This window comes from Mytilus galloprovincialis, chromosome 1, assembly GCF_965363235.1.
Source record: "Mytilus galloprovincialis chromosome 1, xbMytGall1.hap1.1, whole genome shotgun sequence".
Classification (NCBI taxonomy): Eukaryota; Metazoa; Mollusca; class Bivalvia; order Mytilida; family Mytilidae; genus Mytilus; species Mytilus galloprovincialis.
Window position 1 is genome coordinate 112,070,175 of NC_134838.1, and position 128,870 is coordinate 112,199,044.

The 128,870-nt window shown below is 31.7% G+C and overlaps 4 protein-coding genes and 1 long non-coding RNA gene across 7 annotated transcripts; 4 read left to right on the forward strand and 1 right to left on the reverse strand.

Annotated features, from left to right (window-relative positions):
- Positions 1–17,395: 17,395 nt before the first annotated feature.
- Positions 17,396–42,332, forward strand: LOC143051859 (uncharacterized). Of its 2 annotated transcripts, none has more exons than XR_012970927.1 (5): positions 17,396–17,426; positions 17,786–17,912; positions 24,601–24,724; positions 28,639–28,949; positions 40,580–42,332. It is a non-coding gene; the product is annotated as an uncharacterized LOC143051859 (long non-coding RNA). The 2 variants fall into 2 exon arrangements; XR_012970926.1 differs by lacking the exon at positions 17,396–17,426 and adding an exon at positions 17,433–17,638.
- Positions 42,333–51,122: 8,790 nt separating this feature from the next.
- LOC143051849 (transcriptional regulator Myc-1-like) lies at positions 51,123–54,699 on the forward strand. The gene is made up of 3 exons (XM_076224840.1): positions 51,123–51,325; positions 51,947–52,456; positions 52,785–54,699. Exons 1-3 carry the CDS (start codon positions 51,217–51,219, stop codon positions 53,432–53,434), a joined length of 1,269 nt encoding a protein of 422 aa, XP_076080955.1. The 5' UTR covers positions 51,123–51,216; the 3' UTR covers positions 53,435–54,699.
- Positions 54,700–63,582: 8,883 nt separating this feature from the next.
- LOC143051868 (tRNA dimethylallyltransferase-like) lies at positions 63,583–96,510 on the forward strand. 2 transcript variants are annotated; one of them, XM_076224859.1, is made up of 12 exons: positions 63,583–63,746; positions 66,429–66,569; positions 66,935–67,033; positions 77,058–77,332; positions 81,384–81,526; positions 85,749–85,860; positions 90,441–90,559; positions 91,118–91,195; positions 92,045–92,154; positions 93,699–93,810; positions 94,816–94,867; positions 96,203–96,510. In XM_076224859.1, the coding sequence occupies exons 1-12, from the start codon at positions 63,621–63,623 to the stop codon at positions 96,474–96,476; spliced, it is 1,641 nt and encodes a 546-aa protein (XP_076080974.1). In that variant the 5' UTR covers positions 63,583–63,620; the 3' UTR covers positions 96,477–96,510. The 2 variants fall into 2 exon arrangements, with proteins under 2 accessions (XP_076080974.1, XP_076080983.1); XM_076224868.1 differs by having other exon boundaries at positions 63,631–63,750.
- A 6,086-nt stretch (positions 96,511–102,596) lies between these two features.
- On the reverse strand, positions 102,597–117,664 carry LOC143051883 (eukaryotic translation initiation factor 2 subunit 1-like). Its single transcript, XM_076224879.1, has 8 exons — positions 117,596–117,664; positions 111,877–112,123; positions 108,869–108,948; positions 106,174–106,322; positions 105,594–105,700; positions 104,334–104,431; positions 103,787–103,930; positions 102,597–102,994 (listed from the first exon to the last, which is right to left on the reverse strand). Exons 2-8 carry the CDS (start codon positions 112,112–112,114, stop codon positions 102,827–102,829), a joined length of 984 nt encoding a protein of 327 aa, XP_076080994.1. The 5' UTR covers positions 112,115–112,123; positions 117,596–117,664; the 3' UTR covers positions 102,597–102,826.
- An 8,975-nt stretch (positions 117,665–126,639) lies between these two features.
- Positions 126,640–127,764, forward strand: LOC143051891 (centromere protein K-like). The gene has a single exon (XM_076224889.1). It carries the CDS (start codon positions 126,726–126,728, stop codon positions 127,536–127,538), a length of 813 nt encoding a protein of 270 aa, XP_076081004.1. The 5' UTR covers positions 126,640–126,725; the 3' UTR covers positions 127,539–127,764.
- The last annotated feature ends 1,106 nt before the right edge of the window (positions 127,765–128,870 follow it).

Here is a 128,870-nt window from a genome sequence, read left to right on the forward strand (position 1 = left end):
TCATTACAATACAACATCATCGTTATAGTACTGATTTATACCTGTTTATACCCTGATAGTGAGAATACAGTGATTTATACTGATACAAAGATGATACGTCTGTGTCAAAGGAGGTAGATGACAACATTGACTGTGACCACCGGACCAGGTCCATCAGATGGTTATCCCCATGTTAACTGCCCGTTAATTTCACTGTACTGACATGACTTACAGAATGGTCACTGTCTTTATGATTCCTTTTTTTATTTTATCATCAATGGACACTGTGACAGCTGAACTGTAAATTTTAACAAGTCTTCTTTAATAAATCCTCTTGAAAAATGGCTGTTATCAATTGTGACTTGTTTTTTTATAAAAACCTTTAAGGGAGGACATCAAAAGTTCAATGTAGGATAAAAAACTTAATTCACATAGTTTTTTCACTGACCCCCCTACCCCCCTTCTTAACTTAATTTGGGAAAAATTGATTTACCTATATGGATATATGTAAAATCGATTTTAGATTAACAAAACTTGCAGCAATGTTGACCCCCCCCACCCCCAAACTATTCGATTTAAGTTTTTTATCCTACATCGATCTTTTGATGTCGTCCCTAACAATTATCACATAGTATCAGATATTGTGTCAGACGGTCACTATAAAGGTCCAATTAAGTTCATGACATAGAATTTATATAATGAAATTTATGGTCTGAGACATCTTGCAATAATTGGTTGTCCTCAAAAGACCTTGTATAGAACATTTGTTAGGGGACTGTGTTGTTACAGTTTTTAATGAACTCTATCATAACTTTTACACACATATATTGTACAAATCCTTGAAAAATATCATCAAGCAAATAAATCATGCAGAATAGTATTATATCTGGAAAATATTGGTTTTTTTAAATTAGCATTGTGATCAAGGACTTTTCTAATACCTTTATAGGACAATGCTTTTCTGTGGCATATGTTTTGTTTTGATGAATCATAAGATTAACCCCTTACATATTGAATGTATATTAATTGAACTAGTAAAAAAGGTAGCTGGTTTGTAAGGAAAAAATAAAGATCAATACAATCTATAGATAGCACCCACAAATAAATTCATCTTTATTGTGACGAGACAGTTGCAGCGGTAAGGTTTGTGGCAGCATGTTGTTTGAAGAATTATAAAAAGCATATTTCTGGTCAATGAAATCCACAATTGTACTTCAAAATACAATAGACGAATAAAACAATTCCATAGACAATAAATTGAGGTGGCATCTGGCAGAGAAATTATACAGGGTTGTAATCCGAGACAACTTAGCATTCTGCTGTTGTTTGCATGGATAATGCACCACTCATTGACGTCACTTCATGTTTGTCAAGAAAAATTGGGTCATTAAACTTGTTTTTTATTTCTAATATGACATAACATGTTTTTGAGGTAATATGAAATGAAAGACGTTGACAACTACAGAAAAATAAAAAAGATAACTTAATCATATTTTTTCACCTCTGACAAAAGATATAATTTCATTATGTTATGCACTGCAGTACTGAGTTAATCATAGGACACATTTTATATTGTAGGTTGTATGTTGTCATTCAATGCAAAAACAGTCATGAAATAGAAATTAAATCGGTAGGAAGATCAATACAGTTAAAAGGTAACTAGTTCAAAAGTTATTTCATTCATAAGTCATGGACATGTATCTGAAAATGTATATAGATATAGGAAGATGTGGTATGAGTGCCAATGAGACAACTCTCCATCCAAATAACAATTTATAAAAGTACATGTATCCGAAAATGTATATAGATATAGGAAGATGTGGTATGAGTGCCAATGAGACAACTCTCCATCAAAATAACTATTTATAAAAGTACATGTATCTGAAAATGTATATAGATATAGGAAGATGTGGTATGAGTGCCAATGAGACAACTCTCCATCAAAATAACTATTTATAAAAGTACATGTATCTGAAAATGAATGAAATATAAGGTTTCCTGATTTTGTTCTGATAATCATAACTATTTGCTTTTGAGGAAATCATTATTCAAAACAATTTTGAATTGAAAAGGATGCTATCAGGAGTTCTTTCAAAATATTTTTTTTTGTATATGGTGAATTTAGTTTCAATGATATGATTGCTGACCTTTTGAATAATAGGCCTGTACAAAATCACTTTATTAGTACACATGATTATATAAATTGATAATGCAGAGAGCTGCAAATTCAAACAAATATGAGTGTTTCACTGTTCAGACTGTTTTATTTGAATTTGGTCTTATCTCATATGCCCTCTTTAGTTCAACAAAATTGTGTCTAGGTTAAGAGCCGTTTCAAAATTGGGTCTAGACTGAGAGCTGTGGAAATTTTAGAAATAGGTTAAGAGTTGTTTAAGAATTGGGGTTAAAAAGATGAGATTATAAAACAAACCTTATTCATAATGCCTTGCTTCACTTTTCAGGATATTAAGTGGACAGCCATTGACTGTTGAATGAGTTGATGCTTTGCATATTATGATAATAATAAGTGTAAATTTTCAATAAATTTTACATTATTTAAGGGATCAGTTTTTGGGGGACAAAGATTTTTTTTCAATAACATACAGAAGGATTTTTTTTATTCAAATTCAAACTTGGTTACAAAAAACTGAAAACCTCACATGCCTTTATATTTCAGCAGAAAAAAAGATACAACATTTCAAATATCTCCAGTTGTGGCTTGACAACTCTTTCACATGTATGAATATGTTCTATTTAAAAAGAAAGTATGTTTTTCTACTGTAGGCATAACTATAATGTATTGTTTACAAACTTTAAGGTCAAGTGATCAATCCTCTTTAGGGATCAGTTATAAGACTTAATTATTGTAAATAATTCCTTGTAATTTTCTAGTGCTTGTTGTAAATATGTTGTGGACTGGACTTGCTATGCCATGATACATGATGCATTGGTACCAGTGGTCCTATCTAACTCTAGTTATACTTGTTAGTACTGAGGAATATACATATCAACTACTCTCATAATTGTTACTTATTTGTTCTTTTTCTTTTTTCCTTCCATATTATATACTTATAATCCTGACGCCTATATAACATCCCTTCTGATCCGATTTCCTCCACATTTTTGTGGTCAAGGACTATCTTAATACTGGCTTATAACAGCTTTCTTAATTGCCCTTTGTTCCATAATTAGTAAGCTATTTATTTCCATCTATGATTCATATTTAATATTAGAATTATACATATTTGTCTACTATTGTTGAAGAGAGTAAATTTGAACTCTAGTTGTCTTTTTTGTGTTTTAATCCACTGGGTTGCTGATTTATTGAAGTATACCACATAGCTTCTTTCATTCATTGGTTTTCTCAAGATTTTGAATTTATGAAATGCTCATCTCAAAATAGTATTTGCATCAATGAAAATGTCTCAGATTTGAATTTGATGTTCATTCAAAGTTATTCAAAGTTGTTTTTACATTTGAAAGTAACCAAATTACATTTTTCTTTAAAGTAACATCTGAATCTTGAGAGATCAGAATCATTGGTGCAAATCAACCCATTCAATAATTTCCAATACCACTTTTCAGAACTTGGAACAGGCAAATAACATTATAAATAAGTTCTAAGACATATTTAGTATTGAAGAAACAAGCTGTCTTAAATGTTTACCTTAGCATTGTTGATTACAAGGGATATAGGAGAATCAAAAAGAATTTATTTCTGCAATTGAAATATTTACAGTAGAAAATAGAAATAAAACAAAATTCAGATAAGTAGATGAAATAGAAAGGTATCAAGACATGAAAGAAATATAAAAGCTACACATATTAATTTATAGTAAGTGTAATAAAATAGATATTTTTTCTGAAATTTTTAGACTCTTTATTGTATTACACAAATTTGCATTTAAATTAGAATTTTTGACAAACTCTGAATTTACAATATTTTATTTGGATTTTATGATAACAACAATTTACTTTCATTCTATTCATTTCATATAATTTTTTATTTCTTTTATATAATGTTTTAAAGAGTCAATAGCAGGATTGGTGTAATATGATCTATAGGACATCTTTTGTGTCTTGAAAGGAAAGGATTTAATAATTTGTTAGAATAGAAGACTAAAACCACCTCCAGATAAAGGAACATCCAAATTAACGTTCAGATATAAAATATGAATATTTGTAGAGGCTATTCACAATTTCAAGATTGATGTATCAATATTTAGGTAGAATCATCTAATATTGACAAAGAAATTGTTAATAAAAGATAAACATCCTGCTTAATTCAAAAGGTTACCTGAAGACAGAAATCATTTGGATTTGATTGAATGCACTTATATATATATACTAACAATATACACAATCAGTGGTGAATCCAGAATTTTTTGTAAGGGGCCCACTGACTGACCTAAAAAGGAGGGACCCCTTCAGTCATGCTTCAGTGATTACCTATATAATCAACCAAATGTTTCCCAAAAGAAGGCGTGCTGGTTCCCTGCATCATTTATTCTTACTGTGATGAAGGTAATAAAGGGTTTTATATTTGTTTTTAACCACAGTTGTTTATAATAAAATTAAGAAAGGAAAGCTTATCTAAAGTAGGGTATCTGGTCAGTAGTTGTTTGCTGTCTGTTAATTCTTTTTTTCCATTAATTTAGGTTTTCATTGTCAATATCAGGTACTCTCTTTTGAAATCAGCTTGTCCTCTCATTGGTTGAAACAAAGATTGGCAAGTGGATTGAACTTCTGTCTATCATTGATGACCTTTCAACATCCATATTTGATTAACTTATGTTGTTGGATTGCTATTCTTTTACCTTTCTTATACATCATCTGTTATTCATGTAAACTTCATGTCTTGGTTGGTCAACATTTTTTAAAAATTTTATGCTTAATTTTTTGTTGTTGACTTAGATTTCTTGAATACAAGATACATTGTCACCAAATTAATAATCAAATTTGAAAACTTTGGTGGAGTGAAATCTGCTTTTTAATTTTATCAAACATATCATTAATAAAATTTCATTTCTAAAATGAAATAAAATATTTTAGATTGACTTGTTATTTGAATTTGAATTTTTTTTTTTACCTAGTAAACAGTGTTACTGCTCTGAAATGTCCTTATTTACATTCCTTTGATATATAGTTTTGTGACGTTGATTTTGTGTATTGCTTTGTATTCTTTGAAAAGAGTTATTGAAATATTTTATTTTTATATGATGGTCATCTTTATTTGGAAAAGGTACTATACATTGGCAATAAACTATTAAAGTCATTTATAAAAGGAGGATTGTGTGAAGTCCAAACATTCCATCGGTCTTAGTTACTGCGGTTCATCAAGACTGGCTGTACACTTTTATCACTTGCTGTTGTGATGTTAATGATTTACCCTCTCCACAAAAAGATTATTCACTGTTGTTTTGATATCTTTTATAGGTATTTCTAAATAAGAATTATGTCCATATCTTATGTTATCAACGAAGACCTAGGTAGCGATCCTTTTTGACTTGATATAGGTAGCGATCCCATTACCTGCCCAGAATTGACTTCCTAAGTAGCCAGACAACCATCGTATCACAGGTCTACCTCTTAGGTGGGAAATTGATAAAATTTTATCAGAATTTTATAATTTCTCAATAGAAGTACAAATATTATCAGAGTTGTTAAGTCAATATAGAGGATTTTAAAATGACCTATGTCCATGATCAAAGTTAGATATAGACTGGTCAGTGTATTTAATGATAAGATAATAAGATTTTGATTGCCATATTTGTCCAGACCTTGAGTTAACTGCAGGTCATACTGTCCTTCACAGAAATGTCATGCTATAAGTTTTCTGTATATTTTATTGTAAATGATGTTTGTTTCTATTCACATGTTTAGCTCTTTTGTCCTTAGCTTGTATCTGAAACTCTTCAACAATATAAATTTTAACTTAACTTTAAAATTTAACATATAATTTCAATTATTATTTGTATTTAGAATAATTTTTGATCTTTGAAAGCAACTTGTTATCAAAAGGTAGAATTAATGGTTTTCAACAAATTATTTAATACTGCTGATGGGGATTATATAGAAATGCTCATAGACTTTTTTTACTACATAATGCTATGATACACTCCTATTGTACTGTTGTTGATAAGATTTTAAATGAAACTTTCACAGAATCTTCTGTACTTTATAGTTTTAAAACTAACTCAAAAGCTTAGCTAACTTTTTTTTTATTCTAATGGTTTGGATGATTCTAATAGTATAACTTTGACTTTACCTTGCCTACCGTATTCAAAATTTCAAGTTAGAAGGGTTTGATTTTTTAAAACCAATCTCAAATCTTTTCTAGTGGCTTATTTGTATACTAACAGTCAAAAGTTTTGAGTTGTTGCATGTATAAACTACCCTATATGCCTTTTTAATCAAATCAAATGATAAAGCAATACCAAAAAGATAGTGAAAAGATTTCTTTGATTAAAAACAAGATTGTTATAAATAATCAGCTTTTATCATTTTGAAAGGTATTAATATTCTTTATGAATGATTAACTGTCCTATCTAAATTTGCGCCCAAAAAAAGATATATATAGGTAAACCTTTAACAACAAAGATATATATAAAATTTTGTATGTAAACAAAGGATAACTGTTTTGGTGGGATATCTTTTACTTATACTGCATGTTGATGACAATAGCTAATCACTGTTAGACGCCATTGTTTTGAAAAGTGATAGTTCTTCATTGTTATTTTTGTTTACACAAGGACATATAAGAATACTTTGTGTACATAAAACTTTCCCTAAACAATTTACCTATTGTCTTTTCAAAACAAAATCAGGCTAAACAAATTAAGCTGACTAATTGAAAGAACCTTTGAAATACAAGATCAAAATACAAAATATTTGTTTCCAAGTTTCTTTTTAACCCATTTGTACTGTAACATTGACCTGCATGTATAAGACATATTAATTCAATTAATAAAGACCATAGACAAACATTAAATTTCAATGTTGTTTTAACTCCAATTATTAAGGCTCAGTAAAAAGATATATATAATCTATGAATCAAGCTGCTTAGTTAAACAATTATTTAAATTGATTGCACACTTGTTTTGAGTGGGATAACAAAATCATTATTTATATCTAGAATTGATAAATCTATATATATACAAGTACCTGTGTTTTATGTGTTTAGGATTTTGCTTTTTGTTTCTTCGATATATTTACACCAAGATGTCATTAAAAGTAAGTGGATATCTTGCGTTTATAATGATGCACTAACATGACTAAAGAATATGATCAAATTCCTAAAAGACCCCCCTCTTAAATTATTGAAATCTATTCTTTTGGATTAACCATACTATCATGGTGTAAATTTGATAACCCAATCAAGCTAACGCCCTTATATGTGTATTGAATAGATGTTCTTACACTAGTTAATCTGAAAACACTATACATTGCTAGACAAAAGCCAAACTAAACCAAACAAAAGGAGCAAAATGTGCTTCTGACTTTGAATTTCGAGTGGCACATACCAAACTTTTATAGGTGACATAGGTCCTGAATTTGTCAAACTATATAATTTCTCAAGATTTTATAGTAAAATACAACTAAAAAAAAAAATAGTGCTGCACATATCAAATTAGTAATTTACTACTTTACAGCAGTTCAATTGGATTTAATGGCTGAAAATAGGTGTAACTAATGATATGCAAAAACTTTCTGCATTAACAGTTTTCATGAATAAACTCCATGTTCAACATCCTGTCTCAAAATTTAAAATCTGATTTTAATTCTAATTTAGAAACTACCCTTAATCATTTATATGTTTCAACCTTCATTAATTTCAAATGCAGAAAAACTATTGAAGAAATAAAATGCCCCATAACAGCTAAAATCCAGGTTACTGGAATATTATAATACTTTTACATGATATTGTAACAAAGCCTCATCTGAAAGGTTCATTGTATATTTTATGAGGTATAATTTTCACAGCAAATGAAATGTGTATCATCTGTTTGTTATTAGTAGGAGGATGATAGTCACTTCATTGTGTAAAGTAATACTAGCTGACTTGATTTATCTGTAGTATGGAATAAAAACAAATGTCAATTCTTGTAACATATTTATAAGTATCATGTTAAACACAAAAGTGAATGCTTCATTTACATACATAGTCTGTTTTACATGTGTTGTCTGGACACTGACTTATAGCATGTTTCAATAGTTGTTGGAGGATTTATTAGTACAATGTTCTAACAAATAGCATAAAAAGCAAGCAATTTGACAGTTTTTAAAATAGTTCAAAGTGACCCACCTCTTTTAACAGATTAAATAGTTGAAAATGACTATCTTCTTTTGACAGGACCAATTCAGTTCCATTGCTTAAATAATTTTATTTCTCCGTATATTTGCCCTTTAAAAAATCAAATAAACTTAAATATGTGAGATAAATTTTCTTCAAACTGGTTCCATTGAAAGTCAGTTCTGTCTAAATATAACTTTCTAAAATATTATAGAAGCAATGAATAGTCATAAAGGCTGTTTCATTATAACATATATGGGTACTCATGGATGATGGAAGCAATGGCAGATCCAGCCATTTTAAAAAGGGGGGTTCCCAACCCAGAGTAAAGGGGGGGGGGGGTTCCAACTATATGCTCCCATTCAAATGCATCATTTTACAAAAAATCATTTGACACCCAGTCAGAGTAGGAGTTCCTAAATTAGGTCCTATCAAGGAATGGTATCAAATTTCTTTATTGGTCCCATATGTTTTTTTTTTTGTTTTTTGGTTTTTTTTTGTAACATCCCTTACTCTTATTAATTTTATCAGCCTGGAGAAAAAAGGATAGATAACAATATTAATTTCTGTCATAAAATTTGAATAAACATTATAGCAAATTCAAAGCACACTTTCTGATTTACTTTTTTGGCATCATTTCCTTTAGGTCAAAGAATTATTTGACAGAACACATGTGTTGTCATTCTGTGATGTACACCAACTACAACATCTGTTTATCAAAGCATGTTTGTAAAATAAAAGTATTAATATTTGTCATAAAAAAAATAAATAATTGATATTAGTGTGTTTCTACCTGATACATACAGGATACAAAACTTAATGCTACGATTTATTATAAATATTTTTAATGTTTTTTTAATGGCACATGTACTTATGTACACTAAACACTTCCTAAATGTTTTCACAGTTGTATTTCATCTTATAACAAGGAAAGAGACAATAGAACAAAACATAGACATAACCAGTCTTAGATCAAAAGAGAGCAATTGAAAACTGGAATAAAGAAAATAGACAAGTTTTTATTTTATAATATCATATCATCAATGGATAGTCTTCTCATTTGCAAGGAAAATACCACATAATCTTCAAATGGACATGTGAGATTTTCTTAGTAGTCGTTGTCTGATGTCTGTCTTGAAATTTTACATAACCTTCTCCTCTGAAATCTGGAAAAAAAACTTGACCACAATCATCCTTCTCACTTTTGTTTAAATATGTGTTAAATGATAGTTTTACTCAATTTTATATTTTGCTAAAATTGTAATAAACAGAGAGAAAAAATAAAAGCTATGTGAATATTTAGCTGTGTTATATGTGATGTTGTTGCTTGACCCATAAGGGAAAAGTTTGAAAATAAAGTTATTATTATAAGATACAGGTGGTCCAAAATCTACTATCAACTAACTTTAATTTGTATGCTTTTTATAGCAATCTATACCACTATAATATTTATTCTTTTCCATCACCATCATCATATATTATGTCTTTATAAAATGAACTTTTTGCGCAATATTTTATAATGATATTCTATTATTAAGTATCTTCGTGTACAATAATATATTCCAGGTAATTGTAAGATTATCCAATCAGAGGTAATGTACCACCACAAAATATTTTTATGAATGAAAAAAAAAGTTAGCGGTTTCCAGGTGAAAATGATATAAGGATTGGTACATTATTTGGGTCAGAATTTTGACTTAAAGGCTTGCTTAGGTTAAGATGATATCCTACTGTTAAATTAAATGTACCTGAGATTGGTGCAAGGTAGAAAGTTTATTTAACCTTAAATATGTCAAGTTAGCTTTTGGCGGGCTTTTTTTATCACACATAAGGTGTGGAAAAAAGCAGTTAAAATGACAAACAAATTGTCATAGTGGCAAATAAATACACAATATTCTTTGATACAAAAGGACAATTTTTTATTGGTCAAGTTTCAAACTGGGAATTGCAATGTCAGTTGAAAACAATAGTCTACATGTCAGTAAGAATTATCTTATGTGATTTGAAGGCTTCAAACTAAGCACTCAGCATCCTTCAAAAAGATTACACTCAGACGGTTTGTAACTACTTCTAAAGCCTAGCCTTTTAGGGTACATGTAGCTCATTATCCTTTTTTGATGTCTTTATATGTATATGCTGTTTAGTAATATATAGTTTAACAAAGCTTACTTTTACTTTGTATGTGGTGACAAGACATTTAGTATACATCATACATCAAGTTGATTTTATTAGTTTTGACTTTTTTCAAATGAAATGCAAGCAGTAGGAAATGTAGATGTTTGTGATGTGCATGTGTTGTTGGATCGCTGTCAAGTAGAATTTTATAGATTCTTGGATGTTTATGTTATTTTTTATTTTCTGCTTATTTGCTCGGTTCAATGCATTTAGGAGGAACAAACACTGACAGGTAGTTAAAGAAACCTATCTGGTAAGGGTGCAATGACTTTTTTTTTAAACTAAAACCTTGTGAACTAAAATCTGGACATTGGTGTTGTTCTACTACAAACGGCTTAAATCTTAAATTAGTATGTTCTTTTTCTGAAATTGCAGTGTGCATGTAGTATTTGCCACTGAATGTTTACCTTATATTCTTTCTTGGTGCTGCCTCAATAAACACAAACCTTCAATTTTATTCAACTGTTGCCCTTTCAAGAAATTAGATCTATATTTTAACATTGAACTATTGATTTTTGAAGGACAAAGAAAAAGTATGTCATTTGTTATATGTTTTAAGTCTAGTAGATTGAGGAAGTGGTTTTAAAAATAAAATGTGTCTTAGCCTTGAAGGTTTCCGGAGAAAGTATAGACAATAGAAAGGAAGTGGTGTATAAAGTATAATGAACGCTTATTGAAGTTTTATAAAGTTGTTTGTGATGTGTATTTAACATTATCTAAACACTTTATGTTGAGACTGAATACACAGAAGTAGTAAGATTAATGACATACAATTTGACAAGTTTGTTTTTACCTGAGCTTTACCTAAGTAGGTATTTCCTGCTTTATACAAACACAACACCTACACCTGGGAGTTCCCTCACCTGTAATCAAGACTATCAGTTTTGATCTTCAGTAGCCAGTACTGGTAATATCCAGTTACTCTAAATCTTGTCCTCTTTTTTCACAATTGCTTTTGTTCATTTTGATAGCCTGCATTTCAATTTCTACAATGCAGAAATAATAGTAAAAAAAAAAAAATTACTGAGATTTATAAACAAAACCTTGGACAAAGAAGTTATCTTATATTCAAGATGGAATAATTTTGTACACAATTGTAGTGGAGCAGAGTATTAATTTTCATCCTGTCTTCCGCAATTTTTTTTTCAGTTTTTACGTGGCCAGGAAATTCATTTTCATAATCTTTCAGGCCCTTGGTATTGAATGTAAAACAAGAATCCTTCTCACAGGCACTTGTCTCAGAAAAAAAAATCATATATATACCAATATAACAGCTATATTAAGGTATGTATGTTTTTTTTCTGAGACAAGTTCCTGTGATCCTTCTGTCTAATAAAGTAAATTTAATTTAGTTAAAAAAAAAAGAAGCTATCAAACAAGCCAAAAAACACAAGTTAATGCAAGCTTTTTAAGTTGCTAGAAAGCAAACTGAACCTTAGATCAAGCAATCTCATTATAAAAGAAAATTCTCATTCAAAAAAAAAGTATCCACAAATTAGAACAAGGTAAAATAGTAGATTATATCGTTCAAGAATGCATACAAAAATAGCTATGTAGTACATTGAGAACTATGGTAAGAACATAATGAATTCTTTTTGTAGTTTTTTTCAGTAGTAACATTGAGAGTTGATGACAGTTAAGTGTAATCTATATGTCTGGGATATGCTACTAGAAGTTAACATCTGGTTCCCCATACTGCTACTGGTACTTAGATGTTTTATAGGGACATTTATTATTCTCTGTCATCACTTCTATGTCATACAAACAACAAGTAGAAAGATTCCACACATAGTTTTTGTAATAGAAAGTCTGGAGATGTGTTTTGATAGTATTTCCCCTGGCATGTCTAATACAAAGGATGGTGATCACTCCTATGTCTCATGAAAAATTCCTTCCTTTATTATGCACTTTTGTAACACAGCTTTCCAGTATGGTCTAACCCCTATTTTTGGAAACTTCCCCACTAGAACAAGATACAAGAAACTTCCATCTGCTACCAATCTATTGTAAGTCATTACATGATTAGTACATTTAAGCATTAACCTAACTGTAACTACCAAAGGTTGAAGGTTCTCTACAGGCACTCTGGCTTCTTCTACCAATAAAATACTGACTGTCATGAAATAGCACAATAGTATTGAAAATGGCATTAAGCACCAGTTAATCGATCAATCATTTACCTAACTCTTAACAGTGCCTAAAACATATAACCATTGTTAAAGATTAAGAAAAATATAGAAAAGTATGACAGGAAAGTTTGACCATATGTATAGAGTAGTATAAAGTAATATGTTCATCTTTTTTAATACAGCTTGAGTGAAACTGTACATGAAATTAAACATCTGTACTAAATATGCCTGTATGAAACAAAAGAGCTATTGTTACAAAACACCACTGACAGAAGGACAAGGATGTAAACATCTACAGGTAGGGCCTTCAACAATTAGAAAACTTCAAACGATAGGTTTTGCACTTATTCTACAGAAGTGTGAGCACAAACCAGAAATATGAATCATGACTTTGTCTATGTTATGACTATACACTTATAATTCATTGACACAAGACATCTGTATTAGACATAAGATTTGCATGTTGCAGCGCATGTTTTTGTCATTCATCAGGAATTCATTATTGTAATTATTTCCAGATTCTCATATCAATTGACAAATTGTACAATTACCATACACAAACAAAAGAGTAATGGGGTTTCAATATATCTAAATGTATTTTTGAAGTGTAGCACTGTTATGTACACAAATGAAGTATGAACAATAAATTATGAGAACTCTTACTGAAACCATTTAGTTAAGATTAGTATTTTTTATGCTAAATTAAGAAACAAAGAGAAGGATATTACTATCTTAAAGTCATTGAATGAACCTAACATTAAACAATAGCACATATTATATGTAAGCTATAAAAAAAAAATTGTATTTGACATTAAATGAATAATAAAGCCAGATTTCAATATTGTATTCACTTAATATTATTAAAATGCTGTGTGTTTTATTTTGAATAGGAAATATAAAGACTAAACAGTAAAGTTTTTAACTTGGAAGTCAGAGATATATAGAACGAGGAATGTCCAGCTGAGAGATTGTTGAAAGATTCACCTTTATAGCGCAGATTAAAACTAATCTTTGGATCCATTGTGCACATACGTGAAAATAACTGTATTGTGCCAATCTATCCTTAGATTAGATCACGAAAACATCCTTATGCGACAGATCTCAGATATCCATTAGATCACCAAATCATCCTTATTCGACAGATCTCAGATATCCATTAGATTACCAAAACATCCTTATGGGACAGATCTCAGATATCCATTTGATCACCAAAACATCCTTAAATGACAGATCTGAGATATCAATTTGATCACAAAAACATCCTTATTGGACAGATCTCAGATATCCATTAGATTACCAAAACATCCGTATGTGACAGATCATAGATATCCACTAGATCACCAAAACATCCTTTAATGACAGATCTCATATATCCATTAGATCACCAAAACATCCTTATATGACAGATCTCAGGTATCCATTAGATCACTAAAACATCCTTATATGACAGATTTCAGATACCCATTAGATCACCAAAACATCCTTTTGTGACAGTTCTCAGATATCCATTAGGTCACCAAAATATCCTTATGTGACAGATTTCGGAAATCCATTAGGTCACCAAAATATCCTTATGTCATAGATCTCAGATATCCATTACTATCCAAAATATCCTTGTGGGACAGATCTCAGATATCCATTAGATCACCAAAACATCCGTATGCGACAGATCATAGATATCCACTAGATTACCAAAACATCCTTATGGGACAGATCTCAGATATCCATTGGATCACCAAAACATCCTTATGGGACAGATATCAGATATCCATTAGGTCACAAAAATATCCTTTAGGTCATCATGTAACTTTGGAACAAGAGAATTCATAAGTGCACAAGAATATCAAGACATTTCTGAATACAAACACCAGTGTTCTTTATTAGAAATAATGTTTCAGTGGTTTTTTATATAATAATTAAACTTTGTTCATAATTATATATATATAAATACATAATGTCAAATTTTACCATAGTTCTTGTATTCTGTGATGTAAAATGTGTCCCATTATTTCATTATTCATTAGTTAATCATCTTAGTTATGAAATTCTTTTTTGGCACCTTTACGATCTCATCATTAAATTACTATGGCTATTCCTCATTCCTTTTAAATTTGTATATTCTTTCCCAATGTTCTTTGATGAGGAATTAATTCATTGTCAATTACATTTCCTGTTTTTTAGTTCACCTTTTTTAAGTACCATTATTTAATCATCATTTTTTTTTTATAAGTGTATGTTTTCTTAACTTTTGATGTGAACAAGGGTTATTTTAGAAACCAATTGTGTCAATAGTAAATTGTTAAAAACTAACATAATGCAAACTTTGTATTGATAACACATGTTTTAGATTCCTGCCTAGAAAACATATGAAAATGACAACTTCAAGAAAATTTTGTTCTGGTAATAACATTATATATCTTAACCTGTAATCATGATTTCCAGTGAGGTAGGTTACCTTCCATTATGAAGGTGGCTCTGATCAAGGCTCCTAGAACCCTAGTTCAAACAACTTATCAACTTTTATAGTGTTAAAATACATAAATTAGGCTGTTAGTTTTCTCGTTTGAATTGTTTTACATTATCATTTCTGGCTTTTTATAGCCGACTATGTAGTATGGGCTTTGCCCATTGTTGAAGGCCGTATGGTGACATATAGTTGTTAATTTCTTTGTCATTTTGGTCCCTTGTGGAGAGTTGTCTCATTGGCAATCATACCACATCTTCCCTTTTTCATATTTAAAGAATTTTTATGGGTCTACCTACTCAATCCATATTAAAAGACCCATTACACAACACTTTCATACAGCTTTCTGTAACCATCATAATCTGTTCGACCACAAGCAATACCTCCATTTAGAACACCAAATATGCAATATTTAACATCTTCACAAGAGAATTGCTTTATTAGAATCATGAAGGTTTGGAAGTTTATTATTATCTACACATCATAAAACATACTAGATGCATCTATCAGTATACACACATTAACACCCATATCAAAGAGGGAAAAGATACCAAAGAGACATTCAAACTCATTAGTTGTAAACAAATTAACAACACTAAGGCAAAATTATAACAAAAGACAAACAACAGCATACAAAACACAACATAGAAAACTTAAGGCTCAGCAACATGAACCCAACCAAAAACCAGAAAAAAAAATGTTGAAAGGTCATCAATGATTGATGTTAGTCTGAACCACTCTCCATGCTGTACCTCAACCAAAGAGAAGGCAAGCTGATTTTTAATTGCCATAACAAAGAATAAACCAAAAAATGACAAAATACAGTATAAAAAACATAACAAAGAAAAGATAGAACAATTCATACCCAAAAAATACCAGGACCTTTGGAATGGTAAACAGATCATGCTCCACATGCAGCACCTGTCATGTTGCTCATGAAAGTACAAACCCTGCTACAAAACCCCTTTTAAAAACCTTCCATTTACATCTCAGTACCTAAGTTTATACCATTTGTAAAGTATGAAAGGCTTTTTTATGTCAAGGAAAAAGGCATATGCTGGTTGTAGTAAAATTTTATATTAGTTATAATATAAGGTTGAGGATATAAATGTTCCATGAAATGATGTTCTTTTCCTAAGTTTCATTTTATTTGTAGGCTAACATGCTATTCTTCCAATCTAATAATAATGATATCCCTTTCTATCTCAAACAGTTTTATATATGATCAGTATAAGTTGTAAAGGTTTTTAAAACCACTATTTTTTCATATCATGTACAGATGTAAACACATGCATTGTGACATAGAACTTTGAAGTTATGTCTGATCTACACTCACTGGTAAATACTTTATTCCTATAATTTGATTAAAAATATGCAAAGTTTATTGAAAACATCATTATCTATAGTTGAAAGCAATTATCGAAAAAAAAAAAAAAAAAAAAAAAAAAAATCCCAACTTTCAGTTGTATTCACTATCACCATAGAATTCTATGGCTTTAGTATTTGTTTTCCAACATGTTTAGATGTGTTGGAACACACCACCCCTTTTTATCCTGTATTGAGGCCCACCCCCCTTTTTTTTAAATGGCTGGATTTGCCCTTGCAGATTCCATGACAATACATACTGGAGCAAAGAATGATTCAGGGATATTCTGGTACATTAGTCATTATTTTACCATAGTTTACTAATAGATATTTTTGGGGAGTAGTTAACATTTATTCTGGGGATTAACTCATAATGTATAAGAATACTTTTCTAGACTTTCATGGAATTTGGACATTTCATTTATTTTTTCTGCTTTTTAATTCATAAATAATAATATCAAATAAAAAAAAATGTTTTTCATAGTATTCATATCTTTCATTCTTATGATGCTGGATAAGCTATCTTAAAAATCACTGAAGTAAATGCTATTTATATGGTGCTTTACTAAAAGAAATATCTTGTCATACAAGAAAATATACATGGTGCCTGTCTATTCTTATTTTAAGCTGGGATGAGTATTCTTGTACATTATGTTCCAGTTTTAATAGAGCGGTCATATATACACCAATGTTTTAATATATGATTTTTGCTCATATATATTTTGAATATTGAATTGAATTGTTTAATATTGTAATATCAAAAACATTACACAGAGTACACAAACACATTAAATAAGAGATGTAAGTTAAATGCATTAAAGTTTATTTACTGAAAAAATAAATAAACTTAGTAAGAGCAGAGACATATAATACATGTATTATATGTCTCTAGTAAGAGGGGTCCATTCCCCAGGCGTTTGTAGGTGAAAAAAGAATATTTAACTTCCCGCTCTTTTAACTTCAAAAATTAACATAGTTATTTCCCTTGATCAACCGGAAACGAACATTGTTTTGGATCGAGGTTTGTTTTGGTTTTCAGGGTCTCTAGTCAATATAAGAAATAACAAAAATTTGTAGTTCTTTGAGGCTAGTTTCATGTTATACACTCCTTTTGGGTTGATTTGATGTTCATTTTACAAAGAAATTTCTTTTTTTTGCAATCCGATCGACTATTCTAATTTGCAGATTCAGCAAATATCCAACTGATGAACATCATGGCTGCCAGAGCACATGGTAATGTTTCCCTAAGTTTCATCTCTGTATACATTTTAATACACATCTTTTTGCCAAATGAAACGTTTAGGTGACAAATTAAACACTTAGGCATGTTTTAGAACACACTAAATAGAGATCGGACCTGAAATGTACTTTATATTTCAGACAGAAGAACGTGTGTTGGAAACGTGCACCGGCTTGAATCAGAAATGGACGGAAGCAAGATCAGATTTTCAGTTATATTATACTTGAAGAATCGACTTTTGTTTCTTCGTGGCTTTAATATAATTCCGTAAGTATCATGTCCACAAAATATGGGTAGATTGTTTATTAGAAAAATGATTTATTCACTATTTTAACGTATAAATGAGGACAATCGACCTTTTTATTGTGTGATGAATATAAGAATAGAGAAGTAGGGTTTTCATTAATAAGATAGAAACCAAATGACTCCTAAAACTATAGAAGAAAGTTTTTTTTAATTAAAGAAGTCTCTTGACGGTCTTGTAATTCCCTCATTACACTTAATTATAAGGGTTCATTTGTAGCCCCCCCCACATGTAAGTCCTGATCTTATGGTCGAAAAACTTAACAGAACTTGTCTCTTTGTACTAGTCATATCCTCCCATGCTTGTATTGAACATTGTTATTCAGCGACATGGCAGGTGTTTTCTCACAGTACTTGGAGTAATTACATATACTTAGACACAGGATTGGGATGCAGGGCATAAGAACCATGAGAATAGCTACAAGTTGGGTCAGTAGTATTGATCCTCTCATACCTGCTGGCCTCTTAAAGCTCACCTTTGTTACTCTTCCAGAATATATTAATGACCTGGCCCCACATGGTACTGGGTTACCTGGACAAGAGCTGTAATAGTTCCTTTACAACCTTTTTAGCTTTCAACAGTTTGCTCTGCTGTTCTGTTCTTTAAAGTAACAAGTTGACTCCAGTAGCTTGGTGCTTTCAACAACATAAAATTTGTGCCAGCTTTATGTGTGAATTCTGGTAACTGGTTCTTTAAGTTTTATACCCCCCCCTTTTTTTTGTAGCTTTAAACATGTCTTTGGATTGGTTTAAATTTATAGCCTTACGAAATGGTTACTTGTTTATAATAAATATTAAATGTAGAGAGTCTGATAACAACAACACTTTAGGGACTGCTACAGAAATTTATTGATCAACATTATTCGGTGCCTAGGCACTGTCTAGGCACCGTCATCAGGATAAAAACAATACATAAAATCATGCTGTAGTAAAAAATTGGGTTGAAAAAATTTAAACGTCACAATGTAACAATGGTAAGTAAGTTATTAGCAACTGAAAGTGAAAGTTGATTGTAAGTATGTACTAAAGTATAAAAAGAAATTAAATAAAATGTTTTTGTTGTGAAAATGTTTGTTAAAATTATTCTGCCAAAATGTGTTTGTCCTCTTGCATCGTGGAAAGAATAATGCACTAAGTTGTCTGGCTGTGTATAGGCAGTATAGGTTGTGTGGTCTGAATGTTCATTTAACTTTCCTCCCCAAAATAGACGACATTTTACAATCAACTCTGTACCATTTCGACTGGCTTCCCTTGGGCCACGTTTTTTTAAATTTGTTGGTTTACAGATTTTCTCCATTAAAAAGTCGGGTTGGTCGATTGGAAAAAAAAATTAAAAAATTTGAAGACAGAAAAATATGCAATATTAAAAATATATTTCACCTTTCTAATAATATGTTTGTTATGCTATTTTGTCATCATTTCTTAAATTTTAGTTCGATAAAATATTATTAGTCAGCTGTCATACAATTCTCATGACATTGTCTAATAATTTCCCATAAAAAAAGGGGGGTGCACAGACAAAGACGAAATTAAATCTTCATTTCACAAACAAGAAAAACAGATTCACATAGCTCTTAATCAATTCCAGAAAACTTGGTGAATAATGCAGGGATCTCCATGGCCTGTTTAATGATGGCGCCCCGCTTTCGTTCAAATGTCTTGCGCCATCCTCATATGTCGAATTAATCAACTAAGTTTCAGCAAATGATTATGATAATTAAGATTAAATAAATAAATTAATAATCCAGTTACAAAGAAAACAGTTTAACAAGTCGAACACTTGCTTTATTTTGACTTACGCAATCAGCATCCCCCTTTTTTAAGAAGTACAAAATCAGACGCAAAACAGTTAATATTATTTCATCGCAAATAACTCAAGTACTGCTGTAACGATAATTTAGAATTACTTTAAAAGTTTAAAAGTAAAAACTTAAATATTTCCTGTAAAGAAATATCGTATCGTAATTCCGAATTCATTTCGTATATTACAATCAAATTGATACATCCACGTTTCCAGTTTATATTCAGACTCAAGAAAGATGCATGTTGCACAGCATCAATTTGCCAGATAAAGTCATTAAAAACCTTTTCATTTGTCAACGTTTGCTTTACAAATCTCTTTAACCTTTTACATAACCCGTACGAATCGTTTTGTTGTTGCTGCTGCAAATAAGCCATACCGGTAATGGGTTCTGAATTTGACAGTGTCCATGAAAAATAAGCTCCACATCATATGATTTTTAACCCCCATAACAATTACCAAAAATACAAGAAATCCTCATGGGGACCTTCATGACAGCTTTTGGTCATTCTTGACTAAGGGGGGACCATGAAGACTTGGCATTTGAATGGTTAAAAAGGCAATAAATGAAAATATTGATACTTCTAATTCTATAATGAAAATTCAAATAAATATGATTTAAATAAGCAATGAATTAGCATGTTCACCATTCCTTGTATGGAGGGATAAAATACTTCGAATCGCGCTACATTGTACAGCGTAGACACGGTTTGTATTGGTGAAATTTCCTCCATCGTTCAATTTTCATCCATGGAGATCCCTGATCTATTCTAAGACCCCTGATTGGTTATAATTATTACATTTATTCTAAGACCTCTGATTGGTTATTACATCTATTCTAAGTTATCAATACCCCTGATTGGTTATTACATCTATTCTAAGACCCCTGATTGGTTATTACAACTATTCTAAGACCCCTGATTGGTTATTACATCTATTCTAAGACCCCTGATTGGTTCTTACATCTATTCTAAGACCCCTGATTAGTTATTACATGTATTCTAAGACCCCTGATTGGTTATTACATCTATTCTAAGTCATAAATACCCCTGATTGGTTATTACATCTATTCTAAGTTTTAAATACCCCTGATTGGTTATTACATCTATTCTAAGACTCAACCCGATTGGTTATTACATATATTCTAAGACCCCTGATTGGTTAATACATCTATTCTAAGACTGTTTTTTTCAAGAACAAAAAAATCAAGAACAATAACCATACTTTCCCTAACCTTAGAGATATATAACTGCCCTTCATTATCTAACTCTATGTAGTACCCCCTTAAGCATAATTATAGGATAGTCATGGCATATTGTGAAAGGGTCTAGGGTTTCTAAGGTCAAATCACTGCTTGTACAATTGTAATTTTAGAAGTAAAAATTAAGCTTACCTATTAACAAAATTGTTATCTGACTATAAACCCACAGAATGATACACAAATCACCCCCCCCCCCCCAAAACAGCAACTGGCTTGTGTCATCATTCATGAAAAGGTTTTGTAATTTTGAAACTAATCCCAATTGGATTAAAAATAGGCAGATCAATTATTTCCAATGATATGAATTTTATTGGAAAATAGTGTTTGTGTGACAACTCAAGGCAAGATTTTTAAAGCAGTTAATAGTCCCCTACTGAAGAAGTAGAAGGTACTTAAGGTTTGATCTGTCTATTACTGTCCATCAGTCAGTCCAGCAAATCAATTTCCGCACTTTGTATGCCTCCGCCGTACATATGTCCCGTAGTTGGTTTCTGTTCTCTCAATTAGTTTGCCCAAACCAAATGTTATGAAACTTATACATAATGCTTATAACCACTAAACACAGATCAAGTTTGAATTTTGGAATCGTCACTATAAATGTAAGTTATGCCTCTTTACAAAGGAAAAAAATGCTTTTTTGGGGGTTTTCTGTACTCTTACTTTAGTTTGCCTCGACCAAATGTTATGAAACTTATACACAAAGCTTATTACTACTTGATACAGATCAAATTTGGAAATTGGATCATGTAACTTATACCACTTTTTAGTTATGCCCCTTTATAAACATAAAAATTGCTGAATTCTTATTTTTCTGTATATTGGTATCACGTCGTCGAATGATTTCAAGATAATTACTTTGGTATAAAATCAATAAAAATTTAAAACAAGGTTTATGAACACTAAAGGAAGTTTGGAATTGATTTTGGGGGTTTTTGGTTCCAACAGATTAGGGATAGGGGCCAAAAAGGGGCACAAATAAGCATTGTTCTTGGTTTTCGCACAATAACTTGAGTATTAATCAATAGAAATCTATGAAAAATTAACAGAAGATTTATAACCACAAAAAGGAAGTTTGGAATTGATTTTGGGGCTTTTTGTCCCAACAGTTTAGAAATTAGGGGCCAAAATTGAACTTTGTTTGATTTCTTAAAAAATTGAATTACTGGGGTTCTTTGATATGCCGAATCTAATAGTGTATTTAGATTCTTAAGTTTTGGTCCTGTTTTCAAATTGTTTTACATTAAAGGGGAACTAGCTACGAGATATATAAAAAATCTAAAGTTTGATTTTTTTTGTTCAATCAACAACTGGTTTTAGAATAAATGAGTTTATTTTGTGGCCCGATGATCATGATGATATAATCAATATTAATTCAAAGGATGGACAGGAATTTGCTCCAAAGTTGGTCCTCAATTTTGACGTTTTTTATGGCCCCGCCACTAAGTGGTAGGGGGACATAAAGTTTTACCCCTGTCCGTCATTCCGCAAACCATTATACACAGTTTTTTCTAAACGCCTTCAAATATTGGGCTGATTTTTGGTATGTGAGTTAAAGATCAAGTTTAAGTTTCCTTCTGCTCCGCTAATTTTTGCAGAAATTACGGGGTTTGGACTTCGATAAATTGTTGAAATTCACAGTTATACAGACTTTTTTCTAAACGCTTTCAGATATTGGGCTGATTTTTGGTATGTGTCGAGTAACTTATGATGAGTTACAGATCAAGTTTAAGTTTTGTTCTGCTCTAAGGGTTTACAACTTTGAAAAATGTTAAAAATCACAGTCATACAGACTTTTTTTCTATATGCCTCCACATTCTGAGCTGATTTTTGATATGTGAGACTACAATCATGTTTGTGTCCCCATGTGTTATTGATATTGCAGATTTTTCAACTTTTCGAGACCTGCCATTCGTGTCGCTTTGACACATCTAGTTTCATTCTTTTTCTCGACCTGAAAGTCTGAACTTAAAAGATGCATCCAACTGTAGTTTAGATGTAGAGTGGATCCCAGTGAACACTTGTCACAACAGTTGTTAGGTTGGAGTGAAAATGATCTGGGTTCTTGGTACGGCCGTAATATTACCAGCATGAAAAGGGTTAAAAAATTTAATTAAAAAAAAATAAAAACAATCTACAACATAGGAGTTCTTTCCCTTTAATGATGAGTTTTTACCAGTTTTAACACTTTATTTTATTTCTAAAATGATATAACAAATAAATTGTAGACAACAACATTAATCTTCAAGGCCTTTCAGTATTATATTATAATCAGCAAAGGAATCCGCCATTTGATATCAATTGATTAAAAATTATCACATTGGTATTGTCATGAACTTGTGAACAAGCATTATTTTCAGAAGGGCATATTCTCACAAAGAATATATTCCTACAGGTTTCAATTTATTTTAAGCTTACAAAACCATGCTTTAGTTTTCACCTGTTTCAAAAAAGTTACTTAAAGTCTGAGCATATTATATCATAATATCGCATAGCATGCTTACTAGAGCTTAAACCTATATTAATTTACCAATATGTAGAGTACAAATCAATTTTTTTTTATTGGAAATGTCTATTTAAGGGTTTACTTATATATTGAATAAGATTAACTTATATATGTAGGCATTTCTTGTTGTTGTGAAATATAGATTGGAACTACTTTTTAATTGATCATTCTTTGTCTGAGTGTCATTTCATACAGGGGGTTTGGCCAAAATATGATTGACAGGTTAGGATATCACTGTTATAAAACTTAATATTACGGCTTGTATTCACATGTAATTTGTGAGGTCAAATTGAAGGTTAATCAACACCCTGATTAATTCCCTTGATAATCTGAATACTCATGCATGTCTTATCCGAATAAAAATCAAAAGCAAAATTTTATTTTTACTCCTTTTTTTTTTTTTTTTTCTTTTGCTGTTGTCCTTCTCCACCATGAAAACTGGCCACTACAAAAGAGCAAACTGCCCTGAAAGTAGCATTCAACACTAATTAATTTACTGAAAAAAGAGTGTCATCTTGTGGTATTCAACTTCACATCTATACATAAATCTTTTAAAAAGGATGATAGATTTCACGTTAGTTTCAATGAATCTTAACAGCATAGATGTGTTGAAAGTTGCTTAAAAGCCTTATACAACAAAATTCAAATACAGAACTGCACTATAATTCAATGTCACAAAACAGAGCAATCAAAGAAAATATTATATTCTTTTGAAAATAATTGACAAAAAAAGCTAAATACATGTATGTGGTTTTATCATTCCAAGAAGCACAACTTTAGCAAGTTCTTATATGAAATGTATCTATGTTAAGAAAGGAAATTCCTTTAGCTGCTTTTGGAAATTTGTTTGTATACCCTCCTTGTTTTTGCCAGTATATTTTTTTTGAAAGTATTTAAAAAAAACACTTTTGTATTTTGTCTAGGCGAAATATAGGACAACGAATGCCGATTTTTTTTTTGTCTGATTTTCACTTCTAATCATGCCCTTATGTAATATTGGAATATAGATTTTGGACTTTGAAAGGTGTATTGTTGTATATTTTGTGAATTTAATATTTGTACATTATTTAAGCTTTGTATTTTACAGATATTCATGAATCCCAAGTGTAGTATGGATGATGTTGAACCATAAGCTGGTAATGACAACAAAACAATGCTGTTGTAACCCTATCAGACAGAGCTATTCATATGAACAGTTGGAGAAGATGTTGGTATGTAAAATATATCAGTTAATGCAGCTGAGGAGATATTACAGAAAGGGCGACATTGAAGGAGAGAATTTTTTTTCAATGTCACATAAAAAAATGTGTTGAAAAATTGCACTTTTTTTAGCTTAATCAGTGTCATCTTTATGGGCAGATGTTTTTGCTGCAACATCGTCAAATTGTGTCACTTCACACTATTCCTCTAGAAGCAAGATGTTAGAATAGATTCATATAAGTCTGTAGTTTTTTTTTTGTATTTTTTTTTCATTTTATGGCTTTCAGAATGATATTCACTATTAAAAAATTATGCAAAAGGTTGAAAGTCCATTTCCTTTTTCTGTATAACAATGTTGGGTGTTTCATTTTCCTGGCGAAATTATTGTTAAGTGTCTTATAAATCTAGTGATAATGCATTTTCTATATATTTACCTAGAGTAAACGTTTAAGTTAAACTGACCTTTAGACATCTTTATAAGATACTTAATGATATGTCTTGATCTTTAATCCCTAGATAAAATCACCAACATGTCTGAAACCTGAATTTCCCCCCACTGCTGCCGCTTTTTGAGATATTGACTATACAATTTATTTAATAACCCTTTTGACATCTTTTAGATACTTAAAAATTGGCTTCATGTTCTAATCTCCATTATACATGGTTTAAACTTGAATATTTTTTACATTTATGCCATTGTGTCAATTGTGTGAACTATCAGATGATTAATAAGTACCAAGATAAAATTTGACCAAAAGTAGCTTTCTCATCTAAGTACTGATAAGTACCGAATGATCTGCTAAAGACTGATTGTACAGGACTGACTTAAATGATAAGTAGATAGTACCACAGGCTGAACAAAGTGCCACCGCTTACTTATTAAATTAAAGTCTGTGTTAATCTGTTCTTAAAGGGTTTCACCATAATGATCATTAAAATAGTTTTTAGGTTGAAAAATATTGTTACAAAGGTGATGAAATTATAGAGATCTTCATTAATCTTCATTAAATTGGGATTATATGGCAAGATTTAACCAGTCATTATTTTATTTAAGTTATATGATTTAAAAACCAGATTTATATTTACATAGACAATTCTTTTAGAAACTGCAAAAATGACTGTAACGACCTATGGGGATATTTTCCTGAACTCCACAACTTTAAATGTTCAATGTCATTATTTATAAGTTTTTCTGTATACATATCTTCGATTGCCCTTTGATAATATCCAAACTATGTCCTTAAAAATTGATGTTCTCCTCCATCTAAAAAAACTGTTTCCATATGTCACCATACTAGTTTACAAGGTTAGAGGTCATCTAACCATAGATCAAAGTCAGACAGTATTGATTTTGGTATTAAAGTATTAAATGAACAATTTTAATATGTAAGATTTAGTTGGCTTATAAATATATTTTTACACAGGTGATTTTGTTTGCACTGATAAGAGTCTTAAAAATAGTACAAAAAAGTTGTAATTTCTTGTGCAACTAGACCATTGAAATACCTTTGTTGCATTCATGATAGGAATGCATGTATGTTTCAAGAAATAAAATAGTTTCATTTCAATACATTACATCTCAGTTCAAAGTACTGACTAACAGAAGTTAAGGGATTAAAAACAAAAAATATTTTGCATCAGAAACCAATCAGAAGCTGTTGTGATTATATAATCATTTGAATTACATAACATTGTGTGAAAAGAGTTTATTCATACTGTACAGAACCTGGGGTTAAGTGTAATCTTGGTACAAGTCGCTCCTTCTTATTACATTTTCTGACATTTCTAAGTTTTGTATTGAAAATCAGGTAAAAAGTCATTGAATAAAAATGTCAGGTTTCCATAGAAATTTTGAATAGAGAAATTTAAATACAAATTAAAAATCCATTTATAATGTTGAAAACATTTGACCCAGTGAGGAAATGGATCAACTGTCTCGACTAAAGCCTGCAGGGTGGTTTGATAGGGGTTGGATATTTCCGGTGTACAGATATGTGTGGTATTCCATCTGTTAACAAAGAGGTTCTACAAATCAATTTCTTAGACTGATAATGCAATTATTTGAATTGAATTATACTTTATTTTCCATTGTTAAAATCTTGTTCAAGTTTATCAGTGAAAAAAGATTAACCTGATGCAAAGAAATTGTGTTTTTGTAACAAAATGAATTTTGGATAGAAAAGACGATTATTTGAAAATTAAAAGTGTCAACGGTTGATTCAATTTCAAAACATTAAACTGGACAGAAAACAAACTCAGCCTTTTGATTGTTGTATGCCAGATATGAGTTAGCCTTTTGATTGTTGTATGCCAGATATGAGTTAGCCTTTTGATTGTTGTATGCCAGATATGAGTTAGCCTTTTGATTGTTGTATCACGCCAGATATGAGTTAGCCTTTTGATTGTTGTATGCCAGATATGAGTTAGCCTTTTGATTGTTGTATCACGCCAAATATGAGTTAGCCTTTTGATTGTTGTATGCCAGATATGAGTTAGCCTTTTGATTGTTGTATGCCACATATGAGTTAGCCTTTTGATTGTTGTATGCCAGATATGAGTTAGCCTTTTGATTGTTGTATGCCACATATGAGTTAGCCTTTTGATTGTTGTATGCCAGATATGAGTTTAGTCAACAAAGACTCATCAATAACATTTAAATAAAAAAAAAGTTGAATCACCCCATCATGTACAAAAGTGAGGAGTAATTGCAAAGAATCATTGAACAAAAAGGTGTGGGTATCTTGTTTATGGTCCTTTGTTATTTGTACCTAGTCTGGTTCTGTATTGAAGTGTATGATCATAAAGTATTTCTTCTAATTTTACCATACATTGTAGTTACATGCTCTTCATTTTAACATTCTTTAAAAAACCTAAACTTGCCCGCTCTAAGATATGTACCTGTGAAGTACATGTAATAAAAAACCAAAGGATATGGAGTACCCATCCAAGACACACAAAAAAACCACACACACACACAAAGCAATGGGCCATTCCAGTTAATTTCTGACAGGTGGGGATGGATGGGGAGATTTTTGTTCATACCTATCAGAAAAAAAAACATCATGAAAAACTACCTATCAGATCTATAAATTAAGACCTATCAGATGTAGAGTTTCTGTTCATATTGGGTGGATGGGCTTTCATGGGAAACATTGACCTATCAGAATTTTTTACTGAAAGGATTGTACCCATCAGAATTTTAAATACAATACCAGATAATGCATGATATGAAACTGTCTACAATCCAAAGCACCCCTAAGATCTGAAATAGATATTTTTTGTAACCCCTAAGATGTAATTATTTTTAATTATTTACTGCTGCAAGACCCTCAGAAATTTTTGCGCATAAATGTACGTGTCAGATGAAAAAACCCAAAATTTCACCCCTAAGATGTATAAATTTTACACCCCTCAGAAAGGACCATCCATCCCCCTTTAGCAGATATTATCTGGAATGGCCCAATATAATGTATTGCTGATGTTTCAGTGTAAATATTAATGATATTGATAGACTAAGTTTCTATAGTAGGTGATTTATTCTTGAAAAAAAGAGTCCTGAGATGTAATTGGTTTGATAAATATGCAGGCCTCTGATAATTTGTCACAAAAAACAAATGTGAGGCATATTGTTATTTATGAATATAGATCATGTACAATTTAAACTTGGTAACAAAATAAGTATAAAACAGAGTGAAGACAAATCCAAAAAATAAGACCTGAAAAGTTATTGGAATCCTGCTTTCTTGCAACACTTCAAAGCAACCAACACAACAATAGAATACCATTGTTAAGTTGTTTAAAGAAAGAAGTGGTTAAAATTGCAGACAAAATTTATTGCATGTTTAGAAAAAAAATTCATAAATTTATCTATGGACATGAAATCTGTATATATGTATGTTTTAGTAAATGTTCTTTATATTTGCAGGTATTTGTAATTCCGTAAATGATTATTCATTAATGGCAAAATCTATGATTGTTTTCTATACAAATTAAATGGAATAAGTATTGTGAAAAAAACAAAACATAATGGAATTATTTTTAAGTGTTCAAAGAGTCTGTTTTGTGCAATTATGGATTTAATTTAATTCATTGTTCATTCAGCATTGGAGGTATTGTCAAGTGATGTTCATATGCTTTAATTCACTGGATTTATTTTTACATCCATTTAATACATTGGGATTTATTGTGAAAAAGTGATGGATTTACTCCAGAAATAAGTTCAGCAACGATTTACAAGTAAGTAAAATATGATATTTCTTTGCTATTGTATCAATACAGCTTAAGGATAAAAATCAATTGTTCTACACCTGATGTCTTGTGATTCATGTCCTTGTAACAGCTTGACTTGTAAAGAGTCTTTAATACCAGCACCGAATAAAGGAATAAAACATGTTACCGTCTAGGATCAGTTCAGAATAAATCACTTGTAAGATATTAACTATGTGAGAAGGAATATTGTCCTCAAAAAAATACTCATAATCTTCTATGAATGCATTCTGTAAAATTTCTGTTGACTTATAAAATATAATATAAATAAACATGATTTATGTTTACATTAACAATGTAGTGAAGACATAAAAGGGGTTAAGAATTACTTTTGGGAAAAGTCTGAAAGTCCTTTGAATTTTAATTTGTGTACAGCTGATGACCACCTCTGAGTGCGGGAAGACCCATTGGTGGCCTTCTGCTGTTGTCTGCTCTTTGGTTGGGTTGTAGTCTCTTTGACATATTTCCCATTTTCATTCTCAATTTTATAATCAAGTAGTGATCTTTATTTCAATATCTCAACCAAATTGTTGATCAAGAGACATTTTAATGAAAAAAATTGATCAGTGTACATGTAATGGCTTAAATATACCAATACATTTTTTGTAGCTCAATCTGGGTGTTTGGCTGAATATCTTTGGGTCTTTTATTCGATCCTCTTAAACTTTGGTAAAAATCCTGCTTACCACCTGGCATTAAACACTTGTAATTACGCTGACTGCAGGTCAAAAGTGATAGTACATGTATCTTCAGGGTTAAAAAAACAGTTAACGTTTTCTTGCACTTCATTAATAAACCTAATCACCTCAAAATACTTGATAACACAAGCAGACTGGGCGGTAGTTTGTTGTGCAAGTGCAAAGGTCAGTTCACACTACATTATAGAAGATGTGAATGTATGTCAAAGAAACAAAAACATGAAAAAAGACTTGCTCCTATCCAACTGATCATTAGTTAATGCATAGAAATGTTCATTTAACTTAAAGCAGTCTTGAAAACTGTATATAAGAATATGTTAATCACAGATGTTATGCAAGTATTATTGATGCCTTAAAACAAATGCATCCATGCATGTAATTGTATATTATTGGTTGTGATGTGCATACATGTTTAGGGGTAACTCACAGTAATTAGAAGAAATTCAATATGGTAAATAAAGTGTGTTTGTTTAAAAAAAAAGAACACAAATGCAAACAAACCCATTTTATATAAAATAAATACTTTATTCAATTGATAGTAGTCTAGAAGGTAACATGTTAAGATATTAAATGTTAGTAGTATTTACTCTTAGATGACAAGTGTGGGAGTCTTATTCAGACTGCATAGACCATATCACTAGGACAAATATCTGTCACTTAAAGAAAGGAGTTATATACCATACCACTAGCTTGAACAATAATTTGTCACTAAGGAAAGAGTTATATTACAAACTGCTTTAGAGCTTATAATGAGACCTGTTCTGCTTTTTTAGTACCATTAATAATTTTAAAATACATGTAACTATTTATTATTGGAAGCTGAAGTATGATATATTTAAGGTGAACTTTATATCTGAAAGGGATCTACAAAAAAGTAAGCAAAATCATGGACCATCTATGGTCAACTAAGGACGAGGGATTTGCAGAATTGTTTAATAGGAAAGCTAAGAATTTATTACTGTTTATTTAATAAATAATAAATTATGGCCTTGTCAAAACTTTTACAACTTATTTCAAATACAAAGCATTTAACAAAAAATAATACACATTATCCCTGAGGCACAATATACAATGAATGTTCAAACTTTTAAAAAATTATACATGTTTCTATATCACTTGAGCCTTAAGTTGAGGAATTTTTGTTTTAAGTTTCAAAGTGTTAACAATATCCCATTGCAACTTTAACTTCTCAATCACTGAAATTTGTCTCGAAGGTACACATTGTGTTATATAACATGAGATATACATTTTGTACCTACCAAAACATCAAGTAATTAGACGTGAAATTAATCATACTTTCATTATACATTTACAGTAAATTAGTAACTCCTTGCTTTTGTTGGGGAAAAAGTATAGTTTTATATCAACATCCTCTAATTCTAGTATTTTGGAAAAAATATTATAGGGTGTTACTGCAAACATGTACTGTTTATGGATTGATTGTTGGTTGCTAAATATTTCCTATTTGACAGGGACACATATTTCATACATGTCCAGGGAGAGCAAACATGGCAAATGAGAAATCCAATTTTTACTTTAAATTTAAAAGAAATAAATAACATAAATTTGTTTTAGATGTATGCATGTGATATTATATGATCAAGGATTAACTGCAGGAGTAGATCCAGCTATTTCAAAAGGGGGGTTCCCAACCAAAGGATAAGTGGGGGGGGGGGCAAACATATGTCCCCATTCAAATGCATTGATCATCAAGCCCCAACCCAGGATAAGGGGAGGGGGTTTCCAAACATATGTCCCCATTCAAATGCATATGTCCCCATTCAAATGCATTGATCGTCAAGCAAAACCCCTCCACTAATACTGAACTACAATGTAGTAGTGTTTGACTTGAGTGTGAATCTACTGCTTCATAATAATATTTGTTGTTGTGCTGACAACTCATTAGTTTTCCTGTTTTTCCCTTAAGTTACCTATCAAGAACTAGAAATGGACCTTATATTAGAGTTATTTTAAAGTACATTTGTACATGTACTTTTAATTGGTATATTCCATCAATAGATTTAGACTATAATCAGGACATGCATTCTTATGAAACATCTTATTGACTAATTTTTTTTTTTGTACAACAGCTGTCCACAACTAAGAATTTTACATGTTTTGCGTGTTATTCCAACTTCCTGCTTGAATTGGTTGCACTTGATACACATAATCAATTGTATGCAAATCTTATTGACATATTTTGGTTTTATGTTGTGTTTTTATGGCCCTGCCACATCAGAAGGGCGTTAAGTATTACCCTTGTCTGTCTATCCCATTGACACATTCTCCATTTTATTTTTTCTGCTCTATATGCACATAGAGCCATTGATGACTTTTGGGCTGTATTGAGACCAAGCAAATATTTCTCAAGTTTAAATGAATACTTCTGCTTCTTCTTTTAACATGTACATATAGTTTTTGATATTCATTTTTGTGTAATTTTCTTATGCAGATTTGTGTTTCTTCGAAGGTTCAATTCCTTCACCCTTTTATCTGACATGTTTATAAAATGTTATCATGGGCAAAGGTAATGAAATGGTGTCTTGAACTTTTTTGTTTTTAAGCTAGATTGATGATTTATAGCACTTATTATCCATATAATGGCTGCACCTGCAAATAGAATAGTGTATACACATATACATTTGTACATGTATACGTATGAGACAACTCCCTGCTGGAGACCAAATGACGTAATAAAAGTTCAGATGTTTAATTGTTGTGAAATATCTAATGCTCTTTTTGTACTCTAAGACTGTTATAAATTTCAATTCATTTTAAATGAACAATAAACAAATTTTAATGCATGTGTAATATAAATACCTCATAGACTGTTTAAAATAAAACTGGGGCTATTACAATGGTATTTGTATACAGATAGCATGACATTGGGCCGTTTCTTAGTTATCTTTGTCAGTCATTGCTTCATAGATCACACACTATAGACCAGAAGTTGTCCACAATGTAATTTGGTATTGTATTTCTGGTATTTTGTTTATATCTGGTAATCCTGGTGATACCTTCCTTAATCATTGTTAATCAGATATAAATGTATTGTAATGGATTAAAGTTCCAGTCAATGAAATACACTGGAATACCAACAGACATATTGAAACATGAGAATCTTTGAAAATATTGATGTAAAAATGTTGTCTTTTTATGCTTTGCACTTTGTTCAGTGTCAAATTGAAGGAAAGTGTATAACAAGTAGGACTTCAGAGCTGCTAGTTTGAAATATACAAGCTGAAAAAAACTAAACAGCAACATAAACAGCACATCTTTTATAAAAAAAAAATTGTCCTCTTATTAGATAGACTTCTTCCTGGTTACATTGACATGATAGAAGTAGAGAAGTACATTTACATTCCATAAAAGAAAAGACAATCATCTAAAGAAGTATTTCTGGAGATAAAGTCTTGGCTGTATATCAAGTGCTTCTGTCATGTCTGTAGAATATCATAATCCATCAAAATGAAACTTATAGTCCCAAAATAGGGCCAAATCTTATACTCTTATGACTTATATACCAATAGATCCAAATCTTGATATATATCATGAGGGACTCACCTTTATTGTCAACAACATTATAATGAGATGGACCTATATTACCTGACATTATTTAATTATACTTAATTGATTGACAGGTACAAACTGTAGTTGCTTATGTAACAGTGTTTAACCCAAGGTGATAACTCCATGTATAAACACCTGTCAATTACCTGTCAACATTTCTACACCTACCTTGTGATCAAATTAACATTACAGTTTGTTTACATAGCCAATACACAACCTGCCTCAGGCAGTTGTATACCAATATATTACATTCACCGGGCTGTAACTAGAACAGTAGCACAAATAACAGTATAATATTAAAATGACTCATGAATGCTTGATGTATATGTACAAAAATTTAGTTACATAAATATATTTTAATGATAATTTCTTCAAAAATGTAAATTTCATGTACATGAAATGTTGTTTTTTTTCCCTTAACATTTTTTAGTGTGATATGTCCACTCAAATGTAATTTAAATGAAATTACCCTGTAAGTCTAGACCAAAGTCATGTGTAGGCAACAAGCCTTTTATCTTCTGACAGATGTAGTTCATATTTGGTATTTATGTCTAAGCATGCTTGTTTTCCTTTATTTTTTTTTAGAATGAATCAGGTCATTGCGGTTTTCTGTTTTGATATTTTTTCACATTTGTCAACCTTGGGGCCTTTTAAGATTACAATACATAATGGGTTTTGCTCATTGTTGAAAGCCAAACATAATTGAGTAACCAACAGGGGCAGATCCGGCCATTTTAAAAGGGGGGTTTCCAACCCAGGATAAAGGGAGATTCCAACTACAATGATTGTCCAAATAAAAGGGGGGTTCCAACCCTCGGAACCCCTCTAACCGATTTATACGATTGTCTAAAACAAGAACTTGATGCTCAGTTACATATGTCTCCAAAATGTTCTAATTATAAATATATGTTAGATAATTTTTGTCTGCAATTTTATTTATGCAAACCAATTCCAAATGTTTACAAAAAATGTATAACAAAAATAAGATTAAGTAGCCACAACTTAGCTATAGAAAATGGAAGATTTTATGGTATAACAAGAAATAATAGAATATGTACTTTTTGTAAAAATGATATAGAGGATGAGTTTCATTTCATCCTCAAATGTCCACGTTTTCAAGGTTTTAGAACAATTTATATTAAGCCATTTTATTGGAAAAAACCGTCGATGTACAAATTTATCAAACTGATGAGTACTAATAATGTAAAAGAATTGTGTAATTTAGGTAAATTTATTTTTAGATCTTTTAAGCTTAGATCCGAAATGTTAAAATAATGTTTGTTTATCATTACAACACCTTCTGCTGTCACATAGTCTGTGTTTATGTATGTATTATATGTTTTATTGATGTTGATATAATTGTATACCTATAGTTTATATAGACTTTGGTAATAAAGATATATAACCTCTTTAAATGCTTCAAAACTATCATGCACAATTTGGTTTCCTACTAAATGGGAGAAGGTGTCTATAGCTATATAGTAAATTACATCCATCAAAACTTACTTAAAACCATGAATGAGCTGGATTCTCAGAAGAAGAAAAAACCACAATGTGGGACCACTATTTTATGGGTTGAAACATTCTTTGTTTAATTATTGTAGTAGTATATATGATATATGAGGATTATGAACTTGCTCATTTGGGTTCTATTCTATATTCCAGAACAGAAACATTATGTTTTTACATAAAAAAAAAAAATGGAAAGAGAATAAATTTTTGATCAAAAGTGAAATACAACTGTTCTATTTTTATGCTCATTCAGTTATAATATGAAAAAGATATCTAAATATCAGCAGACCTTCCTGGCCTAATGTCCTCTTATGTGAGGGTGGTCTGGTCAAAATTAAGGACCTAGTAAGTGCATGTGTCATGAAAAAAGTATTGAAAAAATAATAATAGAAGACCCTTTCTATTAGGAGATGTATCCACTTAACATGTTAAAATACTAATTACATGTAGATGTTAGACCTATGAGCTTTGACCAAAATGTAATGTTGACGTTTTAGATATTTGTGTAATTGGGTTGCTGTCTCATTAATGTAATTCCACATTTCTTTTTATTCTGATTTAATTTGACCAAAGATTTGTGTCTTAAGCTAATATTGTTGTAAATACATGTACATGTATGCATGTACCCCTACATGTACAATTTGTAAAGAAATGTGGTCCCTGTCAGTCCTGCAAATGAGCTTGATACATTCTCTTTCAGAATTCTTATACTTACAAATCTCATTTTTATTGCACCAGCTTTAGTGAGACTATTGAACTTTTGAAGAACATCTATAGAAGGGTTCATATGATGAGAATACATGAAATTCTGAAACTGATATTAAATGTTTTGAATAGTACATACTTTTCACCCTAGTCATTAAAGATATAATTATGTACATGCAAAACTGTGTACATGTTTTTGCAGCAAATACAGCAAGATTTCTTTATTATATCAATTAGCATATATGTCATGTATGTTTTGATCATATATTAATTCTTTTAATAATTCAGTCTCAAGTTGTTAAAAGTAAATTATCTCATTAATTTACTGAACATATTGATACCATAAATATGGTGCTATAATTTTTGGGTTACAATACTATATGAACATGTATATTAAATCCCATGGTACTGGTAAAAGTACTGATAAATATATATATAAACATTAACATTACAATGTTTGTATATTTGTCTACTTTGTCAAAACACCAATGTGACCTTGAATGTATTGTAAGGTGTGAAATTGCTATTTCCCATCTGCAGTTGCAATGAATATTGATTTAACATAAATATATATATATATATATATATATAGACTAAACTGGCAAATGACCAATTATTAATACTATATCTAGATCAAATGTAGGTTGGTACATACATATGTACAATCACGAAATATTGTCCTACTTATGAGCTTCAGTTACTTGGATTTTTATTTACAATAATAGATTCATTTAAATTTATCAATTTCAAAGACTGAAGTGGTAAGGGATATTGAATATATTTGAGGTGTATGCAGATGTTGTATTAATTGAGGTTATCCAAGAATTAGATTTGATAAATGTATGGACAACATTTTCCACCCTATGCACAACCAGTTGATAAAAAAACATGAATTTTACGATTTAGTTTGCTATATCACACTATGCTATTTCCAGGATTGGTGATTAATTTTGAGTCAGATCCCACTTAAAACTTGAATTTTTGTTCAAATATCAGAAATATAAGTAATAAGGAATTTATTTGTTTTTTTATGCCCCCACCATAGTGAAGGTGGTATTAATAGTTACCAAAGGTACCAGAATTATAATTTAGTATGCCATGCACGTTTTGTCTACATGTACATAAGACTGATCAGTGACACTCATATCAAAATATTTATAAAGGCAAACAAATAGAAAGTTGAAGAGCATTAGGGTCCAAAATTCCAAAAAGTTGTGCCAAACATGGCTAAGATAATCTATGCTTGGTATAAGAAAATCCTTAGTTTTTGTCGAGCCTGCAACTTTTGTTGCAGAAAGCTCGACATAGGGATAGTGATCAGGCGGCGGTGGTGTTAGCTTACTTCTTAAAAGCTATATATTTTAGAAGGTGGAAGACCTGGATGCTTCATATTTTGTATATAGATGCTTCATGTTACGAAGTTTCCGTCAGTCACATGTCCAGTGTCCTTGACCTCATTTTCATGGTTCAGTGACCACTTGAAAAAAAAGTTCAGATTTTTTGCAATGTTGAATTCTAGTCTAGTCTAGGTCTAGTATATTCAGTGTATGGAATGACTGTAAGGTGTACATGTCCAACTGGCAGGTGTCATCTGACCTTGACCTCATTTTCATGGTTCAGTGGTTATAGTTAAGTTTTTGTGTTTTGGTCTGTTTTCTCATACTTTATGTAATAGGTCTACTATATTTGTTGTATGGAATGATTGTAAGGTGTTCATTTCTAGCAGGAAGGTGTCATCTGACCTTGACCTCATTTTCATGGTTCAGTGGTTATAGTTAAGTTTTTGTGTTTTGGTCTGTTTTTCTCATACCATATGCAATAGGTCTACTATATTTGTTGTATGGAATGATTGTTAAGTGTACATGTCTAGCGGGCAGATGTCATGTGACCTTGACCTCATTTTCATGGTTCAGTGGTCAAAGTTAAGTTTTTGAGTTTTAGTCTTTTTATCTAATGCTATATGCCATAGGTCAACTATATTTGGTGTATGGAAATATTTTATGATCTATATGTCAGTCGTGCAGGTTTTATTTGACCTTGACCTGGTTTTCAAGGTTCATTGCTCAGTGTTAAGTTTTTGTGTTTTGGTCTTTTTTCTTAAACTATAAGCAATAGGTCAACTATATTTGTTGTATGGAAGCATTGTTAGCTGTACATGTCTGCCTGGCATATGGTTCAACTGACCTTGACCTAATTTTCATGGTTCATGTTAAGTCTGTGACAGTCGTAATAAAGCTTTAGATTTAGGAGTATCAACATAATATCAATGATTAGTAAAGAAGGCCAGACATTTCTGTGTGTGCACTCTTGTTCTAAAAATTCAAAGTTTTGTAAACAGGAAATTTATAAAAATTACCACATAATTGATATTCATGTCAACACTGAAGTGTATTAAGTTTTACCCTTGTCTGTATGTACATCTCTAACCTAATTTGGTTTCCGTTCTCTAACATTAGCTTTCCTCAACCAATTCTTATGGAACTTATACACAATGCTTATAACCACAACACACAGATCAAGTTTAAATCACGGTGGCGTCACTTTTACTGTTCTAGAGTTATGTCCCTTTTTGACGTTACATGCAAGTGGCAGAATCACCTGTGTCCCAGGGACACATTTCCCATTAATGCATGTAGATGTTGGAATGTAGAATTTGTAAATTTCTAGATGTAAGGGCAGTCTATACCAAAATCTTTTTAACTACAATGTACTAGTCTGGAGACCAATATTCCAACATTTTTCTTATGAGTGTAAACATAGCTGTTCAAATACTTAATTGCCCAAGTAAAATTGTTTTAGTCTTGATAGGACGTGAAACTAGTGGCTTATGGTACAGACTTAAGATTTTTAATACTTCTTATAAGATTTGCAGTTACTGTACTTGAACATTTTTAAGTAGCTGATAAACATGAGGAAGTGTAAAAAAGTCTAAAAAGCAAGCCTAATATATGCAATTTTATAAGCTTTGGCATTTTTCATTTTCATGGCCCTTCACTTTTAGTCATACATGTAGTTCATTGACTTTGAATGTTATGCATAGTTTAATTGTTGCTGTAAAGGTGGAGATTATATATACACTACAGCTACATGTACATGTAAACCCCTTAAGATACTGTTGAAAATTTATAAACAACTTTCTTCATAAACCATTCAAAATATTATTTATTTATATTTATTACTGATGATCATAATATGCTATTAATTTTGGAGAACATTTCGTATTAATAATTTAATATCTAATGAAGCATATTTAGATAGGCTGATAGTATATGACATGGCTATTTTTCTTCTTCATCTGTCCCACATGTATTTCTCAGAAATAATTGCTTAATAATTACTAGCTTATAATTTATTGATAATATACAATGTATATAAATTTGGTAAGAGGTTAGATTTTCTTCTCTTAGTTCATTTACAGTATGAGTGTTTGCATTTGATTCAAAATTTTGAAGGGCCTCTGTGGCCAAGTGATATAAGTAAAATGTATGATGTACATGTAGTAATTACTACTTTAATCACTAGGCAGTCAATACTGAGGTAATGAGTTGGAAGGAACCCTGTGTGCAAGTGCACTCGATTCCAATCTTAATTGACTAGGATTGTCTTTATAATATTAGTATTCCTTTGACTATTTATAGACATTAAAAACGTAAAATACGAAATCATTTAGAATCAATTAAACGAGAGAGACAAATATATATCTCTTACTAAAGGAATTTAAATCGAAAAATGATAATTTCCTGATGAATCCGGACTCGTTTTGAATTTATTATCCCATGTCACTTCCCGTTTTCGTTTCATTTTAAAACCGAAAGTAGTAAACGTGATCTAGTGTTGATTTGTTTACAACCTACTTTCAGTCATTATAATCGATCCAGAAAGGATTTTTATACATTTTCAACTTGATAGAAATGATTTCCAAATATCGACTTAGACGTTTTATAAGGATAATGATAATGCAGTGAAATAATCATTGCAAATTAATTTCTGCTGTGATTCCTTGTTTAAAAAAAAATAGAATCCAACTTTTGTTGATCAGGAATGATCCCTGGAACAAACTGAAGAGAAATTGTGAACTAAATTTCTGGATTCCATGTCCGAATCTTTCATAATAATGGCCAATACAGTCAAATCATACATTAACTGCCAATCAAGCTGGTGCCTCAATCCCTTAAAATCTGACTAAGTCAAAAGATGAAGCTAGTATTAATATACATCATTGTTCCATTGCTTTTACACAAAATAAGGTTGATTTTAATAGCGCGCAAAAGTGACTAAAGCCCTCAAAATCCTAGCTTAAACCCTGTCTTTATTGCTTTTGAAGGTCGGTGATTTTCTCTGGGCACTCTGGCTTCCTTCGCCAATAAAAACTGGTTATGTGAAAAAGCCCAAAAGAGGCGCTTTAAAGTGGCGTTAAAAACACAAAAATCAAATCAATCAAAAATTTTGACCCAGTTGTAATTTGTTACATTTATATACATGATATACGGTATGTCAAAATGTGGGTTTTTTTTTAAATTGGGTTAAGTAACTTTCAGTTTTGCGGTTCAGGCATTATGAATATAGTCCATCATTGATTTGGAAAATCTGTAGATTACATGTGATAATTTGAGAAAGTTTGACCTAATTCCTATCTAAAATGTGGGTCAATAATAGTTTTGGCAATTCTAACTTTTCCCATTCAGGAGAATTGGTCCTTAAATCTGTTTAGATAAGGAAGAAACCAATTACATGTATTAGTATTAACAAATCTTTGAATAAAGAATTGTTTAAAAGGCAAAATTAGGGTTTATCAACACCGCATATTATTACGCGTATTATTACGTAACAAACTACTGAAGTTGTGTTGTCTTTGATGTGTTCTATAGTACAGCATATTAACAATACACTTGCTTAAATCGATCATGATTTGCCTATTGATATTTTGGTCTAGCCAATGTTTTACAAATGATTTGTTGTAATGTATTTTACAACTGCCTCTATCTTAGAGACTATCGATTACAAACAGAATTACATAATCAAATATTATTCACCAATATTATTTCATGTGTATCATGTGCTTGATGACCTTTTACTAATGCTCAATAATTCATAGTTCCTTTTCTCTTTTTGTAGATACACAGATGAACTCAGAAGTCATGAAAGTGAAGAAATTTTAACTTTGTGATAGAAGGAATATGAATAAATTAAGGGAAACCAAACAAGCAAATAAATCAGAACCAAATCAACCAAGAAATATTCTTTTTAATGATCCCATTTAAACATGATTTTTTTAAAGTGTGTAAAATTATAAGATCAGGTTTATACATTATGTTTTTACAGGTACAAAGCACTAATCAAAAGTCTTTCAAGGGGAAAATATAGAACTAAATTATTACTTTAATGCAGTGCATATTCAAAAAGCTTTGTCCTTACATAATAGCAATTTGCTAAAAATGTGTAGTATGGATTCATCTCTTCAAACTTGTTATTAAGTGTTTAAATGGTTTTGCCCATTGCTAGTACTTGCTAGTATTTGTTAGCATGAAGCAAGTGCAGTTAAAATGTTCTTACCATCCAGTGATTGATTGTATGTGTCTTGTAACTGGTTCACACATACTTTATCATGAACACAAGTTTAAAAATTTTGACTTGTATATTAAGACTTCCATCATTATGACATATTATAAGAAATTAGCTCTTGAATTGTTTTATTATACAATGATTTATTTCTTTGTTTTCTGTACTTGTTAAACATTTTCTATTGTCACTCCCTTCACCAATATCACACTGCTCAGTCGCTTTGTTTCAGCTTCATCAGCTACATGTATTTATATCTTTTTTCCTTTATACAATGATTAAAACAATTTAATTACTTATTTAGTGTCATTATGGTGGAAGCTGATATACAAGACATACTATTTTGAAACTTGGGAGTTATTTGTTCGTGATATATAGTATAAGAGGGTCATAATGGGGGTACCTTTTTGACGAATAACGGAAAAGGTTCTTGCCAAATGATGTTAATGGTAATTTTATGAAAATAAAATGTACACTGGCGAATCACAATATGGATATTTTGACAAATCATGGTAAAAAAATTACCAATTTGACGCTAACGGTAGCCGAAATAACTGTTTGACGCCTGACGTTAAAGGGCATTACTACCCTCGTATAAGTGGTACCATTAGTGTTAAGCCAATCTTATTTGGATTGCAGTTGCATTAGCATTGGCATTTTTCTTTTTTTTCACAGAGGTAATTTAGCCCTGTATCTTCAGTCATGGGTCTTTGACTTTTAACGTTTTACATATTTGACATGTTTTTTTTTTTAAATGCACATTTTAACCTATATGCATTATACAATATATTATAGTACTATCAAAATAACTTAAAATCAAGACCTATCTCTGTGTCAACATTTTTATTGAAACTACTTTTCTTTATAACTAGGTGTTCAAATTACACCTACATGTAAATGTACTTCTTGATGAAACCTACGCCAATGACTTGAATTGGATGGTGTACATAAATTTATTGCACTGCACTTTCTTCATAGACTATAGCTAGTATCAACCTTTTTTACCTCATTCGAAGAGATGAATTCAAATTGCTACTGAGAAAACACTGGACAATTAGAATATTAAAAGGAAAAAGCTTTTTGAATAAACATTTTTTGTACAGTATTTTTTATCTCAAGTTATTGGGCACTGAACATATTGCAACAGTCGGTAAACCAAATCTTGTTTTTTTAACCATTGAAACTTAATAAAAGACTTCAAGATTTACAACATTACCTTCAAGTATAAAATACACATTGACACACACATAATTCTAATTGTGAATTGCAACAGAAAAAAATTCATGTAGTTTAATAAAAATTAGCAATGGTTTGTTCTATGTATTTTAACTATATAATAAATATCTTGTAAATAATTAGGCTTTGAACTACCAAATGTAGCTTCCTCTTATGGTACTTATATCATTTTTTGTGTGTTCTACCAAACATTGAGTCCATCATTTTTCAGCTGATTTATATACGACCGCAAAAATTGAAAATTTTTTGGTCATATATTGGTATGACGTTGGCGTCTTCGTCGTCTAAAGACATTTGGTTTTCTCACTATAACTTTAGTATAAGTAAATAGAAATCTATGAAATTTAAACACAAGGTTTATGACCAAAAAGGAAGGTTGGGAGTTTGCGGCCAAACAGTTTAGGAATTAGGGGCCAAAAAGGGCCCAAATAAGCATTTGTCTTGGTTTTTACACAATAACTTTAGTATAAGTAAACAGAAATCTATGAAATTTTAACATAAGGTTTATGACCATAAAAGGAAGGTTAGGATTGATTTTGGGAGCTTTGGTCCCAACAGTTTAGGAATAAGGGTCCCAAAGGGTCCAAAATTAAACATTGTTTGATTTCATCCAAAATTAAATAATTGGGGTTCTTTGATATGCCGAATCTAACTGTGTATATAGATTCTTAATTTTTGGTCCTGTTTTCAAATTGGTCTACATTAAGGTCCAAAAGGTCCAAAATTAAACTAAAGTTGGATTTTAACAAAAATTGAATACTTGGGGTTCTTTATATGCTGAATCTAAACATATACTTAGATTTTTTATTATTGGCCCAGTTTTCAAGTTGGTCCTAAATTAAACTTTGTTTGATTTCAACAAAAAATGAATTCTTGGGGTTCTTTGATATGCTGAATCTAAACATGTCCTTAGATTTTTTATTATGGGCCCAGTTTTCAAGTTGGTCTAAATCGTGGTCCAAAATTAAACTTTGTTTGATCTCAACAAAAATTGAATCATTGGAGTTCTTTGATATGTTGAATCTAAACATGTATTTAGATTTTTGATTATAGGCCCAGTTTTCAAGTTGGTCCAAATTGGGGTTCAAAATTAAACTTTGTTTGATTTCAACAAAAATTGTTTAGATGGGGTTCTTTGATATATGCTAAATCTAACCATGTATTTAGATTTTTGATGTTTGGGCCCGGTTATCAAATTGGTCCACATTGAAGTCTAAAGGATCCAAAATTAAAATTTATTTGATTTCACCAAAAATTGAATTCTTGGAGTTCTTTGATATGCTGAATCTGACCATGTTTTTTGATTTTGGAAGTTGGACCATAATAGGTAATGTCCAATTTAAAGTGTTTAAGTTTAAGTTCTTAGACCACATTCATTATGTGTCAGAAACCGTGTTGTGTCAACTATTTAATCACAATCCAAATTCAGAGCTGTATCAAGCTTGAATGTTGTGTCCATACTTGCCCCAATGTTCAGGGTTCGAACTCTGCGGTCGTATAAAGCTGCGCCCTGTAGAGCATCTGGTTGATTATGGGCCCAGTTTTCAAGTTGGTCCAAATTGTGGTCCAAAATAAAACATTGTTTTATCTCAACAAAAATTGAATTCTTGGAGTTCTTTGATATGCTGAATCTAAACATGTATTTAGATTTTTGATTATAGGCCCAGTTTTCAAGTTAGTCCAAATTGGGGTCCAAAATTAAACTTTGTTTGATTTCAACAAAAATTATATATATGGGGTTCATTGATATATGCTTAATCTAACTATGTATTTAGATTTATGATGTTTGGGCCCGGTTATCAAATTGGTCCACTTTGAAGTCTGAAGGGTCCAAAATTGAACTTTATTTGATTTCATCAAAAATTGAATATATGGGGTTCTTCAATATGCTAAATCTAACCATGTATTTTGATTTTGGATATTGGACCATAATAGGTAATGTCCAATTTAAAGTTTTTAAGTTTTAAGTTCTGAGACCACATTCATTATGTGTCAGAAACCTGTGTTGTGTCAACTATTTAATCACAATCCAAATTCAGAGCTGTATCAAGCTTGAATGTTGTGTCCATACTTGCCCCAATGTTCAGGGTTCGAACTCTGTGGTCGTATAAAGCTGCGCCCTGTAGAGCATCTGGTTGATTATGGGCCCATTTTTCAAGTTGGTCCAAATGGGGGTCCAAAATTTCAACAAAAATTGAATATATGGGGTTCTTCAATATGCTAAATCTAACCATGTATTTAGATTTTTGATATTGGACCATAATAGGTAATGTCCAATTTAAAGTTTTTAAGTTTAAGTTCTTAGACCACATTTATTCTGTGTCAGAAACCTATGTTGTGTCAACTATTTAATCACAATCCAAATTCAGAGCTGTATCAAGCTTAAATGTTGTGTCCATACTTGCCCCAACTGTTCAGGGTTTGACCTCTGCCGTCATATAAAGCTGTGCCCTGCAGAGCATCTGGTTTAGTTAGTTCTGTTATGCTGTAACATCACTGTCAAAGGTTATGCTGAGGTCTGTCTGTTTACAAATATGTTTAACTGTTTAACCCTTCCACATTCTGTATGAGCATGTCTGAAGTCTGGACCCTATTTATAATAAACTTACTTGTCCTTTAATTTGGGAAATGTGATTTACTTAAACCAGGCTGTAACATGTAGTTTTGTTTTATTTATGAATTATCATTTTTTGCTTCTCCTTTTTTTTTTGACTTTGTGTATTTGGTTAGGGTTTTTGTCTGGCTCAGGGAAAGTCATAGTATTTGGGACAAAGGAATTACATTCTGGTTGTGGCATGCACAGGGGCGGATTCAGCCATTTTAAAAAGGGGGTTCGTAACCCAGGACAAAAAGGCAGTGTTCCAACTACTTGTCCCCATTCAAATGCATTAATCGTCCCAAAAAAGTGGGAGGGTTCAACCCTCAGGAACACCCCCCACCCCCGAATCCGCGCCTGATGTACTATTTATATATTTATTATAATGAGTTATAGGATAACTATGTTTGGTATACAGTTGGGTTCTTTGTAAGGTCTACTTGTCTGTCAGACAGAATTCACCTTACCTAAACGGGCTCAACCTCATTTCATGGATCAGTATTACGGTCAAGGCTACTTGTACATGGTAAAGTCCATAGCTCAAACAGTATAAGCAATATGTCAACTTAATGTATGGAATGACTAATGCGTTGATGTCAGACTGACATTTTTTATCTGACCTTGACCTCATTTTCATGGTTTATTGGATAAAGTTCAGTGTTTTGCTTTGGTCTTTTTCTCAGATACTGTAAGCAATAGGGTCATAATATATTGTGTATGGAAGAATTTTAGTTGTATATGTCTGTCTGACAGGTATCTGACCTTGACCTCATTATTATTGTTCAGTTGTCAATGATCAACTTTTTACTTTAGAAGGTGGAAGACCTGGAAACTTCATACTTTGTATAAAGATGCCTTATGTTATGAAGTTTCAGCCTGTCATATGTCTATTGTCCTTGACCTCATTTTCATGGTTCAGTGACTACTTGAAAAAAGTAAGATTGTTTGTATTGTTAATATCTTTGTTTGTATTGTTAATATCTTTCTTATTATAAGTAATAGGAAAACTATATTTAGTATGTGTGTACCTTGCCAGGTCCTCATGCCCTTCAACTATATTCTTGATATTTGGGTGTATGGTAATATTTTATGATTTACATGTCTGTCTCACAGTTTTTGTTTGACCTTGACCTCATTTTCATGGTTCATTGCTCAGTGTAAAGTTTATTTTTGGTCTTTTTTAACTACAAGCAATTAAAAATGTAGGTCATTGTTGTATGGAAGGATTGTATATATATATATATATATACATGTATATATATATATATATACATGTATATATATATATATCTGTTTGGTAAGTATCATCTGGCCATGACCTCATTTTCATGGTAAAATCTTCATATTTAAGACTTTCAGCATCAGTTCAATCATAAATAAAGCAAGCAAGACATTTCAGTGTGTGCACTCATGTTCTAGATTCATTGGTCATGTTGGTACTGTCCACTTTTACAGTATTGTGATTGTAGACAATGGTAACAACATAGTATTGTTGGTCTTCTACATTGGTACATGAATGATTACCTTATTAGACAGTAGCACTAACCAATTACTACCAAGTTTACATATGACGAACTACAAATGAGAGCTTTCTGAATTCTGAAATTTGTTATCTACATGGTAGCTTAATGTGATCATGCTATATTGTGGGATGCATCTTCACATTCTTTACTCATAATTTTCCTGTTCACCATATTTACATTATATATCCTTACACATACTAACTATGTATGACATATGCATCGGTGTCCCTCTTTTGTTATGAACTCCAGAAAAACTGGCACATAGGGAATTGACTCCCCTTTTTGTTTGCCACCCTACTTTTTCTTTGTAAAGGTAACAGTTGCTGTCTTCCATACCAAGGACTTTAGTCTCAATCACTTGGTTGGTAATCCTGCAGGGGGACTTGCAGATCTCTGAGGGTCCCCATAATCTACTGAGTAACCAGTTTGTTCATTTTAATTTGAAATTAATATAAGACATGCATATATACAAAGTTCTAAGTCACTGGCTATTCGTCTTTTATAGAAGGGGAGAAGGGATACATGCATAACATTCACGTAGAGGAATAAGATAACTTGATTTAAAACCCAAGGTTGGAAACAAAATATGATTTCACTATCCCTCAGTACTTAGTTGCCTTTGGAGTATATTTCAAACATGTTTTTGTCGAGCCTTCGACTTTAGTCGAAAAAGCGAGACTAAGCGATCCTACATTCCGTCGTCGTCGGCGTCGTCGGCGGCGTCAACAAATATTCACTCTGTGGTTAAAGTTTTTGAAATTTTAATAACTTTCTTAAACTATACTGGATTTCTACCAAACTTTGACAGAAGCTTGTTTATGATCATAAGATAGTATCCAGAAGTAAATTTTGTAAAAATAAAATTCCATTTTTTCCGTATTTTACTATAAATGGACTTAGTTTTTTCTGCGGGGAAACAAAACATTCACTCTGTGGTTAAAGTTTTTAGAATTTTAATAACTTTCTCAAACTATCCTGGGTTTGTACCAAACTTGGACAGAAGCTTGTTTATGATCATAAGATAATATCCAGAAGTAAATTTTGTAAAAATAAAATTCCATTTTTTCCGTATTTTACTTATAAATGGACTTAGTTTTTTCTGCGGGGAAACATTACATTCACTCTGTGGTTAAAGTTTTTAGAATTTTAATAACTTTCTTTAACTATCCTGGGTTTGTACCAAACTTGGACAGAAGCTTGTTTATGATCATAAGATAGTATCCAGAAGAAAATTTTGTAAAAATAAAATTCAATTTTTTCCGTATTTTACTTATAAATGGACTTAGTTTTTTCTGCAGGGAACCATTACATTCACTCTGTGGTTAAAGTTTTTAAAATTTAAATAACTTTCTTAAACTATCCTGGGTTTGTACCAAACTTGGAAATAACCTTATTTATGATCATAAGATTGTATCCAGAAGTAAAGTTTGTAAAAAGATTACTCTGTTTTTTTCTGTAATTTACTTTCAAATGGACTTAGATTTTCTTACAATCATAAAATAGTAACAAGAGGAATATTTTTATTGATTTTTTTCCTCATTGTTGTTGAGCCTGTGATTTACAGCAAAAATAGGCGAGACACTGGGTTCCGCGGAACCCTTACAAATTTTTTATATGACATACACTTCAAGCCATCCAATGTCATGAATGTGAATCTCAAGAATAATAAATGGGAGGTTTGAGCTATAAACTGTCTTGGCGATTATTACCTTGAGATTGAGCCCAAGATATGATTTGGATCAGGGTTTCCATTGATTGTTTGGCTTTTCCCTAAATATGTCATCATAAAAAACACTAACCATGTTAATTGAGGATAGATTTCAAATTATTTATCTGTAGGGGATTAAGTGGATGCATAGACATAAAATACCCCAGTATTGTTCGTCTTTGGATGATGTGTATTCAAATTAGTTTGTTCATTCGAAAAACATCTGTCTCACCTGTATGTAGATGTGTGTATTGCCTTTTATTACCTTGATTTTTTTCTCGATAGTAGCTATGTTAAACGTGAATGATTTTCCTGAACGTGGCAGGTGCAAATTTATATTTTGACACGTTCTGTTATCTTCATTCAAATTTAAGTTTGACATTGTAAGAATTACATTGTCATCTTCCATGTCAATTTCCGCTTTCTTGTAAACAATTGGTAAAAACTATGTCAATGTAATCTATTTGATTCCCATTATACGTATAAAGCTAATTTTGACAAACCTTTTGGAAATATCATACATGGATAAAAATCATTAAACATGTATATATACATTTTTAAACTCGAGACAAAGATGGATACACGATATATAGTATCTTGCTATACAGATCCTTGAAAGAGGTTAACAACAATTTCTTTTAATATAACGAACCACAATTTAAGTCCGAAACGGGATATAACACCAGAGCTATATATAGTAAATGTACTGACGACATAAACATAGTATTTAAAAAAAAAACGTAATAGTCCTACATCGAGTAAATACGTTGAAAAAAAATACAATCACAACAATGCCGAGCTCCAAGGAAAATTCACAATGGAAAGTCCAAAATCAAAAGCTCATACACATCCAACGAATGGATAACAATTGTCTTATTCCTGGCTTGATACAGGCATTTTACATATACAGTTCACTTGTACACGGGAAATCTATCTTTAAATGTATACGGTATATCTAAATTAACCGTCTCCGATACGTGCATTAGAATTTCGTACCGTAGACACGTCTGCTCTACAAAAGATTCTTAGCTCGATTCCAAAAGTTTTTTAAAAACCAAATAAGGAAGAAAGAGTTGAAAGATCGTACGGTGAACTGTAGTTGTTACCAGGCTCCTAATTTGGTCTTCGGGGGATAGTTGTCTCATTGGGAATCGTGTCATATTTCCACAATTTTATAATCAATACCATACTGTTTTCGTTCTACTCTTGAAAGTTGATGTCATGATTAGAAAAGCACTAGAGACGATTTCTTTTATTGTGCAGTTTCATTAATTACCAGTACTAAAAATAGAGATATGCGGATTTGGTACAGAAAAATTGGTAACGTCAATTTCATTTATACAGTCCAACGTTTTCGGGAAGTCCTCAGTTTTTCGTAGAACATTGCAAACTATAAAGGATAATACAAAACATTACACTTCCATGGTTTACCTTTTTTCTTGAGATCTAGGCCAAAAACATCATTAGAACCATCCATATGTCTGACGTAAAAACGGTGCATCTGGTCAGAGTCGGATTTAGGGGGGGGGGGTCTTTTTGGGAAAACATGTCGTTGTTTATATAGGGAATCACTGGAGCGGGCCCCCCTTAGGCAGTCAGTGGGCCCCCACTTATGAAAATTTCTAGATCCGCCAGTGCTGGTTACATGCAAATATGATATACAAAAACTAAATTCGTCCTGAACATACATGAAATATTTAACTTTGTGCTGACAGTGGGGGTTTTATGAATTTGGAGTTTAAACAAACGACAATATATGGGGTTTTAGTCCTACGATTTTTTTACAACTGACAGCTTTTCAGTTTAGGACTGACATGGGCCGAGTATCAATGTTGGATGGTTGTGTGGATATATAGGGAGGCGAGTTTCGTTTTCGGTCCTATATTGGTTGGTTTCGAATGTTGGATGGTTGTGTGGATATATAGGGAGGCGAGTATCGTTTTCGGTCCTATATTGGTTGGTTTCGAATGATATGTTTTGTAACTTTAATGCCAGTTGCAAGGGATATCAGCATACATGTATCAATATCAGATGTGATATGATTGCCAATGACAAAACTATCCACAAAAGAAAAGGGACTTTATAGGATATGTACAACTACAGGTCACCAACAAGCTAGGGGGGCTAAACTAAAATATAATAAATTTAGCCTTCAAGTTTTTTGAAGGTAGACTTGTAATTATAGAAAAGATGTGGTATATGATTGCCAATGAGTCGACTCTGTATCAGAGAAACAGATTGCAGGTTACTAAAATGTGCCTGCATGGAAATCTAAAATAATCCTGAATTTTGTATTATTTTCCTCGACCGTCCTTGGCCTCCGCAATAACCCTTAGAAATTCCTGGCTACGGGCATGCGTTACATAAATAGTATATTCAGCGGTTTGTTTATTATAAAACGTCATCCATGCAACCACGCATCATAGTTGGTATTACAGCAGTTTATAATATTACAAAGCTGCATACATGTATGTCTGTGCTGAGTACACTGGAGGAGTTTTGTGAGTTGAAGTTTGAACAAGAATCCCTTAAATGAATAACATGCCAAAGATAATTTGCAAGTATAAGTCTCTTGTAAAAATAGACTCGTACGTTCGAGATTATTTGCATGCTTTGAAAGAAAATTTCAATGATGGGAGTCCGGCATTCATGGGTCAACAGATAAATCCCTGCTTATTTTCGTTAAAAAAAAAGCTGGTTGATTTTTGGTGCTATATTTTCACATTTTGGTCAAAAATTTGTTTTTAACTCAAACATTGACCACAACAGGCTGTACTTTTTATCTTTAACAAAAAGAAAACATCGAGGATTAAGTATTGTTCACATGAATGAAAAATCGAAATATGAATAGGCGTGTCTAAAATTCATTGATTACGAAAACACGCCTCCTAATTTTCCCGCGTTTTAACCTCATCACCCTTTCATGTTGCAGACGAAAATAGTGCTATTTTTTCAAGAAATTCTTCTATAAAACATCGTTTTCGAAATGTTATATCTAAAATTTTCTATTAAAATTTAACTGCAATTAGAAGCTAAAACGCATTGTGTTATTATGCAAAATGAACAATATGCGTAAATTCGACCTTGGGATAAAACCTTATGGCGGAGTAATTTTGTAATATGCATATCAATGATGCGTAAGTACTCTGAAATAGTCATACCAAGACGTGAAGGGAACAGTTGCCAAGTTGTCACCGAAATTGGACATACTGGAATAGCTCAACCTCCGGACAATTCAGGTAGGAAATTTAATGTTAAAATATTTTATTTTTAAGTTTTACTTCGCTTACATGTTTCGAAAACTGTAATTTCTCATGTTTTAATCTAATGTCAAGTTTTGCCGAAGAAAATGTATTTTTAGAAATATGAAGCCGTCAAATGTCAAAAAGATGTTTATCAAATTACCAGTTTTTAGAAGTGTAACGTGTGGCGAAAATAATATCAAATGATGGACAAGCATTATTATTATACTTTTCTACGCTCATAAGTTTATAAAAATTAATATTTAAAAGAAAATATCATAAAACATGATACACGATTAAAAGTAGGTCAAAATGCCGGCTCACGTGTACATAAGTAATGACATAACATATTGTTTAAAATTTTTGATATATACTAATGGATGTTGATATACATAAGGACCATGCATGATAAGTATGTTATAAAGCTTCGTTTCTAACACGTCAATTGTTGTGACAATATGTACTTTTCTTAAAATTCTCGTGAATTTCGTGCCGGTAAAAAAGTAGGCGGGGCACCTGTTCCCACATGACATTCTTTGCGTCAGATTTTATTTGCCATTTATATTATAAAACTTCGAAAAACTAACAGTGTAATATCTTAATCTTTCTTTATTTCAGTGAAGATGGCTAAAATGTGCAAACACTGTTACGTGGATAATTCACATGTTCTTCAACATTGCATGTATGAAACAGAATCTTCATCACCAGCATCTCTCCCAAGTGATGATATTTGGAAGAAGTTTGAGTTGATTCCAACACCTCCTCGGTCACCAGAAAGAGAAGAACCGTTTGAAATGGATTTAAGCTTGGATTTAGAAGATATGAATTTCCCATTTGATGCAAATTTCTTTGAAAGTGAGGATTTTAATCCGAAAGAAACTTTTGCCGAGTCGCCTCCGTCACAATTGTGCTCTAAATTAATTCAGGATTGTATGTGGTCTGGAGATACATTTTCTTCCAGTGAGCAGAAGGATAAAACATCTTCATCTTTTGACATGAAAACTGTTGATCCAATGGCAGTTTTTCCATGTTCAGTAACCAACAATACAAACAATTCACACAGCATTATGGGCTACTTGAGTGAAACAAAGCTTCACAGTCTTGGCACAGAAACACCTTCAGATTCAGGTACATTTGAACTTTATAATTCGAAATTATCAATTTGTAAACATGCTTGTAAATAAATTTATTTTTAACTTGCTAAACATTTGATGAAGTAAAATTGAGAACACTTAGAAATAAAAAAAAAATTGATAGGCAATTAAATGTCAAAAAAGGAATATGGTTAAAGATCAAATTAACGTAGAACAAAAGTATAATTAGAAGTTCACATTCTGTTATGTTGCCACAAGGTTAGATTTATTTATAATGACACAGTGTAAGGGAGATAATTCAACTTGTCTAATATAAAATACATATATATTATCATTCTATCATGATTTATTTATTTTTGCAGAAGAAGAAATTGATGTTGTCACAGTTGAAAAACTGCAACAGAACTCAACAACTGCTGGACCAACTATCAACAAGTCAAATATTCAGACAAGGAATATAAAAACACAAATTAAAATTGAAAAAAACAATGGAGAGAAAGTGGAAATAATTCCTTTAAAAACAACAACATTAAAAATCCGAGTAGAAACCCCAGACTTGCATAACTATAGTTTACCACATTCACATCAACCTAAACGTGTGCGGTCTTATCCAGTGTCTCCATCACATTCACCATTACCTCAGAAAAGGACTAAAAAAGATTTAAGTGTGCCTGACTTCAAACGTGTTTGTCAAAAATTACGTGCAAGCAAAAGTTCTTCTGACTCTGAAGAGTGTATAAGTGAAGGTGGAAAACGGACACAACACAATGTGCTTGAAAGGAAACGAAGAAATGACTTGAAATACAGTTTCTTTACATTACGTGACAGTGTCCCAGAACTTAGTAACCAGGAACGTGCTCCTAAAGTGCTCATTCTAAAGAAAGCTTCAGACTATGTACATTCTTTGAATGTAGACAACAAAAGACTAGAAAGTGAAAAGGCTACTTTGTTAGCTAAACAGCAGAAATTGAAACGGACTTTAGAAATTCTACAGGATAGTGACTTTTTCTGAATTTTGTAAATTTATATTCAATTGATAGGGCAAGATGGGGTCAAAACTGAATAATATGTCTAAGGCAGAGTTTATTAGAGATTGCATTCTAAATTCTTTGCCAGTTTTGAAACAACATGTTTTGATCACTATAGATGATTTTTGCTGCAAATAGCTTGTTAACATTAATCCCCAGTTTGTGTTCATTAATATATATCCCAGGATGTATTGAAGGGTGTGGCATTTTTTTCTTGTGCAAATATATACAATATTATCACTGCCAAAGCAGAGCATTTATTTTCTTTTCCATTAAGATTTTCAAACTACTTTGTTATATCTAACTAAAAATGTCTAGTAAAAGATTAACATATGGGTTTTTTGTAAATTCATTCTATGCTCATGTAAAAATGTATCTTACATGAAGGAATTTGTAAATTAAAATTAAAGTTCAATAATTTTTTGTTCCAAGAAGATAATTGTGCAGTTTTATGAAGTTGTTACAGAAAATGAAGAAATTCCATATGTTAATGTGTGTTATGAAGTAGTTGATATTTTGTTAGGTTTGAAAAATATTTTAACATTTGTTGAGTCCTTTTTGACTAGAGTTTTCACATTTACATGAACATGTATTTGTTTGTATTATACAACTGCAAATAGCAGTACTTGTTTTTTCTTTTTTTGTTTAAATGGCTTCAGAATGAAATATTTTAATTTGAAATTCATTTTATTTCTGTGACTGATTAAAGTATTTCATGAGACTTTGTAATTTTGGTAAAATTTCAATAATTTTTAAAAGAAATGAGATGTAATTGTAGCCATTGTTTGAACTTTAAATTGAGGAAATACAAAACCTTTGATATACCTGGATTTCAGCTAAATGTGTGGCTTTATTTAATTGGCTTCAGTTGTGACAATAAAAGATTTACAAACTTTAAAATCCTATTGACAGTCCTTAAAATCAGCTATTGAGCTAAGATAAGAACCATTTTATGGTGTTGTTTTAATCATCTTTCAAAAGAATACTGCTACCATAAATTTTTTCACATGAGTACTGTTTGATTATCATTAAATATATTTTTTGATAAAACTGATTAAAATTATTTTGTGATTAAGTTTGGTGTATGTATTCCTATTCAATACTGATTCCATCACTGTATATATTTTCTTTTCTTATAACAGCAAAGGAGAAGCTGCAACTATTTGTTTGGTTTTTTTTTATTGGATACTATTCTTATCTTTTCATATGTCAAGATTGAAATTTTAATTAAAAATTTTGAAGCTTTAAATTTGTTTTTCATTGTAATTGTACAAGAGTACAGTACCTATTAATTCAGATGTATTTTATAAAGGCTGTTCATTCAAGAAACAAGAACAAGAGGTTGGAAGGCACTTTATATTACATTGGTGATGGATTTGAAAAATTGTCACATTATTCAATTTATAAGGACCATTGAATAGTAGATCTTGAAAAAAGTGTATTCCAACCTCCTGCCCATTTCAATCTGGAATATCCCTTTTCACAGTGAAGGACAGGATTTCACATGCAGTATATAATCCACATCAGCAAACATGCATACAAAACACTTCATCCCTTGTGTAATCATACAGGCCAAACTGAATCAACAAGGAATATTTAATATGAATCAAGAGATTATTCTTCAATGAACTCAAAAGGTGTTATTACATGTGCATGTTGCCTTCAACAATACAATGAAGTTTATGACTTGGATCCTCCTGTCTTGTGTTTGATTTTAAGTAGATGTGGAATTATCAGAGCTGAATATATCAATTTCAGGCAAAGAATGTCTGAGAACATTTTGTTATGGGACAAATAAATAATAAATTTGTCTTATTGTATACTGGGTATGTTTCTACAATTCATTGCTTGCTTCTTGATAATGGACAAGTGTCTTACTCTTGATACTCTTCATGCAATGTTCTTGAAACTTCCTTGGTCCTGAAGTACTGAGCTCAAGAGATTTGTTTCGCTTGCATCGAAAGTTTCAGAATGAGAGACCTACACGAAAGAGTACAATCTGACCCATCAACAGCTTAACCTATTTGCCTGAAGCTGTATATTTCTGAGGTTAGAAGAACTGGATGCTTTATACCTTGGATATAGATGCCTTATGTTATATGGTTCGCGTTTGTCATATGTCCATGGTCTTTGACACCATTTTATGGCATTTTTGTCCTGTAAATTTCTCACTGAAAGTTGAAACCTGAATAGACCGCTTTTCAGTACAAAAATGCATTAAACTTGAGATAGAGAAAGCAATAGGAAAAACAAATTGACAACAACAGACAAAATATGGAGTATTAGGTACAGGTTTGGAAAAAACATTCAGAATGACAACCATGTTCTAGTAAGCTAAGTCCTTACAAAGATTACCAGCTCCATGATATGTTTATTGAGTTTCATTTGACTTTGTCATGACAATACGATCAAAACTTGATAGCACCTGGAAAGATCCTTAAGATTTCATATGTATGAAGATGCATATGCTCCTTCAATTTAAAAATTTCATTCAAATTCCATTTTCACAATTGTCTCCTGAGACTTCCTCTATTAGTTATTGAGAAGCTATTCAATATTCAATTGTGCAATGAGCACGTTGTACCTTAGCATGGTCCAATATATTACCAGTGCATATGGTCAGTTTCTAATAGGCAGAAAAATATTTTGTAAGGCTTTTGATCCCGTTCCAAATAGAACCACAGTGTAAAATTAACAGTTTGGTTCAGATGTTATAAATAACTTTATATCGTCTACATTAATATTGTGTATTGGTGATGACTGAGTTATGTTAGGTATTTAGGTCACTAGGAAGTTCTGACGTATTGGCGGGAAAATCTTCACAAAGAAAGGTTATAAAAGTACAATAATTTTCCCGCCAAATCATTGCCAGACCGTGAAAAGTTTTCTTGACATTATCAACAATATGACGTAACATATTTATATATTTGGAAAAGAGAAGATGAATATAGATATTATAACCTTTACATAATCACACACTGAGAAATTATTGATATACACATTTGATCACATTTCTATCCTAATATTAAACAAACGATGGAATAATCCGATTGTATTCCAATGTTGAAAGTTAAAACAATAAAAAATTCCAAGTTTTTTCTCATGTTTTTATTTTGTACAACGTTCAAGGTTTTTTTGCTCTCCATTGCAGTTGAAAAAACAAGTTAAGAGTAAAGATAAGTTAATGTCAGTATGTCGGCAACCTATCAATAATAGTGTACCAAAAGCTCGTATGATATTTTGTTAGATATCAAATGAAACATTTAGGTCATTTAGTCTCTCGGGACATTTAGCCAACAACTTTAATCAATCTTATTGCAATTTTTTTTCTCTCTGTCGCATGGGGAAGAGTCGAAGACTGCGAGGCATCGTTTCTATATTGCGGTAACAGCATACAATATTTGTATACAGCTCACATATCATTCAGAAGGTTGACGACCTGGATAATGCTTGTGCCTTGTTGCGAAGTTTCCGTCTGTCATATGTCCATTGCCGTGGACCTCATCTTCACGGTTCAGCGATTGCTTAGAACAAATGTATACTAAAGTACAGTGTACATAACTGTTTTGTCATGTGGAATACTCTATGAGTAAAAGAATAACTATATCTGGTATGTGGGGTCCTTGTACGGTCTACATGTCTATCAGACAGGGTTCACCTGACCTTGTTCTCATTTCATAGTTCAAATTTATAGGTTAAGTTTTCATGTTAATATGTGTATCTCAGATAGTATAAGCGGCAATAGTTCAACTAAATGTGGTGTATGGAATGCATGATTGTAATGCGTTCACAAAAAAAAAATGGCAGATTTCGTCGTACTTTGAGTAGGGGTAAAACATTCATTCATTTAAGGTTACTAGTACTGAATACAAGTCTCTTATAAATGAAATTTCTCTGATAATTCCTTTTCAGAATTTTCAATTTGTGAAAATGATTTTCGAATATTAAAATAATGAAACTCTACTTCATTGTGAAAACATGATACAAAGTCCTGTCCCCGTGTCGATCATTTACTGGCTTGCAAGATTTGAAGAATCAAGTAAATGCTTTCATCTTTAAAAACGTATTTTTTAATCTAACTTACACTTATGTATAGGTAACGCATAATGCAATTGAAGCATACTTTCTTATTAAGGACATGATTGAAAGCAGTTCTGTGTTTATTGGAGAAATTAGTTAAATTATGACAAATCAATCGATTGATTAGGAGGGAAATAAACACTGTTGAACGTATATGTGTAAATGCGAGTAGTTCATGATGTTCAAATTGCCTTTTCTTTTCTTTGTATGTATACAAGACTATTATTGTTTCTTTTTTGTTATTGTCTTTTCATAATGTCTTGTATTGTATTAATTTATACTCCTTGTGAGTCTATTTAATGACAATCATTTTGAATTTTCCCTTTACCAGAATGGACAAAGGGAGATAATTCTAATTACTTTCAGATTTAGCTACGCGTTATCGTGTATCCTAAAAATCTTGATAAATAGTTCCTGTAGTATCATACTATGTATATCTTGTTAAAGCAAGAAACACATAATGATGAATAAAGACAAATCAATGGTATTACAAGAAATTAAACAAATAACAAACTAACTGTAAGTTAATGCATGTTATTCTAAAATTTCATTTCTTAAATGTAAGAATATCTAAGAACGTCAACTTTACAGAGTTCCTCAGTATACATGAAGTTAAAGACTCGGGGCGGTGGTAGTGGAAAGTGGTAAGGCATTCCATTCCCGTATTGATTTTGGATAGAATGACATTTTCCTTATATCCGTTCTACAAAGAGGAACCTGGAAACATCCAGTCCGAGTTGTTCTTGGTGCTCGTTGGAATAAGCCTAGATGTTGCATCTATATTAACTAAGCAATTAGTAATTTTGTATTGCCTTAGTTTATGGATCAGTAGTGAATGGCTTACTTTGTCAAAAGCCTTGGAGAAGTCTATGATTAAGCAATCAGTTTGCTTTCCTTCGTCCAACTTTTGTGTGATATCATCTATGAACTCGATGAGTTGAGTTTCGCATGATATTATTTTGCGGAACCCATGCTGCATAGAATGCAGGATATAATGTTTGTCCGAGTGAGCCATGATGTTGCTGGTAATTATGTGTTCCATGATTTTGCAGGCTATACACGTTAAAGATACTGGGCGGTAGTTTTCTGCTTTGTATTTTTTGCCTTTTTTAAAGATTGGACAGACGTTGGCTGATTTCCAGTCTATTGGTAATTCTCCAGACTCATATCTATACTATTAAACGAGAAGACCTCATTTAGTGTGTCGCTTCTCTTCCTTCCACGATAAATTAATCATCATGCCTCTGTGTTCTATAGGTAACATGCATAGTCGCATTTGTCATCCATTCTTATGATTATTCAGATTGAGTTATTTTTGGGAAAAAACGACAAAAAAGGAGTCCGGATATTGATTCCGTCATTAGACTGAATTTAAGTCATATACATGTATAAGACTTCCGATTTGAAACATGCACAAGTACAACCAATCGTACGATAGATAACAAAAATGAAAAATAAATAAGCCAATCAGAGCGTTCTCCATATCATGGTGTTTAGATAGCAAGAACCACAACCATTATACCTACTTAGAGAGGACAATTATTCTTCGCGTTTATCTACATGTAAACTACGATTATAATAATTTAATATATAGAGACTCGCTGTATTCTGTCTACTGTTTTCTTTGAAATGTTTACTATTTAAGGGGTCATACCAGTTGCATATATATGCTCAAGTACAACCAATCGTTAGATAGATAACAAAAATGAAAAATAAATAAGCCAATCAGAGTGTTCTCCATATCATGGTGTTTAGATCGCAAGAATCACAACTATTATACTTCCTTAGAGATGACAATTATTTTTTGCGTTTATCTACATGTAAACTACGATTATACTAATTTTATATATAGAGACTCTCTGTATTGATAATTCTGTCTACTGTTTTCTTTGAAATGTTTACTATTTAAGGGGTCATACCAGTTGCATATATATATATTAAAATAAGTAAAACATGTTGAAACAAGAATGTGTCCATAGTACACGGATGCCACATCGGCACTATATTTACTAAGTTTCGAGTTGATTGGACTTCAACTTCATCAAAAACTACCTCGACCAAAAACTTTAACCTGAAGCGGGACAGACGGACGGAAGGACGAACGAACGAAAGCACGGATGCACAGACTAGAAAACATTATGCTCATAAATGGGGCATAAAAACTTATTGTTGAAAGTGAAAGTAGTGATTTGGCAAAAATGAATGTAGGGTAGAGATAAGAGGTAGGCAGGACCTTTTTCGGGACGTCGGGATCGGGTGTTTTAAGTACGGGATTTGGAGATTGCAGTTGATCCTTACGGGATCCGGGAATATATTTTTCAATTTCCAGGATTTCGGGATATGAATTTCTTTAAATTCTGCATCTCGGGATTTCGTGTTTTTAAGCCCGGGATTTCGGAATCAGGATCCCTCCGGCCACCCCTCAACTTAGCCTAAGTCGGTCTTAATCATTTATACAAGATTCATATCCTACCATTGGCATGTTAATAAGGTTCTCAAAAGAAAAAGCGCTGATTGATTGTCCTAGAAGCATATTTTATTAGACTAATAATGGTCTATATATAAGCAGTTAATTTTATTTCATGTTTGAAGCGGTGCAAATTTTTGATTTAATTTGACTTTTACCAAAAGATGCATTGTAGCAAAGGAGAAGAATAATTGTTGTCTGAGGCCAGAAACACGAAAATAATTGAATTTAATAGAAAGGAAACAAATATCGGACTTTGGAAAAAGGGAGAGGGCTTTTGATACCTTTTATGAAATTCTCCATACATAATATCTTTTACAAAAAATCATCCTACAACAGTTCACAAGCTGTATATGCCCGCGATTTCGCGGGTGTGTTCTAGTGACTGTTGAAAGATGATGCTAAGTATTGGTGCTATTTCGGTGGCTAATTCGTTTAGAACCTTCGATGTAATTTGGTCTGGGTCAGCTGCCTTGTGTGGATTGAGGTTTTTCAGTATTTTCAATATTTCATTATCTGTGATTTTAATTTCTGGCATAGATGGATAATTTTTGTTTAAAGATCCACATCTGTCTTGGAATTCCTGATTTGAGAAGCTTGTTTTTTTTCAGTAAAAGCAGACTGGAACTGTTGGTTATATGGTCCAAATACTTTTGCCACACTGGCTATGTTTCGGACCATACGAGTACTTGGACCATAGGCGTATGGTCATGAAAATATGCGTATACTCATATGGTACGAACATATGAGTATATACTCGTTTGGTTATTAACGGGCCAGACCATATCAGTATTTGGACCATATAGGTATTTTTTTTCAAATATGCCGCGATTAGAACTGTTTCAATATTACAAACTTTGTAATGCAAAGACTACATGAACATTAAATATTGCTACCATAGTTAGTTTTCATCGCTAAGTGTATTCTTGTAAGTATGCGTAGGGTGAAATTTATTTCCACACGGTAGTACCATAGCTTTTCTGTATTTGTACGCCTTGATTGTGCACGATCCCTCACAGTTACACTTTTTGCTTTCGACTGAAAAGTTAACCTTCTTAGCAGCTTCGTGTAGTGATACCGTTGAGGTCTTGGGAATTCCATAACAGTTCTTTCAAGAAATTTTGGAAAATATCTTTCTTAGTCGACATGTTGCCATTCTAGCGTTATAACAAATCGATATTTCTGTATAAAATGTTTTACTATAGTTGTGAATAGTGATTAAAATCAAATGCATGAAACTGATTGTTTTTATTTAGTTAATCTTTTTATCATTATGATATTATAAAAAGACCTTTGATATTGTCTTTTTAATTACGTGACAACTAGAAGTGTCATACATTATGAAGAGTTAAGTATTAACTGTAAACTTGTTAATTACCCCGACCATATGAGTATATACCCATACGGTCATGACCATATGCGTATGGTCCAAATACTCATATGGTCCGGAACAGCTATAATAGAATGAAGGAGTAAAATGAAGAAATTGTTTAATATCTGGAATGTAAAATAAGAAGGGGTGTGATATGATTGAGAATGAGACACCTATCTAACAAAGTCCAAAATAAGTAGATTTAAGCAACTACAGGTAACCATACGGCCTTAAACAATGAGCCAACACCATACCGCGTAGTCAACTAAAACCGTTATTATATAGATAGAGAACCTCCGACAGGTACAACTGTATCAGTATGCAAAGATCTAACTGTGTCAGATGACTCCTTATAAAACAATTTTCACAATTTTTGCGAGATTTTCGACCCACGAATCAGGCGTTATAAGAGTTATTGTTCTTGAGGATGATTTGTAGCAGTTTTGTGTTTCATGCTATCGCTATTAGCTAGGGAAATATGATAGTTGGAAAGAAACTATACGACCAAAATGTGAGACCGGTAAGCAAGACAATTCAGTCAACATAGCCGAAATCGATAGATTGCCTTTTTGACTGTTATATTGCCCTACCTATTTTTGTGCTTTGGCTTTTATATTGAAAACCACAATAGATAATCAGAAACTTATGATACCGACAAGACAAGATCTTCAGTTACTAGTAAGCAAATTTTCCAAATCGTTTGACGAATCGTTTTAGGGGTGATTGTCTTTAATTGAATATATTTGCCATTTTATGTGCTGTTAAATATTTTCTTTTACAAGAGTGTGCACTCTGAAATGTCTCGAACCTAGTTAACTGATGATGAATTTATATTGAGAGTCTTTGAAATAAATTACTAATACAAATATCCTTTAACTTACCATTATCTATGGACCAAAAAGGTCAAGTTCAGAAAGCTCTACCAGACGAATTTGTTCATCTTAAAATCATTCCACAACCTAATATATTGGACATATTGCTAGATTAAATAACCATATTTTTTACCAAAGAACCACGAAAATGGGATCAAGGTCAGATGATACCTGCAACACGGATTTATACACCATTTACTCATTCCATACATCAAAATTAGTTGACTTATGGCTTATAGTATCTTTAAATGAACTTAACTCTGGAATTTTAACATTGACCAACGAAAATGAGGTCAAAGTGCGATATTAACCCTGTCAGTAAGTAATAGTATACTAGAAAGTTATTACATATATATGTCCCAGGCATATACATTCTTGTTTGCAATCATTCAACAAATCAAATATAGTTTGCGTAGTTACTATATCTTGACAAACAGATTATACCACATAAACTGAAGATTGACCAAATGAACCATGAAAATGAGGTCAAGGTAAGATGAAACCTTCGAGACGGACATCAGTGGCGGATCCAGAAATTTTCATAAGTGGGGGCCCTCTGACTGCCCGCTCCAGTCACGCTTCAGCGATTCCCTATACAAGCAACCAAGTTTTTTTCCCAAAAAGGGGGGTGGAGGCGGGCCTACTGCCCCCCTCCTAAATCTGCCTCTGGACATAAGCAACTCACAAACTGGCTTACAATAAAGCACTTACACAAAATCGCTAATAGTTTTTTTGAGATATGGACTTGTCCACAAAAACTTTTAAATTTGTTTGCTAATCCATAAATTGGAAACAAAGTCAAGTTGATCCATTCTCAGGCATACAAGTTAGTATCCCAACTACACTGACTTGAATTATGCCATGTCTGATGTCACAGCTGAAGATTGACCACATATAGAATACGATTGTGTTTATCTCTCTTACCAATAACACTTTAAAAAAGCTTGACCAAATCCTCTGTATATGAAATACAAATTTAAAAATCAACTTGTCTTCTGATATTTATTGTTTTTTAAAGCACTTAAAATTTGTCAAATTGGGATCGATTTTCTCAAAGATTTGTATAGATTTCATTGATAATGTTAGACATGGGTATAAAACACAGGCACTTGTCTCTGAAAAAATAAATTCCTATATTTATGGGAGAAAAAATCTGAGACAAGTGCCTGTGGTATGAAATAGATTATTGATATCTTTATTGACAATTTAATTTTCCATAATTTTGAATTTTCATAAAGTTCAGTATAACACCACGAAAAAACACACTTTCTTAAATTACAGTGTATAACAAGACACTAGGACAATATATCAGAATGCACCCAGTATCGGATGTTTAAGAAGGGACACAACTCTTTACTTTCACTTTCACTTTTTTTAAGATGTCAGCCTCCATGCGGTTGCCTTTGGTTATAATTCTCGGAGCAACCGGGTCTGGAAAATCTAAATTGGCATTAGAAATTGGCCGGTTATTTAATGGGGAAATAATAAGTGCCGATTCCATGCAGGTTGGTGACCAAGCATTCACAAACTTCGATTAGAAATAAACTTTTTCTTAGAGAAGTGACCATATTTTATATAATTTTCAATAAAGTTAAATATGAAATGGCGAATATAATTTAAAAAAAACTATAAAGACTATATTATTATGTCTATCATGATAACCTATACCTCCATAAAGTATCGGGGAATACCACAAGTGAATGGAGATGAGAAAAAGGGGGGGGGATGAATTCATTGATTCATTGTAAGTGAACCATTTTCAGTTCAATTTTATATATGTTCTCTGTGAGGAAGGTTTTACAGCAATGTACCGAAACCAGTCTTTAAAGTTTTTAAGTAGCGTACAGGTTTCAGGGAATAGAGATGATAATTTCTGACTTCGATGTTGCAGAATGAGATGAACATGGAGAATGGGACCTGTTTTTGACACAATATTGTTTCAATTTTATGCAAGGGGCCGTATACGTAGACATGGGACTCACTGCCACATTCGAGTATCTTATCTTGTGGCAAATAAGTGTTGTTATTTTCCCTTAGGGGTCATCCATAATTGTCAACCATTTTCCAAAGTGTACAAAACGTACACTCGGGGGGAGGGGGTTAAAAAATCAACATTTTTACCGTACGCTTTTTTTTCTTTTTTTTCCGAAATTTATTTCGTGTCCGTAGGCATGGTAGGGAAGGTCGATGGATAAAATTGAGAATTGGCTTGGGTGTGTTTCTCTTCTTATTTCCTCTTTATTATTTTCACTTGATGATATTTATTTCGTTATCATAATTCTCCTCAATCCGGATTGAACGATTAAAAGATCAAATCATATGAAAACTAAATCTTTCAAAAATGTGAACTAGTAAAATTATTTAAACAAAAAGTTTGCAAGCATTTCTCAGTACCCCCGATTGTCAATTTCACCTGCTTTATTATAGATCGTTATCGTTTCACTCTGTTTAATAAACAAAATCGATGGAAACACTAAATTCTTGAATGTTTTGATTTTGACAAGACGCCATTTTGTGAAAAGATTTTAAACTGGTCCTTCGATTAATTTTCTTGTAATGCATTCCAAAATAGTAAACCAGTAAACCGGAAGTAAACTTATTTTTCTTAGAATAAGCCTCTTTTAATTAGGAGCACCTCCATATGAAGTTTAACCTTAACTTAAAAAATATCCAGTATATATACATAAACGATAATAGTGCCATGAATGGCAAATTTACAGGGACCTTTTAAATAGAAATACAGGCGGGAAATTTAAAAACTTTAAATGTTTTAAAACATTACTCTTTTATTGATTGCTGTCTTGAGCTCTGATTCCACAACAACTGTCAGTCCATCCTTTACCAATGCAATATAACCATGCATTTCCCTTTCTTTGATTCTTTATAGCATAATTTATGTGCCCTTTTGTTTATCTTTTGCATGCTCTAGGTGCCCTTTTTCATTGGAGTTACCATTCCAACTGTGTGATAGGGGAAACACTAATCTTTGTACTCTTTATTCTGACAAAACACAAGCATCACAGACAGATGTCATCAAATAAAACAGTCAGATATGTTTTAGTTTATTTTCATTGCAAATTTCTATATTAAACTAAAATATAATAAACAGGATCTTCTTTTTATTAAGAATGATTGATTCCTCTCTTGAAATCTGAAAATGGTTGATGTACACTTTTTGAGGGAGGGTGGGGGGGTCTGAAAAAGTGTACGTTTTGTACACTTTGGAAAATGGTTGACAATTATGGATGACCCCTTACCTGTAGTCCCTCAATATATATATCTATTCCTCAGTATCATTCGCTTTTACAATGTTTCGCACCAAATAAGAAAAAAATATACATTAATTAACTTGCACATGTATGAAATAACCAAATACTTTTTTTGTTTATTATGTTCATACAAACCTAAATGTTTCCGTTAGTACTTTGCCAGTTGTCACTTTAACAATAGGAAAAAGTTGAAAACCATTTAAGAATTTGAAGACTTTTTAAGTAATATCAGGGTGAAACATAACCAATATAAATGCTGTGGAGCACTTAATATAAAGCACATATTTTAACACTTCCAATTGGCTGTTTACCAGCCTTTCAACAAAGGCTTGTCACAGTCAAATTAACTTTAGTATGGTGATATCAAAACTGATTCAACCACCTCAGTGGTTTCATGTTGTCTTGAGTGTGTGTGTGGGGGGAAGGGGAGGGAGGGTTTGAACCATGCCAGAAGCCCCAGTTTGATTGAAAAAAATCTATTAGTTGGAATTTCAAAAGCTTTAAAAATAAAAAGTAAAATGGAACTAAGTGAAACCCTCTAAGAACACCAATACATGAGGGAATATGTTCTACAGCAAAAATAAGACATTGTCACGAAATAGAAGTTCCTTCATAATTTAAGTTCCAAGTGGAAAAGATATTTAATATTATTGTATAGCAATATAATATTTCCCACAGAAATTTACCAAAAGTTAGCGTGCAATAAATTCTAATATTGCACTAGTGCAATAAATCGTCAAAATTATAATATCATTTCCAATGGAACATATATTACAGCATTTGTTACCTACAGAATAAAAGGCATAGAATATCTTTTCCAACAGGAATAAATATTATGACAAAGTTTCCATGGGAACTTCTGTTAGGCAGAACAAATATATGTTGACAACATTGAATATATGTTTAATTTCCTTTCAGATTTATAAAGGTCTTGACATCATAACAAACAAAGTAACAAAAGAAGAATTACAACAATGTCCTCATCACATGATAGACTACCTGGATCCTCTGAAAGAAAACCACACTGTTGTGGATTATAGAGACATGGCTGTACCTATTGTATCCTTTACTGTGTTTTGGACTTGTATCTCTTCAGTCATTTATTAACTACAATGTGTTATTGTGCATGTCAATTACTATTTTAATTTTCAGATGAATTTTGAAAAATAATTATTTCAATGATTTTTTTTACTCATTAACCTTTGGTGCATGTGAGCAAAACCAAATCATCACCATAACTTATCTTTACTATCAAAAACAGAACAACAACATCTAAAATGGCTTAAATTCTTGCATATTTGTGTATATTTCATTTTCAACATTAATCCTAATTAATACATGTATGTTATTAGATCAATCAAAAACCATAAAAGGACAATTTTTTTTATTGTTTTTACTTGACATTATCTTTAACATATATGCAGATAGATAAGATATTTAAATCAAACAAGATTCCAATTATTGTAGGTGGGACAAACTATTACATTGAAGCTTTAATGTGGAAATTTCTTATTGACAAACAGGTAAAGTTATACTATTATCTTATTGCACACCTTGCTGCTTTCTAGTCCTAAGTAATATATATATTCTTACTACTCAGTTTCTTCTTCCAAGCCGCCTTATGTATTCTTACAACTTGTTTCGAGTTGTCTCTTTTGTCTTCTTTAATCATCACCACCTTATCTAAATAAGTATTACTTCATTATCTCAAAACTGTCAAGTTTTCTACTTGTAAACAATAACCATATATTCTTAATCCACAAGGCAAGATATTTGATAGAATATATTGTATGCTGGTGAGTTAGCCCATCACTCCTTAGCTATTATGAAACAATGTTGAGATCACCACCTCTAAACAATGAAGATAATTGTGACCAGATGAAGGGACTATACTCTTCAGCCTCCCTTTGAAGTCTCTTATTCCTATTCAAAATCAAGTAAGCAACAATAAATAATTCTCGATTATCTCAAAATTGTTAAGATACAAACCTTTAACCAAGTATTTTATAAATATTCATTAACATGCATTTGGTGGAATATACACTTCTCTCTCAGCAAATCTTAGAAGAAACTGGAATACCCTCCATGACCATATACACATATGCTTGAATGCATTTCCTCAAATATACTGGTAAGAACTTTAAAGGGAGTACATGGCTATATTGACATAGTGGGCCAAGAAGTTCATCTACAGATCACTAGCCTGTCAACACTGAGGTTGTGAAATTGAACCTGGCATATATGGCAGTTGCCTTCAATTCCATTCTTAATTGAATAAGATTATCAGTTTTTCTATAATACTACAGAAGGTTGGTTCTCTCCATACATGCGACAAAATAAAATGAAAGTATATAGGAAAAAAAATTCTGAGACAAGTGCTTGTGTTCAAAGAAAAGGAAGTTGACATCTACAGGCCTCTCAAGTCAGCTATAAAAAGAGAGCATTTATCAAAACTTGAAAAAAAGTCAAAAGAATCAACTTAGGCCCACATTTTAGTACCAAAATCATCCTTATGAAATGAAAAAAAAGAATATTGTTGACTTCAAACATATTTTATACTCATTCAGATACTAAATAGTTGGCTGTTAAAAAATCATGAAGTATTTTGTACTGTAATGCAAACTTCGTATTATAACAAATTGTATATGATTCCTTGCATCAGATTGTATTAATGCTGAGTATATTATAGAATGAGTTGTACAGGCTTGCTATAGGGCTCAGGAGTGGAAGTTTATGAGTCATTAATTATAATGTGCAAGATATCTGATCTTAGAAGCCAGGGTTTTGGTATTCCAGATATGATTTTATTCTTGGGTGATGCTTTTCCTGAAGAAGTTGAATTTATGCCAGATTAAAAGAAAAAAACATTTTGTGTATTTAGTTTTAGACCAGAAGGATTTAGTTTATAAGAATACAGAAACAACCTGTTAAGACAAGACAACAAAAATGAATGAAATAGGAAATAACAAAGAAAGATAAAGAAATCATCTAAATCATCAGTCTAGACATAATTAAAAGGAATCAGATAATGTTATAGTAACTTCTGGTTTATTCCCAAACTACTAATTATTGCAGAGATTAACTCAAGTACTGACAAGTCTTCCCTATGGTTCTACTAATTACAGATTGAATTAGTTCCAAGTTTTGACCTGAAAACCTCCTGTGTTACAGGTGTCTGGACATGGTAAAAGGTTTGACCAGTACTTGCTTATCTCAGCCTCACTTGGTCTACAGTTGTGTCATTGGCGATCAAAACATGTTTACTTATTTTAGTATTGGTCATTGTTTATATGTAATAATGTCTGTGATGATACGTTTGTCAACATATATTTGTTCCGCCTAACAGGAATTCCATTGGAAACTTTGTTATAAACAATGTCATAATACCTATTCCTGTTGGAACAAATATTCTATACCATTTATTCCGTTAGAAACATATACTGTAATATTTATTCCTGTGGAAATAATATTCCAGAATATTTATTCCTTTTGGAACTTATGTTATGGAGGAACTTCAATCCGTGACAACTTCCTTGCCAAATGCTCAAATTAATATCTACTTTTGCCTGTAGCATAAATGTATAGGGGTTTACACATCTATGACTGTAGAATAAATGTATAGGGCTTTACACATCTATGCCTGTAGAATAAATGTATAGGGGTTTACACATCTATGTCTGTAGCATAAATGTATAGGGGTTTACACATCTATGTCTGTAGAATAAATGTATAGGGGTTTACACATCTATGACTGTAGCATAAATGTATAGGGGTTTACACATCTATGTCTGTAGAATAAATGTATAGGGGTTTACACATCTATGACTGTAGCATAAATGTATAGGGGTTTACACATCTATGCCTGTAGCATAAATGTATAGGGGTTTACACATCTATGACTGTAGAATAAATGTATAGGGCTTTACACATCTATGCCTGCAGAATAAATGTATAGGGGTTTACACATCTATGTCTGTAGCATAAATGTATAGGGGTTTACACATCTATGTCTGTAGAATAAATGTATAGGGGTTTACACATCTATGTCTGTAGAATAAATGTATAGGGGTTTACACATCTATGACTGTAGCATACATGTATAGGGGTTTACACATCTATGCCTGTAGCATAAATGTATAGGGGTTTACACATCTATGCCTGTAGAATAAATGTATAGGGGTTTACACATCTATGACTGTAGCATAAATGTATAGGGATTTACACATCTATGACTGTAGCATAAATGTAAAGGAGTTTTATATCTATGCCTGTAGAATAAATGTATAGGGGTTTACACATCTATGACTGTAGCATAAATGTATAGGGGTTTACACATCTATTTCTGTAGCATAAATGTAAAGGAGTTTTATATCTATGCCTGTAGCAAAACCTTTATGGGATAGCAACCTATAAATGCATAACCAATATTGCTTTCTTTAAATCTGTAGATATGTACACCCTGGCTGCTAAAAGCAATTATTATTTCACTATATCACTTTCAATAATGATTGAACAAAAGAAAATCATTTTTTTATATAACTCGTACCTAATGCCCCTTTGAAATACAATGTATTAAATTACTGGTAGTGCAAATACTGAAATTTCTCAATAAAAAAGTAACAGATTAGTGGAGAGAGATAGTAAAAGTGTTTTCCTCTTCTTGGTCAGACATCCTTCCTCATTTAATAGAATTTGATTCCTTACTTAAACTTCTTCATATACATTTTTGCTTCCTAAAACATGATAGTACCATATCAATTTAATACTTATCATACTTAGATACTTTAAAACATAATAACTTCCTAATTTCAGGTCTTGAAGTCCCACTTATCTGTGACATTATACTGATAATGGTCTGACCCTCTTGACATGTCCTAAGGGTCATGACCTGCTTTGACTAAGTCACAATGTTTTTATCCTTGCTTGACCAGTACCACTACTTTACCATGTGAGGGATAGTACAGATAAGCCTTTATTCACATGTTTCAGTTATTAAAATATAGTTCCTAAATATTTACTTCATTCAATGATACTGTGTTCTTAGTAGTTATCATCAGAAATTCATGATTTTATTCTTTATATTATATCCATCAGTCTTTCTGATGTTCTTTTTTTCCTTCCATTACATTTTTATGTCTACTACTACTCATGAATTGCTGACCAGTATTTTATGAAACTTTCCAATAATTTTACTGGCATGATATTAATTTAGATATGATATCCTATTTCATTTTTCATTGCATAGCATTTTTTTTTTGTGTTGACTTTGGCATATATCTGCACACTACAGTACACATTTGTTTCAGCTTCTTAAAATTCATTGATACATTCTAATAATCAAAACCATATATATAGATCATTGTGCACAGATTTTGTTTTTAATCCAATATTTGAGGATTCCCTAAGCAACTCATGGGGCTTTATATGGGTATACTCCTTAGGGTCACATATAAAATTTGCCTCATGTCACCAGGCCTCTGTTTGGGCAGAAATTGCATACTTAGTACAGTTTTATGACTGGAAGGCCACATCACTTTTAAGCAAACAGTACTGATACTCAAATTTACTAATAAAAAATAAGTATGTTTTAAATGTACTTATATGGCTACTGTTTATTATTATAGTCTATGTGTACCCTAAATCACCTGATATTTTTTATGCTCCACCTGCAATAGTATCAATTCATAATACATGTAAAACATGCATAGTTGTTAGTATGTATAACGTTACGGTACCCAAATTGCAACGAGTACCCAAATTGCACCTATTTAGCAAAAATAGCAGCGGAAATCTTACAAGATCTCCGCTAGAGACGTAACAATTTGTATTTTTATGTTTTGATACTATACATGTCTTTCAAAATAGGTAAATATATTTAGATATACACAAAACGTTCACAGTATTTATCAACAGATGAAGTGTTTACTGAAAAAGCAAAATGTACTGAAACGTCGCCATGCGACGTCATCAAAACGTCATCTTTTTAAAATTAGAAAATACAATATGTTTCAAGTATTCATTTCTTAAAAAAAGAAGAGTAAGCATGGACAAATGTCCAATTGTTCAAAATATTTGAAAAAAATAAACAAAAGCTCTGTTATTCGACTTTTGACGATGCGAATTTAAGCATGGATGCAATTTGGGTACTCCTCATTACAGAATCATTGATGGTTTGGAGGTTAGTTCAGACCAATTTTTCTATGATTCCATATAAATTGAAAATCAAATTGGTGTGCCTATATAGTAAAGAAGGATACGGCTACAAAATAAACACAAAATTGAAACTTTTGTCTTAATCATAAAAAAACGTAGTTGAAAAAACTGTCAAAATAGGTGCAATTTGGGTACCGTCGCGTTATGCATCCATTGGTTCAATTGTTTCATTAACATTATAATTACAACAAACATGTTTTCATATGACTTAGAATTGATCTGATTCTCAGTTTGACTATTTTTAGAAGTCCCAGGTCCTCTTAAATGAGATGTCAGATTACAAGGTGGCTCACCAATCCCCCAAGGTCACAGGTCAGATTTGACCTTGTTGGAGAAATTCTCATAGACTGCCTTTACTTAATGTGGGTACAGGGGTATTATTTTGTGAGCTTGTTTTTTTTATATACATTTTTCCCTATTTCATATTTTTGAAATCTTAAACCTTGATATTGCATGTATTGTGGTGGGAAGTAAAAGCCAGGCATGTTACACAGTAGGAAGTACAGATCATCAGTTATGATCAATTAAACTTACAAGGTTGATTTGGAGGTTAAACTGATATCATTTTATTATTTCTTAAATAGCATAGGAATTCAATTACAGAAGCAGTCTAATTGCTTTCCCCCATAATCCATAGAGTTAACAGCTATTTAATACAGTACTGGAAATTACATATTGTTTTTTTATTGACTTAATTGAAAAATAATTGGTAAAAGCAAATTAGCAGTCATAAAATCTTTGGAATTGCTTTATATACCAAAGTAAATAATGTGCAATAACCAGTGATTTGAATGATGGTTGTTACTTATAGCCAAATTATCCATGATAAATATTAAAATAGGCAGATAAAAAGTCATTGATAGAAACATACTTAATATCTCAAGGTTAACTATTAACCTTGTCTGTTATCCTCAGTATCTCAAGGTAACCTATTAACCTCATCATTGGTTTTTATATTGTAGTGTTGGTGTTTTGGTCACTTGTCATTGGATGACATATCTTTGGAAGTGTTTTTATTGTATTCTTATCTTGTCTAGAATTCTGATGATGAACAGTTTGACTTTTGATACAGACACTGGCACACTTCTATTGTTGAAAAAACTTGTGGACCTCTAGATATATTTGGAGGTTTTTTGTGTTGGGTTGTTTTTGTCATTGATGTATGTTTCAGTTCTCCATCTTGTTTTGTTCATTAAAGTAAAACACAAAATGTTTCTTCTTGAAAAAACTTCTTGTAAAGAAACAATTACATTATTGCAAGGTTATATTTTTTACAAATAATGCAACTGGATGAGTATTTCCAAAATAAGAACTCACATTTTAAGAATTGCCACATATATATTTGTATGCAGTTGTCCTGTTATTGCAATAATTATTATCACATTTTTATCTATCATGTTGAAATTACAATAAAAATTGAAATCAATTATTTCTCAATTTACAGCATTTAGTTTTAATTCAAAAATATGTATAAAATCTTAATATATTACAGTACACACAACATTTCACACAAAAAAACTAATATGCACTGAATAAGAGGATTCAAACTTTAGGTCTACGGCAATTTACCTAACTCTTGGTAACCCTTCATATGTTACAAAAATATTACCTAATGGAGATTCAGTTTAGCAATATTAAAGAAAATCTGTGAATTTAAGTAGTGTATTATAAATGGAATTATAATAGTAGCACTTTTTGTTTTAATATAACTATTAAAGACATTAGATAACCAGAATTAACTGTAACTGAATAATACTTTTAAAGGGATAACATATGTTACAGACTTATACCATACTTGATAGTAAATTAAACCTACTTCTGAATATAGTATTCTATTAATTTTGCAGATTTATGTTTGGATAATTGTTTGAATAGCTAATTATATGTACTCTCTATATATAGGCAGTATTCTTATGACACTAATCAAGTAGCTATTTATATGTACTCTCTATAAATAGGCAGTATTCTTATGACACTAATCAAGTAGCTATTTTGTTAGTTAATAATTATTGCAGTTTGTACTTTGTACATGTTTAAGTCCAAGGCCTTTCCAAGTACTTTTACTTGCATGTACCCAAAATATTAAGTTTTCAAGCAATCACAAGCTATTGTTGTTGGAAGATCATCAGATTCTGAAAGAACTCAAGAAATGGAAATTATTCAGATGTGAACATCAGATGACCTTTCTACATACTTTCAAAGTTGACCTTTTTGATATGGTAACAGCAAGAATTGCCAGGGACAAAATGTCAACTGCCCAATTTATGAATCCTACATACAAAGTGTTTCATATCTTCATGAAAGGTTTATAGATCTATTAAAAAAGCAACAGGTCCATTACATAAAAATAAATTCTGATGCTGAGCTATTCTTTTCATGTAGTATTTTAACTAAGTAGTTGTCCCCATACACCCTTTCCCCTCCCCTCAATGTTTCTTCTATAAATATCATATTAAAGAAGAATAGATAAATGAATAATTCAGATCAAACAGGTTGTTTATGTTCACCATGGGAGCCACTTCACAATCAATCTCTTTTACAAATCAAAGACCTGCAGCTATCAATGTTTTCTTGAGAGATTTTTAAAACAATAAAGCTTTCAGACTTCCTGTCAGGCAAGCCTGTTGATGAACTAATTGACTCAGCGGTTACATAAGTGAAATAGTATAGCCTTGTCTTACTGTTCCCATACAAGAAAACAGTGTAAAACCATAAAACCAATTAAAATCAGCTGATTTGACTGGATACAGGTGAACTGTTTCCCCTCAACTTCATCAAGTGCTAGAGAGACAGGTCACAGGTGAACTGTTTCCTTTCACCCTTCATCAGAATTCTGTAAATCATATTTTGTAGAATTGCAGGAATGACCCCCCATGGATTCTGTGAGAATTTTCCCAGACACAATATAAACATTTAGCAATCCCATTCATAGATTAACCACACACTGTTTATCAGCTGGTAGTAATTGACAAAGTTGTAGTTTTTATCACTGTAAATTATGTAAAATGGAGTTTGAATTGTCAAAAACTGACTGATGAAATACATTCATTACATTCATGAAATTGTTCACTTAATTTGTAAAAAAATATAAATGACATGATTTTAAAGTAGGAGTCATAAAAACAGTTTGAAATGACTTGAAACAAGAGTGATTAATGAACAAATGAATAGTAAAAACATGAATGAATAACTTTTTAGGAGTGTTTAATAAATTACAAACAGGACTTTTCTTACCATTTATCAACTAGATTTTGGACAAGGAAAGTACAACTCTATTTTGTCATTTGTTCACATAATTATTGGTAATTTGTAATCAATGATATTCTTAGATACTGTGGAGGTTTTTTTTATAATTTGGGCTTGATTGCTGTAAGTCTAAATAAATTTAGATGCTACATCGGAGTTTTGGATTTCAGGATTACAAAAATATTCCATTGTTTAAGACTTCAAATCAAATCAATGTATTGGTGTAAAATCCAAATAATGAATTGTTACCAAGACAAACATGACAATATTTAAATCTAAACAACATTCATTTTCTATAAGACTATATTTAGATGTTTTGGAGGAGCTGATACTTTTGCAAATTTAAAAGTACAAGTACAATATTCATAATACAATTGTTATAACCACTACTATAAGAAAAATATAAGATAGTCACATCAAGAAATTCTTACAAGAGAACAACATATGTGCAAACATTTAAAAAAATTGCAAGCTAAAGTTGAGGCTGCAACATAGAATATCAAAAAAAATCTGTATCCTTAGAACTCTAGTTGACCTTTAGCCTTTCTTACCTCCAAAATCGTTATGTAATAAAGTTAACAAGTGGTTAATATGTCTGTTAATTGCTCACACATGGGGAAAAGCAATAGGATTTATCTATATGGGTCATTCTGACATCCAGTAGGTAAAATGCATCCCACCTGGAGTGAGGTTTAGACAGTCAAAGTACATTTTAATGAGCATGGGAAAATTCTCATTTACATTCATGCTTGCACTGTTGGGATCAAGTTGACATGCACCAAAATAAACTTCATGGATATGGAAACTAATTAATTTGGATTTATGTCAGTAATTACAGTTATAGATACATAATTGACCCACATTAAACTTGTATTGTTTTGATAACCAGTGCAATGTCCACTTTTTCCCTTCCCATTATACATTACTATTTTGACATTATTTGTTTTACATTTGTAAAGTTCACCTGGTTTGATTAAAAATGAAGTTAGGGGTCATCCATAATTGTCAACCATTTTCCAAAGTGTACAAAACATACACTTTTTCAGACCCCCCACCCTCCCTCATTTTCAGATTTCAAGACAAGAATCAATCATTCTTAATAAAAAGAAGATCCTGTCTATTATAGTTTAGTTTAATATAAAAATTTGCATTGAAAATAAACTGAAACATATCTGACTGTTTTATTTGATGACATCTATCTGTCATGCTTGTGTTTCGTCAGAATAAAGAGTATAAAGATACCATTTTGTTGTTTTGTTAATGTACAATTTCATGTTATTTTCAAACACATAGATGATTAATGGCTTCATTGCTGTAATAATGCGGAAAAGAAAAAAATTCCGGAAATATAAAAAAAAAAGCGTATGGTAAAAATGTTGATTTTTTAACCCCCTCCCCCCATGTGTACGTTTTGTACACTTTGGAAAATGGTTGACAAATATGAATGAACCCTTATAAATTTTTGATAATAAAAACATTTTACTTGAATTTCTTCTTTTTTTTTAATGTGTTTTAGATATAATGATTTCAATATCATATTGGAGTTGGAGACAACCCCAAGTTTTATTTTGAATATATTTTCTTGGTCAGTTGGCAAATATACAACATTTCCAAATGTATGAACTTCTAACTCAATGTATTTCCTGTCTCTGCAGTAAGGCACTGCTGATAATCAGTGGATTATAAAAATAAATGGGAATATACAGCTTGCACTCATTTTCTATCTTTGAAAATTCATATTTTGCACCTTTCATCCCAAAAACTTTTTTCTTTTTTTTTGACTGAATCCAGGAGTAAAATAAATTTGGTTAATACAACATATTAATTGTTAGTCAAAGTCTAGTGGCAAATATTCATGCAATTCAAATTGAACATACTGGGTAGGTACTGATATGTTTATTTCTGGTTTTGTTTTTTTTTATTTTTTGGAATTGGGTTCAACCCGTAAAAAATTTGGTTTTACAAAGTATTGTGTGTTTTAAGTGTTGTAGCAGGTTTTACCTGTATTAGTGCCCTATTAGTTGTTTTTTTTTACAATATAATAGCTGTAAGGGGAATAACTCTAAAGAAATATGATTCACATTACAGGATATTGAAAAGGCATCTGCAAAACTTCCAAAACTATCTACAGTTGATGTAACTTCTAAAATAGAAACCCAATGCATGGAATTAGAAAAACCTGAAGTAAAAAAACAAATAATTGAACAGGATGGATCCAACAGAAATTCTGCTGATGAAAGTATTGACAATAGTAGACAGTCATATGAGGAAGAAGATACACTGGTTCTACATCAAAGACTGATGGAAATTGATGAAAAACAAGGAAGGAGGATACATCCCCGAAACAAACGAAAAATAATCAGGTGAATCATCTCAAAATAGCATTTCAAAGTTTTTAGTGCATTGTCATTCAATAATTTTTGGAATAAAATGTATTTTCCTCTCTAAAGTTGTACAAATTAGTTTTAACCTTGTTTACGTAACTTTTTTAAAATTCTTTGCAGTTCCATCATTTATTTTTTCATAAGTTCTCACTTCATGTTTAATACCATTATATTGATTCATTATTAATCATTAGATTCCATTTTCAGGGATTTGGTGGCTACAGATAAGCCACAAAATTGAAATGTTCAATGAAGTAGAAATTTCAATAAGTTTGACTTTTGTAAAACCAGGAAATCTTATATCAATACAAAAAGATTTTTTTATGTAATCCATGAAAATAAATGAAACCATAGTAGGGCCAGGATTTTTTAATTTGTTGGTTTACGGATCCGCCGACCCGATTTTGCCGATTTCCAGAATAAAAATAAAATTGACTTTTCATGCTTTTTTATTCCCGCCGACCCTAAGAAATGCATTATCCCTGAAAAATAATTAAAATAATTTTTTTTTATGAAATGAAATGCATTAATCACTAACAAAATTGATAACACTTGCTGTTGTGAAAAAATAAAACTTCCAGTTTACGTTTTTAAATATAGACAAATCAATTATCATAATAACTGACCTTGAAATGTCGTTTGCACAAATAATTTAGCGGAACGAAACTTGTGTTTAAAACCAATTACACAATAAGATCGTTTCCCTTATTTGTCATCAGTCCGTAAGATGCATCATCTCATAGAAATAGACTTGTCCAAATGTGGATAGGTTGAAGGCATCAAGTTGAAGTATTGAGTATTGAGGGCCCTCATGGGGTTTTTGATTATGTGATTACTTGGCCGTTTTTTTAATGATTATTTGATTATTAAGCGAAATATTTCATGATTATTTGATTACCTAGGACTGTATTTTTAGTTTATGATTATTTGATTACTAAGGATAAGTTTATGATTATTTGATTACTAAGGATAAGCAAATATGAAGAATCTTACTATACAAATCCTTGCAAATATTTAATGATTATGTGATTATATTGGCAAAAAAATGGTGATTATGTGATTACTAGGACCCCCCCATGAGGGGCCTCAGTATTAACAAATCATTTGGAATTTTCTTGTTTCATAGTTAATAAAAAAATTATCGTCCATTTGAATAAAAAACGGGAATGCGAGACAACAGATTGACCCGATAATCTCGTTTTTCCAATGGACGAGTCTATTAGGTTTTTGACACGTGTGTTGAAACTTATTTTCGTACGACGTTTTTACATTTTTTTTCTTTATCAGTTTTCATGCTTGAAGATCATTATTCACCAAGTTTTCTGGAATTGATTAAGAGCTACGCGAATCTATTTTCCTTGTTTCTGAAATGACGATTTAATTTCATCTTTGTCCGTGCACCCCCCTTTTTTTACTGTAACTTATTAGACAATGTCGTGCGATGTTTATAACAGCTGAGCAATAATATTTCATTGAACTAAAATTTAAGAAATGATGATAAAATGGCATAACAAACATATTGTTAGAAAGGTGAAATATATATTGATTTTGCATATTTTTCTGTTTTCAAAGATGATTTTTTTTCTTTTTTTTCCCGACCGACCGACCCGACTTTTTCATGGGGAAAATCCGTAAACCAACAAATTAAAAAACCGTGGCCTAGATAAATAAAGAAAAAATATATATTATTTAAAAAATCATATAAAGTAACCAGCTGTATAGAATTTTAAATTTCCAACTATGACAGTTGTCCTAGCCATGTATGAAAAGTTGCATTTTTATACGACCGCAAAAACTAAAAAAAAAATATTGGTATCACATCGTCGTCAGCGTCGTCTGAAGAGGGATTGTTTCCAGATAATAACTTTTGAATAAGTGAAAAGAAATAAAATTTTAACACAATGTTTATAACCACAAAAGGAAGCTTGAGATAGATTTTGGGGGTCATGGTCCCAAAGGTTTAAGAATTAAGGGCCAAAAGGGGCCAAAAACAGCATTTATCTAGTTTTAGGACAAAAAGTTGTGTATTAGTATTTCAATTGTTCTGAAATTGTACCACAATGTTTAATACCATAAGTAGAAGGTTGGGATTTATTTTAAGAAGTTATTGGGCAAACAGTCTAGGAATTTAAAGGGCCAAAAACAAGCATTTTTTCTAGTTTCTAGACAATAACTTTTGTGTAACTGTATTGATCTCTCTGATATTGTACCACACATTTCCATATAACACGGGGAAGGCTGGGATTCAGTTTGGGGTTAATTTTCCAGAATATGTAGGAATAAGGGGCCAAAAAAGGGCCAAAAAGACACATTTTTCTAGTTTACAGACAATAACTTGTTTTAAGTGTATGAATCTCTATAAATTTTTACAAGAAGGTTCAATACCATTAAAGGAAGGTTAGGATTGATTTTTTGGGATTATGGTCCCAATATTTTAGCAATTAGGACCCAAAAAGGGGGCCCAAAATAATCACTTTTTGTAGTTTTCAAACAATAACTTATGTTTATGTGTATGAATCTCTCTGAAATTAAACCATAAGTTTCCATACCATGAAGGGATGGTTAGGATTGACTTTGGGGGTTATGGGGCTCAAAATGTTTCAGAATTAGGGGCAAAAAAGGGGAAAAACTAGGTATTTCTGGTCAATGGACAATTAAGACAATTTAAAAGCAGTGTAAGGGAGATAATTCTAAAACATTTAACATATAATTATGCTTCTTGTTTATTATGTATATAGAAATGTCAGGTTTTGGACTAATTGCAAAAAAAAAGGGGGGGTGGCTGGTAGTTGTTTTCAATTTTTTTTTCTTCAAATTTCCCAAATTCCAAATTTTAAAAGGTTAAAAAGAAATCTTTAATTGCACAATATTGCGCAATAGATTTGTAAGATTTGTTTTGTGTCAGAAACTCATATTATGTCTATAATTTAATAATCTGACCAACTATATGATTAAACGCCTTTTTTAAAGGTGTTTAATCCTTATAATTCTTTAAATTGGATTTTAGGTATATATTTTTCTACACTCATAACTGCTATCAAAGCAAATTATATATTTGCGACATTACACAGGCCTGGTGCATGAATATATTTGTTGGTTAATGCAAAAAATATGTATCAAATGAAAATTGCTCTCTGATCCCAGGTCTGATAAAAAATAATCTACAAAAATTTGTATTATTATTATAACGAATGTTTTTGTGTTTATTGTTTAATTGAACAAGTAACATGCAGTGAAAATAAATTTTGTTAATGTCAGTGTTATTATCACCGCCATCTTGTTTACATTCTTTACGAAAATAAGTTTGGACAACGTGGTCTTTTGAAAAATAAACAACATTAAGATCAACTACCGGAAGTCCTCTCGACCAATCATATCAATGTATTCCCTAATATGCAAATCATATAAGAATTATTGACTCATAATTCCATGGAGCATTTTATCTATGGTTAACAAATATATTTAAAACCTGGCCAGAAACATTTTTTATGGCCCACTGAGGGGCATTATTGTTTATGGTCTGTGTCTGTTCGTCTGTCCATCTGTCCCGCTTCAGGTTAAAGTTTTTGGTCAAGATAGTTTGGATGAAGTTTAAGTTCAATCACACACATGATCCCTATGATATGATCTTTCTAATTTTAAAGCCAAATTAGAGTTTTGACCCCAATTTCACAGTCACCTGGACATAGAAAATGATAGTGTGAGTGGGGCATCCCTGCACCATGAACACATTCTTGTTTCTGCTACTTCAGTCTTCTGTACTCTGCATTTAATGGTATTTCAACACCCCTCTAAACAAAATTTGTATGTCACATATATGTGGACATACAAACTTCTAAATAACAAAACAAAAATTGTTGTAGTTAATTTTCTACTCATTCAAACTATTTGTACTTTATTTATTGCCAAAATATCAAGGTTTGTCATTTTTACTTAATGTGCATTTTTCCTATTTGTAAACTTAATTTTATAAGAAGGCATCATTAATTTGTGATTATCATGATCAATATCTTACCAATTTCATTTTTAGGGCTTTAGAGGTTTACCAAAACCATGGTGTAGAAATGAGTAAAATTTTAGAGAGTCAGAAATCAGATACAGGAGAAGAATCTCTGAGAGGGCAACTTCGTTATGACAACACATGTATATTCTGGATACAAGCAGATAAACAAGGTAATAAATCAAAGACATATGTTGTATTTTAACCCCTCATCATTTTGTTCCTATACCATTTCAGGCTATCTCGATTATCACCGTTCTTTGTTTGGGTGGTTTTCTTTAGAGTTGTTGGTTTTGGTTGTACATAGTACTGTCTAATATTGTTAGTAATTCATTTTACTTTTTTAATGCTTTACATGTATAACCTGATATAAAAAAAAATTCTATTACAATTGTAAACTGCTAGCTGGAGTCATTTTCACCAAAAAAAATTACAACTAAGATTGATTATAATTTACTGAATTGTTCAAGACTTACGATCAATCTTAGTTGAAAGTTTATGTTGTGAAACTGACTCCTGGAGTGTGAGAGGTGTTAGCTCTTTTGCTGAATGAGTCAAACCAAAGACTGTAAAATTGGTATTTGCTGTTTCTCCACTAAGCACTGGGCATTTAAGATAAGGGCAAAAAAATATGTTGTTTTTTTGTCAGATTATATACGCATCTGACATCAGGCTCAGAGATCTTTTGACAAGGCCGTAACTACCATTGAGGCAAGTGAGGCAATCACCTCACTAAAATTTCGACACTGATTGTTTTTATTATACATACATGTATATATAAATATAATAGTCATTTGTTGTTCTGTCTCAACCTCAATTTTTATAACTTGTCATCATTCCTTTTAAATTATTCTTCCTGGTAATGTTTCTCGATTACATCAACATAGTAACGATAATCATCATGGATCTCTGGTTGAAAACAGGCTCTTGCAGAAAAAGGTAAAGCGATACTGAAGGCAAAGAAGAAATAATTCTAGTACTTATTCGGGACTACGGATTTAGTGTCTTTATATTCAGGGTTTCGGAATCAGACTCCCCAACCCCCAACCCCTAAATCTATAGATTCTGGGACTAAAATACCACCGACTATTTTTAGAAATAATTTGAAATTACAGACCTACATGTAAAAGTCGAAAACTCCATTCCAACCCCCCTGTACCCATATCATATATACTTACTCTAGATATAATCATATACATGTAGCTTATCTCATTCTATCCCTAGTGGTGAAAACTGCATTCCAATCCCCTTGTACCCATATCATACTAGTAAACTAACTCTAGATAGAATCATGTACATGTATCTTATTTCTTTGTATCCCTCGTTAGTTTACTCTTTGTCAGCATAAAAGTGAGTTTACTATTTTGTTACTGTTTTACTGTATGATTGTGCTTACAGAAATGCTTAATTCCCTTTTGCAAACAAAACTGCTACTAGCAATGCTGCTACTGAATAGCTGATGGAGAAGGAATCGGAAGAAGACATCGTTCAGTGTATTGTCTTCCTTGTCGTCCGAAGACACATTAGTTTCCGGATAATAACTTTAGTTTAAGTTAATAGATCTTTATGAAATTTTTTCGGAAGGTTCAATACCACAAAAGGAAGGTTGGGATCAATTTTGGGGATGATGGTCCCAACCGTTTAGGAATTAGGGGCCCTTTTTTTAATTAGGGGCCCAAAAGGGGCCCCAAACAAGCATTTTTCTAGTTAAAGGATAATAACTTGTGTACAATTATTAAGTAAAAAGTATATCAATTGCTCTGAAATTATACCACAATATTTAAAACCACAAGTAGAAGGTTTGGATTCATTTTCCGGTTTATGAGGCCAAAAAGGGGCCAAAACAAGCATTTTTCTAGTTTCCAGACAATAACTTGTGTGTAATTGTATGGATCTCTCTGAAATTGTATCACAACGTACCATATAACAAACGGAAGGCTAGGATTAAGTTTTGGGTTAATTGACCAAAATATGTAGGAATTAGGGGCCTAAAAAGGGTAAAAAAGAAGCAAGTTTCTAGTTTCCAAACAATCATGACAATAACTTGTGTTTAAGTGTATGGATCTCTCTGAAATTGTACTACAAGGTTCAATACTACAAAAGAAAGCATGGGATTGAGTTTAAGGGTTATTACTCTAAGGGGGGTTTCAAAAAGTTGTGGTTGGGGGTGAATTTTATTTACCATTTTTTTAAGGGATTCTTTTTTTTTTTTAAATTTCAAATTTTGGAAACTTTCAAGAAAAAATCTTCAATTGCACAGTTTTGTGCAATAGATTTGTTAGATCTTTGACCAGATTGATTTTGTGACAAAAAAAAATTGATCACAATCCAAATTCAGACAGTATCAAGCTTCAATATTGTGACCAAACTTGCCCCAACTGTTCAGGATTCAACCACTGGGGTCGTATAAAGCTGCGATCTGCGGAGCACCTGATTTTTAATTTTAGTTTCTTGTGTACAATTTGGAGTTTAATATTGCGTTCATTATCACTGAACTGGTATGTATATATATGTTTAGGGGTCATCTGAAGGATGCCTCCGGGTGCGAGAATTTCTTGCTGCATTGAAGACCTGTTGGTGACCTTCTACTGTAGTCTTTTCTATGGTCGGGTTGTTGTCTCTTTGGCACATTCCCCATTTCCATTCTCAATTTTATTTTAGTTGTAGTGATTGTCTTACTGCAAGGTTGCATTGTTTGCTTACATTAAAATACAACTCAGCATGTGAGTCAAGTACAATGCATGGTTCATATTCATATAACATTCATGTGCAAAGCATGGTTCATATTTATATAACATTCATGTGCAAAGCATGGTTCATATTCATATAACATTCATGTGCAAAGCATGGTTCATATTCATATTACATTCATGTGCAAAGCATGGTCAAAGCATGGTTCATATTCATATTACATTCATGTGCAAAGCATGGTCAAAGCATGGTTCATATTCATATAACATTCATGTGCAAAGCATGGTTCATATTCATATAACATTCATGTGCAAATCATGGTTCATATTCATATAACATTCATGTGCAAAGCATGGTTCATATTCATATAACATTCATGTGCAAAGCATGGTTCATATTCATATAACATTCATGTGCAAAGCATGGTTCATATTCATATAACATTCATGTGTAAATCATGGTTCATATTCATATAACATTCATGTGCAAAGCATGGTTCATATTCATATAACATTCATGTGCAAAGCATGGTTCATATTCATATTACATTCATGTGCAAAGCATGGTCAAAGCATGGTTCATATTCATATTACATTCACGTGCAAAGCATGGTTCATATTCATATAACATTCATGTGCAAAGCATGGTTCATATTCATATAACATTCATGTGCAAAGCATGGTTCATATTTATATAACATTCATGTGCAAAGCATGGTTCATAGTCATATAACATTCATGTGCAAAGCATGGTTCATATTCATAGTACATTCATGTGCAAAGCATGGTTCATATTCATATAACATTCATGTGCAAAGCATTGTTCATATTCATATAACATTCATATGCAAAGCATGGTTCATATTCATATAACATTCATGTGCAAAGCATGGTTCATATTCATATAACCTTCATGTGCAAAGCATTGTTCATATTCATATAACATTCATGTGCAAAGCATGGTTCATATTCATATAACATTCATGTGCAAAGCATGGTTCATATTCATATAACATTCATGTGCAAAGCATGGTTCATATTCATATTACATTCATGTGCAAAGCATGGTCAAAGCATGGTTCATATTCATATAACATTCATGTGCAAAGCATTGTTCATATTCATATAACATTCATGTGCAAAGCATGGTTCATATTCATATAACATTCATGTGCAAAGCAGGGTTCATATTCATATTACATTCATGTGCAAAGCATGGTCAAAGCATGGTTCATATTCATATTACATTCACGTGCAAAGCATGGTTCATATTCATATAACATTCATGTGCAAAGCATGGTTCATATTCATATAACATTCATGTGCAAAGCATGGTTCATATTCATATAACATTCATGTGCAAAGCATGGTTCATATTCATATAACATTCATGTGCAAAGCATGGTTCATATTCATATAACATTCATGTGCAAAGCATGGTTCATATTCATATAACATTCATGTGCAAAGCATGGTTCATATTCATATAACATTCATGTGCAAAGCATGGTTCATATTCATATAACATTCATGTGCAAAGCATGGTTCATATTCATATAACATTCATGTGCAAAGCGTGGTTCATATTCATATAACATTCATATGTTTTCATTCTGAATATATTGTAATATTTGCTGCTAGACATTTAACATACTTTTCAATCAATCAACCCATACAACTAATTGTATTCTCTGCTTTAATTCAGTTTTAGATTCACGAACAGATAAAAGAGTAGATGAAATGTTGGATAGAGGACTTTTAACAGAATTACAGGACTTTCACAAACATTACAACTCATCTAGAATCAAAGATAATAAGTATGTGGTACTTATTTTCTGATATTTGTTTTTAGAAGAGCTTTTGCACATCCTAGGCAATGGTCTTTTAAAGATGATAATCACACACTTAGTAAGCCTGTCAACACTGAGGTTGTGAGTACATACCTGCACAGGGCAGGTGGTTCATGACCACAATTGTTGTCCCTTGATTTCCGTTGTCCACGAATATAGTCCCTAGTGTGGACAGTGTGTTACTTGCCAATTTTTTTTATACCCCTTCCAAATGTATTTCTCCATGTTTTATGCCTCAAATAGTAAGTCTAGGGATGAAATGACACTGTCAAAAAATTTGGGTAATGAATTTTAAAGTAAAGTAGTGATTTGGTCCAGTTGATAAGGGTTAAAAATTAGCACTTCAGAAGCTGTCAAAAGATTTCAAGACCCCCTTTACATAAAATTGTCCATATTTTGAGTTAGAGCCGATGAAGTTTTCTATAATTTTGATATAATTTTTCCCAAAAGTAAAACACACTGTAAAAATTTTATTGAGAAAGCGCAGGTGGGATTTTTTTAATTGGCATTTATTGTCTAAAGGAAATGCACTACGAAATAAGTGTGGTCTCGGACCTAAGAGGTGAAATCAGTAAATATAGAATTTGTACTTTGGCAACTTCCTTGAAGGATTTGATGGTGTCAATTTGTCAAATAGCATGAAACTAAAGGATTTAAACTTTTATTTGATAGAATTTCTGCAAAAATGACCAATTTTGGCATTATATGGTCAAATTAAGCATTTCATAGCTTTTTCAATTTTGATGCATAAGTGGCATTCTGACTTTCTATCTGACAGGTTTTCATGTGTCAGTATTTGTGTTTCTATGCTTTAATCCAGATGTATTACTTATTTATGAACTCTGAATCCACAAGAAAGAAAGAAGATTATCTCAGACAATTGGTGCAAAATAAGTTGTATAAATGACCCTTGTCTAATGCCCTGTTTTGGATCAAGTTAAATGTGAGGAGCTTGGTACATAAAAGTTGAAGTCCATAATAAAGACCTCAACTAAATTTGTATAAAAAGCACTTTACAATGTCTTTTGTACCTGTTTCATTTCACATAATATCTTTCTTTTCTTCTGTAGGATAGCAAGTGGTTCAAATATAAGCCTGTTGAGACTAAAATTGCATGCAAGTTTTTCACTAAAAAGTGAAAAATCTTTGTATCAGACCATACTGTTACAAAAAATGTTAAATACAAGAGTCTTTTTGTGCTCAGATTTATTGTATCATGTAAATATGTGCTACAGACTAAATTGAACCTAAATTATTTTCAGTCTTACTTGGCCTAAGAATAACCAAAAAGCTTCACAAATTTAAAATTGCTGGAAAATATTACATCTTTATGTAAGGCACCCCTTCATTAGAAAACCTCAATATTTAGGCACAGACTCATATTAATTTGACTTTTGAATAATTATGCTAAGTCTGATAAATCAAATGAGTACTCTACTGCTTTTAATACATACGTTAAAATTTAACACGCAAAGTTGATTATAAAAGTTATCATATTGTCTATAATACATGTCCTATTGCCATGAAACTTTGTAAGCAGTCTTAAAATTTATTAAGCTTTGGTCATACCAAGTTTTATTAATATTAGTCAACTTTTTCTATCCTATTAGGTCCGAGACCACAATTGTCATCCCTTGATTTTCATTGTCCACGAATGTAGTCCCTAGTGTGGACAGTGTGTTAATTGCCAATTTTTTTAATACTCCTTCCAAATGTATTTCTCCATGTTTTATGCCTCAAATAGTAAATCAAGGGATGAAATGACACTGTCAAAAAATTTGGGTTATGAATTTTAAAGTGAAGTAGTGATTTGGTCCAGTTGAAAAAGGTTAAAAATTAGCACTTCGGAAGCTGTCAAAAGATTTCAAGACCCCCTTATCATAAAATTGTCCACATTTTGAGTTAGAGCTGATGAAGTTTTCTATAATTTTGATATAATTTGTCCCAAAAGTAGTACAACACATGGTAAAAATTTTATTGAGAAAGCGCAGGTGGGATTTTTTTAATTGGCATTTATTGTCTAAAAGAAGTGCACTACGAAATAATTGTGGTCTCGGACCAGGTGTATTCATCTACAATCATAATTAACTAGGGATGTCAACTCGGTGAAGATTTACTAATCGAGTACTCGTTTGACTTACCGAGCGATACTGGAGTACTCACTCGGTAAAACATTTACAAAATTGAAACACAAAATTATATCCATTTTATGTATTGTGGTTTGTTGTCTTTTAAACGTAAAACCCTCAACATTATTACATAGAACTAGATAATAGTCCAATGAATTGTATACCATATTTAAAAGCTTATTTAATACTTGTACTAATTATGTAAACTGACAATAATCTAATCTAGTAATTAAGTGATATCTAGGCCACACCAATTTAATTTCTTGTTCTACTCCAAAAATTGGGGCGAGCGAGCGATTTGAAAATTTTAATAAAAAAATATTTAATTTGAAAATTTTTGAGGCGAAGCTGGAAAAGTAAAGGTGAGCGATTATAATTTTTTTTTGTAAACATAAAATAGTAGGTTTTGACAATATTAAAACTCAATTTATGACATGAACTTTGACATTTCTTTAATTTATGAAGTATTTTTTCCCTGTTCACTATGTTCACCAAGAAATAATTGTATAACTAAATCTGGTCTATGTAATGTGTGACTGACAATGGGTAAATTCTCCATCTACATTAAGTCATAATCAGGTTGGGAACAACCCCTTAATGTTATAATGTAAATATCCCTTTTATGAGGGGTAAATATATTAAAGTCATAATATATTTCTTTGTAAAAAACATCTTTTAGTACAAAAGGGCTCATATGTTCCCAAAGAACTATATATCTATCTTCATGATCTTGTATTAAATGGTCAAAACATGTCCAAGAATTTTTTAATATTCCTGGACTTAAACCATGTTAACACATTTACTGTATAAACAGTTTATTTAATATTATTCAAATTAAGTGAACCCCTCTTTTAGAAAAATTGTTTAAAATATGATGTATTTCTCCTCTTTTTGAGTAAAAAAAATCTAAATTTTCAAAGTTTTTGTATGGTAGCACTATACAAATCCTATACAAATCCTTGGTAATTCTATTTTCTTTTCTACAACAGTAAAATTACCCCTTGTCTGAGGGAGGGTTGTTCACAACCTGATAATAACAAACACAGGTCAAAGTACGGCCTTTTACACAGGGCTTTGATCCAGACCAAACAGCAAGCTTTTAGGGACCCCACAATTATTGGGGTACACAATTCGAACAGGAAACCCAACTATCTAATTTATATATATCCAGACGGGAAAATACCAATGAACCACATCTACAAACGATAACTGCTGAACGACAGGCCCCTGAATCAATCAGGACAGATACATAAACATGCAGCGGCTATGTATAGTTTTGTTTCGCCAGCATACAATATGATATCAGTTGAAAGCAAATCCTTCAGAAGTTCTTTGTACTTTATTCTAACAACAAACATTTTTTGATAGGGAATATAAGTAAGGGGGAAAGAGATCAATGTTTTGTTCTGTACAAGTATTTCCATTGTTATATATTTATATTGGAGCACTCCCACGTTTCATGCTGAAACAAATATTCTCAGATATTTACACAGTGTTATGGAATGCTTATAGGTTTAAAATCGTTATAAACAGGTTAGAATGTGATTTTAAAAAACAAATGTTGATATCTTTTTATAATATTTACAAAAAAAAACAACAAAAAAATGGACATGATTACATTTCCGGATGCGGGAAGCGGGAATATAAAGAAAATAAAAAAAATTGGTTTTGAAAAAAATAGGTGCAGGCGGGTCCGTCGAACAAGGAATTAAATTGGTGTGGCCCTATAGAAAAATTATTACTCAAACAACAGTATTAAGGAATTTTAAAAAAACACATTTAATAATCAACAAAGGGCTGATGTTTGAACTTACTGATGACTTTAATAATTTTCTGAGGGTTGACATAAGGTGCATTGACAACTGTTTCTGGGATGAGGCTTATTCTCAACTTTATTGGCAACTAACAGTCCTGCTGATCAAAATATATGCCCTGATGGTATAGAGGTGGGGGAATGACTAAGATTAGCTTAAAGTGTAAGATTTAGAAAAGTGGTCTTGTTCATGGCCTACCTCTGTTTAGGAGAATTTTAAATGACTGCTAAGCGGAAATATTCGATTCGTATTTTAATTTTAATTAATATCTAATTTCACGGGAGGCGCTTTCAATAAATTCTTTTTTTGTTTATGCTTTAAAAGAAAGTAACAACATTCTAACAGGAGACCGATTAGTATCATTTTGGTATTCGATACTCGGTACTACCGAGCGATACTCGAGTACTCGAGTAATCGTTGACATCCCTATAATTAACTATACCAAATTAAGTCATTTTTGCATGAAATCTTTTTCTTCATTATATAAGATTGTAAAGACAATTCAGATAATAATGCAAATTTTGCAATAGTTGAATACCTCAAACTTTATATCTTGATATTTTCAAAAAATCTCAAACTGAAATTTGGATTTTGTTATTTACAGTGAAGTAGACTATACACATGGAATCTTCCAAAGTATTGGATTCAAGGAATTTCATGATTATTTACTTTTACCTGAGGAAGAAAAAGATACAGAAAAGGGAAAACAACTTTTACCAAAAGGTAATGCCTTTTAAAAACTTAATGGAATCTGGTAAGTTTATGTACAAAGTAAAATCTTATCTTCTGTTAAGTTTTATTTTAGGTTTTACTTTCTCATGTTGCTGCCACATTGACCCTCCTATACCTGGAATTTATTTATGTTTAGTCAAATTGTTTATTAATTGCTCTTTCTTGTGACCAATTTCTTTTTGGACACTAAATAAAATTGAGAATGGAAATTGGGAAGGTTTTAAAGAAACAAAAACCTGAACAAAGAGTTGAAAACAGCTGAAGGCCACCAATGAGTCTTCAACACAATGAGAAAATCCCGTACCCAGAGGCAGCTTTATCACTGTGAGTCACATTGAAATAAATTTTGGTACAGTATAAAATAATTGCACTTTTGTTCAATTTAGCCATACTGCATTTTTTATGCCCCATTTATGGGCATTATGTTTTCTGGTGTCCATGTACTAGGGACACATTCTTGTTGTGACTCTATATTAATATTCTATGATGATGGTTAACAAAAAATAATTTACTTATAAGTGTGTTCAAGATAGTTCTGTATTTTTTTAGGTATTGAAGAAATGAAATTAGTGACAAGAAGATATGCTAGAACTCAAGTTAGATGGGTGAAAAACAGATTCTTAAGATGTATGTTCAAATTTTATGTACAGTATTTTACATCATTGTTAACTCGCCTCACCCAAGTTCCAGTAAGAGCTATTCTTATCACAGGGTTCTCCCTAAGGCGAGTCCATGAGTCCTGGACTCATCAAAATCTGTCTGGACTCACCATTTTCAAAACTGGCAAGTCCACAGATGCATCAAGATAGAAATAATTTGCATAAACTGAACACAGTTAAACACAAATATACTCATTTTATAGCAAAAGTTTAAAAGTAATCTGAATTTAATGTCTTTATATTGCGATAAATGTCTTCTTTTTGCTGTTGGACTCACCATGGCCAAAAATGACGAGTCCCTGGACTCGCCTTCAAAAATCCTAAGTGAGAACCCTGTTATCATTTTGAATCCGTCTTTGTTTCTCCTTTTTTTTTAACAGAAATATTTTGCTGACGACACTATATGGTCAATTGGAACCAAACTTGGACACAATCATCTAAAGGCTATCTGTTTTTTTAGAAATGTGTCCATTAGTCCCACCTTCCAAACAACAGAGCCACATAGGCTAAATAAACATAAAGGTAAATGCATGTATTGTCTATTATTTTGAAAATCAATGTACATAATGAATATCCGGCTTGTGCAGTCAAGAACTGTCATTGTTAAGATCTACCTACAGTCCATTTCAACTAAAACCGTTTGATTAGAATAATAGAGTAACTGTCCATGAATATTGCGTTCAGTTTTGAGGCTGATTTGACAGAAACATGGTTGATTTGAATGTTGATAATTGGTTCTACGAAAACTTTAATTATATTATGAAACATCTTTGAATTTATTTAAAATATAAACTAAGCTTGATGTAATATTTTGTAGACAGAGGTTCCTGTCTCCCTCCAGTTTATGGATTAGATTCTACTGATGTATCACAATGGGAAGACCACGTCAACAAACCAGCTATTAATATACTTAATTCTGTACTCAAGGTTTGTATCTTATCACAATGGGAAGACCACGTCAACAAACCAGCTATTAATATACTCAATTCTGTACTCAAGGTTTGTATCTTATCACAATGGGAAGACCACGTCAACAAACCAGCTATTAATATACTCAATTCTGTTCTCAAGGTTTGTATCTTATCACAGTGGGAAGACCACGTCAACAAACCAGCTATTAATATACTCAATTCTGTTCTCAAGGTTTGTATCTTATCACAGTGGGAAGACCACGTCAACAAACCAGCTATTAATATACTCAATTCTGTTCTCAAGGTTTGTATCTTATCACAGTGGGAAGACCACGTCAACAAACCAGCTATTAATATACTCAATTCTGTTCTCAAGGTTTGTATCAATCACAGTGGGAAGACCACGTCAACAAACCAGCTATTAATATACTCAATTCTGTTCTCAAGGTTTGTATCTTATCACAGTGGGAAGACCATGTCAACAAACCAGCTATTAATATACTCAATTCTGTTCTCAAGGTTTGTATCTTATCACAGTGGGAAGACCACGTCAACAAACCAGCTATTAATATACTCAATTCTGTACTCAAGGTTTGTATCTTATCACAATGGGAAGACCACGTCAACAAACCAGCTATTAATATACTCAATTCTGTACTCAAGGTTTGTATCTTATCACAGTGGGAAGACCATGTCAACAAACCAGCTATTAATATACTCAATTCTGTACTCAAGGTTTGTATCTTATCACAGTGGGACAACCATGTCAACAAACCAGCTAATAATATACTCAATTCTGTACTCAAGGTTTGTATCTTATACTATACATTCAACCTACAAGGCTTGAATGAATAGAACTAGTTTGCTCATTTGCTCAACTGGCAAAAAGGACCTAAAATAACAGAATTGAGAATGGTTTTAGTGTTAAAATGGCAGCATGTTTGCATCAAGTAATGTTAGTTGTTGATATGATTCTTTCGAAGGTCAATGCAAAGATTATAAAATTTACAGTCTTTGCATCTTTGCCAAGCATTGGAATTTAATCTAGATATAGTTTCTTGAAACAGTTATTAGGAATTGTATGCAAAAAAAGTTTTTATTTTGCATTAACATTTCTGCATAATTTTCAACTCTGATCACTGAGAATCATTACCCAGCCCTAAAGAACATAAGAAAATAAAAGTATTATCATGTATCATGCCAGAAGTAAACATGTATTTTGTTTCAGTGAAATGAAACATGATCTTGTTCATACATCACAAGTGATTAACTTTATTTATTTATAAATGTTACATAGCTATAAAATAGTTTTCATGGTTAAGATCGATATGTTTAAAGTTTCATAGAGCTTCTATAAGAGTCATCAGTAGGTTAAGAGATACATATTTTTATTTCAAAGCTCAGAGTTTAAAAAAATTCATGAGATGAATTTTCTGAAATATACTGTATTAACAGCCAGTTTAATTTTCTACTTAGCTGATAGAGAATTGAATCGGTTGAATAGGTTTGAGAATAGCAATTGTCAACATTTTTTTATATTCTGATGATTTCTACTTATAGGGAGAAAAGCCTGAATACGAACCTATTCCAGTAGAGCAATCATACAATATTCCTGTTTATAATATGTGTGATGTCTGTGATATGGTGTTTACTATGCAGCAGGAATGGGAAGGTATACACTTACATAATATACACTATGATTCCAAGGATCCTTGTAGGAATTAGCCAAACAACTTGAAGCTGATTAATTTTAAAGCTAATTGTATAGTAAAAGTAATGAAGCAAATAATTCTTATGGATTTCAATATTTCCAATTAAGTTTACTGAATATTTGTTTCAATTGATAGATATTATTGTTGTTGGGCTTATTTGAGTTACTTCCCTTGAATGACTATTTTGGTGTTTTGGACAAACTTTATGGAACAGAGGGAGAAACTGTAAACAGTAAAAAGATCAGCAAGATATAATCAACAAAGACACAATTGTCAGTTCACTTAAATAGGAGTAAATGCCCTTGATTGATGATTTTTACCTATTTTTAAACAACCGCAAAAATTAAAAAATTTTGGTCGTATATTGGTATCACATTAAGGGCGTTGTCGTTGTCATCGGAAGACGGATGGTTTCAAAATAATAACTTAAGTATAAGTGAATAGAAATCAATAAAATTTTAACACAAGGCTTAGAATCACAAAAAAAGGTTGGGATTGATTTTGGAGGTTATGGTCACAACTGTATAGGAATTAGGGGCCAAAAAAGTGGCCCAAATAAGCTTTTTGTAGTTTTCAGACAGTAACTTGTGTTAAAGTGAATGAATCTCTGAAATTATACCACAAGTTTCCATACAACAGAGAGATGGTTATGATTGACTATTGGGGTTACGGCTCAAACCATTTAGGAATTGGAGGCAAAAAAGGGGGAAAAACAAGTATTAATATTAATTTTAGCCATGACTATGTATGTCATTTTATATTATAAGACTTGTATTACGTATTTAAAAGGGTTATTATATTAAAATTTGAATTGAGATTATGACTATTACTTGAGGGAATGAGTTTTTTTTTTTTGGAATAAGGGAAAGGGGGAGGTGAAAAAAAATTAGGGGAGGGACTCTGCTCACATGAGTTCTAGCTTGTATTAATTTAAATATTTAATGCATTTTTTTTTATATTTCTAGCTCATTTAAAGGGGAAAAAACATAATGGAATGCTTAGAGCCAAAAGGAAAAGGTTTGTATTTCTTGTGAAATTTCTTCAATTTAAATTTTTAATTTTTTTGTCTCCCCACTGATTCCACCACTGGAAACACAGTTAGTCTTTAATGTACCATAATACACTATTACACAGAGACTGGTTGCCAAAAATTATCATACTTGGTAGAATACAAAGAACAATTTGTTATCATATTCTCTTCACAATACTATGCTGTCATTTCAATTTCACAGTTCTCCTGGAACTTCCTACCATTTTTATGCCCCACCAAAGCGGTGTTATGAAACTTAAACACAATGCTTATTACCACTAAACACTGATAAAGTTTGAATTTTGGTGGCTTCACTTTTACCGTTCTAGAGTTATTCCCCTTTACAAATAGAATTGCTAAAAATATTCATTTCTGTTATCTTACTTTAGTTTGCCTCAACCAAATGTTTTAAAACTTATGCCCAATGCTTATTACCACAAAATACAGAATTAAAGAACCTTAGTGAGCATGCTCACATACCCCACGTCCCCACATTGTCATTGGAGAAATTAAATAAGTATAAGAAAAAAAAATTGTATAAGAAAAAATATTGAATAATAATTTCCTGTCAATATACACATCTACATAGTATGTCCTTATTATCTACAAAATTTCATGAATATGTCCTTATTATCTGAAAAGGTTTCGTGAAATTCTGTTGTGTGGTTTGAGAGGAGTTGCGATGACAAACTGTTGCAGTAGTACATTAAAGTAAATAAGTTCAAAGGGGCGTAACTCCTAGAAAAAAAATTGAATTGCAATTTCCCATCGATATGCACAACTACATAGTATGTCCTTATTATCTGAAAAGGTTTCGTGAAATTCTGTTGTGTGGTTTGAGAGGAGTTGCGATGACAAACTGTTGCAGTAGTACATTAAAGTAAACAAGTTCAAAGGGGCGTAACTCCTAGAAAAAAAATTGAATAGCAATTTCCCGTCGATATGCACAACTACATAGTATGTCCTTATTATCTGAAAAGGTTTCGTGAAATTCTGTTGTGTGGTTTGAGAGGAGTTGCGATGACAAGAAACAGGACTGACGGACTGACGGACGGACGGACTGACGGACGGACGGACGGACGGGTCAAAAACATTATACCCTCCGCAACTTCGTTGCGTGGGGTATAATTAGGAAACATTATGAAATGAAATCTTTTTAACAAGCTAGGGTTAAAATCTGAAAGTGCACAAGTTATCAAGATTGTGTCTTATGATCACTACCTGTGTTATGCAGGAGACATGAGTTTTATTTTATCCAAATCAATGTTATATCGTTTTAAACTGATAACATATTTAACTGAAATATTTCTTTTGGTTTACAGAAAGGAACTTGAGGAGTATAAAAGACAACTAGAAAAGAAAGAGAAACTTGAAAATGATACAGCACTACAAAAAAAATTAACTGTGACTAGTGCAATATTAGACTGTTATGCTAACAAAGCATCTTCAAGCAACACACATGAGAATATTGTAAAACAGGATACCAGTAATACGTCAGATAAACATAATGTTGTATGTGACGAGAACAATGAATCTGAATGTAAAATGACTGATAAAGTTGAAATATCTGCTATGTCTACTACTAAAGATAGTTGATGTCAATTTATCTTAAATATAAATGTTAAATATTTGTTTGAATGTTTTATTTTCTTTATAGGTTACTTGTAAATCAGTCTCTGTTTTGTTCATGGTTTTGTTTATTTTATTATCTTGCATCATCACAGATATATATTGCCAAAATGAACAAAGACCCTGCTGGATTATAGGTTTCTAAAGTTAACATTAATAGTGTGCTTGTACTGGAATAAAAAAGAAGATGTGGTATGATTGCCGTGAGACAACTCGCTATATTAAAGGGATCAAATGACACAGAAATTAACAGATATAGGTTAATGTATGGCCTTCAACAATGAGCAGAGCCCATACTGGATAGTCAGCTATAAAATGCCCCAAAGAATGTTTCAGGATAGGAAATAATTGTCTTTCTGTTGTAGGTGCAATAAAATCCAATTCATTAGAAAAACTAGAATATTGCAAGGCCAGCCTTTTTCCCCTCATTTTTGGCATCTTTGAAATTTAAAGCACAAATTGAAGTAAAATAATCGAAGGTTGTCATTTATAAGTATGCTGATTTAAAACCATTTGACTTGAGAAAAATAAATATCAGTTTTTTTTAATACATTTTAAAGTATCTTCAAGCTATTTGAAGAAGAAAGCAAACTGATTAAATTTTAAAGTATCTTCAAGATATTAGTGGAAAAAGTACTGTTTTGATTTTAGTTTTTCTTAAAGATATCAGTGCTTTGGTAAATTTAAAGCATTTTCAAGCATTGTACAAAATAACTGTGATTCCCAATTTTGGTCTTCAGTTTTCTTCAAAACAAGCTTTTAACCATTATGGAGGGGGCATTACGTCATACTCTTGTTCCTCTGTTCCTTTATCCGTACATCTTTCTCTTACTTTAGTTTGCCTCAACCAATGGAATAAAACTTATCCTCATTGCTTATAACTACAAAACACAGATCAAATGTAAATTTGGGTGGCGTCACTTTAACCTTTCTAGAGTTATGCCCCTTTAAAAATGGAAAAAATGCTGAAGTTTTCATTTCCATTTTTTAACTTTTCCGTTTGCCTCAACCAAATGTTATGTGACTTATTACCATAAAACTTACAGTAGGTATGAATTTAGGTAGTCACTTTTACTGTTCTTGAGTTATGTCCCTTTATAATGTTATATAGGTCAACATCCCTAATGCACCTCCAATTGAACTCAAAAGTTGTAAGTAAACAAAAAATCTCTTTGTAGTGATATTGGACATGTTTCTATTTTTTACAAGTGACTGAGCTTAACCATTTGTGTTGATTTGGAAAGAAGAGGACCATAAAATAAATGTAAAAACAATGGGAGTATTAAATGTATTCAAAGTTTTAAATTTTCAAAGAACTTATTGTGTGAAAAATGGGAATTTTTACCATGAAGAGCTGCATCATGAAAGGATTTTAGGTGTATGCTAATTTATGAAATAAAATGCTTCGCTGAGTGCAGCCTGATATGACCGCAGATTTTGAACCCTGAACAGTTGGGCCAAATTTGGACACAATATTCAAGCTTGATACTGTCTGAATTTGGACTGTTATCAAATTTTTGACATAATATAGGTTTCTGACACAAAACAAATATCTAGATCTTACAAATCTAATGGGCAATACTGTGCAGTTAAAGATTCCTTCTTGAAACTTTATAAAAAATTTTTTTTTAAAAATTGGAACCCCCAAAACTTTTTAAATCTCCCCTTGGAGCAATTACCCCACACTCAATCCCTGCCTTTCCTTTGTAGTATGGAACCTTGTAGTACAATTTCAGAGAGATCCATACACTTAAACACAAGTTTTTATCTGGAAACTAGATATATGCTCGTTTTTGTCCCCTAATTCCTGCATGAATGGAACCTTGTGGTACAATGTCAGATAGATCCATACTCTAACATACAAGTTATTGTTCAGAAACTACAAAAATGCTTGTTTTTGGCCCCTTTTTGGCCCTCTATTCCTAAACTGTTGGCACCATAACCCCCAAAATGAATCCAAACCTTCTACTCGTGGTATTAAACATTATGGAACAATTTAAGAGCAATTGAAATACTTATACACAAGTAATTATCCTGAAAGTAGAAAAATTCTTGTTTTGGGCCTCTAATTCCTAAATGGTTGGGACCATCATCCTAACCATTTTGTTCTTATTAAATTTCAAAGAGATCCATTCACGTTAACTAAAGTTATTAACCAGAAACGAATGTGTCTTTGGACGACGCAGACGACAACGACATCATACCATTATACGATCTCAAATTTTTTTTGCAGTTGTAATTGCACTTTGTACCCCCAAAATTTAAACACATATATGAAAATGTCTCAGCTTTGAAATGAGTCATCATACATATCAAAGTGTATGATACGGACTGAGCTACAGAAGAAAATGTTACCATTACCACCTATGGAGAAACACTTGTGCATATTGCCCCATCTGTAAGCAGGGCCACAACTCCAAAACACTTTTTTTTTCTGAAATAGTAGATAGATCTAGTTATGCTGATCATTTTTGCAGGATACAATTTTCTAATAGCTACTACTGTGGATTCATTATTATTCATTGGAAACCAATCTTCGTGGATTTCGTGGGTAAAGGTGAACCACGAAATTAAATGTTCATCGAATAACAAATTTTCTATAGGCCTGTATGCAGACTTTGGCAAAACCAAGAACATACAAGTTTTCCTGAATCCACAAAAAATTGGTACAAACGAAAATAAATGACTCCAACAGAAGTTTTCACAATTATTTGCAAAATCTTCACTTGAGTGCACTCACTGATATGTCTTGCCTGCTTTCCTGATTTTTGATTTTATGTTGATAGTCCTCAATAAAGCTTTTCTACAAGTATTGCATACACTTATCCAAGAAAATGAGGCGAAGCTTAGATAACCAAACAGGAAATACATGTACACCTTATAATCATTTTATATATAGTTGACCTATTGATAATAGATCTTAGAAAACAAACTAAATTAAGAAAATTTAACATTGACCAATGAACCATGAAAACTGATCAATGCTTGGTGTATGGAATGATTGCAAGGTTTACATGTCTGTCTGGCATTGATCAGTTTTCATGGTTCATTGGTCAATGTTAAATTTTCTTAATTTAGACAGACATGTAAACCTTGCAATCATTCCATACACCAAACACTGTTGACATATTGCTTATAGTATTTGAGAAACATATTTCACCATGGAAATTTAACATGGACCAATGAATCATGAAAATGAGGTCAAGGTCAGATGATACCTGCCAGACAGACATATACACCTTACAATCATTCCATACATCAAATATAGTTGATCTTTTGCATATAGTGTAAGAAAACAGAACAAAACACAACCAGGTGCTCCGCAGGGCACAGCTTTATACAACCGCAGAGGTCGATCCCTGAACAGTTGGGGCAGGTATGGACAAAACATTTAAGCGTGATACAGCTCTGAATTTGGATTGTGATCAAATTTTTGACATTATATGGGTTTTTTACACAAAACAAATGTCAAGCCACTCCATCATCATCATCATCTCAATTCAAATTTTAAATGGACTTTGCAACCATAAACACTCATTTAAATACATCAGAAAATTATAAAAATAGAAAATGACATGATAGTCATGTCTGGCAAATTTCCAATATTCATTATCTAAAAACATTTTAGAAAAGATAAGGAAAAAAAGCTTCATCAGCAACATTTTATATTGGCAAATTTCCAATGAAGTTATTTACATAAAGTTATTGGCAAATAAAAATAGAAAATGACATCATATTCATGTCTGGCAAATTTCCAACATATATTATCTAAAAATATTTTAGATAAGATAAGGAAAAAAAAACTTCATCAGCAACATTTTATATTGGCAAATTTCCAATGAAGTTATTTACATAAAGTTATTGGCAAATAAAAATAGAAAATGACATCATAGTCATGTCTGGCAAATGTCCAACATACATTATCTAAAAACATTTTAGATAAGATAAGGAAAAAAAGCTTCATCAGCAACATTTTATATTGGCAAATTTCCAATGAAGTTATTTACATAAAGTTATTGGCAAATAAAAATAGAAAATGACATCATAGTCATGTCTGGCAAATTTCCAACATATATTATCAACTACTATTCTATACAAAGAAAGATAACTCCAATTGAAAATTAATTGCTATTGCACAATATTGTGCAATTAGATATTTCTTGCTATTGTGCAATACTGTGCAATTGAAAATTTCTTGCTATTGCACAATACTTGATATGGAATCCTGATTTGGACCAACTTGAAAACTGGACCCATAATAAAAAATCAAAGTACATGTTTAGATAAAGCATATCAAATAAGCCAAGAATTTAATTTTTGTTAAAATCAAACTTAGTTTAATTTTGGACCCTTTGGACCTTAATGTAGACCAATTTGAAAACTGGACCAAAAATTAAGAATCTACATACACAGTTAGATTTAGCATATCAAAGAACCTATTTATTCAATTTTTGATGAAATCAAACAAAGTTTAATTTTGGACCCCCATTTGGACCAACTTGAAAATTAGGCCAATAATCAAAAATCTAAGTACATTTTTAAATTCAGCATATCAAAGAACCCCAAGGATTCAATTTTTGTTAAAATCAAACTAAGTTTAATTTTGGACCCTTTGGACCTTAATGTAGACCAATTTGAAAACGGGACCAAAAATTAAGAATCTACATACATAGTTAGATTCGGCATATCAAAGAACCCCAATTATTCAATTTTTGATGAAATCACACAAAGTTCAATTTTGGACCCTTTGGGCCCCTTATTCCTAAACTGTTGGGACCAAAATTCCCAAAATCAAACCCAACCTTCCTTTTATGGTCATAAACCTTGTTTTTAAATTTCATAGATTTCTATTTACTTATACTAAAGTTATGGTGCAAAAACCAAAAATAATGCTTATTTGGGCTCCTTTTTGGCCCCTAATTCATAAACTGTTGTGACCTCAACTCCAAAAATCAATCCCAACCTTCCTTTTGTGGTCATAAACCTTGTGTTTAAATTTCATTGATTTCTATTAACTTATACTAAAGTTATTGTGCGAAAACCAAGAATAATGCTTATTTGGGCCCTTTTTTGGCCCTTAATTCCTAAACTGTTGGAACCAAAACTCCCAAAGACAATCCCAACCGTCCTTTTGTGGTCATAAACCTTGTGTCAAAATTTCATAGATTTCTATTCACTTAAACTAAAGTTATAGTGCGAAAACCAAGAAAATGCTTATTTGGGCCCTTTTTGGCAACTAATTCCTAAACTGTTGGGACCAAAACTTCCAAAATCAATCCCAACCTTACTTTTAAGTTATAGTGCGAAAACCAAAAGTATTCGGATGACCATGACGACAACGCTGACGCCGACGTGATACCAATAAACGACTAAAAAATTCTCAATTTTTGTGGTTGTATAAAAACTCAACTTTATTGAATGAATAATGAAAATAGGGTCAATGTTAGATGACACTGTCTAGCTGGAAATAAACACCAAATATAAGAGACCCATTGCTTTCATATCTGATACATGAACTTGACTACAAAAACCTTGTTCACTGACCCACGAAATGAGGTTGAGGTCAGATGAAAACTTGCTGATAGTCATGAAGACTTACACATACTAAAAAAAATTATCCCATAACTCATAAGAGAAAAATTAACATTACAAAAAATCTTAACTTTTGTTCGAGTAGTCACTGAACCATGATATAGAGGTCAAGGACAATGAACATATGACAGACTGAAACTTCATAACATAAGTTATCTATATACATCAAAACATGAAGCATTCAGGTCTTCCTTCTTAAAATATAAAGCTTTAAAGTAGTTAGTTAAGGCTGCTGCCAGATCACTATCCCTATGCCAAGCTTTCTACAATGTCACAAACTTGACAAAAAAGTACAAAACTAGAACATTTCTATCAAATGTCGTGGCTTTTTTTACGACCAAATAGTTTCCAATTTTTATAAACAGTTTTAAATATAATTGCAACAAAAGAGATTATACTGATAAATGTTTTACTATATAAACTTTATAGTACATGCATTACAAAGTATTGCAAGATCTTTTGTGGCATCAAGTTATTAAAATATATTTCACAAAATCAAATTACATACATTTAATGAAATAAATATATTATAAATGTACAAGAAAAGTACAATTTCACCTTTTGTAACACTACTCTCATTGTAACTAGTCTCAGTCCATTTCAAAGACTGAACCCAGCTTTTCACTGTCAAATAAGGTCTTTCAACAGAAGGTGTCTCCACTGTATCAATATATCATTAACATTTACAGATCAATGTACAAATAATCTGAGAAATTTTTTTTAAGTTATTCCACATCTGCAGCTTTATCTTTATCCTCCTCCTCCTCCTCACCATCTGTGCCATTCTGTTCTCCCTCGGAATCTTCATCTCCGCTGATCTCACGATTCTCCTCTTCCAATCGTTGCATTTGTTTTGCTAACTCAACTTCATCAGTATCTGATACAAAACGAGGCTGTAAATAAAAAGGAAAACATTAATATATATCATTAAAGAATAAAAAACAAAGCTGAACTGTTTGGCAGCCTAAAATTATTTAAGAATATTTTAATACCTTCTCCTCGGAAATTTTGTGTTTTAATTGAGAGACACATACAAAAAACTGTTTTTAATTTAGTTTAGAAATTCAGCTTCCACTTCCATACATTATGTTGTGTAATCTAAGGGTCCTCATAAATAATGTCTAAAGCAATCAAAATGTTGAAAACAAAAATTGTCTGCACCAATCAGATTGCTGAAATCGATAATGTTCCCATAGTGCATCAACATTTCTTAAATTGTGTATTGTAGATCTTGATTTTGTCAAGGTGTTTTGATTATCAGATGAAACATTTATACAGACATCTCTCATGGATATTAACACACCAGGTAAATAAGAATTTGTGATAAAAGAGAAATAAATCACATAGGATCTTAACTTTACAACTGTAAAAATTTTCTTTTGAAAACATAGTTACCTAATTTTAATGCATAAACCTTATGTGTGTGGGTAAATATTACACATATCCTCTATTTAGAGCATATGAAAATAAAACTGTGAATTCAGTTTAAATTTAAACCAGCTTCCAGCATCCAGCTATAAACTTTTGCCCCCTTCTTCAAAGACTTGTGTACAGAAAATTTGCTTTATCAGTTTTATATATTGTAATGTATTGCAAGTTGTTCAACAAAAAACTACAACCAACCAGGTAATATTTGTCAAGTGGTCTATGATAAATGTATGGACAAAACTATATTTGTATCATACCTGTTGCTGAATGTTGAAGATTCCTCCTGCTTCTTCTATGTCTTCTTTAATTGTAGCTATAGCTTTATTTAACAAGGCCATGCCCTCAGTTCTCTCTAAAGTAGATGTTGTCATTACATACAATGGTGGGGCTATCAGATTTATCTGAAACAGAAAACACCTTTACTTCACAAGTCTGTAAAGTTTGCCCTTTCTCATTATCTAATTTAATCATAACATACAATGAAGTAGCTGTCAAATTCATCTGAAACAGACAAACAGAGAAAAAACCCTTTTTTCTTCTAGCATAGATGTAAACAATCATTTTCTATGTTCACTAAACCCTAAAATTGGGATTAAACACTCTAATTTGATATCAAAATTAGACAGATCATATCATAGAGAACATGTGTACTAAGTTTCAAGTTCATTGGACTTCAACTTCATCAAAAACTACAGTGACCAAAAACTTTAACGTGAAGTGGGACTTACAGACGGATACAAAGACCGAAATTTAATGCCCCTAGGTAGGGCAAAAAACACAATGATTTAATATATTGCTACCTACCTTAATTGGCATACTTTCTGTAGATAATGCTAGACCTTTCTTCAGAGCTCTCTTTACTGCATCAACACCTTCATAATTAGTACATGCTACTTCAATATCTAAAAATTAAAGTTTATTTACTCATTAAGAATGCTGTTACTTCCATTGATATCAAACTTAAATATAATTTCTTCTATTTCAAGAGAACAATTTAAGTTTTCTTAATCTCAATAGCATTGTTTCATATTTTTTAAGTTGGGGCCTTTTATAGTGGTCTATACTTTATGAAGTTTTCCCTTTGTTGAAGGCTGTACTGTTGCCTTTAAATGCTTACATCCACTTGATTTGAAATTGAATAGTTGTCTTATTTGCAATCATACCACATCTCCTTATTTTTAGTAAATACTGTAAATTCTGAAATTATTGCATTTTTATTATTTTTTATTTTATTATTGCGAAAAATGTGACAGAGTTGTAAACGTAATAATTTAAAAATGCATTTTGAAATATTTTATATGAATTAAACCAAATTTTTCTCAAAATCGTAAAAATCAAAAATCGCATTTAAGTCCAAAATGACAAAATTGCAATAATAAATGCACGCAATAATTTCTGAATTTACAGTAGTAAAACATTAAATATTGACCAAGACAAATGGAGTATATGCTCATACATGAAAAGTTTACCTTATTACTAAATATAGTTCATCCTAAATAAAGCTCTCAGACATTAAGTAACCTACAATCAATTAAATATTTTGGTTTGAATATATTGATGTTACCCAACTGAGAAGCACACAGTAATTTGTTTTACCTGCTCTGATTTTAACAGCCTGTGGAGTTAACTGAGAATCACAGTCATTTGTTTTACCTGCTCTGATTTTAACAGCCTGTGGAGTTAACTGAGAATCACAGTCATTTGTTTTACCTGCTCTGATTTTAACAGCCTGTGGAGTTAACTGAGAAGCACACAGTCATTTGTTTTTACCTGCTCTGATTTTAACAGCCTGTGGAGTTAACTGAGAATCACAGTCATTTGTTTTACCTGCTCTGATTTTAACAGCCTGTGGAGTTAACTGAGAAGTACACAGTCATTTGTTTAACCTGCTCTGATTTTAACAGCCTGTTGAGTTAACTGAGAATCACACAGTCATTTGTTTTTACCTGCTCTGATTTTAACAGCCTGTGGAGTTAACTGAGAAGCACACAGTCATTTGTTTTACCTGCTCTGATTTTAACAGCCTGTGGAGTTAACTGAGAAGCACACAGTCACTTGTTTTACCTGCTCTGATTTTAACAGCCTGTGGAGTTAATCTTCTCTTGATGTTGTCTATTAAAACTTCTTTTGTTTCATCATCAATATCACATTCATCTAATATTTCTGGATTTCTGTTCAAAGAAAAGGTAGAAATCAACAAAACTTTGAAATTTGAGCTCTTGCTCATTAATTATACCCTGGCTGTAAATTTTTGAATACTAAACATGAAAGAGCATGTTCATGTAAATGCTGTTATCAAGTTTATTTGTGATCTGATTTGTGGATCCAGATAATTTTTTTACAAAAATTGAATTTTCATGGTCATTATATGTCAAAATTCAGGAATGAATGTGAGAATGCATCATACGGTCAAACATGTTCACATCAAGCTTGATCCCAAATTTCAGGAGGCTCTGATTTGTAATTCTTATTCAGCGGACAGAGAGACGAATAGGGCTAAAATAGTATACCCCTTTTAATTGTAAGCATTGTACAAATGAAATGTAGACATAAGTAAAATATACCCAAAATATATATGAACACAATTATAGGACAAATAATAATGCAAACAAGACAATACTGTCTCTGTTTTGATCTAACTTACGTGACAGCATGTTTAAATGCTTCATATGCTGCACCAGGTTTTTTGTATTTTTCATCAAAATACCAAGCTGTCTTTTTATATAAATCCTCAAGCTGTTCACTGGTGGAATATTTCATTAATTCTCCTACATGTCTTAAAATACTGTTTACCTGGAAAAATTTAAAAAAAAAATAATTATAGACTATATACAGTGATTTTTCTAGCGCTCGTCACTTTCGTATTTTACGAAAGGGTTTTCTCAATGACGAAAGTATTTCAAATCAATTTCGTCACTTTTATTTTGAAAGTGAAAAAAAAATTTCGCAATAAAAACTATAAATCTACCTGTCTTCATGTTTTTGACAAGTTTATGACCTCCAGGTAATTAACATTTTCAACAGGTGTTACAAGTTGTGATTACAACTAATCCGCTTATCGCCATCGGATGGGTCACTAATCTGTTAATTATTAATAAACCCCATAATTGAATGACCATCATAATTATTTCCCCAGGAAGATCAGTCAGTCGGCATTTCAACAACCAGGAGTATAGTTTCGTCATTTAATAAAAAAAATCTAACAACTCGGACAGTTCGCATTTGAATTTCAATATTTCTCAAACGATCACAATCTGAAGTTCGTTTGTTGTAGATTCGTCATTCGAAGGCATTTTCGTCATATTTGATTTAAATTTTCATCAAAAACTTTCGACAATTTCCATTTAAAATAAAGAACTTTAAAGTGATTATTCAAAACTTTCACGAGTTAAACAGGTGCTTTCTGTATTGTGTTCTACGCATTCGTGAAAGTATTCCTTTGACTACTTATAGACATTAAAAACGTAAAATACGAAATCATTTAGAATCAATTAAACGAGAGACAAATATATATCTCTTACTAAAGGAATTTGAATCGAAAAATGATAATTTTCTGATGAATCCGGACTCGTTTTGAATTTATTATCCACGTGTCACTTCCCGTTTACGTTTCATTTTAAAACCGAAAGTAGTAAATGTGATCTACTGTTGATTTGTTTACAACCTCCTTTCAGTCATTATAATAGTTCCAAAAACGATTTTACACATTTCCAACTTGATAGAAATGATTTCCAAATATCGATTTAGACCTTTTATAAGGATAATGATTATGGAGTGAAATAATCATTGCAAGTTAATTTCTGCTGTGATTTGTTGTTTAAAAAAAATTGAATCCAACTTTTGTTGATCAGGAATGACCCCTGGAACAAACTGAAGAGAAATTGTGAACTAAATTTCTGGATTCCATGTTAGAATCTTTCATAATAATGGCCAATACAGTCAAATCATACAATAACATGCTGGTGCCTCAATCCCTTAAAATTTGACAAAGTCAAAAGATGAAGCTAGTAATATACATCATTGGTCCCTTGCTTTTACACAAAATAAGGTTGATTTTAATAGCGCGCAAAAGTGACTAAAGCCCTCAAAATCCTAGCTTAAACCCTGCTATATACATGTATTATAAAATTGAGAATGGAAATGGGAAATGTGTCAAAGAGACAACAACTCGACCATAGAGACGACAACAGCAGAAGGTCACCAACAGGTCTTCAATGCAGCGAGAAATTCCAACACCCGGAGGCGTCCTTCAGCTGGACCCTAAACAAATATATATACTAGTTCAGTGATAATGAACGCCATACTAAACTCTAAATTGTACACAAGAAACTAAAATTAAAAATAATAAAAGACTAACAAAGGCCAGAGGCTCCTGACTTGGGATAGGCGCAAAAATGCAGCAGGGTTAAACATGTTTATGAGATCTCAACCCTCCCCCTATACCTCTAGCCAATGCAGAAAAGTAAACACATAACAATACGCACATTAAAATTCAGTTCAAGAGAAGTACGAGTCTGATGTCAGAAGATGTAACCAAAGAAAATAAACAAAATGACAATAATACATAAATAACATCAGACTACTAGCAGTTAACTGACATGCCAGCTCCAGACTTCAATTAAAATGATTGAAAGATTATGTCTTCATCATATGAATATCAAGCACAATCCTTCCTGTGAAGGGTTTAGTATCATACCATCATAACATATAGGAGAAGAACATAACCCATGTCATGCCAACAACTGGTTTTTAAATAAATGTGTTTAGTTCCGATGCATTATACCTTTCAAAGGGAGGGGGGATCAATTGTAGACTTATTTTTCCACAAAACAAATATTCTCATCATATGGCAACTAAATAGATAATTGTTAAGAAATAATGCATACAGTTATTACAGTACATGATGACATTATATATCACATGTATAAATGATGAGGTGTGTTAAAGGCTTACTTAACCTTACTTTTTCACTAAAATTAGCTTTTTTAATTTGAAGATTTTCACATTAATGCTAATTATACAAAACTAAAATCTTGTTTTCAATGTATCTTGTAAAGAAATTATAATGATATGTACTTCTTTCAATATTAAATAAAATTTTGACAGGTGACCAGATTTTAGGACGATTGAAAGGATATTATATAGAAAATTACAAACTTAAAAGAACTAGGTTATGGATACATGTATAAAATGACCAATGACCAAACATATAGAGTTACACAGAAAACATAGTACCGGCAAAAGATGTGCTGAGGTTTAATGTGCTAATAACCCCCACCTTTCCACTATCTAAACCACATATGTTGTAAAATGATACACCAAACATTTATTTCACTTACTGCTTTAGCTTTTGCAAATTTCTCTTCACATTTACATACTTCCTCAGGTGAAACTCTTCTCTTCGATAAATCAATATATCCTGAAAAATCAAAATGTTGTATATTTATACATGTGTTTAGCATAAATAAGAGAAAGTTTGGTTAAAACTTTAACTTTCACAGTTTTTCAGGTTTTTATTTTTAAAATAATACAAAAGTATTGGAATTAAGTTACTGTTATCTCATTAAAGGGGCCTTTACAACAAATTGAAATATGATTGATTAAGTGATGGATGGATATTTAACATCTAACCAGATGCTCCGCAGGGCGCAGCTTTATACGACCGCAGAGGTTGAACCCTGAACGGTTGGGGCAAGTATGGACAAAACATTCAAGCTGGATTCAGCTCTAAATTTGGATTGTGATTAAATAATTGACACAGCATAGGTTTCTGACACAGAATGAATGTGGTCTAATGAACTTAAAATTTTGTTTTGCCTTTGAGCAATTCACTATGCTGTTGAATATTAATCCTCTAAAAAAAAATGTTTGAAGAAATTTTCTTTTTATTTATGATATTTGAAATGAGAAAAATTGACCCCCCCCCCCCCAACTTTTTTTTTTATATCCCCTTTTCCCATATTCCAAAACTGATCTTAATTCAATTTTCTAATGGAGTTTGCAACAATAACTACTCATTTAAATACATCATAAAATATTAAAATGTAAAAAAGTGCTTGTTATCACTGAATGGTAAAGATTGTTTTAATTTATCAGTTGGTAGTAAAAGTGAATATACATTGTATATTGTGTAAAACAATGATTTAAGTTGATTCAACTACTATTCTGGACAAAGAAAGATAACTCCAATTGAAAATTTCTTGCTATTGCACAATATTGTGCAATTAGATATTTCTTGCTATTGCGCAATACTGTGCAATTGAAAATACTTGCTATTGCACAATACTGTGCAATTGAAAATTTCTTGCTATTGCGCAATACTGTGCTATTGAAAATTTCTTGCTATTGCAACTGAAGATTTCTTGCTATTGCTGAATACTGTGCAATTGAAAATTTCTTGCTATTGCACAATACTTAATATAATAATTTTGGATCCTGATTTGGACCAACTTGAAAACTGGGCCAATAATCAAAAATCTGTAGACCTATTTGAAAACGGGACCAAAAATTAAGAATTTACATACACAGTTAGATTTGGCATATCAAAGATTAGAACCCCAATTATTCAATTTTTGATGAAATCAAACAAAGTTTAATTTTGGACCCCGATTTGGACCAACTTGAAAACTGGGCCAATAATCAAAAATCTAAATACATTTTTAGATTCAGCATATCAAAGAACCCCATGGATTCAATATTTGTTAAAATCAAACTAAGTTTAATTTTGGACCCTTTGGACCTTAATGTAGACCAATTTGAAAACGGGACCAAAAATTAAGAATCTACATACACAGCTAGATTCGGCATATCAAAGAACCCCAATTATTCAATTTTTGATGAAATCAAACAAAGTTTATTTTTAGACCCTTTGGGCCCTTATTCCTAAACTGTTGGAACCAAAACTCCCAAAATCAATCCCAACCTTCCTTTTATGGTCATAAACCTTGTGTTTAAATTTCATAAATTTCTATTTACTTATACTAAAGTTATGGTGGGAAAAACAAGAAAAATGCTTATTTGGGCCCCTTTTTGGCCCCTAATTCCTAAACTGTTGGGATCTCAACTCCCAAAATCAATCCCAACCTTCCTTTTGTGTTGATAAACCTTGTGTTTAAATTTCAATGATTTCTATTCACTTATACTAAAGTTATTGTGCAAAAACCAAGAATAATGCTTATTGGGCCCTTTTTTTGGCCCCTAATTCCTAAACAGTTGGAACCAAAACACCCAAAATCAATCCCAACCTTCCTTTTGTGGTCATAAACTTTGTGTCAAAATATCATTGATTTTCTATTTACTTAAACTAAAGTTATAGTGCGAAAACCTAGAAAATGCTTATTTGGGCCCTTTTTGGCCCCTAATCCTAAACTGTTGGGACCAAAACTTCCAAAATCAATCCCAACCTTCCTTTTATGGTCATAAACCTTGTGTTTAAATTTCATACATTTCTATTTACTTAAACTAAAGTTATAGTGCGAAAACCAAAAGTATTCAGACGACGACGCCAACGCCAAAACGTGATACCAATATACGACCAAAAAATTTTCAATTTTTGCAGTCGTATAAAAACAAATACTAAACACATATTTAGGATGTAACTTAGCATGTTTATGTGGAATACTAGACCCAAAACACTGACTTGACTGATTTCAAAATTACATGCTAACTGTAAAAGTTCAATTGAATCAGAAACAGATTTTTATATTGGTTGCAATTTGTATCAACTCATTCCATTATATGTTTACAATTAATGAATTTGCAATCCAATAGAATTATTAGGTTTTATGAACTAAACAGGATTTTTCTCAAAATCACATTTTAGTCTAAAATGACAAAATCCCAATAACAAATGCATGCAGTAATTAATCAACTCTTTTTTAACACCTTGACACCAATCTTATAGCCTTTAATTTTGCTTTGACAGAAACTGAGATCATGCCTGAAAGCAGCTTTTTTAACACAGATGAGGCAGTTCAGCAAATGGAAGCACATTACACAAGATGTTGAACATTCCATGATAAAAAAAGACTCTAAGAGTAATGTGTTCTTTGTATCATTTGTTCGAGTCACAACTTGTAGTTTAGTAACATAGTGGTATGAAAAATAACTAGTGAAATATGATTGGAAAATATTTTTTTAAAGGATTTCTGATTTTTTTTTTTAATAAATTCAGTAAATTTCAGATTTCTAGGTCAATATCACCATGGGGACATTTAATTGCTTACCTTCTAGGTCATATGGACTCTGATGGATACATGTAGTTGTCTCATCTGCAATTATACCACATCACCTTAGCTTATTTTTTAAAATGAACACTCTTATTTGATACATGTATTGTCTTACAAACCTTTGTCTTTGTCTACTCTAATTACAACTACACATTCACTCCTCCCCACTCTAATTAATTTGTTGATAGAACGGATACGTCGACGAGACAATTCACTCAACAATATCATGCCTTCAATATTGTTATATTCCAGGAGATGAACATATGCTCCCATCTCTGCTATAGATCTGACATTGACCATAACAACATCCTCTACCTCTGGGTACTTATTACCATAAAATCTACACGTAAGAACCATTTTTTATATCTGTAATGAAAGAAAATAGTTACATTGTATATATTTTTTACCATGATTTAAATTTTTTATGTTCATTATAGATCATGGTATGTTTTACCTCAATCTTAAATTCAAAAAAGCTTTAAAAATTGATGAAATATGATTTTAAATATTCCAATCATACAATCTAGAATGCAGGAGAATTGTGTGCCCGTCTTTTTCTGTCTGTTCATATAATGTGACGGTACCCAAGTTGCACCTATTCAGAATCAAAGAGCTGATAGCTCTGAGGTGGAAGAAGGTGAATAAAAGGTAACCTGAATTACCACAAAAGCAGCCCCACTTACCAAGGCTGCTTTGATCCATTATCGTTAGGATGTATTTTTTTTTCTTCAAACAAGAAAAGGTCATAAGTACATGGATTTCCCATCCGTACAATCATTTTCTATGTTCAGTGGACTGTGAAAATTTGGTAAAATCTTTAAATTGGCAGTAAAGTTTAGTTAAGAAGATCATATCACAAGGAACACATGTGCACTAAGTTTCAAGTTGATTGGATTTCAACTTCATCAAAAACTACCTAGACCATAAACTTTATAACCAGAAGCAGGACGAACGGACAGACCAGAAAACATAATGCCCATAAATGGAGCATAAAAATAGTAAGGCTTGTTACATACCCGCCAACTTTTGAAAGTTCCCATAGGGGTTTTTAGTGCACAACAACAATTTTAAGGTTACAATTTTAAGCGAAGTATTTTGCACGATCTGGATTGTCTAGAAAAAGTGTAATATTTGTATGATGAACTTATATGCCTTTTTCTTAAGTCTGTTTGCATGATTCTAGTTATTAAATCGGTAGAAGAGATGAAGCTAGCAGATCAGTGTTTATTTTCTTGCGTAAGAATATTAGATGCTTGTTGAAATTTCCAATTTTGAATTATGCACACAAAGATGGACCTTTAACAGGTTGGGAACAACACTCCAAATGAGGGGTAACCTTATTGGAAGAACATTACAACCCACTGTAAAAAATTAGCACATTTTTATTCATATTATTTGATGAAACTTTCCCCCAAGAACTATGCATCTATTAAGTACTAAATGGTCAAAATATGTCAAAAGAATTTTCTGTTGTTTCTAAACTTATATCTTCTTTATTAACTTGACCCCTCATGTAGAAAAGTTGTTCCAAATATAAGAATTTTCCCACTTTTGAGTTTAATAAAAATCTTAAAAATGTTCTTTCTTTTTTTTTCAACAGTAAAATGACCCCTTGTTTTAGGAACAGTCCCTTATTTAAGGGACGCCACTCATAATTGGGGGGGGGGGGGGGGGGGTCCCAACCTGAATACAAAAATAAAATATGTTACAACCAGTTTTATGTCAATAAATCAGTGAAAAAAAATACTATTTACTATCTTCATCATGTTTATGGTAGTACAGTAGACTCCGGACAATCGGATACCCAAAATTTCAGCTAAAAATATCTGATTACCCGATATATTCAATTAGACGATGAATGTATATTCAATGAATATTCTACAATAATAATTATATCTATTGCTTAATATGTGAAAGGGCTGGAGGATTGATGGAGTTATTTTTATCAGTTACATCACCACAATGTTTGCGAGAAAAATTATCAGCTGATTATGTAACTAATGATTAAATTTGTTTCCACTTGCAGTTTTTAAATCCTATATTTATTAAATACAATCAAATGTCCTGAAATATTTATGCAAATTATTATCTTCCATCCATAGTTTGTCTTAACTTGTTTGGTTAACAACAAGGATCCGGAAATTTGTTCACCTAATTTCGGTCATTTTCATATAACTTAAAAGTTGGTGCCCCTTTTCAAAAACAGATTGTCAAAATCTCATTACTGCATGAGTATGCTCCTACTCGTAGCATCAACGAACTTGTTTAACTGTTCAAGTAAAAGTGTTGCATCGTTTACTTCATGATTTATCCTACCATTTTCCAAAAATCGATCAAGAGCAATTAAGGGAAGGCAACAGTTTAAGAATAAAATGATTTTAATGACTCAAAATCGTAATTTTCTCAGTCATCGCTTACGTTTCTTTCGATTCTGAAGTCGAAATTCAAACCGGATGTAATACGACAATACTAAAACGAACAATTCCGGACTTATTCCCGGGATTAGTTTTGTTTATCAAATTCACAGGAAAACATCGTTTTTTAATATTTTACCTTTAATAGTGTAAGAATATTAATGAAAATAGTTGCACTTGCTTTATTTAGCAAGAAATCATTTTAAATTTACGATTTAGTGTCAAATTTGCGGAAGAGAATTTTAGGCATGCGTATCATAGTAAACAAAACACGTGTGTCAGTAGTGAATAAAATCTTTTTTCTACGTAAATTAAATCAAGTTTTAATTTAATTTTAAATCATAATTGACAATTGTCTTAGCTGAAAAGTAATTAAATAATGAAGACAGTTGGTATTGAATTTTAATTTCTTTATAATATTAGTTCGGAGCTTGTGATTAATAGCCAAGTGTGAATTAAAAACACAGGTATAAAAGAGATTAGCGATCATTAGCCAATAGCTCCCCGAGGCATTAATATAGCTATTAGGAGGGCCCTCAGGATTATAACACTTTACTGGAGTGGCAGTTTAATTACATAAAATCGATAACAAAACAAAAATATGTTTAAAATGGCGATTTGAAACTCAATCTGAACGAAATGACCGAAATTATTTCTGTTGAAAAATAAAATTTGACCTAAATCCCAAGAAATGATTTAGGACTTTTGAGTTTCCAAATCAGTCATGTCTGGCATATATGATCGTTTCCGGACCCTTGGTTAACAAATTATTTACATTTTCACACAGGTAAACTAATTTGGCTATAAATAGATCACAGCATGTCGTGAGTAGAATCTCTTATCTAAAATCGTAATTGTTATAATTTTATTTCTTTAAATAATCAAATTAAAAATTTATGAAAATAATCATGATTGATAAAATAGTATTGCATAAAGTTTACGCTTTCAGAGACTATTTATGTCATGGTTCTACAGGCTTCTTCACATATTTGTAAACAAACCAATATGGCCGCCACACGTGATTACCTTTGCACATGTGAAAAAAATATTTCTGACAAAAGTCAGATTTCTCTTGTCAAAAGGGATTTATATTTATATTGCAATAAATTATTTAGAAGGAGGTACATTCAGTTTCAATTATATTTCTTATTCTATGAGCATTTAGAGTTTAATCAAATTCTCCCAACAGTAACGTACGGCTCTTGTCAACTGAGTCTTGAATAATTTTATAAATACTTAATAGATTCAAACCATTTGAAGTAGAAAGGCATCTAGTTCACATGACAAGGAAAACAATGAATAAAGACACCAATTTAATAAGAAATAGATCCTTTTTATTTATTAAAAACAAAATCTTCTTGTCTGCAAGATTGCAAATTCGTAACTTCAAGGGCGAACTTGTAAACAGGGCGAGTTGTCCAGATACCAAATTCACGCATGCGTACTACAAATATCTACAGTAAAAACATCCAGTTACAAGTAAACAAATAACGTTCATGGATTTCATGTGGATGAGATGAAATTTATTAATTTACATAAATAAAAAGGTCATATTTACGATAGTGATTGTTTTTCAATCCTAATTTACAAATTAAATGATTCAGATGCTTAATCATGTGTAAAAATCGGTGTCAGGAATCTTAAGTTGTTATGAAATTGTAATACACAGAAACGAATGCGGCATACGGAGGCTCAATGAGTTTAAAGTCGGTCCCATAGGTCTTCAGAAGACTTGATGTCTTCTTCCACCAAAAATAGCAGCGGAAATCTTACAAGTCTTACAAGATTTCTTAAAGACCAAACAATTTGTATTTTTATGATTTGATACTATGCACGTCTTTCAACATAGGTAAAACTATTTAGATATACACAAAACGTTCACAGTATTTATCAACAGATGAAGTGTATACTGAAAAAAGCAAAATGTACGGAAATGTCGCCATGCGACGTCATCAAAACGTCATCTATTTAGAATTAGCAAATACAAAGTGTTACAAGTATCCATTTCTCAAAAAATGAAGAGTAAGCATGTACTAATATCCAATTGTTCAAAATATTTGAAAAAATTAAACAAAAGCTCTGTTATTCGACTTTTGACGATGCGAATTTAAGCATGGATGCAATTTGGGTACTCATCATTAAAGAATCATGGATGGTTTCGAGGTCAGTTCAGACCAATTTTTCTATGATTCCATATGGATTCAAAATTAAATTGGTGAAACAATATGGTATATAATGATACATCTACAAAATAAACACAGAATGAAAACTGTCAAAATAGGTGCAATTTGGGTACCCTTAGATCTAAGGTCACCCGGTCTTTTTTAACTTTTTTCTAAAATCAATAAAACAATCTAGTTAATAAATCTTTTATTTCATTTACTTTCCCAAATCAACCAAGCATGCCAAAAAAGCAGGGTTTCCCCATGGTCTATTATTTTTTTCGCCACCTCTTTCACCAAAACAATATATTTTTTGCCACTTCATTTTTTTTCGCTAAGTAACATAAACATATTTTTCGTTTAAAATTTTCCTTTTTTTCTACTCCCCCCCTAAATAAGATGAGTTTGCCCCATTGTGGTCTATAAATATTCTTTCAAACTTATCTTAGAGTCTACATTGCAATGAATAAACACTAAAGAATTTGGCGAAAGAAATATATATAACGATTTATTTTCGTCCATCTTGTTAATTTACTTTTTTTCGGGTTTCTCAGAATTTACCTGATCACACAATACTCAGAACTCACCCTGAACTCATTAAGATTTTGACAGAAATCAATATTCAGCTGATTGCATTTTATAGCTATCGACAACAAAGGACTAATTAATAAAGGTGTTGATTGTTTTGTTTGTCAAAATGATATGGTTAAATGATGTTTGTCACATGTCACATTAAGGATTTATTAACCACTTTGAGACGCACACGTTTGAAGCAAATTTTTGATGTCTCCTCTCCTTCTTTGTATGATAGTTAAAAAAAAGTTAAACTATACTTGAGTGATGGGTCGAAGTACCCTTTTCGAAGCTATGTCATAGATGTAGATGTAGATGTAGAACAATACCTTGATTGACCTCCCTCTTTGTCTCTTTTACATGTAGTTTTTATCTTGGTTTAATTTCTCATTTAAATTTATAGCCCACATTCCCTTCAATCACTTTTTACATGTCTAATGATCTGAATGTCTATTTTTTATTTGAATAAATGTGTGTAACTGGGCTGGTGTGATTGGTTTATTCTACACATCGTACTAATTTATACTCTCAAATAATTCAAATATTTACTCCTTGACCAGATTGCACTAAATTGACAGACGAAACGTTATATTATAATGCTTTGAAAGAATAGCATTTCATCATTAGTGTATGACAACAGAGGGTTACTATTTTAAATGGCTTCAAATAAGCATTTAAATGTGAATTACATTGATACTATGGTCTTGGGGAAATTTTGACACATGTGTTCCGTCTGATGCAAGATGTGTTTATAAGAATGTTGTGAAAAACGAATTTTAGATAGTTTATGATTTTGTATGATTTGTGGGTTCTTGTTTCGTTTGAATAAAATTAAAGCATGAGTAAATTCTATTAGTTTAGCACATGATACACTATATAAAAGTTGTATGGACATTTTATAGTCATATAGCTTTTCAAAAAACAAAATTCTTTTTACTAGATAAATTTAAGAAATATCATGGTGAAGTGTGCATTATAGGTCAGTTTCATCACCATTTAAAAATAATTGCATACCATCGAACACTCCAAAAGTCAAATAAAACAATAAAGATACGATACTTTGAATCTATAAAACAATAAAATGGTCGAACTATTATTTTGTTCTACAAACTATCGACATTCTCATGGGAAAAAAGTAAAATCACAAAAATACTTAGGAAAATCAATTCGGAAAGTCCATAATCACATGGCAAAACCAAATAACAAAACGCATCAAAAACGAATGGACAAGAACTGTCATATTCCTGACTTGGTACAGGCATTTTCAAATGTAGAAAATGGTGAATTGAACCTGGTTTTATAGCTAGCTAAACCTCTCACTTGTATGAGACCAACTTGTCGACTTGTGCCTTCATTTTATTAAGCCGACTTCACACAGGACTTACATCTAGAAATTGACAGTAAGGGTCGGTTTAAAACAAAACTTTCCGATAAAAGAGATTATTTCAGCTTACCAATTGTAAACTTTCCATTTAAATGTAGCAACATTCCAGCAACACCTGCATATTACGGAGTATATATATCTATAATACTAAAATTACGAGGTCCAATTTGTCAGCCGTCATCACGTAAAAACGACGAATCAAAGAATTCAACTTTATATACAACTAATATAGTACACAGGTGTAGATTAAAAATTACACCACTCCAGGCCCTTTTGTTTTCCACGTAATTAATATTGCCAATAATTAAGAAGTTCCGGGTCGAGTCCGCTACCGATACCAATAGTATAATCACCTGTTACATATTACCTTATCTGTACGTTCCGCATCTGACAGGCGCACCACCAAACGGTGTATTCAGGATTAATATGCTATTTACACGGGTCATAATCACAGGGTTGACACTACTAAATTGTCAAATTGTAACCTATTGTAGTATTTTAATCCGTAAGACTTTCTAAGATAACAATACGAATACTAAAAATCTGGACTAAAAAAAAGTTTCAATTTGTTAGCGGGCATGACGTAAAATAGCGAATCAAAGAATTCAACTTTATTTATAACTAATACAGGACAATGCTGTTGATTAAAAAATACTCCATTCCAGGACCTTTTGTTTTCCAAATAATTAATATTACCAATAATTGATAAGTTCCAGTTCGACGGGTTCAAACAGAAAGATTTGAAAGCAGAGAAAATTGTGCATCTTATAATCGGCATGACTTTATCAGATGACAGTACTAATACTAAAATAAGGCTTGCGCATAGTTATATACTTTAATTCAGTCATGGACCCGCGATATCACGGGTGTGTTCTAGTATATATATATATATATATATATATATATATATATATATATATATGTAAGACTCCGATCGACGTCCGGTCTCTAATCGACGTCCGTTCCTCAAATCGACGTCCAAATGTGACGTCACAATAAAATAACATTCCAAATCGACGGCTAATTTTATGCCTGTCTAATCGACGTCCATTTTTTTGGCATTTTCCAATCGACGTCCGATTTTGAGCTTCTATAATCAACGTCCGTTTTGGACACAGAATACAAAACTAAACTGAACCGAAAACAGCTGAAACATTTAGACCTTTAAACATATCATAGTATGTGAGAGTGAGACAAATATAAGATCTAGCAGAAAAACTAAGTCCAGTTATAAGTAAAATACGGAATAAATAATAAATGTGTGGGTTTTTTTTTTAATTATTATACTAGACTAAGTATGTAAACAGGTTGTGATTTCAATTTTTCAGAGATTGGTATTCAAAGGGACAACTATACACCAGAGTTAAAAAAAAAATGGATGTGAGCAATTATAAACCATACGGCTTTCGAAATGATAAAAACCCATACCGCAAAGGCTATAAAAGGCCACGACATAAATAATGTAAACAATTCAAATAAGAAAATTAACGGTCTTATTTATTAAAAACAATTCCGAAAAACAAATATGACAGACATAAACCAGGGAAACTAATGTACTGCAGGCCCATACAGAATTTGTCAGGGCTTACACATGAGTGTGAGCACTTAACCTAGAACAGTGATGTAAAAGCATAACATAAAAACATAATGCCAATTATCTTGTGTTTACGTTTCACTCCAGGTGTAAAACTCAGAAATTTGTTAAAATAAAAACCCGAATTATAATACTCTCAAAACACTTGGCTGTGCTTCTTTATTTTGTCTATTGATGAAGACTGAATAAAGCTCCTACATGTCGTTTGGTTTTCTTAGTCGTTGGGTTGCATTACTAATTGCCTGATTATTATGAATAGGAATGACACACGCTCCTTGATGTGGATCAATTGGATTAACTTTATATCAAGAAAAACTTTAATATGCATGATACCTATTTCGGATTGAAAAATAAATTATGTACATGTATAAGTGTAAACAATTGATATAAAAAAGAAGATGTGGTATGACTGCCAATGAGACAACTCTCTACAACTATAGGTCACCATACGGCCTTCAACAATGCGCAAAGCCCATACCGCATAGTCAGCTATTAAAGGCCCCGAAATGACAGTGTAAAACAATTCAAACGAATAAACTAAAAGCCTTATCTGTGACCAATAATTTATTATTTATTGATATTGGACATTGATTTAAGACGACAACAATCAATCGGGTGTAGTTTTGGCAAGTAGTGCCGTCACATTGGACGTAGATTAGAGTATCAAAATATTGGACGTCGATTTGAGAATGTGACGTCAGATTTGGACGTCGATTTGTGAAACGGACGTCAATTTGAGGAACGGACGTTGATTAGAGGCCGGACGTAGATCTGAGTCTAACATATATATATATATATATATATATATATATATATATATATATATATATATATATATATATATATATATATACAACTCGTCTAAACATCAACCCAACAATGTTAGATCTGTAAATTTGCTTTCGCAAATTTTTATTCTTCCCTCGCCGGGATTCGAACCCATGCTACTGTGATATCGTGACACCAAATCGCCTGCACTGCAGCCGTCCCGCTAGACCACACGACCACCTGGGCTGATATATATATATATATATATCTCCCATTTGATACGATATTCCGTGACGGGCTAGTATTTTATCATGATTTCCTTGGCTGCTCACAAGGAAGCTATTAAACTAAAACTTCTAAATCATGGGTTGGTTGACCTAAATGGACGACATCGGATATGTTCCTAATGTCGTTACCACAATCCCGTTCCCTTTTCACGAATGTAAAATGTGTTAGAGAAAAATGACATAAATTTGGTGGAATCAATCACTAGAAGCCTGTGTTACTCGCTCCATGAAAAGCGTAGTGCGCTCCTTGAAAGTAAATAAACATTTAAAAGTAGTAAGGTTTACCAAACTCATAGGCTGTAAATAGATAAAATTGTTTAAAGATAATGTATAGTGACTGGAAACAGATGTAAATATAAAGTAACAAAATTTTACTGGATGAACTCCAGGTTATCTTGATAGAGGAGGGATCTACAGAAGGTAACAGGTAACAGGTAACAGAATGTGACCTGCATGTATGGGGTTTATAATAGTCCTATAACATATGACCTCGGGGGCATTATTTACTATTTCTATAACATATGACCTCGGGGGCATTATTTACTATTTCTATTTACTGTTCTGATATTTTTTTTACTATCAATGTGGCATTCGCATTAGACAAAAAATAAAAAATGAAAATATCAGCATGAAAACGTTAAATAGTGAATATATAATGCGAAGGCATATATTATAGGACTAGGGTTTATAATAGCATGAGCAACACGACGGATGCCGACATGTGGAGCAGGATCTGTGTACCCTTCCAGAGCACATGAGAACACCCATAGTTTTTGGTCGGGTTCATGATGCTTAGTCTGTTTTTTTCTATGTTGTGTTTTGTGTACTATTGTTTGTCTGTTTGGTTTGTCTTTTCTTTTCGAGCCATGGCGTTGTAAGTGTACCACCAAACACCCCGGACCAAAAGTCAAAGTAAAACGATAAAAAAACTTCGACTCTATAAAACAATAGAATGGATTAAATAGGTTGGTTGGTCTATTATTTTGATTTCATAAGTACATTTATATATGCCGTATTTGTATCCCTTTTTCTACCGATATAGTTTCATTTCTTCTTTTAAAATCTTATTCTTTTAAATAAATTTTGGTCTGCTTTGTCATTCTATTAATTTCACGATCTCCTTCCTTGTTAGCTATTTAACAAACAAAAACAAGTGACTTATATTTTCATAAAATCAACTGTTACTTCAATGACTATAGATATTGAATGTTTTACTATACATGTTCATAACAGAGTGATTATCTTCTTTTTTTTCTATCATTTTTGGTTGTGTTTTTTTTTTTTTTTTTTTTTTTTGGCAGGTTTCCGGCTTGGCGATTGCCTTCAACTTATTTACAACAGATAACTTCCCATCTGATGAACCGCTAAATTACTTATCATGGCTATTTTCCTTTTTCTAGTAAATAATTGTCCAATATAATGCATTTTTCTTCTTCGAGCCTAAGACAAGTTCCCGTGGAATGGGTAACTCCAAACTGTTTATTTTAAACACGGACGCCAGGTGAGAAAAATTCATAATACGTTTGGTCAAGGATTTGTATAGTAATACTGTACTGTACTGTAATTTACTATACAAATCCTTGGTTTGATAGGATACGTCTTTGCGCAGGAGCAGCGGACCAATAAATATATTGGGTGGTCTTTGGTATCTTTATTGACAGCTCTGTGATCTTAGTAGACTAGACTGAGCGGTCACAAAAAAATTCTCAAATTAAAGCTAGGTTCTCACGACACCAACAGCACCGTCGAACATCGCAAGAAAGATCTTCAGAAGCCAGTCATTTGATTATCTGTATAAAATGAAAGATATATTTCACTCGTCTTTTTTTCGTGAATGACCTGTTGAACAAATATATGGATAATCATTCAGCATACCTTTTTTTCACTCGTCTTTTTTTCGTGAATGACCTGTTGAACAAATAGATGGATAATCATTTAGCATACCTTTTTTTCACTCGTCTTTTTTTCGTGAATGACCTGTTGAACAAATAGATGGATAATCATTCAGCATACCTTTTTTTTATCTTTATTATCGTTCAGCATACTGAAAACTTCGACATCATCAAGTACGTCGGCTATATTGGTTTTTTTTTATTGAATTTTGAATACTTTTAGTATTATTTTATTTTAATAAACAAAAACTTATATAAGTATAATATAGGACATAGAAGATAGTGTAAGTATAATAGTATAGTAATAGTCCCAGGTATGATAGTATCAAAAACACGAAAAATCCAAAGAAATTTATCACAATTTTGTTCAATTCAAATTAATTGGCTAGGTCGAGTTTATAATGAAAAAGGAAAAAGAATAAATATTTTAATGGTGTTTGGTGTCTTTTTCTGATATTTGCGTTTCTTTTCTCACATGTGGAACGTTCTCCACAAAAAGTTTGCATGGATACGAATTTTAATGAATGGAGGATACGAATTTTAATGAATGGAATAATTGACCTGCATAAAGCGGTGACTTTAGATAAAAATGTAATTCAAACGAAATTGAACCAAACTAAATGTATAGATAGTGAAATAGTATTTCCAAGTTCCGCTTTTATAAATGTTTGAACCAACAAAACATATTTTAATATTTGGTCTAATTCATATATCTTATGTTTAATTAAGTTTTCAGTTGAAAATAAAATTTAGGGACCTACTAATAATGATACAAATTTGGATATTTCATCTACTGAAAACATTGAACGTCTTTCTTCAGCGAGTATAACAATACTGCAACTATATGCAATGTATAATATAGTACTATCTGTAACGGACTTAAAGATATACAGAGTTGAGCAAATCCACATCATTTGGACTCAATTGGATAGTGCCGGGTCTCACCATACAATCATACAACAGCTCCTTAATTTTTTTTCGAAATAATGCAGTCAACCTTTTCGATCGGTAATTTTGGTAATTTTATTTTTAAACAGGAATAGTATACTGTCAATATATATTATGTCCCGGGATTAGATAAGCTACTAGGAGAATCATAGTAATCGTCTTTTAAATACTTCTGGGATGGGATCCCTATAGACGAAGGACAAATTAGCGACGAGAAGAATAATTATGCGACAAGAAGTATATCTTAGTAACAAGAACATATATTTAGCATTTTCTAAATCAAAAAGTGTCTTTTTTTAATATGCAAGAATACACTTTGTTTGTTTCTCCATGAATTTTGTCAATGATATGTTTAAGCAAGGATTTCAGATAATATACATTCAGTTTACAGCATAGTTTATAGATGAATGAAACAATATTTATGAAGAGTCGACATGGTTGGTGACGGTATCAAAGTTAAGATTCAAACTAAATTATAAATTATGATCTTATAAGCTAATATAATCTTGATGTATATGAGACTAAAAAGGGCAATAAAATTGAGAATGGAAATGGGGAATGTGTCAAAGAGACAACAACCGACCATAGAGCAAACAACAGTCGAAGGCCACCAAAGGGTCTTTAATGCAGCCAGAAACTGTTGCACCCGGAGGAGTCCTTCAGCTGGCCTATAAACAAAAATGTTTACTAGTTCAGTGATAATGGACGTCAAACTAAACTCCGAAATTATACACAAGAAACTAAAATTAAAAATCATACAAGACTAAGACAGGATCATAAAAGGTTCAAATGTTTACATTTTTAATATAAAAATAAAGGAAACATGAATGTTTGATTAAAAAAAAAACAAGAAAGTGTCCATAGTACACGGATGTCCCACTCGCACTATCATTATCTATGTTCAGTGGACCGTGAAATTGGGGTCAAAACTCTAATTTGGCATAAAAACTAGACTCTGAAAGATCATATCATAGGCATATCATAGGGAGCATGTGAACTTAATATCATGTTGATTGGCCTTCAACATCAACAAAAACTACCTGGACCAAAAACTTTAACCTGAAGTGGGACGAACGAACGAACGAACGCAGAGACCAAAAAAACATGATGCCCCTGTACTATCGTAGGTGGGGCATAACACTTAATTGCCATTTTTCTCTATTTTCTATGGATCTTTGGTATAATCAGATGATTTATTTTTGTATAAATCAATTGTTTTAAGGCAGTGGCTATGGTTACATGGAAATGTAACAATAATAAAAATATTATTGTTACATTGGAGACTAAATGCCGGAATGCATGGTTGGGTAAGGACCTGATTGATTACGTATGTAACAAAAACTATTGAGGCTACGGTTACATATCGTTATTGTTACACGAAAAACAGCACTGTACGAATGTACTAAATAATAAAAGTTGAAGACATTTATTTTATTTTTGGAGCATGTTTAAGTCTGACACATTTTTGATGAAAACACTCCAAGCAGTCATCACACACGCGTTGTGAACGTCTGTATCGCATACTGTGCAATTCCATTCTGCGATATTCCGCTTTTAGAAGATAAGGCAACCTTTATGTTTTCCATGGTTCTGGTGAGAAATACTTTTTTACTCTAGCAATGTTGATATTCTCATCCAATATTTTGGTTGGAAGCATGTGGTGTAGTTTCAGATCGTCTATCAATATGATCACATTGCCGTCCATTACGGATTTTAGGTTTACCTCAGATTTTAGTATACAACTTAGCAGTTAGCAAACTTTGCTTTTGATGTATCAATTCTGTTAGTAGATATAGGAAGATGTGGTGTGAGTGCCAATGAGACAACTCTGCATACAAATAACAATTTAAAAAGTAAACCATTATAGGTTAAAGTACGGCCTTCAACACGGAGCCTTGGCTCACACCGAACAACAAGCTATAAAGGGCCCCAAAATTACTAGTGTAAAACCATTCAAACGGGAAAACCAACGGTCTAATCTATATAAACAAAACGAGAAACGAGAAACACGTATATATTACATAAACAAACGACAACTACTGTACATCAGATTCCTGACTTAGGACAGGTGCAAACATTTGCAGCGGGATTAAACGTTTTAATGGATCCAAACCTTCTCCCTTTTTCTGAAACAATAGCATAACATCACAACAAAGAAAAACATACGATAAAATATTAATTGGCAGAGCTGCATTTGTATCTATAGCTGTATGAAAATTGTGTCTTGATATTGTTTCAGTTTCATTTCAAACGCATCCAAAATTTTAATTTTTTCATCCAAAACAAAATTGGTAATAGGAATCTCTTCATCTATTGTTCAAAGTGTAATGACAGTAATAAGAGTAGGTGTGCAGTTAAATAGTTAAAAAAGTGAACACTTTTCTCAGCCCAAGTTCTCAACAAAAACCTTGAACTATTATGATTCGCCTTTGGCACTACTAATCTGAAGTAGTACCTTTAAGAACATCAAAACCATTAATACGTAAAACTATTTAAACAGCATTTGTTGAATAATAATATTTATTATCTATCATTATTTCAAGTATTATTAAGCACATATGAAAGAATTAAGCAACACAACTAAGATTTAAATTTAATAAATCTAGCGTAAACATGCTGTTTTTCATGTAATAATAACACAATGTAACCGTAGCCTCAATAATTATCATTACATTCGTAATTAATCGGTTCCTTACCCAACATTGCATTCCGGCAATTAGTCTCCGATGTAACAATAATATTTTTATTATTGTTACAATTCCATGTAACCGTAGCCAGTGCCTTGTTTCAATGGTAAATAAACTTTCTTGTCGATTCTTGTCGCTAATTAGTGAGACCGTAGAAAAACATCTAATGCACACTTTAGTTTTTTTTTTAAACCGGAACTTGTTTCCGCTTCCGTTTGATTTCATTGCGGGAAATGCAACTTGAAAACAAAACAAAGTGATGTCTTCTCCCATAAAAAATATCCCATTACACAATACGGAAGGTGATTTGGTTGAATCTCTGAATCGTCTTAAAAAAGTTGACACTGAACCCATTTTAACTGAAACGTTAGTCTTCCCTGAGAAGATAGGATTAACACCTTCTTGTGTGTTGCTTGCGGAAAAAGTTGAACATACAAAAGCCGAAATCAACATTGTTCAAAATTCGCCTTTATCCGTCCTTCCAGATTCTAAGGAAGTCCATTATGGAGTAATAAAGGAAGAATTGGAGAAAAGCCTTTCTGAATTAAATGATACACTAACGTTCATAAATGCTGAAGCTCGTGAACTGGAGAATGAAATACATGAAGAGGAAAGGTGGAATGATCAAATTAGTGATGTAGTTCTTGATTCACTCTCAAAAAGACTCAATGAACAAAACTTTGAAACAAATGATGCAGAAGGTGCCAAAGAAAAGCTGAAAAGTGAAATAGCTGATAAAATAACAAAAGCAAACATGTACTTCAAGCAGCTATTGAAGGATTCCTCACAATTTTGTGGCAAATATTTTAAGTTACCTTCTGAGGAAGAATTTAATGATGTTCAGAAAAAGCTGCGCTCAGCTGATAAAACAGTGACTGTAAGGAATATGCTCAGCTTGAAAGACATTATATCAGAATTAATGAATAAATGTTTTGATGAACCAAATCATCCGTATATTGTGCTGGACAAACGGTATTGGCCCCCATATGTTGAGTTGTTGCTTAGATGTCAGATTGTTGTGCGTCATACAGATGATCCTAGGAGGGTTAAGCTTATTCCATTTCATTTGTAACAGAGCCATTTTTGTGGTTATTGGTACACCATTGTACATTAAGATTTATTTATTTGACTGGGATAATATGCAAAATGTACCAAAATAAACAAGTGTACAAATGTGCTTTATTTGCTTTTACCAGAATTGCAGACATTGTTTACCATGTGGAATAACTTTGAAATTATACATGTATAAAGTGTAAAACATTTAATATATAATTATTATTAAAATGATGTCAGAGTTATACTTTTCTCATGATACTTTGTACATTGTAAACCAATCAAAATAACAGTGTGACTGCACTTTCTTTTTACTATTTTGCACCAATTTGGAGATTAAAAATGACATGTTATACATGATCATACATGTACCTACAAATATGAATAACTGTATAAAATGAAAAGGAAATTTTTCAACTCCAAGTTTATAGCAGATAAACACAAGAAAACAGTAAACTAGAGAAAAGATTATTGATTAATGTTGTTAGATTTATGTTTCAGAAGAAATACACTATAAAACTGACCAGTCTGTAAAACATTGTACATTATTACCAGAGGCGGATTTAGGGGGGGGGGGCTTTTTGGGAAAAAAATTGGTTGCTTATATACATGTAGGGAATCACTGAAGCGTATCTGGAGGAGGCCCCCTCTTAGACAGTCAGTGGGCCCACACTTATGAAAATTTCTAGATCCGCCAGTGATTACTGCCAAGTTTGGTTCAGATTGTCAAAGTAGTATCAATCACAAAAAAACTAAATGTAAATTCCCTCTTGGGTTATCTGATATGATAATGATGCACACAATCTTCATAATGTAAAATATATTAATCTGGCTGTTCTATCAACACTTGAATATTGGGAATCTGTCATGTTTATAAAGTTCTCCAAGTTATCATTCCTACTACAAAAGGAAATTTTAAAAATCAACCTTCATGAACAAAAACATGAAAACACACTTGAACATGTATCATTTTAACACTGTTGCAGTATCTACATGTACATGTAATGCATTCTGGATAATAATCTAAATGCATACACACATTTAATGACTTAAGGAAAAGGTAATGCTACAATGTACATGTATTACATAACATTTATTGCGAACCCAATTGAACCTTTCCATAGATTCACCTGATAACTACCTGTCCATTTAAACTTTTAGCAGTTCTATTGTCCCATTGAACAAATACAACAGGTATTGTTCTCTGTATAGTTTATTCACTCAGACCTTTAAATTTCTTCTAAGAGAAATCTATTGCTCATTGATTAATCTACCAGAGTAAAAAGTTTATCTGCTAAATTGATGGAAATTACATGTTTCACATAAAAAAAATGCCTGTGATTTGATGTTT

Bases quoted from the DNA above. Each gene is read 5' to 3' on its own strand.
- LOC143051849 (XM_076224840.1), top strand. From the start codon at position 51,217: ATGATGCGTAAGTACTCTGAAATAGTCATACCAAGACGTGAAGGGAAC. The intron at 51,326-51,946 runs GTAGGAAATTTA...TCTTTATTTCAG, and splicing joins TCAACCTCCGGACAATTCAG to TGAAGATGGCTAAAATGTGC. The intron at 52,457-52,784 runs GTACATTTGAAC...TTATTTTTGCAG, and splicing joins AGAAACACCTTCAGATTCAG to AAGAAGAAATTGATGTTGTC.
- LOC143051868 (XM_076224859.1), top strand. From the start codon at position 63,621: ATGTCAGCCTCCATGCGGTTGCCTTTGGTTATAATTCTCGGAGCAACC. The intron at 67,034-77,057 runs GTAAAGTTATAC...TTCACATTACAG, and splicing joins AATTTCTTATTGACAAACAG to GATATTGAAAAGGCATCTGC. The intron at 92,155-93,698 runs GTTTGTATCTTA...TTCTACTTATAG, and splicing joins TACTTAATTCTGTACTCAAG to GGAGAAAAGCCTGAATACGA.
- LOC143051883 (XM_076224879.1), bottom strand. From the start codon at position 112,114: ATGGTTCTTACGTGTAGATTTTATGGTAATAAGTACCCAGAGGTAGAG. The intron at 108,949-111,876 runs GTTTGTAAGACA...TTGATTTTTCAG, and splicing joins TAGAGTAGACAAAGACAAAG to GATATATTGATTTATCGAAG. The intron at 103,931-104,333 runs GTAGGTAGCAAT...TTTCTGTTTCAG, and splicing joins CAGAAAGTATGCCAATTAAG to ATAAATCTGATAGCCCCACC.
- LOC143051891 (XM_076224889.1), top strand. From the start codon at position 126,726: ATGTCTTCTCCCATAAAAAATATCCCATTACACAATACGGAAGGTGAT.